Source organism: Lissotriton helveticus, chromosome 11 (assembly GCF_964261635.1).
Source record: "Lissotriton helveticus chromosome 11, aLisHel1.1, whole genome shotgun sequence".
Taxonomy (NCBI): domain Eukaryota; kingdom Metazoa; phylum Chordata; class Amphibia; order Caudata; family Salamandridae; genus Lissotriton; species Lissotriton helveticus.
In genome coordinates, this window is record NC_136072.1 from 55,774,518 (window position 1) to 55,918,696 (window position 144,179).

Below are 144,179 nucleotides of genomic sequence, written 5' to 3' on the forward strand. Positions count from 1 at the left end.
TTTTAAATGTTCTTCATGTACTTTAATGTCGTGGTATGAGTGTAAAGTAATTATCGTGTTTATTGTGTATTGTATTGTGTCTAGATTACAGTCCAGTTATGCCGTTGTTTTCAAAACTGCGTCAGTTAAAAACCAGAAAAGGTCTGCTAGAAGCAGCAGTTCCTGTCCCGCCTAGGGACAGTCCAGGTCATTTTATGTATCAGAAACATGGCATAAGCGCCATTTTGTATCTAGATTTATGGGTAGAGTATACCAAGGAGTTAGAAGAAAAGTATAGATGGCCCGTATCAGGTACGTGGGATGCCGAGTGCATCATGAGAGTAGAAGAGGCATTATGGAAAAAGAAGGCCAGACAGTCACAGAAAGACGCCATCGAGTTATGGCGCAAGGAATCTCATAAAAGAACCGAAAAAGAAATCAGAAAGTCAGAAATAAGTCGAGAATCCTTAGAACGAGCCCAAGAAAGGGAATTAATCGAGATAGGTGAACGAGTTAAAACCGAACAGTCAGACAGACAGAGGAACGCCCTCATTAAGGGTATGTATCCTCTTCTTGCCGAGGGCTTGCCAAAAGCGACCCCGGAGGCATCCAGTAATTTTCCGCCACCATTAGTTCCGACCAAGCTACGTCACAAACCGACCGCAGCTGATATATTCATTTCGTCCTATTTGGACGACACAGTCCCGGAATATGCAAATCCCGCTCCGCCAGTCCCTGTAAATCAGGCACTTCCTGCTCCTCCAGACACCGGGGCACTCCTTGCAGTACCTGCTACGGTCCCCCAGGTTCAGCCCGCCATACAAGTTCAGCCCGCATTTCAATTTCCCGCCGCGCTAGTACGAAGAGCATCAGTCGATGATTCCAGTTTAGGGGCCGCAGGAGGAGGTCCTCCTGGTACCCCGCCACCGCACCAACGTAAAACGTTGGCCGAGTTACATGAATGTGCGTCACAGCGTACGCCCAAATATCAGTCCGCTGCAGATATCCGACGAGTCCTTACTGAATGTCGCTATGATCCAGTCACAGGTGATGATAGTATGATTCTATATTCTATACGTGTAAGACGGGTGACCGGGTATTTGGACACCCTACCAGATATGAAAGAAGATCTAGACAGAATATATCGTTTCATCCGTACAGGGAATGATCCAGAAAGTATTAGTGACGTCATGTGCCAAAGAAAAGTTGAAGTCCAGCTCATGCTATTAAAGTTTCTGATTAATTGTCTAATAAGAGAACAAGATTATCCGACCAAAGATCAAGCCGAAATGAAAATCCTGACAAGGTGGAGTGATAATATAGCCGACGGTAAGCATAGAACTATAGGTAGTATAGAGAGTATGTACAAGAAAATTCGTAAGGAAATAATAAGGTTACATGATCAACGTAAAGCAGCACAAGTAAGCGAGAAAGAAAATGACTCCGCGGAAGAGGTAGAGGACGAGAATCCCGCCAGAATAGCGTATGTAGGAAAATCTAGATTTCCAGATCGCCATTTACGCCTAGAACACAAGTCAACTTTTCATCCTCCAGCACTAGAACAAGGTTCTCTAGAACAAGTATTTCAAGCTACCGATCACATTCTGAAATCACGAATCGGTTATAGCGAGTTAAGTACTATGCATGAACAAGAACTAGTCCGATCAGCAGTCCGATGGATTACTGATTCTACCACTTTTCCAGACGAAATAGTGGCACAAATGTTTCTGAAATTGCCCCCAGCCGAGCAGCGACTGGCGGGTATGTATATGATTCAGCACCTCATTACATTGTATGAGGGTCAACATTCTGATCCAGGTCCGTTACACGATGTCCTGAACGAGTTACTCCAGTATAAATGGAAAGGTTTAGGTACCGATTTGATTAGTGTCATTCTAGAACAGCGCCACAAATATAGTATGTTTCTGAACCCGCATTTTGTTCATGTCTCACCCCCAGAAAGTAAACCCTTTTACATAGACAGACAGAATCCGTTACGAGAAGTGCATCCAGTTAAGACAGAGGGTGGTGAAATGCAACGAGTGTTTGTTTACACCCCGATCACAAAGATGGAACTCTTAGAGATGAAAAAGTTAATTCCCTGTCATGATAAAGATCCAGCAGGGTTCCACCGAGAATTAAAAGACATGCTCCGTATGGGAGAATACACGTATCCAGATATTATTAAAATGCTAAAAGTCCTGTTGCCCTCAGGGGTATATGAGAAACTCAAAGAAAAAGATTGGGAGGTGGGAGAGAAAAAGATCGATTGGGCAGTTCTAGAAGCTGAAGATAAGGCACGAGTACCAGGTACCGGTCTTGGAGATAAATGTAAAGAATTACCAGAATTATTAATACAAGTGTTACCCAGATTATTAACCACTAAAAAGGAAGACTGGGATGCAATCTCAGCCTGTAAACAGAAACAAGATGAAGATACTAGCGATTTTTACTCTAGATTTGAAAAATGTTTTACCATAAACAGTGGCCTCAAGACAAGTAGCGAGTCATACTCTCACCTTTTTGTTACTAAATTAGTCGAGAATTCAAGTCCACCAATTAAAAACCGAGTTTTGAAAGTCGAAAGTACCTGGCAAGCTAATACCCCGTCCCAGATGTTACAGATGCTTCAATATCACCAGAATAGAATCAGAGAAGAGCAAGAACACGAGAGAAAACGTATGAAAGACACGAAAATGAAAGTACTAGTTGCACAATCTGTTCCTCAAGACAGTCAGAAGAGGGGTCCGAATCAAGCCAGTCATCCTGCAGCTCCCGTTAAAGGGAACTGCAATTATTGTAAACAGCCAGGTCATTTTATAAACGAGTGTGCAGTTCTGAAACACAACATAGCTACCGGTAAGACTAAAGAAAGACCACGTCCGCCGAGACAAGAACAAGTTACACAGACTACTCAGCCACAGAATGCACCACAGACAGTTACTGTACCGCAGCCCATCGCTGCAACACAGCATGTTACACAGCAGATGTATCAGTATGCTCAGTCAGAGTATCCAGAGTATCAACCGTATTCATGAAACAGCCTAGAGAGGGAGGTAGGCTTGCCTCTCATCGAGATACCTGTAGATCAAGAAGGTCCCTATGTTCACAGTCAAGTATTAGGGAAAGACAGAAAGTTTCTGATTGATACAGGGGCAAGTAGGACCACTATAAGTCACGCCGAAGTTCCAGGGGCTCCGCTCTCAGGCTCTAGAAATGTTTCCCTTGGATTTTCAGGAAAGCCTATTGTAAATGAAATATCAAAGCCAGTTACTCTAGAAGTAGGTCCATTGTCCCGCACTACTGATCTGTTACTTACGAAGTCATGTCCAGAGAATCTATTAGGCATTAAAACATTGAAAGAGTTAGGTGCAGTTATATGCTGTTCCCCAGAGGGAATACGATTGTTCCTACGTGACTTCAAGGGTCACTATGTATTACGAGATTTTGATCCGAGATTGTCTAATGTTCCGCAGCATCTATGGGCGCAAGGTCCAACTGATGTTGGCTTTATGCAAATCACACCCCATCGTGTGACTCTCAAGCCAGGTGTAGTCCTGCCACGAATCAGACAGTACAGATTGCCACCTGAGGCTGTAGCAGCCTTATCCAAAATTATTGACGAGCTTATGGCTCAAGGAGTAGTGGTAGAAACTGACTCCAATGTATGTAATTCTCCGATCATTCCTGTCATGAAACGTACTGATCCAAATGCACCTCCAGTATATCGTTTAGTGATTGACCTTCGAGAACTTAATAAATGTATTATTCCCCAGTACCCAGTTGTCCCAGATATCTCTTCCCTATTGACAGCCATTGATTCCGAAGCCACATTTTTTACAGTCATAGACCTCAAGAACGCGTTTTTCAGTGTCCCCATTCATCCAGACAGCCAGTTTCTTTTCGGATTTTGTTTAAATGGAAGGAGCTATATGTTCACACGCGCTCCTCAAGGTTTCACAGAAAGTCCTAGTATTTACAGTCAAGCACTCAAGAGACAACTAGACAACATTCACATGCCAACTGACACTGCCCTGCTCCAGTATGTTGATGATCTACTGATCACAGCCCGTTCTGAACGTGCTTGCGAGCAAGCATCCCTTACAGTCTTGTATTTCCTAGCCGAGATGGGGCACAAGGTGTCCCCTTCGAAGCTTCAATTCTGTGTCCAGCAAGTGATCTATTTAGGCCACTTACTGTCCAAGAGGGGTAGGCAGTTGACACCAGATCGTATCCAGTTAATAGCGAGTCTTCCTCAGCCCAAGACCCAGAAGGAGTGTGACGGGGCAGGGGAGCAAGTCCCTCAGACTACGGATGATTGGTGGGTGGCCACACCCCTTTTACCTTGCTCCTTGTCCCCACAGCAGCCAGCGGCAGTATGGACAGAAGAGGATACCTCGGTTTGGTTTCCAGAATGCCAGGACGACGGCTCCTTTAAGATCCTCGACTCCGGGGCCGAGGCCCCGCCCACTGAGTACGCCAGGGAGTCAAAAGCCGGCACACCTGGAATGGAGATGGAGGGCGTGGTGAGCAGCGCAGAGCACCAGGAGGAAGCCGCCGAACAGGAGAGGAGAGCAGAGACCCCTGATATCGACAAGCCAGGAGGCCAACGTTCCCACGAGCCGCCCTGCCACGTTCCCGTGGGAGGAGCGTGGCTACAAGAGGTACGGGGCCGGGTAGCGGGCTGGGTCGGGAGGAGGAAACACCAGTGACCGATCCCCTGTCTCACCGAGCCGCATAGACTTTTCCCCCGTTAAGTCGTTGCACGAGCACTTTCCCCACAGCCCTGGGTAGACTAAAGTGCACGTTCTGTTCATCCCTCACTCCCCGACCCCTTTACTAGTTTAGCAAGTATATGTGTCCTGACAGACGTTTCCTTTTATTGCCGGTACCGGAGCGGAACCAGAAAGAAAACGCCCGGAGCAAGACCGCATCCCAGGACGACCGACCTCTCCGAGGACCCCATGAAGAAGACTCCTGTGTTTTGATTACTCGTTTACTTTGGCTTATATGAAGAAGACGTACATACCAATAAAGCCTTCTCTTAAACCTTTATTGAAGGCACCTGTCTTTCTATTTGAACCGCTTACCAGTGTAGAGTCCCCAGTAACGAGAGAACAACCCCACGTCCCGGCCCAAGCGGGACAAGGAGGTACGTGCTTTTATCGGCCTTACTTCTTATTGCAGACAATGGATTCCTCAGTATGCATTTCTAGCCAAGCCACTGATACAGTTAACGACACAGGAGGCAGCCGTATCGACTGTCCTCCCTTGGACATCTGAACATACACTTAGTTTTAATGAATTAAAGAAAGCCCTATGCCAAGCTCCAGTTCTAGCTACACCGAACTACAGTAAGCCTTTTACACTTTTCGTAACTGAACGCGAAGGTACAGCATTATCTGTTCTCACACAAGATCAAGCAGGACAATACAAGCCTTGTGCTTATTTTTCGAGCACATTAGATCCTGTAGCCCAGGCTCTGCCTGCGTGCCTCAAGTCAGTTGCAGCCACAGCACTAGCTATCAGACAAAGTGATTCCATAGTCTTAGGACACTCCCTGACAGTACAAGTTCCACACTCCGTGGAAGTTCTTTTAAACCGAACACAAACTCAGCACTTGACAATTGCACGTTTAACAGGTTATGAATTGACACTGTTTCAGCCACACATAGAAATCAGACGCTGCAACGTCCTAAATCCTGCCACACTGTTACCGTCAGTTAATCCAAATCCTGCCACACACGATTGTGTGGAAGTAGTTAACATCATGACCAAGCCAAGACAAGATCTGACAGATATTCCATTACCAGATCCCGACCTGACACTTTATGTGGATGGTTCATGCATGAGAACCAGTACAGGAGAACTAGTAGCCGCGTATGCAGTGACTACTGACACTGAAGTTATTGAAACACACCGTATTGACACCCTGTCTGCTCAAGCAGCAGAGCTAGTTGCTTTGACTCAAGCCTGCATTCACGCCAAGAACCTGAAAGTTAATGTTTACACAGATTCACGTTACGCATTTGGAGTTGTACACGACTTCGGAGTGCTCTGGCAGGAGAGAGGTTTCATGACTTCTCATGGAACCAAGATTCAGCATGGTCTCCTTATTCAAGCTCTGTTAGATGCAATACATTTACCGACATCCATTGCTATCATGAAGTGCAAAGCACATACGAAAGTTACTGACACTATTTCTCAAGGTAATGATCTAGCAGATCGCACAGCCAAGCTTACAGCTCAGACACCAGACATTCCAGTTAATAAGACACCGACACACACTCCAGATCCGACTACATGTATGATAGTTAAAGACCCTACACAAGATGTCATAGACATACAGTTACATGCTACTCCTGAAGAAATCAAGAAATGGTCCGAACAAGGAGGGGTCCAGACAGATCAGGGATGGTTGACGAAGGGTAAAGCCACATGGTTTCTCCCCGACTCTATGGTTCAAGTCATTATCAATACCGCACATAGTCCAGCACATTTAGGGGAAAAAGCTATGTTAGACAGTATCCAGAACATTTGGTTCAACAAACACTTACGAGCTGCAGCCAAGCAGAAAGTCCGTACCTGTATGATATGTTGTCAGTTTAATCCAGGTAAAAGTGTCCCGGTGGAACAAGGTGGATTCCAGCCCCCTGACCACCCTTTTGAAGTCCTCCAGATGGATTACATTCAGATGGAGCGATGTCGAGGTTTCAAGTATGTCCTTGTAGTTGTATGCGCTTTGTCCAGGTGGACAGAAGCATATCCAGTCCCAGATTACACAGCCGCGACCACTGCCAAGCAGTTGGTTCGTGAGTTCTTCCCCCGTTATGGACTCCCTAGAGTCGTATATTCTGATAACGGCCAGCCATTCTCATCTGAGTTGATGAAACACGTTTCCTTGTTGTTAGGGTACCAGTGGAAGTTCCATTGTGTACGCCATCCTGAAGCAGCCGGTCTCGTAGAGAGACATAATCAGACCCTGAAAATTCGCATCGCCAAAGTATGTCAAGAGAAAGGTGTGGACTGGCTAGTAGCTCTGCCGGTCGCCCTGTTCTACATGCGCATGGTCGCACATTCCAGATCAGGTCTGTCCCCGTATGAGGTCGTTTTCGGCCGCCCCCCTAACATGTGGGGTACTCCTAGACCCCGAAGTATTACCGATGTTTCAAGTAATATGCTGACAGATTACCTAGCTTCCTTGATGTCTGCCCTCAACTCTTGCCGTTCACAGGTTGCCGCCGCATTTCCAGACAATACCGAGGTGGCACCGCATGAAATCGTTCCCGGATCCATGGTCCTAGTGCGAAATTTTGATCGCTCAAGTCCGCTGGAGCCTCGCTGGAAGGAGCCCCGACAGGTCCTCCTGGCCACCCGTACAGCCGTGAAGTTGGAGGGAAGAAAAGACTGGGTGCATCTTTCGCACATCAAGAAATTTTATGGATTGAAACCAGTTTCAAAGAACATTTCCGAGGATTTAAAGGACTGCCAAAGTACTATTCTTAAGGACTGTCCCGCAAAAGACACTGTTACTGAACCCTCCCTGTTAGAGACAACTCCGCAACAGGAGTATAAATTAAAACTAAGGTCTAGTAAAATAAGTCAGCCAGTTTGATTGTCTAAGTCCTCCCCTAGGTGAAACGGTTAGACCGGTTTCTGACATGTATAAAATAGACCCCCATAGTGAGAGAGTTAGTCAAAACTCAATCCGATGTATCATTTTTCTAAGTTTCGTTTTATTTCTCAGCATTATGATTTCCTGCACCAGTTATGCATTTTACCTGTATTTTCCAGTTTCTCATGTAAATAAGTCTTCTAATGTTACAGTAGAGCACACGTTTAGTGATCTGCCTCCTCATGAACTCTCTTACCGCCTCGCTATGCGTAACAATTCTTTTATCCGCATGTTACATTATTCACACCAGACCAGCAATGCCACTAATTGTTGGGTGTGTGGTCGACTCCCCCCTTTCCAGACACCGAAGGGAGTTCTGCCACTCTTTCCTTATCCATTTTCACATAATGGTTCGTGTGGAGCATGGTCCACGTTAACGTCATCCTCAACAGATATGTCTTTTCTTAACAGTACATGTTTCCCAGACAAGCAAGGTCTCCCCCACAGAACCGGGTTAGATCTAGAAAACGAAGTTTACAATTTAGGTAATTATTCTTCGAATTTCATGGTCCTGAATGTTCAGTCTGATTCTACTCCAGACTTACCTGCTATATCAGTACTACCAGTCAAAGGCGAATTATGTGTCCGAAATAATGGTTCCGTACATGTAGGACATAGCGATTGTACTACTATTGTCAAGTATAGTGACAGTGGGAAATCTATTTTCAAAGCTTCACGTCATTCTTATTTTATTTGTGGTCAGACTGCATATGTTCGTCTGCCCCTCGATTGGGAGGGAACCTGTTACATTGCCTTCCTACTGCCACCTGTTTTCCTAGCCCCATCTGATTATCACAGAAACACACATCTAGTACACATTAGACATAAGAGGGAGATCGAGTCCCCAATTGTCGATTATACTGAAACCACTCTAGAACAGTATACAGATTTTAATAAAGGTTTCTTCTTTTTTATAGGACCTGTTCAGAATAGTAAGCTAATCCGTAGGTTAACCAGAACCCTTGAAGCTGTAGTAAATGAGACTGCCTCTGCCCTGGGTAATTTAACTGAAGAACAATCTGCTATGAGATTTGTCGTGCTCCAAAATCGTCTCGTCCTTGACGTCATACTGGCCGATAGGGGCGGGGCCTGTAGAGTCATCGGATCTAGTTGCTGCATTTTTATTCCTAATAACGCGCCGTCTGTTTATTCAGCTATAACCAGACTCCATAAAATTGCCCATCTGTTACACCAAGATCCAGGCACCTGGACATGGTCCGGTTGGTTCTGGAATATAATTTCCGCCTGGGGATGGAAAGTATTGTCCTTTTTTAGGTATTACAGTAGCGATCATATTCAGCTGCTGCCTCTGTATACAATGTGGCCCTGCGATTTGCGGCATTTGTGCTACCTCTTGTATTCCTAGTCTCAAGCCCCGTTCTAAATCCCGTTCCAAGAAAATTCGAGACGAGCAAATGATACTGTATGAAATGATAGATGGTATCATGAATATTGATGTTTCCTGATGGAAACGTAGTGACAAGGAGGGAATGTGGAAAAGTAAATTCTGCCATGTTCTGTGTCCCTACGCGTCCTCCATCATATGTTATCTGTGCATGATTAATATGCATATGTATTCCCCATGTTCGATTAATGACGCAATTACAGTTGTGTCTCTCTCTAGTATGCCTATTTCCAGTTCTCGTGAATACTACGAATATCAGGCCTATTTAAAGCTACGTTGCCACGTTTCTCAGTGTGCACGTTATTTCATTGTAAAGTCCCCGTTCCTAGGCCTCAAAAGGGCCCGGACACCAGATTCAGCTCCTGTCTCCTGAGCCCTCGCTGAGGAGCGATATAGCCCCCACCTGTGTTCCTGACCTTTCACTCACTTCCTGTCTCGCAGTGCCTGGTTCAGCCTGGCTCTGCCTCTGAGTCTGCCAAGAGTATGTTATGATACTAGTTATCAGTCCAGTCCTCCTTCTCTGCATTCCTAAGCTACTGAACCGCATCAATAGTTTCCGTCATTGTCTAGCCTTTACGTCTCCATGTAAGAGAAATACTGTATTTATGGTCATTTAATATTCTTCATCACGCACTACATGTAGAATAATGCATGCTCCAGTCTTAGAGTCTGTTAGCCTTTACCCCGATAGCTTTTGGATTCTATCAACATGTTCTCTAAACATCAGATACTAGATAGGGTTTAGGCACATGTCGCCCTGACTCTCCAGACTTCAGTCTCTGCTCCTAGCACAGAGTTCGTAGCCCCCAGCTTCTCCTAGTAACACGTCATTGCCAGTTTGCGCGCACCATCAGGTTAGAGGTCCCGGCTCCTTAGGTAGCCCCCTCCATGTTTCCGCCCCATTCATGACATATTCTGTTACGTTTGCATCACATGTCTATGTATACGCCCTGTTACACCTACTCTCACCCTTATCTTTCGCGACTGCTACGCGTCACACCCTTTGCTCCACCCACTGCTCCGCCTATCATATGTACTGTAATGCAACTGTTTTACTATATATGCGTGTGTATTGTTATTAAATTCTAGCGCGCTCATCCCAGATCCAGCCCCGGCAGCTGCCGGGCCCTGCCATCCTATTCCTATGCAGGTTGTCCTGTTCCTGTCCTTTATGCTGTAATAAACCTGCAAACTCCTACTACCTCGAATCTTGACTCTTATTTATTGAGCTATCTGTTATTGCTATGCCCAGTCAAACCTAGATCCGGTATTATTTATTTATATACCACAATCTGGAGACCCCAGGTCCAACAATGCCTCTCTGGCATTGTGGTGGGCGGTGCTGAGTGCACCGCCCGCCACAATGTTAGGGATGCAAGATGCGCCCGCCACTGTGGCGGGCGCATCCTAATGGCACACACGGGACCCCCGCCCTTATGGGGGGCGGCCCCTTTTTACGACTGGATGTGCACCCACTTGCGTAACTTGCACTGGCTTCCAGTTGAATCTCGTCTAAAATTCAAAATGCTGTCCATCGCGCATTGGGCCCTTTATGGCTTAGGCACCATCTATCTTCAGAAGAAATTTGCTTTTTATAAACCTGGGAGACAGTTGCGTTTGTCTGCTCAGTTACGGATACAGACCCCCAGGTTCAATCACCAAAGGCTCGGTGGGAGCTCCTTTGTTCAGAAAGCTGGTCTGGCCTGGAATATGCTGCCCTTGGCACTCTGGGGCACCCAGGATCCATTGCTCTTCAAGAAAAAACTAAAAACTTTGCTCTTTAGCTTTTGATTTGTGTGCATCTCTCTTTCTGGAGCAAGCGCCGGGACACTCTTGAGTAGCCGTGCGCTGTATAAATTAAATTTAACATAACATATATAACACAACATAGCTACGGCATCCCAATAAGTTCCTATTTTTATACTTTCCCTCGTGAGGTTTCTAGTATTGTTGCTGGCAAATTTGAAAAAATCAACAATAAATTGTTGATAAAAATTATGAATCCTAAGCAGGATTGTATATTCCTGATATTAGTAGGAGTGGGCCACTCAACAATTGCTGAAATCTAACTAGGACTCAATTGTTATCCCTGCTGGCTTCAAAACAAAACCAATATTTTTGATCTGCTGCCTTTCAAATTCTTATTTCTCTTGTTTGCAAGATAGATGATTTTAATTGAGTCTTGACAAAATAGTCAACATTCCTATTCCTATGTTCTATCAATGTCTTGGAAAAAATTATATTTTTAGCTCACAGTGGGTAGGAATGTGAAAAAGTGTGATCAATACAATTTTAAAAAATTGCCTTGGACGTTACACAACCCACAGTGCGTCATTGATACTCAAAATGCATAGACAGTGATAAGCACCTTACACATCAAGCTTGATAGAGACGGGGATACCCTATGCACTCTTAAATAAATCTATAGCAAAAGGGAATGAGTATCAATCTTTGTTACTTTGTTTAAACCTTGGTAATCCTTTTAGGGTCGCAGATATTGGTTCTTCTTCAGCAAGGAAAACATTGAGGCTCCGGTTGGAGAAGTAGAATAAATAGCCATTTTGAAAACTCTCACAGAGATATTATTTTCCTTTTTCTAACACAGAATATACTCTTCCAAAAAGAATAAGAATTACTGCTTAAGGCTTAGTTGGAATTGTGCATTCAAATACCTGGTGAGGAGGTAATAAAATGTTAGTAGACCTCTCGAAAAACCTGGGCATACTCTTGGTAATGACTTACTATTCTGGTCAGAATGGCAACTGTTGGAGTTAGAGAACAGTTCACAAAAATGTCTTCAATTAACGGCAAGTAATTATCATAGGGAGAAACAATGTTCATGGCAAAATTGTGAGGAGAAAGACAAAGGGGGTCATTAGGATGACGGGCGGACTTTGTCCGCCTGCCATCCTATCGGGAAACGGGACCGCCCGCTATAAGGGTGGGGGTCCCGTGGGTGCAATTAGGATGCGCCCCCCACAGTGGTGGACGCATCCTGCATTCCTGTCATTGTGGCGAGCGGTGCACTCAGTACCGCCCGCCACAATGCCAGGAAGGCATGTTTTGCACTTCCATGCACAACATGGCAGGCACCGCGCGGTGCCTGCCATGTTGTGCATGGAACTGCTGGGAGGTACCATAGGTACCCCCCATGTGCACCCTCCACTCCCCAGTACCTGGGGCCCTGCAACAGACCCCCGCAGTCCATTCCTGAATGCCTTTCCGCACCCATCATAATATGGATGGCGGTGTCTAACAGACACCGCTATCATATTAAACTCTTTTCCACTTGGTCAACTCGTTGACCGGGCAGAAAAGCGGCGGACGGTCTTTCCGTCCGCCGCGGTCCCCCCCCCCCGCCATAATAATATGGCGGGGGGAAATGGGTGGCGGGCGGGCTAAGATGTAGGGCAGATCGCTACCGCCATGCGGGCGGTGGCGATCCGCCCTACATCCTAATGGGCCCCAAAGTACGCAAAAAAATTGTTTATGTAAGGGTTATGTCTGAGGATCAATGAGAGCCCAAAAATGATGGCAGGTGATGCTATTAAATTAAAAGATAATATCTATTTATGGGCTCCGAAAGGAATTAGTAGAGGCATGTTCATTTCCTTAATAGGACCAGAAGTCAAGGGCCTGTCATTCACAGTTGAAATATGTCCACTCCTTCTTTGCTCTGAAGAATGTTATTCTCTCAGGCCCAGTCATCATGAATAAACTTTCCAGAAGCTTAAAGAGCAGGAACTTGAATTACCATTCCTTCATCGGTGTGTAAAGATATTTGTAAAAGAAAGAGCTGCATAATGAATGAATAATTTGACACAATAAGGAAGTACCTGATTACCCATCCCATCCTTCCTTGCAAGAGCAGGGCGTGGGGGTTCCCAAACTACTGAGAGGTCGAATAGGACATTCTTGGATTCAATGACTTGAATCATCACAGTAAAGGCATAGGCTGGCCCTTCTCTGTTCTTTCTCTGATTTGGACAAGGTTGCCCTAGTAACGACAGTATACCTGGGTTCCTCTAGAGATTAACCTATTTTCAGCCAAAGTGGACTCCGCCTAATATGAGAAGTCTTGGCAGGGATGCAGGACCGAGTCAACAAGCTGAGTTCCAACTGAGTCAAAAACAATCTAAATCCTATTATGTAAACAAGTTTCCACGAGGAATGATAAGCTCACCCTGCGGGGATCATCAACAATATATTATTGTTAAGAAATATATGACCTAAAATGTCCAAACCCATTAGCAAAAAAGGACGGCCTAGAGAAATGTAGCCATACTGACCACAATCACTTCCCTAGTGTCGGACTTCAGGAACCTAATGGCTGTCTCTGGAGACCCAGGGCGTGGAAGTTGACTCTGCGGGATAATCCATTTCTTTCTCCATGGGACCCCCTTTACACCCTGCAGAGGGCTGCTGTCAGGGGATGCACTGCCAGTGCCCCACCTTTTAAATGGTGCACTGCCAATGCGCCTCCTGAGGGCTTCTTTGACTCTGCGCCAGCATCTGTAAAATGCCGCTGGCACAGAGTGAAAGTAATTCCTTCATTTGCATAGGGCACACCCCTATGCAAATGAGGAAACACCCTCTGAAGGTAGCACTGGCGCCAGCGCTATTGGTATTATAGAAGGGGATGCACAAGCATCTGTGCCCCCTTCTACAATACCAAAGTGCCCCGGGGGTGCACAAAGCAGGCGCAAACGCCTATTGCGCCCCCAGGCCCCTTCTGTAATACAGCCCCAGGAGGTAAACTGTAATAATGGAAGTGTCCCTTACTTGAACTTGAGATAAATCTGCCTTGGAAGGAGCCTTGTTTGGCATCAAGCAAAGCTTCATTAAATGTCATAATCTTAAGATCTAGAAATGTGTCTGACAGGCTGCCAGACTTACAATTTTTAATCTTTTCTCCCCTGAGATAATCTCTACACCAGTCCTTAATCAGTTGTCGTGGGAACCGGGAGGCTTCTTCTGGATTATGCCAGAGCGTTTCAAGGGTTAAGCATAAAACATTTTTTTAAGTAGGACAGCCAAGGAATTCTTGCGTGGCCCATTGATTTTAAAAGTTCCCTAAGTGGTTGCCAGTAGGATTTTAGTTTGAGCATTGACCAGAGCCTATGACAAAATACTAGAGGTTTCAGCTGGATTGTAAGAGAAATTGGGTTCAAACCCATATCCTAAAGCAAGGGACGAATGGGATTGCTCTGCAGGAGGTTAGTTTGGAGCCTGAGGAATCTATTCTCTACCACTGTCAGCTCATTAATGCGAGAGTATCCCAAGAGTTCTGTGCCATAAAGGTTGTCACTTTTTGCCTTCACTTTGTAGAGTTCTAGGGCTGGAGTAAAGTTTTTATATTTCAGCTTTTTAGTCATCTTAAGAAAGGCCTCACTTTCTTCCTGCAGCTTGAGCTCACTATTGTTAACCTCAGTCTTCCAGCTGAAATTGAGACAATGTCACCCCCAAATAAACAAAATCCTTTACTAACTTGAGTGTTGTTCTCAGTATCTGTAATTTTGTTTGGGTAGACCTATAGGGCTTGAGCACCATATATTTTGTTTTGCTGCCATTCAGCTCTGACCCGCGGTCTGCACAGAAGAGCAAAAAAACGATCTAAAATTGCTTGAAGGCCCCCAGTGTTTTCAAGATAAGGAGGGTATCATCTGTGAAGAGCAGCGTAGGTACTTTCATAAAGCTGATTTTAAGGGCATCATTGTTACGGAAATTTAGAACTTCAGCCAGGTCACTGATGAACAGAGGAAAGAGGGTTGGGGCTAAAACGCAGCCTTGCCACACTTCCCTATTTTAAATTAATCAGACTGCTTGCAGTTTTTCCCATACCTGACACTTGCGTCGTTGTTTTCATGGAGTCTTACAAGGATGTTGAATAATTACTGGGACTCCCATTCTTCCTAAAACGTCACCCAGTTTGCTTCGAGAAACCATATCGAAAGCAGATTTTAAATCTACGAAAGGGACATAGAGATGGCTTTTCCCAAGTATTACTGTCTTTCAATATATGATTATACTAAACCTCTAGACGACAAAAAGTGTGGTTTTCGATCTATATTCAGCTTGCAAATCTGACAGTATTTTATTAGCTTGTATCCTGTCAGTCAGCTTACTCCTAGGACTTGCCTACAAAAGATCTTCTGGAGCCCATCCATTAAGCTTATCGGTCCATAATTTCTTGGTTCCTCCCAATGCCCTTTCTTGTAGATTGGGGCGATCTTGGCTTTACACTAAGACTCGATTTCGATTCAAAATCTTTATTCGGATTGCAGAAAATCCATAAAAGCACAGTCTAAAATACAATTCAACATATTTAAATTACAGTTACACTAGATGCAATAAATGTTTATAAAGTGCATATTAGTACAATTGCAAAATCACATATTTCCATTATCTAAAATGCAAAGGAGGTCAATAATCATAAGGGGTACAAATAAATCAAGGGCATTCCATACTTCTGCGAACATTAAAAATAACTTTTAGGAAAGTGCTTGTGCGGAATATAAGTTCATCGTCCTCTAATTTTAAGAGCATAAAATAGGACTGGTTCAAGGAGAGAGGTCTGTGTTTTTTAAAATATGGGGCTAGAAACCATTTAATATATTTCATGTAATACTTACACATAAAAAAGAAATGTAAATCACTTTGTTTACTGGTTCCGTCACAAGGGCACGGAATATTTCCATCTGGGGTGTGTCCCAAAGGAAAACAAAGTGAAAACGTTATCGTTCCTGCTCTCATTCTGAAGAGTAAGGATCTTTCCCAATTACACATTGGTAGTATCAAATACAATGGGAGTTGTTGAATTGATAAGTCATTGTTAATATAGGACACAACAGTTTGTTTTCGCATCTCTTCTGACAGTCTATTTCCATTATAGGTGGCATATAGTTCAAATTGGACTTCCTTTTTATCGGTCCTCTTAATGTGAGATGGATTATCAAAGAGGTCACCTCTATCTATGCTAGACAAACTTTCTTTTATACCTCGGAGCCATGGGATCTTATTCCATTTGTCACAGGCTAAACATTCCCTTAGGATGTCCTGTGTTAGGCTAGCATAGTCATTTGCCCAAATAGCCAACCAAAATAGTACGGGCCTGGCAGCAATAAAATCACTAATATAAGGTATATTCAGCTCCGAGTGGCAAATGTACCCTGATGATGAAATGGGAACCCCCAGTAGTTTCCTACAGAGCCGATTCTCTTCTCTTTGTAGTATAGGGGTTTTTACTGAACCCCAAATTTCGGCGCCGTAGGTTGCCACTGGTGTACATTGAAGCCTGTATATCTTTCAGATGGCTTTAGTTGCTCCAATTTTCCTCGGTCTGGGAAGGGATAAAATTGAGTTTATAGCCTTTGAGAACTTGCCTGTGGCGTGGGCAATATGCCCACTCCACAGGCCGTTCGCAGCAAAGACTATACCTAAGTAAGGGAAAATTTTAGTTGAGAACAACTTATCAGCTCCTATCGTAATGGAGTTTAATTGCCTAGCACCCGGCCCACAAGACATAATGAATGATTTTTTTAAATTTACTTTAAGATCCAAATTCCCCATATAAAATGAAAAATCCCTGACTAGTGCACGTAGGGCATTAGGTGTTAATCCCATGAGCACGGCGTCATCCGCATACAAAAGACAAGGTAAAGGGCCTCCTTTAATTTTGGGAACATCTGAGGTAGCCTTCTTAAGAGAGTTGCTCAGGCCATTTATATAGATAATGAATAACAGGGGTGCTAAAACGCACCCCTGTCTCACACCTCTTTCTACATTAATTGGTCCAGAAACTGTACCCTCCATGTCAATCCGCACTTGCGCCTTTGTATCTTTACACTAAGACTCAAGAATGGGTCCTCCCTTTAAAAATGCCCTCGATAAAGTATGTAAATGTAAATGTACAGGAATTTATATAGCGCAAATCACCAAGCGGTCTCTAAGCGCTTGCTTAGGGAACCCGTCCTGGTATTCCCCTGTGAGATAACCCCAGCAGGGTATCCACAAGGTGAAAGCCAGGCATCCCACCGCGAGGGGCCGTTGTGGAGATTAAGCAAGCTATTGCCCAGAGTCGCAGAGTGTGAACCCGTGAATCGAGTAGGCACCGGAGCGAGAATTGTCGAGTCCATGGACATTTTAGGACTCAAGACCCTGCCGAGCCGGGAATTGAACCCTGGTCCCAGGCTGACCTCTGCTTCCAGGTCTGCCTCCTCTAACCAGTGAGCCACACTTCTCCAGGTTTTAGGTACATTTCCCAAATTTCGGGTTCTGAATCAAAGAGATCAGCTGGGATGCAGGCTTGGCGTGGAGCCTTATGGCCACCATTGATTTAAGTGCTCTCAACAAATTTGATCTAGTTATTTCAAGGAAATCTATTTGGTTTAGAGCATTAATGCAGGCAGAACTACTGTGCCCTTTATTTCCTTCCTCGATATTAGCCAAGGAGTACAGCTTCTCAAAATGATCTACCCATCTATGCAGCTGTACATTAAAAGCAACTGGCATGCTGAGGAGCCACTATCATGTGCTATGATGCTTCAGACTGCCTTTACAGTCCCCTGATTTAGCTGCTTGTGTCACTTCTGCCCATGCCTCCTTCTTCCAGCTAGCTTTAGCTTGTGTTAGCACTTCTTTGTACTTTCTATGGGCTGCAGAGATGTCACTTTGATCTTTAATTTTAATGCATTCCAAAAGTAAGGATTTTGTTAGCCTACATTATGCAATGTACCAGGAGTGTGGATTAAATCTACCCTTAATTACTCTCTCCAAGGTTCTTTAGAGAAAATGTCCCTCAGATTTATAAATAAGCTCTTGTGTTTTAATCATTAAATTAGGAGCTACATCTTCATCCAATAGATGGCTAATTTTTTTCCAGGGTGTCGCTCACATTTGAGTATACTTTAATTAAAAGGTCAGGGTGTGCCTTCACATACTTCCACCGTAAAGCCTTTTAGTTACTTGATAAAACTGCATTGCCTAAAAGACTAGGTTTTATTATCTCCAGTGTTTGTATTGTTTTACAGCTTCTCTTTAATTCTTTATGCTTTCATACATTTTTACCACCTGCTTTTGACTAGAGGTATTTTCCACTTGTTTTTAATGACCTCTCATACTTGTAATTGGGTGTTATTTACCACGTACGTTATTTTTTGCCTTTGGTAAATAGCACATGCGTTAGTGTACATGGACTAGACATTTAGGAGCTTATTTACAAGCCCCTTGCGCCACCCATACGTCACTTTTTCCATGTTAAAAATGACGCAAAAGTGGAGCACGAGGCTTGTAAATAGGCCCCTTGGTATTTAGCACATGTGCTAAATAACATATGCATTATTTAACTCTTGATCAGACGCTTTATTCAGTCATGCAATATTTACCCCCTGCATTCGGTAAATACTAATACTTATAATCAGGGCCTTAAGGGAGTTAGGTATTAAGTAGCTCATTTTCATGGTCGCAACCGTTTAAGACTGCGTTTTGTGAGAAATAGTGACGTTATTTAGTAAGATGCTGTGCAATTTCATCAATTTACATGAAAATGTTGGACCTGTAATCTTTTATCTCAAATTATATTTAGTGTAAATATACTATTTTTTAGCAAGCAATTTGACAGCTTTCTGTAAAATATGGTGCATTACATACAGGCAGATGAGATGATGTTAATTAACTGTGGAAAATTGCCTAGAATGAAATTCTTTTTTTATATGACCACTTGTGTAACAATTTTAAGTAGGGTGCACCGTATTAATTTAGTTTGCGACAAAAAATAATAATAAAAAAAAAATATATATATATATATATATATATCATTGTAAGTGTTTAAAGTTATTTGAGGTCCATTATCCACAGAAGGGAGCGGCTTCTACGCTGTTAAGGCAAGAGGTCTCTGTGCACCGTAGGCCCGGGTCAGGCCCCGGCTGTGGATGCTCCCTCCGGGTTGCACTCCCTGGGACTCTCCCGCTCCTGAGTCCACTGCGCCACACCGGCCTCAGCCCCCAACCAACATGGCGGCTCGGCCAGGCCCTCCGCCGTCGCCGCCGCGCGTCCCCCCCTCATAACCTCCCGTCCGGAACCCCCGTCTGGCGCGTCTGCGGTCCCTCCTCCTCCGCCCTCCCGTCCGTCTGTCAGCGGCGCGGGCGGCTGCAGCTGCGGGCGCCGGGCGAGCGGGGAGCAGCGCCGGCCCAGGAGGAGGAGAGACAGCCGAGGATGAACAACAAGTTCCAGGCGTGAGTCCGGCCTCTGCCGCCGCCCCCTGCCCGATCCAGGCCTCCCCGCCGCGGACGGTTACAAGCGGCCCCTCAGGGCTGCGCGCGGCGGAAGGTTACAAACGGTCCCTCAGGAGCTGCGCGCGCCGGGGCCCGTGCCGCGCGCTAAACCGTCCCCGCGGGCGGCGCTCCGTCCCCCGGAGAGCGCGCGGGGGGAGAGCGGCACCGGCGTCATAACAACCAGGAAGAAAGCTTAGTGCTGCCTTGGCATATAGCGCTACATGTAGAGCCAAGAAGCCCTGGAATATATAGCGCTATATGTAGGGCCAAGAAGCCCTGGAATATAGCGCTATATTAGAGCCAAGAAGCCCTGGAATATATAGCGCTATAGGTAGAGCCAAGAAGCCCTGGAATATAGCGCTATGTTGGAGCCAAGAAGCCCGGGAATATAGCGCATAGAAGCCCTGGAATATAGCGCTATATGTAGAGCCAAGAAGCCCTGGAATATAGCGCTATGTTGGAGCCAAGAAGCCCGGGAATATAGCGCATAGAAGCCCTGGAATATAGCGCTATATTAGAACCAAGAAGCCAGCGCGAAGCGTTTCTGCGCTTAAAAAAATATTTAGTAATCGCTCCTGGCAAACCAATGTTGACCCTGGCAACAGACCCTGGCAACAGACTCTAAACTGCGTGACCCCCTCCCCCCATTTTTTTTTAATTGTAAAATGACTGTCATGTTTAACTGTAAAATTACCATCATTATTAACTGATATAATACCCACGTTGGACTTTGATATTACCCTCACGGATGACCCCAATGTGATCCTTACGTTTGATCATAACATGTCCTGTTTGACCGTAAATTATCCTCGATAGAACCAAAAATCAGCTCCTTTTAGCTACAAAGCCTAGTCTCTTATTCGTTTCAAAAGGACTCTTAGACTTAAAATAAATCTTTAGTTAAACTTGAAATTAACTCAATTATATCCTAAAAGACAATCACGTTAGATTCTCCACTCGCATGTTAAACCCTAAAATAACCCTCCTGTTTTAATTCTCAAAGTGACCCTCACATTATATTCTCAAATGACCCTCCCGTTAGATCATAAAATAAAGTGACCCTCATGAGAGACCCGAGAGTTAGCCTCTTGAGATCCACGGGTGATTACACCTGAGATGCCAAAAATAAGCCGCTGTGACATGTCCAGGAGCCCCCCTAAATTACACAACTGTATTTCAAAAAACTACCGAAATTTGAGAAAATAGATGCAAAATAGGCCTGTGCGAGACCCCAACATGCCCTACCCATGACGATTACAAAAGGAGGCATATGTCTATTTCTGAACTTTTAAACTCTCCTGGCATAGAAATAGTGGTGTAACTAGAACAATATATCCAGGTCCACTGGAATTATGTGGCTGTGATGGACCAAATTATGCCGCTAAATTATATGGCAAGAAAGGCAAATTATGCGGCATAATGCAACACATTTTGTGGTAGTACTTAACTATTTTTTTTTTTACTCACGGTAACTCCATCTAGGCAAATACTTCACCTTATTAGCAGTACCTGTTTAACATCCAAATGACCCAATAAACAAATGAAAGATAATTCGTCAACTATTGCAAAAGGTCTTCCACTGCGCTTGAACACATCGTCAAGCTTTAGTGAGCTAGAAGCAAATTTTGTTTGTTAAAATCCGAATGTTATGCAGCATATGATGGATTATATGGCAAATGCGGCAAATCCATAAAAATTCAGAAAATGCCTCAGCTGCAGTCTCTTAATTCCAGTGGCCATGATTATATTGAATGCATTGAAGTGTCTTAATATATTGAAGGGTCAGAACAGGGAATCTTTTTCAAATACAAATACCAGCTTGACTCTCCTGTGAGTCACATGAAAGAAAGCTATGCTTCTCATGTAGATGAAGAAATGCCCCTTCTGGGAGACCTAAAAAATGACCGTTGTATGAACCCTCTAGTGCCTCTTCTGTACCCCAACATTTTAAGCTTATAAAAAAATTAATTTACCGCATGAGTAATATGGAATCTGAGGGGCAGATTTACAAGCCATTTTGCGTCACATTTCCCATGTTATAAGTAAAGCCTGTAAATTTGTTTAGTGTCGCACACCTGGTTGCAGTTGGTTTCTGAGTATAAGGGTGCTCTCACCTGGTCCATCCGTGTTTATGGAATTAGATGAAAAGTGAACAAGGCAGTACGTTTGAAATCAAAAGAAAGAACATAAAATTTAGCGAGATGTGTTAAGGACAAACTATACCTAGTAATTACATAATTTTAATGAAGGGGAAAGGTGAAAATAAATTATTCTCCTGAATCAAAAGCAAGGAAAGTTATTTTATTCCGGATTCTAAGCTAAGGTCTGCAAGTAACAAATGTGACTACTGTCCCGATTTGATATTACTCTATTTAATGAAAAGTGGTTTTGGAGCAAGGAAATATGTCTTAAAGGCAACAAGCATTATTTAATAGGTGGATCCTGAAAAGAGAGGTGTTTGGGATGCATGATGTAAAGGCAGCGAGAAATGTTTGTTTGCGACGGGTGACGTCAGTTTTGCAAGAAGGAGACTAACATGTTATTTGAGGTTTATGGCACATTGAAATACTGTTAGCGCAGTGGTTTACAAGGTCACATCATTAATATCGAAGATTTATTTTAGAGCGATTAAGAAGGAGGATTCATTTTACAAGTTAGAGGTTCCCTATGTTAGAGACTCGTGCAAGGAGTTTGGGATTTTTTTTTAAAATGGAACGCATCTTCCATTTCAGAATGATTTTCCATATGTTATTCATTACAGCTTTGGTTTCAAGTTGAGAATGCATACACAATCAATTAAAAAACATTCTCAATTTGATTTTTAAAATGTACTTTTCACGTCTCTCGCAAATCTTATGTTTGCGAGTTTATTCAATCACTGCTTTTTGCAGTGTTATGTTAATGATATCCACCTTATGAATTGTGAAAGGAATGCACATTTTTGTAGTCATTTCTTAGAACTAGTCAAATGTACAAACTATGGGGAGGGGTATGATGATTTTAAAAGTTGATAAAATTTTTATTGGTACACCTAAATATATGGAAGGGAATATGTGGAAACCTTTTTTAAATGTTCTTAACTGTTTTTATTATGTGTGTATATATATATATGCAAAGTTATTTGAACTGAGCTGATATCCACCTTGATCCATACTTGCATATAATCTGTAACAAAGAGAATAACCATCTTTTTGTACCTACGATGAGAGGTCACTTTGTTGCAGCTCCAGTAAACTTTCTCAGTCCCACACTTGCCCCAGGCTGAAAAAGCCAATTGCTAAGGCAGTGGTGGCCAATGAGAGCTGGGGCGCTCTAGGTTGCTGAAAATTAGGCACTCTTTATACAACTGCCTGTAAGGAAAGGCTCAAGTTTACAGTGTGTGCCAAATTTGAAAGCTCACTTGGAGCCTGTTGGAAAGAGAAGAGCTAAAGTGTGCCCAGTGTGATTTTACAATGCATTTTTGCTGGGATTGGACACACCTCCCTGATGAAGAGTATATATAGTTTAACATCTTTACTAAAGGTAGGTGTCCCAGTAGGGCAGCACTGGTCTGTGATTGGCTGACAGTGACATTTATTTACAGGCTTTTCTGCTTTAGTTGTTTTTGTATTGCAACATTTATATAGTGCTTACTGCCCCTATGTGGGTAGCTGAAGCGCTTGCCTGCATGGGTAGCATGCTACACTGTTTAAGGTGTTTGTTAGGAAATGTGTTGTGCTTCTTTTGACCCTGTGTGGAGAAGTGTTTTCATGTTGTGTGTGAAGACCATCGTGGTACGGCTAGTGTGTTAAGAGACGCAACGCTTAGCAGCATAATGGATGGAGATGTGTGACGGATAGGCGCACATTTTGTGGCTGTCAGTAAGCTGGCAACTTCGAGCAACTCTGCAGGTCCCTTTTTGGTATTTCTTAGTCCACTTAGCTGGTTACTATACTTGATTGTCCATTCTGAGATATTTATTTTTAGGGTTATGGTCCTGAGAAGGCATAGGTTAATGGGAGAAGTGGTACAAAGATCAGCTGGGATGGACTTTGTTCATTTTATCCCAAATATGATTGTCATTGTGAGATGCCAAGAAGTGGCTGTGGTATGTTGCTAGTCGGGACCTGCAGTGTTGGACTAAATTAGAGTTCTCCGTTGGCTTGTGGTATGTGGCAATTCTCTTATTCTGTGCCTTTTCAGTGGTGAGGAGTGGTTGATTGTTTTGGACATGTATAGTACTGAGTGATGAATATGACCCTTTATAGTTTTATCTTATGTGAGTGTAAGCGTGTCAAGCAGTAAAAGGGAATTATTAAGAGGCTCGCATGAATTACATTCTTCAGTCTGACTGAGTGTTATGGTATTAATTTTACTGTGGGTTATATATTGCATAGTAATTGCATTATATAGCATTTACTACCCCTGACAATGCCTTGTTGTTCTTTTACACAGGGCAGCACTCTGCTTCAGGTCCCATGGTTATTGTTTTTCAGTTTTTTTTTCGTAGTTACTGTATGCCTTTCAGGCTTCAAAAGATCTACTTGCCCACTCCCAATTGCATAACATTTTATCCAGGGTGGGGTGACTTGTGTGGCTCTCACCACGTTCAGTTACCCAGAATCACTTGCAAACCTCAACCTTTGTAAGAAAAATAAATAAATAAACAACAAAAAACCCATTTTCCTTACGTTTTTGTGATAGAACGTTCTGGAATCTGCGTGGAGCCACACAATTCGACCACTCAGCATTCCCCCAATGAAAATGGTACCTCACTTGTGTGGGTAGGCCTAGTAACCGCGACAGGAAACGGCCCAAAATGCAACGTGAACACATCACATTTTTCCACTGAAAACTGACCCTTTTTAGGTCTCGCTTCAGCGAAAGACCTTATGTCGCCCGTTTTCGGGAATGTGGACAGGAGAGGGTGCACGAGCGCAGAGCTGCTCAGTTTTGAGCTCGTGAGCGCGCACGGCGCCGTGCCCCTCTCCTGCCTCATTCCCTTGCGCAAACACTCTACACTCACGCATGCGCACATACACACACTGCATACACACACGCACCCTCCCTTAAACAAACACACGCGCACCCAGACAGACACACGCACACACAGACACACTCAAACAGACACACACGCGTACACCCCACCCCCACTCACCCCTCCTCTCCCTCAACACACTTACCTGTTCTGGCGGTGCTCGGCGGCGGTTCTGCCTCTCGGTAGCGCTTCCCGGCCGCTCTTCACCCGGTCCCCCATCTCGGGACCGGGACTGAATGCGGAGACTTCGCAGGCAGCGCGGCGGCCCGGCGGGGACTTTTTCCATCTTCTCCCCCATTTCGCCATCGACCTAATGCCATTGGAACGCTTTACACGAGCACCAGGTACGTTAAAAGGACACATTCATTTTTATTTTTTTCACACCCGGGGATATTACTTGTTTTTTTCTTGAGAGTGGTGGCTAGCGTGACACAGTGTTATGGTCACCGGCGGTAGATTAGCTCCGGCTGGGAAAGAATATCATTAAAGTCCGGGCCTCCGGGGTTAAGTTAAAGGCCCTGCACCGGCCCCTGCCTTTCTTGCAGCCTTCTTCTATCCGGGGCCGCGCAGTGGCATTGTACTTACTTGCACGCAGTCAGATGCCCTGTGCCCGAGCCGGAGGCAAAGTTTGCTCAGGGCAGGCCATGGACTCGCATGAAGTAAACCGTAAAGTGTGAGTGTGATGTGAACCAGGAGTGATGACTCCGAGTCCAAGGCCTGCCTTGAGCCATCAGGCCTCTGTCTGCACGCACATTGCGTTCTGAATATCTCCTAACCCTTCCTAGCCCGTAGATCGCTACTGTCTATGTTAACTGCTCCCTACATTCAATAGCATGAGGAGCAAGACCGCAAGATGTCCTCGAGAGCCGCAGTCTCTGACAAAGTCATCACTGCAGTAGCACGTCTATAGATTGTGCTCTCCGGACTGTTCGGTAGATCTGTGGCTGACGGCCGACTCTGCAGTGATGTATTATATTCATATCAGCGCCTAAAGGATTCAGAGCGCTATATAACTGAGAAGGGCATTTGCGCTCGGTTTAATGGAACTTTCTTATTTTTAAACAATGCTGTCAGTATCTGTCTACATTAAGTTTAATGCACATCTTTTTAGTTTTCAGTATTATTTATTTTGTATTCGGTGAAAACATTAAGTTTCAACTAGAATATTTAGATTCCTATTTAGTGTTAAATGTGCACCCACTTATGATTCCTGACAGTTTTCAGCACAATAACCGGGCTGTTTTTCCCACAGGACTGCACTCGTATGAAAACATTAGATCATTGCATAAAGACAAGTGCTCAGTTCTAGTTATTTAAGCAGCACGCCTTTATGTGACTATTCCCCCTCTCCGCCCCCCCTCCCCGTTGCTGCCTGTGTGAACAGACCCTGGCCTGGCTGCAGGACAGAGGCCTGGGGAGACACTCGGAAAATGAACTGTATCTTCCATTAAAAAAAAACGAGTCTGGTGCAAATTTGACATCTGCGTTCATGTATAATAGTACGTTTAATTGAAAAGTATGAGTCAAATCAACATTAATTGTTATGGATGTTTCTTTAGATTCAGTGAACCACCTTTGCAGGGACACTTCCAGAGGGTACAGGTCAGGACACTTCAAAACTGTGCTCCCTTCCTTAATATCCGTCAGATTTCTTTTGAATTGCACATCTCATATTTGTAAAAGTACATTACTATATCGTAATTGATTTGGGGTTATGTACATTAGGCCTCTTCCTGGTACCATGTGAACGCACTTAAATTGAATTTAGATGCACAGCTGCTCTTCGTACAAGTATAAAAAGTATTTTGTTATTTAAAAGATGTGACTTTACACAGACAAATGGATTTACTCACTAGTACACTTATGAGAGCATGCTGTCATTTGAAGTGTGTGAATATCTACACACAGTGGAAAGGAGTAGGTGATGTGATGCCTTGAAAGTAGGCAAACGCCCATAAGTTGCTGGTTTCTTGTGTGTGTTCTTCTACAAACTATTGTGAATTCCAGCCTTGGGTAATGTCAAATATTTACTTCTGTGTAGGTAAGAGTGGGAAGGAAAGGAACTTTTATGGTATATGAAATATTCATTTTTAATTAGTAGTGCTCTGCTGCATCAGAATAAAACGGTAACAGCAAGCAAAGCACCACTACACAAATGATTTATTTTTCTCTTGGTGTTGTGGTTTGTTTGGGGTTCTGTTGAGTGTACTTTTGACACTTCTAACAGGTATCAGTGTTTTGATACGTTGTCCACTATTTGTGTTTTTCCTTCACTATTCTCACGTCCGCACTACTCTTCTGTTGAGTGCACGTTTGTCTTTTCACAATAGAGAGAGTTGCCAATGATGAGAAGTGGGTATACCGGTAATCATCAACCGGGAACCCCCTCGGGTTGCTCTACCGTGAGGTGCTCTCTCTATTCTTCACACTTTTCTAGGTGAATGTTCTGTTCCTGTGTGATTGTATTTTTATTGAACACGTCCAGACCTTGGAATTTATGTTATATAACATATTTCTGGTAGCATTGAAATTGTGTTTCTACCGGGTCTACGTTGTACTTGGATGTGTATAAATGAGTGAGGCATTAATTGTTTGAATACTGTTTGAGTGGGGGGCTGCCTCGCCCATTCCCCCTCCCCCTGTACCCCTTCAGATTTTGGGAAGAGAACAGAAAGGGCTTCCTACATGAAAAGAAGAGTCGTGTCTATAGATTGTATAGTTGTGTAAAGCTGTAGATACAAGTCAATAAAATATGCACAGCGCTACAAAGTGAGACCGCAATTGCATTAAGCACTATATGAAAAGAGCATGTTACGTTGATAGGCTGATGGTCTGACTCTGACGGAAGGAAACGGTGCTCCCAATCTGCTACTGAAATGAACGCAGCCTCTGCCAACTCTGGGGGGGGGGGGGGGGGGGGATGGACCGAGGTCGGTGTGACCAAAGCTTATTAGCTGCAGCCACACCTGATCCCGTGCAGAGAGAGCCCCGTCGGAGCTCCGAGCGCAAACAGAGGCCAAGACTGCGCCTGAGCCCGCCCGCGAGGCAGGCACCAATTTCGTGGGCGAATATTCTCATAAAAAATAATAAGATGACATTTTATTCAACACTAGCGACAGGCAGGCTGCGTATAAATCTCTGAAGGGCACGGCAAGGAATCCAGTGTACATTCAGCCCTTGGTCTCTTTAGCTGCAAGGATGGAGTCGTGTCCATTCAGTGGGTGGCCTCTCTGCTGGAAAGATGAGGCCACCCTTGCTCCGTGCACAATCCGTTACTAGCCTCTGCATACAGTGTGCAAGGCCTTTAAGTCCTTGGCCTTTGTTGAATATGATGCCCTATGCAGGCGAAAGGAGTTCAGTCTGCTTGTTTTTTTTTTATTCTTTGAGTCCTTTGTCCATTCCTGCCGCAAACTATCCTTCTGCATCCTCTGTTGTTCTCGTGTCTGTTTCCGCGCGCGCACACGCGCATCTGTCTGTATGTGTACGCTTGGTTGCACGTGTATTTTATTTGTTCTTTCACAACCCAGTGTTCAAATCATCCCTTCACACGTTCGCTCCCATTAAGAGTGCACGATTCAACCCCCATTCACACGCAATCGCATTCGTACGTTTATCACTTGATCTATGAATGTGATAGTCTGCGGAAGCTACCGTTTAAGCGGCCAGGTGCAGGCAGAACAGGATCATAATAGGTTCCCAGTCCCATTTCCGACTTGCTGTGACAAGTCACACTTTTAGTCAAAATGTAGGGAAACCACAGAACGGGGCTTCAGCTAGTCAGGCATCCTTATATGTTTGAGAATCATTTCAGTCAGCCCAGTTCTGGGGGAATATTGTCCTGAATATTACTTTCATAATGGGGACATCCTAAAGACATGAGTGTATTGTCCACGGTGACCGCAGGAGGGTTCCATAGTGCCTTGATATTAAGAACCTTCATTGAACCCACTCTGCCATTTGGGAATGAATGTACCTGTGCTACGCCAGGGTTGCACCAGAAATTGCTTGAATTATCCAGGTGGTTGTTCACGTCTGAGACATAAGGGATGAGAACCTCCCCTGATGCTGTCCACCCTCACTCACCGCACCCTCATACACCGCACCCTCACACACACTGCACCCTCACACACACTGCACCCTCACACACACCGCACCCTCACACACCCTCACACACTGCACCCTCCCACACCGCAACCTCACACACACTGCACACTCACACACACTGCACCCTCACACACACCGCACCCTCACACACACCGCACCCTCGCACACACACCGCACCCTCGCGCACACACCGCACCCTCGCGCACACACCGCACCCTCGCGCACACACCGCACCCTCGCACACACACCGCACCCTCGCACACACACCGCACCCTCGCACACACACCGCACCCTCACACACTGCACCCTCACACACTGCACCCTCACACACTGCACCCTCACACACTGCACCCTCACACACTGCACCCTCACACACTGAATCATCACACACTGCACCCTCACACACCTCACCCACACACACCCACACACACACCGCACACAACCACACCCATACACTGTACCCACACACACCGCACCCACACACACCGCACCCACACACACACCGCACCCACACACACACCACACACACACTCTGCACCCTCACACACACACTCTGCACCCTCACACACTCTGCACCCTCACACACTCTGCACCCTCACACACAGCTTATCTGTTATTTTCTTCATTCATTGGAAAGTTTACTCCCTTTAAGATCTGAACACAGCTGCCTGATCCTGTTTATGGCTAATAGATCATGTCTGTAGCCACACTGCACCCTCACACACACTGCACCCTCACACACCGCAACCTTACACACACTGCACCCTCACACACACTGCACCCTCACAGACACTGCACCCTTACACACCGCACCCTCACACACACTGTTCCCTCACGGACACACTGCACCCTCACACACACACTGCACCTTCACACACCGCACCCTCACATACCGCACCCTCACACACCGCACCCTCACACACACTGAACCCTCACACACTGCACACTCACACACCACACACACACACACCGCACCCACACACACACACACACACTGCACCCACACACACACCGCACCCACACACACACCGCAGCCACACACACACCGCACCCACACACACCACACCCACACACAAACACTCTGCACCCTCACACACACTGCACCCTCACACACACTGCACCCTCACACACAGCTTATTTGTTATTTTCTTCATTCATTGGAAAGTTTGCTCCCTTTAAGATCTGAGCACAGCTGCCTGGTCCTGTTTATGGCTGATAGATCATGTCTGTTGCCACACTGCACCCTCACACCACACCCTCACACACCGCACCCTCACACACCGCACCCTCACACACCGCACCCTCACACACCGCACCCTCACACACCGCACCCTCACACACCGCACCCTCACACACCGCACCCTCACACACCGCACCCTCACACACCGCACCCTCACACACCGCACCCTCACACACCGCACCCTCACACACCGCACCCACACACACCGCACCCACACACACACCGCACCCACACACACACCGCACCCACACACACACTGCACCCTCACACACACTGCACCCTCACACACACTGCACCCTCACACACACTACCCCCTCACACACCGCACCCTCACACACCGCACCCTCACACACCGCACCCTCACACACCGCACCCTCACACACCGCACCCTCACACACCGCACCCTCACACACCGCACCCTCACACACCGCACCCGCACATACACCGCACCCGCACACACACTGCACCCTCACACACACTGCACCCTCACACACACTGCACCCTCACACACACTGCACCCTCACACACACTGCACCCTCACACACACTGCACCCTCACACACACTGCACCCTCACACACACTGCACCCTCACACACTGCACCCTCACACACACTGCACCCTCACACACACTGCATCCTCACACACACTGCACCCTCACACACACTGCACCCTCACACACTCTGCACCCTCACACACTCTGCACCCTCACACACTCTGCACCCTCACACACTCTGCACCCTCACACGCCGCACCCTCACACGCCGCACCCTCACACGCCGCACCCTCACACGCCGCACCCTCACACGCCGCACCCTCACACGCCGCACCCTCACACGCCGCACCCTCACACGCCGCACCCTCACACGCCGCACCCTCACACGCCGCACCCTCACACGCCGCACCCTCACACGCCGCACCCTCACACACACCGCACCGGCACACACACCGCACCGGCACACACACCGCACCGGCACACACACTGCACCGGCACACACACTGCACCCTCACACACACTGCACACTCTGCACCCTCACACACTCTGCACCCTCACACACTCTGCACCCTCACACACTCTGCACCCTCACACACTCTGCACCCTCACACACTCTGCACCCTCACACACTCTGCACCCTCACACACTCTGCAATGGAACATACACTCCAAATACCACTCAGTGCCACATAATTATATGCAACATAATTGCACACCTCATACTTACACTCTACTCAATGCAACATAAATACACTTTATCTATCTGTCTATCTATCGCAGTCACTCTATCGCCCTCATCTATCGCACTTACTCTATCTATCGCACTCACTCTATCTAGCTATCGCATCACTACAGCATCACTCAGCACCACCACAGCATCACTCAGGTGCACCACAACATCACTATGCGCTACCACAGCATCATTGAACGCCACAGCATCACTCGTCACCACCACAACATCACTCAGCGCCACCACAGCATCAATATGTGCAACCATTCAACAACAACTGGTTCAAATATGTTCTCTCAATGTTTCAAGCTTTATTACAAATGTCACAAAAAGATGTTAATATTTCACTTCTGTTCTTGGATTTCCGTCACAATAAAATACAATGAACATAATCTTTAAATATTTACAAAAGCTTTTGCCATTATAAATTACAATGACTTTTATTTAAGTATTAATTCTTAAAAAAATTAAAAGCCATTTTTATTTGTAATATCAATACATCTAGGTCACGTAAATACAACACATATTGCATTACAAATGCTATAGGTGTCACATTTGCGAAAGTTAAAACTATTGGCATTGTAAATGACAAAGCTATTAATTTCGCTATTTTCAAAACCAACACATAAATAAAAAAATTGTCATTTACAGTACCAATAGCTCAAACTTTCCTAATGCGAGACCTATTGCATTGCAAATGCTTGTTTCGCTATGTGCCTAGCTGTGGATTTTGGACCCTAGCTCAGCCGGCACCTAGGGAAACCTAGTAAACCTGTACATTTTTGTAAACTAGACGCCATGGGGAAGCCAGGATGGGGAGACTTGTGTGGCTCGCATTAGGTTCTGTTACCCAGAATCCCTTGCAATCCTCAAACCTTGTAAAAAAGAAACACATTTTCCTCACATTTCTGTGATGTTCATAAAAAAAATTAAAGCAGGAAAAAAACATTTTGATAAACTACTGAAAAACTTCAGGTACCATTTCTTTACAGCATCATTTAGTAACGTGTTGATGCATGCTAGTATTTCCCAAAAATATTGATAATGGAGAATCAGTGTAACCAGTTTCGATATGATTATGAGAGAGAAAAATAAACAACCATTGGCAAAGCCAGTGGGTCTGAAATTGGTGGTCCGCTTTTTAGTTTTGTCAATGTGTGACTGGTTTTGGCAGGGTTTTTGTAAAACCTTAATGGTGTGGGAGCTGACGGACCCTCAACATTTTAACAAACATTGGCAAAAGCAAAAATTATTTTTTCGGTCTCAAAAAGCACACACTGCCACAGTAGTTACTGGCACTGAACAAAACTACTTTGTGTGCCAATATGCTCCTTGTGAAAGAGCAGAATGCTGTTACTCACAGTGAGACCAGCCTATACAGAGAGAGAGAGAGAGAAACAGCATTTTAATAAACACAAAAGGTCACGGTCCACACCAGACCAAAGTAGAGGCCCAATTATTAAAGAACGTCTCAAAAGTGTACCCATGGTATATGTTCTTGCATTAATTGCAGCTATACAGCTTTCGTGAATTCCCAAGAATTTACAGAAGTACAACAAGAAATAGTACTCCTAGAAAATATTTGTGAACCTCATTTTTAGGGCTCGCACTGCAACGCAATCGCGAAAGCGATTGTCGCAGTGGAGTCCTATTGTAGTCAGTTTTGCTTTCAAGGACTAACGAGGTTTGGGACAACAGACTGGCACACGCACGCACGCAGCCTGCCGGAATCGGATCAGGTCGCGCGCTCCGATTCCGCAGGCTCTTCAGTCACCATGGATCACGCACGCACACAGAGTCACACACACGAGTGCACACATACACACACACACACCACACCACACCTCCCCAGCCCCCCGCCGGCGCCCCCGCCCACACACAGACAATCCCCCCGCCCACACAAACGCGCACATACAGAGACGCCCCCCCCACACACGCGCACATACTGAGACGCCCCCTCCAAACTAACCCCACTCACCGCATCGCCGGACTCTGCAGCCTCCGCGGGGCTCTCCCTCGGGCATGGGAGCCCCGCGTCACCAGCACTGCTTTTCTGTCCAGGCACTCCGTGGGCGCGGGCTTCCGAAGACGGAAGTCCCGCCCCACGGCAGGTTTCGTTTTTGCACACGTCTTGTTTACGGACGTTAGCAGGCAGACAAGGGAGCGGTCTGGCGAACAACGTACTTTTCAAAGAAGAGAAAATACGCGAATTTTAAGCCTGTGTGAAGGTGTACGCATACGATGGATTTCGGATGACCGGTATTTTGTTCTTCGTATTAAGTCTCCAGTTTTTTTAACAACTAGTACTTCCGCATACTCGTAGCCTGATTCCGAAAGCTCTACCTGCTTTCCAAGTTCTTCGTGTTGCGGGTTTATTTGTATTATTTCGAGAAGAGCAGTGATTGTGCTAATGTCAGATTGTGGGGGACAAAGTGACAAAAATATCTCTAAAGCGCCATACTCCAGATCAGGCGCGCAACACCATTGGGCTCACGGGGCTCATGGCCCCGGCTTGAGTCGCTGCTGACGTCACCGCCAACCTGACACACATTGCACCAGTGACCAGGTTGTAAACAAGCCACGCACGTGACTAGCCACGGGGAGGCACTGCGCGCGTCACAGCTAGATTGGAATGTCAAGTCCCGGGGAAAACGAGCAAGTGCCTTGCAGCAGCGTCACTGACCTGCGATTACCCGGGAGAGGCTCCCACTGTGCTTTGTGACCATACCCGTATGCCCGATCACTGATCTGCGTGACACATTCCCAACATTGCACTGCATCGCCTGTCACGAGCTCATTCCTAGCCAAGCCAACAGTGCATTGCGTACGCATTATGAGATCTTACCATAAGGAAAGTTAATCCAGAAGTTGTGCAACGACGTTGGGTAAAATGGTAGAACTGTCTGAAGTTTTACACGTGACACTTTTCTTTTTGATGTATGTGTCTCTCTGTAGTAGTGTGTGTAGCCCTGGCGCCCCTGATGCTCTTCTGACAGAAAGAGGGAGTCCTGTGACAGTTGATCGCTCTGAAATATGCGTTACTAGATGAGTTCAGCTCAGTTATAAGGGGTCCTGTAATTTTATTAACTAACCCAGTCGGATCGGGATCACAATTTGGCCAGGGCACTCACTAAACAAGCATTTGCAATGCAATAGGTCTCGCATTACTGAATGTTTGAGCTATTGGTGTTGCATTATTATTAGCAATGCCAATAGCTCAAACTTTAATAATGTGAGACCTATTGCATTGCAAATGCTTGTAGTATAAGCAAATATGCATGTCTGGATTTGCTCATGTGAAAATCTGAGTGTTTGCAAGTTCACTTTCCCTCCAACCACTTTTTTCCCAACTCTGGAAGAAGGTTTTCGTCTGCCATTGTCAGGAGTAAACTTCCAACATTTCTCATTATGGGAAAAGATTAGAGAAGAGTTCTTGAAAACCCTTAAACCATGCAAGTTAGTAGGTTTGCACAGACTCAAAAGGGCATTCTAACCCTGGGACTATTGCTAACCACTACCTTCAGCCCCAGTATGTAGATCTGCCGAAACGTGGCAACATAAGGGGATTGCAAGTATTCAAACACACCTATCGTATGAGCACTGGCATAATAAGAGAGCCTATATCAGAGCTCTTAAATAATGCGATTGCTGCTATAATTTGTCGCTGCACTACATGGCACCAAATGGGCAAGTGGATTTTGTTACAGGACAAGTAGATTTATGAAGCAACCTGCCCCATGGACAAGTAGATATTTTATAAAATTCCACACACCTGGTGCAAGTAGGTGTGGCTTGCATGGACCCCCCCCCCCAAAACTATGATGTGTCCACGTTGCACTTTGGGTTGTTTCCTGTCGCGGGTACCAGGCCTACCCACACAAGTGAGTTAGCATTTGTGGGTGGGTGCAGCCCCCCACCCCTACGCTTAAAAAAGCCAGCATAATCCCTGGCGCCTAGTGGGTTCTCTGCCCACCCCGGGGGTGGGAGGGGGGGGGCAGATCAGGGGCTAGTGCCCCCATCTGCCTCCCAAGGAGGCAGGAAGACTGTGGCTAATTTTTTTAGGGCTGGGGACATTGGCATGCCCATTCGGTACAGCCCCCACCCCTACGTATAATAATAAAAAATAAGAATCCCTGGTGCCTAGTGGGCTTTCTGCACCCCCTGGGAATGAGTAGATAAGGGGTTATTGACCCCATCTGCTTCCCGGGGTGGGGGGGTAGAAAGACTGTGGCAATTGTTTTTGGTATGGGGACATTGGCATGCCCATTCTGGGCAGCCCCCACCCCTCTGTAAAAAACAAGCATTTGCAATGCAATAGGTCTCGCATTAGGAAAGTTTGAGCTATTGGTATTGTAAATGACAATTTTTTTATTTATGTGTTGGTTTTGAAAATAGCGAAATTAATAGCTTTGTCATTTACAATGCCAATAGTTTTAACTTTCGCAAATGTGACACCTATAGCATTTGAAATGCAATATGTATTGTATTTACGTGACTTAGATGTATTGATATTACAAATAACAATGGCTTTTATTTTTTTTAAATTATTAATATTTACAAGTTATTGTAATTTATAATGGCAATAGCTTAAACTTTTGTAAATAACTTTTGTGAAGATTATGTTCAGTGTATTTTATTGTGACGAAAATACAAGAACAGAAGTGCAATATAAACATCTTTTTGTGACATTTGTAATAAAGCTTGAAACATTGAGAGAACATATTTGAACCAGTTGTTGGGGCGAGGCCGGTGAGTGGGAGAGAACGAATAACAGGACTCACTCATCACCGGAGGCAGATAAAGGCAAACGCATTGAGAGAGTGGAGGGCGGAGAAGAAATGAGGGAGGAAGCGTAGGTTAAGAAATAACAGAAGAGGCGCAGAGACAGAAGGTAGAAAGGAGCGAGAGGCAGTGGATGGGAAGGGGAGGGATGCCAGAGAGCTGTTTTGAGTCTGGGTTTTTAGAGAAAAAAAAATCGCTCCCCACAAGAGACTGCAGTGTGAGCTCTGATTCTGAGCTGAATGTACCACCTTCACACCATCTGCGACACAGAGGTGCACAAGGGGACTAGTGCAGCCTTGTGAAATAATAATAAACAGAGTTACTACGTCATCCCATCGCTCCCTATAAGAGACTGCAGTGCTAGCTCTGATTCTGAGCTGAATGTACCACCTTCACACCAGCCGCGAACCAGAGGTGCACGAGCTATTCTGTAAGAATGCAAAAGGCTAATCACTGCGGTAATAAGGAGAGAAGGTGGTGCGAGATATTCACATCAGCTGTTTGCAATGAAACAACACAACACAAAGGCAGCACTGGGAACTATTTACTAGACCCTGGGATATTCCGACATGAGAGGAAGCCTCTGGAAGATGGTAGGCAATGCGCTCGCTAGTGAAGGAGACTAAAGAGGTAACTACATCTACAATGCGATGTATTTCTAAGTGCTCGGCAGGACAGTTAGGTGTAATTGTTTGCCGTACACGTGGTGCCATGTCTGTAAACACGCTTTGACCTTCCGGCTTGCCTAGAGATCGCATCTCAACACAGCTTAGAGTAGAACCTTAGATAGGACGGTTAATTAAGGAGAGGAATACTATTAACGGGGACGGATACCTGTGGCTGGCAAAGCCTCCAGTCTCTACGTGCAATACATTTGTTTACCCAGCATGTGCGAATAGCACTTCAGTAGTCTTCTAACATTCCCTGCAAACATTTCCGTAAGAGGTCGGCATCTCTCCAAGATTTCCTGAGTGTTTCCAAACAATAACTAAAGTGCATCAGATGGGTAAGAAACACTACCACTGTCTAATGTGGCAGGCACTGACGTGACAGTCGTGGATTCTGCGCTGGATGTAGGGAGAGAGAGGGACAGAGGAGGAAAGGTGGGAGGGAACACGGCCTGGGGGAAGCTGGCTGGGGAGGGGGAGGAGAAATCCAAGTCCCAGAATTGCTTCGCGTTGGTGAAAAATATAGCAGACATGGCTGGAGGTGCTCCGGTGACATGGGGCTGTCAAAAGCTCGGCACACCGTCTTCATAGATTTCTATAGCGTCTACATATGAAATGCCCTCAGGCACTGGAGTCCAACACGTGATTGTGAACAACACTGGGCTTTCAGTCGATTTCTACACGAAAACCCCTCTAGCACAGGAAAGACCAGATCACTTGTGTGCACAAGGAAATCACTTGAGGTTGTAGAAGGAGTTTGCGAGGCAAGAGTTGTGTAGAAGGGGGCTGGGGAGGAAGAAAGAATGAAAAGAGGGTGGACAGAAGAAAGATGAAAGGAGAGAAGATATGATAACGCCTACCGGAATGAAATGAGACTGGGAGTTAGGTTTAGGGACGTGTGGATGGAAAGAGAAAAAAAATGAAAGGAAATGATGCAAAACGAGGGTTACTAGAGAAACGGTCATGGAAATAAAACAGAGAGGAAAAGGAACAGAGAAGGGGGGAATCAAATGGAACGCAGATACACTAAAGAAAGGAATTAAAGAGAAGAGGCAATACGTGAAAGAGACGAATAGGAAGAATGCTTGATGAGGTGTGGTGAGAAGAGAAAACGGAAGAGAAAGAAAAAAGGGTACTGAAGTGGGATGGGGGTGAGAAGGGAGGTGAAAGTAGATGAATTTACAGCCGCCTCTTCAATCCAAAAAACGTCAGTCAGGCTCTAAATTAATGCAACGGGCAAAACGTAGCACCACATGACTGCAAATGAATCTTATCGGACCGGCCGGTATCTAACGAGGTATCTGTGTCCCAGGGAGCCAGCGGTATGTCTCTGGCAATATGTGCGTGCTGAGAGCTGCATGCTTTGTGCTCAGTTGCAGGCAGCATTTTCTCTCATTGTTTCGGATATCCTCGTGCATCTGTGGCGCGTGACAGGCTTCCTATTGTCTCACCCCTCTGGAGCTTTGTTGGCGAAAGGCTGCATTACAGCCCCTGATAATTATATTGCTTAATTAATCAAGGCGAAACAAAAATTGTGAATGTTTGCGTGGTTGCCAAGTGCAGGAGATAAACAAGCTCTCGGTATTGTTGTGGCGGGGGGAGGGGGGTGGCCGAAAAGCACGAGTTTAAAAACGAGTTCTGCAGGACGTAGGCAGATGTAGGGAGGGGGTGGGCAGGCTGATTAGCTGGGGAGCGGATCTCTTTGAAGTAGCCTTGAGGCCGTGAAAATGAAAGCAATTAGGGGGGAGGTGGGAGGGAGGCTGCCGGCAACTCGAGCGACCATATGGAGAGGGAGGGGGGTGGGCTTCCTAGTGGGAGAAGCTTGTGTGAGGGAGACTGGGCTGCCTTTGATGATCGAATGCAAGTTCGTGCACGAGGAGCTTGTGGTCACGTGATTCACGTGAACTGTTGAAAATCCTCATCGTAAAAGTCCGCTTTGTGGATGGGTGGCATTAGGTCTCTCTGCGAGACCTAAAGAACCCAACTAATCCTTGGTGCCTAGTGAGCTTTCTCCGCTCCCGACTTGGGGGGGCGAGCAGATCAGGGGCTATTGCCCCCATCTGCCTCCTGTGGGGGACATAAAGACTGTGGCATTTTTTGAGTGGGAGTGGGGGCATTGGCATGCCCATTCTGGGCAGCTGCGAACTTTGAAAAAGAAAATCCCTGATGCATAGTGGGGTTCCTGCCCCCTGGGGGTTGGGGGCAGGTAAGGGCTATTGCCCCATCTGCCTCCGGGGGGCGCAGAAAGACTGTGGCAATTTTATGTGGGGCATTGGTAGGCCCATTCTGTGCAGCTCCCACCTCTACGTATAAAGAAGAAAAAAAACGATTCCCTGGTGCCTAGTGAGCTTTCTGCCTTTCCCCCGGGGCTATTGTCCTCATCTGCCTCCTTGGGTTGGAAATACTTTTGCATTTTTGGGAGGAAAGGGTGGGGGCATTGGCGTGCCCATTAAAGGCAGCCCACTGACCAATATAAAAAATCAGTGTCTAAAGTGCTTTCTGCCCTCGGGGGGGGGGGGGGAGATTGGGGGCCTCTGCCCCCCCGAGGGGGGTAGAAAGAATGTGTACGGCCATTTTAAATGGGGAGGGCAAAGACCCTTGCCTAAGGAGCCGTTCGCCCCTCCCTGGTGCCTAGTGGGTGGATCCCTGCTTGGGGATCGCCCTCCTGGGGCGATCCCCAAGCAGGGATCCACTAGGGAGTGGTACCATTGGAAAGGGGAGATTCTCCCTTTTGCAATGATAACTCCCCTGTGTGTTTCGGTCCTTGGGGGGCTGAGATAGCCCCACGAGCACCGAAACGGTGAAACTGAAACCAAGTTTCCGATTAATTTTCAATGTAATGACGTCAGCGCGCATGATCGTCATTACATTGGAAACAAAAAAAGCTTCTGGAGGTTGAGAAAGCTCTTACCCACCTCCCGAGGCCCCAAAAAAAAGAAATCCCTCTGATGTTTGCAGCAGAGGCATTGAGTGCTGCTCATGTGCACCTAACGGACTGGTTCTGTCATGAGCACACGAGCACTGGTGCTCAAGACGGAACCATTCCGTCATGAGCACCGACGAGATTAATGAACTAAGAGGCGAGTCCGGGGTCATGTGTATCCTGGATGTGGCTAGATTTGTATTTGATATGGAAAAAGAGTTAAGGCTATTAAATCAAACAAAATAGTTTTTTGTACAGCAGACATGCTGAACTCGCACATTTGAAGGTGCTCACATATTTGATCATGAAGAAAATAGCAGCTCAATGAATTCAAATATTTGGCCCGATCACATAAAATCAAGTAAACATTTTATGATTTTTCGAGGCCTGCCTTTACTCCAGTTTGTATTGTGTTGAAAACATTACTAGGAATTTGCTCTAGTCCTTAGTGGTAAAAGGAGATATGGGAATTTCATGCATTGGTTGGTTATTAAAAAAAACCAGGAGATTAGGTATTGTTAGGGTGCAGAGTATGACTTTTAAAGGAGAGGTTGTGATCTTTGAAGTAGGTGTGGACAATTTGCATGGCTACATTAGTAAGGATTATGGCAAACATACATGTGCAATAGAGTAGGATGTACTCGGAGAACAGGGGCATGCCGAGAATAGCCGGAAGCAGAGAGCCGTGTGAAAGAAGAGGAGAGTCGGGAGATGGATGTTTTAAGTCCATTTTCATGCAAAGGTTTTAGGGATATAGTGGAGGCATTTGGAAACAGCATGCACACCTGTAGTAAGAAAGAACATTATTTGCATATGTTTCATTATCATTGGAGGCCATGAGAACACCACTGTGCGCGCACACCATCATCACTCGTGTGTAAATACTATTCAAATAAATATGGTTTCCTTTTCCTATGAAATCCGATGGAAGAAAAACACAAAATAGGAATGCTGTACTTTGAAAGTTTGTGCTAGGGACGGGCCTCCCCTTTCCCTGGATGATCAGAGTGGTATGAAGGAGAATATAGTTTGTTTTAGTGGATTTGTGTAAAATAATACATCTTAGGGCAGTTAGCTCTGGAGCGGCGTCTGTTGGGATGGACTCCACCCAGGTGCCAAAATGTCCTGAAATCAACAAATGGGAAGCAATAATTCTTAGATGAGTAAAAACACGTGTGATTGTAAGGAAATGCCTCTTTTTGTATGGTCACCCCCAAATTGTTCGACTGAATCTACTGTTTTTTTTACTCTCAGAGGGCACGAAGGCCTGCTAACCAGACCTCAGTGCCTGTGCCATAACACTTAAGCTAATTTGTCGAATTGGCTTTCACCTAATTGGCCGAGCTAACTTACCTGTAAGACCCTAATTAATGGTACTCAGGGCATGTAAGTTAGAAGGCAGAACGGAGCATCCTGGGATGCACAGATGTTCCACTTCGCAGCAAGTGATCATCAGGTGAGAATAAGTAGGGCGCCCTTGGCACCCCAAACTTAGACTTTGACTAGACGGTAAAAAGGACCGAGATAGGCCTGCCCTACTGCACCATGGAACCAGTAAAGAGAGGCTGCACGTTCGTGGACTTCACCTGCTGAACCTGGTGGCTAGCAAAGGAGAGGGACTGTGCCTACTGTGTCCTGTTCAAGGAGAAGTCGTATCCAATGCCCAGCCAAAACCAAGAGGCACCAAGTTTCAGTGAGCTGGCCTCCTGTTCACAGCACAGGCACACAACAGCTAAGAAGCCTGCTGGGGCAAGTTAGTAGCCTAAAATCTTCGACCTACTGCCAGCAGTGCCAGGACCCAACGCACTAAGTGGCACCCGAGTTCCCTGAGCCCAGGAGTGTTGTCGGAGTCTGTCTGGTACTCCCAGAGGACAAGTTATCGACCCAGGAAGGATTGGCCTGTGACCGTGATACTGGGCACCTGGTAGTCCACTGGTAACTAGACTTCTGCCAGCACCTAGAGGACTTTGAATGACGTCGACCCTGTGACCAGGATCGCCTCACTCCTGTCGTGGACCAGGGAGTAGTCGCAGCAAGACCCTCGTCAACGGCATTGCATCCACAGCATCCTTTGAGCATCTTCAGCATCCTTTGTCCCTTGCACCAGACACACTTCCAAAGGAAAGCCCTCCAAAGGCTAAAAGTGCCTGGGACTGACTGAAGACTGCTTCTCCTGCTGCGGAAACTGTTTCTGAGGCCCTTGCTAACCCCCTTGACTGGCTCCTTACTAGAGTTGGTCACCTAAAGTGACTCCAAGTAGACTGCATTGCAACTAGCCCAAACCTTTTGGAGAAAAAGTGTCAAATTCAGTAAATTTGCCAATGCTTGATTGCGGTTGAGTGAAATACTTTATTTTACTATACCTTGAACGTTCTATATCTCTGGAATCCTTCTGTAAATCTTTTCCGTTGTGGTGTCTAAAAATACAATCTATTTTTATAAATTGGTGTTGGATTCCTTTTGTGTCTTGTCGATTTCTTCTTCAATTGTTTTGATTCTTCTCAAATGCTTTACAATTGTTCCTCTGTGTAAGCCTTGCTGCTCAGAGCCATAGCTACCCTGGGTTGAGCTGAAGGTTTAACAAACAAAAACGTAGGGTCCTAAAGGGGTTGGTAAGTGTATTACACAGTGACGTCGCACAGCCACACCACAGAATACACTCCATTTCCTCACAGTGACAGATTTGCCTGGGAGAGTGGACATCAAGTAATCATGAGTTTCATTAAACAGTGTCTTTCTTTTTGCAGGTATCCCCAAACTGTAATGTTTTTCATAAACATGAGGTCTTCGCCCATATCCTTGACATGCAGAAACTCAGATTTATAAAGTTTTTTTGGGCATATCCGCATCCATTTTTGGCCCAGCGCTCTTCAGGGCTAGCTCTTGTCTACCAATTGGTTGCACAGATTCACGTGCTCAGTACATGCATGCCGTGTGGGTGTCCTGGGGGCAACGTGAGCGGGCAATGCTCGCTTCGGTGTTTCCGGAATGCCGTTGATCCTCGTGTGATACATATCTCTGTAGTTCTTCATGTTGAGTCTTCGGTGGCTAGGCTGCAGATCGTGTGGCTCCTGAGGAAGCAGTCCCCTAGACTCCTCCTCCATGGTGGTTTTAGGGCCCTGTTGGACCTAGATTACCCAAGCCTACATATGGTAGCTTGGCACAGTAGTGGTCTACAGCTAACTCCAGGCGTTGGCTAAGTACTTACACAGCTTACCCACAGTAACACATTGATGAACCACTAAAATAAAGACACAACACCTTTGTTTGCAAAAATACCGTTACCTTTTATAAAAATAATATGGCTCTTTAGATTTGAAAGCATACAGGTTATCACATCAATTGCTTTTAGGAATAAACATTGCACTTTTACTAGAGAAAATAGTTTTCACTCCTCCAGCTGTGGAAAAAGCAGTAAATCATATACTTTTATCAGAATTCAGCAGTACATTCAGAGAACTTCTTGGATAATTAATTGAAGCTCCTAGACTTCACACTCTACAGGGGTATTTTGCATTAATACACAATGACATCAATAACTCTTTACTACAGCCTACCAATTCATTGGTTATGTTAACACATCTAGGGTTACGCTTCCTAACCCCTTCTCTCCTTTGTCACAGAATGAATCTCCAGGGAAGTAGAAAGGTCAAGGCCCTTTTCTCTGCTTATAGACCTGTTTAAAATAGCTGTCAACCTTTTATCCCTTTTTACCCAACACTTCCCTCTTCACACTCCCACTCTCCTTACTGTCTGGGTGGCAGATATGCCACAGTCCATAGGCCTTCAGCTGGTACCCGCCTCTCAAACTCCCCCGATCAGCTGCTTCCCTGCACTGACGTGGGAAGAGCCTTGCCGGCCTCCTCAGCCCAAGCGCGCGTTCTCCTGTCAGCGCTGGCTAGGGGGCCTCGTTTCAGGCTTAACGCGGCGATTTCCTGCGTCTGCGGATCACCAGGGGTTAGATGGGCGGTCGGTTGCCCAAGCGCTAGTTCCTCCAGCAAGCGCTCACAAGTAGGGGGTTCCGCTGTCAACGCGGCGCTCCGGAAAGTCGTCTGGCGCCGCCTCAGGCAACCCGATGGACGCGCTGATCTCTGGGGCATGCGCGTTCCTCGCAATGGCTCCACCTCTCAGGTCGCGCTGCTCGTCGGCGCCTGCGTGTTCCTCCCCGGACCTCGTCACGCAGGGAACACTGCACCCCTGGGCCTGCTCGACCCTAGGCCCCTCCTGCTGAAAGAAGCGGTCGCGCTACTGGCTTGCGCGGAAGCGTTTCCTCACTTCTCCTGACGCGCCTGGTGCCCCCGGGGTCCCGCAGACGGACCACACTGCGCCGCTCCTCACACGCTGCTGCTTTCTTCACCCGGCTCCAGAAGAAGTACCTCACAGATCGGGCACTCGCTCCTCCAGGTGCTCCAGGCTCCACAGTTCCCCAACCACCTCAAGGCGCTCCAAGGGGACCACAAATGACTCGCTACCCTGGTAGGTGCAGCGCTGGGCAGGGCATATAAGACTGAGTTTCAGAAAGCAGATCCTGTCAGTTTCTACAGGAATGCTGATCCAGAAGGGTTTTTCTTCTCACGAAGCTTGTTTACTTGGTCAATAACTGTTGTCTTGAGAGAGGGATCGGTCAAGGGCTAAAGGGGGAACAATCCTCTGAAGTAACTGTCAGCCTCAAATGACAACTAGCTGCTCTCAGTGTGTCCACCTCCTCTCACCACTGCCTCACTCCTCTACTCTGGGGTCAGCACAAAATGGCTGCTGGTCACTGGCCTTATATAGGGTGGCCTGAGACCTGCAGAATTCTCTAGGGTATTCTAGAAAGTTCCCTAATGTTAACCTATGGACCTGTCCTCCAGTGGTGTCCGTTATGGCAGTTGGTGGACACCATCTTAGGTCTCTGGAGATCCCTAGATTTTCAAGGGGGCTGACTAGGCCTCACAGGTTATGAGGGAAAAATGGCGTCATCGCCAAGGAGCACCTAGCCTCCTGACAGCATTAAAAAAAACTCCTGATGGACATATGTAAAAATAAAAATAGAAAGTCTGGGAGGCTAAGGGGGACAAAAATAAATCATGGTGGTTAGAGTCTTCCCAGAAGCAGACAGGTCTAACACGCGTCCCCCCCAGCTGAAAGTGGGGAGAACTACCCAACCCCTTGGGAGTCCTCATCACTAAGGCGGAAATACCTGGATAGACCGTCTGCATTGGCATGGTCTGCCCCAGGTCGATGTTCCACCCTGAAGTCCATTCCCTGTAGGGAGATGGACCACCTTAGCAACTTGGGATTCTCCCCCTTCATTTGCATCAGCCAACGAAGGGGGCGATGGTCAGTCTGAACTAGGAAGTGCGAACCAAACAGGTATGGTCGCAGCTTCTTCAGAGCCCAAACCACCGCAAAGGCTTCTCTCTCAATTGTACTCCACCTCCTTTCCCTGGGGAGTAGTCTCCTGGACAGGAAGACCACGGGTTGATCCAAGCCCTCATCATTTAGCTGCGATAACACTGCCCCAATGCCATGTTCTGACGCATCTGTTTGAGTCTTGGGGGGGCTCCCAGGCGATGATAGCCTCAATCTTTGCCTGGAGGGGCTGCACCGTCCCTCTGCCCACCAAGTGACCTAGGTACACCACCGACCCTTGTCCGATCTGACACTTGCTGGCCTTGATGGTCAAGCCAGCCTGTTGCAGGGCATGAAGAACAGCTTGCAGGTGCTGCAAATGGTCCTCCCAGCTGCTGCTGAAGACAGCAATGTCGTCCAGGTATGCAGCAGAAAAAGCTTCCATTCCCGAAAGGACCCTGTTCACCAGCCTCTGAAAAGTGGCAGGGGCATTCTTGAGCCCAAAGGGCATCACACGAAATTGGTAGTGTCCCTCAGGTGTAGAGAAGGCTGACCTTTCCTTCGCCTCCTCAGTAAGGGAAATCTGCCAGTACCCTGAAGTTAGGTCAAAGGTACTTAAGTATTGGGCAGCTCCCAGCCGGTCAATAAGCTCATCCGCCCGTGGGATAGGATGTGCATCAGTTTTAGTCACTGAGTTCAAGCCTCGGTAGTCCACACAGAATCTCAATTCAGGTGTGGTGCCTGGTGGGGTAGCTTTTGGTACCAAAACCACCGGGCTAGACCAAGGGCTACCAGAAGGTTCAATCACCCCTAGCTCCAGCATCTTGGCGACTTCACTTTTGATGTTGGCCTTCACCTTGTCCGACAGCCGGTAGATTTTAGATTTCACAGGTGGGCTGTCTCCTGTGTCCACGTCATGGGTACACAGGTGGGTCCTACCTGGGACAAGGGAGAACAGGGGAGAAAATTGCTCCAGGATCTGGCGGCAATCACTTTGCTGTTCAGAAGTCAGGGATGGCGAGAGAATCACTCCCTCCACTGATCCATCTTTTTCTTTGTACGAGAGAAGATCAGGGAGAGGTTCACTTTCTTCTTCCTCTGCTCCATCGGTCACCAGCATTAAGACAACCTCGGGCCTCTCATGATGTGGCTTGAGACGATTGGCATGCAGCACCCTGAGGGGCTGCCTTGGGGTCTTAAGATCCACCAAATAGGTAGACTTCCCCTTTTTCTCTAAAACCTCAAAGGGGCCTGTCCAACGGTCCTGGAGGGCATTCAGCTCTCCAGGTTCCATTACCCACACTTTCTGTCCAGGCTCCAGTTCCACTGGGTGAGCGTTGTGGTCATACCACTCTTTCATAACTGTTTGGCTGGCCTCCAAGTTGTCTGAAGCCTGCTTCCACAACTTAGCCATTTGGCTCCGGAAGGCCAGCATGTAGCTCACCACGTCCTGGGGAAGCTTCCTGGGAGTCTGTTCCCATCCGTCTTTCACCAGGCTGAGAGGTCCCCTTACAGGGTGCCCATACAAAAGTTCGAAGGGGCTGAAGCCCACTCCCTTCTGTGGCACTTCCCTGTAGGAAAACAAGAGACAGGGTAGGAGGATGTCCCATTTCTTTCGTAGGCTCTCAGGAAGACTCCGGATCATACCTTTCAAGGTTTTGTTAAACCTTTCCACAAGACCATTGGTTTGTGGGTGATAGGGAGTAGTAAACCGATAGGTAACACCGCACTCCTTCCACATGGCCCGCATGTATGCTGAAAGGAAGTTAGTCCCCCTGTCGGAAATGACCTCCTTGGGGAAACCCACTCTGGTGAAAATCCCCATCAGGGCCCTTGCCACTGCAGGTGCAGTGATGGTCCTCAGAGGTATTGCCTCTGTGTACCGGGTGGCATGATCCACCAAAACCAGTATGAACCGATGTCCAGCTGAAGTTGGTGGATCCAATGGCCCTACAATGTCGATGCCCACCCTCTCAAAGGGGGTGCTAACGACGGGTAGTGGTTCCAGGGGAGCTTTTAGCTTCACCCCAGTTTTCCCACTGGCTTGGCAAGACACACACGTCCGACAATATGTATCCGACGCCACTTTCATTCGAGGCCAGTAGAAATGGGGGACAAGCCGGGCAAAGGTCTTGTCCTGTCCTAGGTGTCCTGCCAATGGTATCTCATGAGCCAGTTCCAGTAGAAAGGCTCTAAAGCATTGAGGGACCACCAAGGCTCTGGCTGAACCGTGGCCAGGTGTCTTGGGCTCACTGTAGAGGAGTCCATCCTCCCAGTAAATCTGGTAGCTCCCCTCAATGTTTCCCGCTGCCTGGGCGTTGGCCTGTTGCCGCAGCCCCTCGAGAGTAGGACACTCTTTCTGAGCTTTGCAGAACTCTTCCCGGGAAGGACCTCCCTCCACATGCCATTCAGTGGGGATGGGTAGGTTTTCCAGGGAAGCAACATTCTCCCCGGTGGACTCCAGATCCACCTCCGCAGGTGGTCCAGTTGTCTCACGAGGTGGAGATGTCGAGGCAGGGTCCTCCGGCCTCCTGTCCTTCTCCTCTCTGGCAGCCGGCTGGGCCATTGTTCCAGGCTCCAGCGTCAATGAACTCCCCCTTCGGGCAGTCGCGGACCTTGTGCTGACACAAGTCCAGTCAGGGGGTCCCAGCATCTCAGAGTGAGTCTGGTACTCCACCCTCCTCCAAGCATTGTGCTCCATATCATTCCCTAACAGGCAGTCAACAGGCACGGCAGGGCTTACGGCAACTCGAAGTGGACCTGCAACCCCTCCCCACTCAAAGGGAACCTGAGCCACAGGATAGTGGCCCAATCTGCCGTCAGCCATTACGGCGGGATGGAGTACATCTGGGATGACCTGCTCTGGAGACACCAGCTGACTCCTTACCATAGTCATGCTGGCTCCTGTGTCTCTCAGAGCCTCCCCTCTTCGGCCATTGATGGTGACCCACTGCTCATACTTAGTAGTATTAGAGGGCAGCTGGGTCTTGGGAACCATCTCTTTGTCTCCCAGGGACACTAAGGTGACACCCGCCCGCTCCCCTCCATTAACCAAAGGTATCTCCTCCCCGAGCACTACACTAGTGATTCCCGGGGCTTTTCCTCCAGTGGGAGGGGGTGGTCTTTTTGGGCACCTCACATCTCCTTTATAGTGTCCCACACCACCACACTCAAAACAATGAACAACCCTTGGCTGCTGGCTTTGGCCAGGGGTAGGGTTGCGAGGGGGGTTACTCTTGGGGATGAATCCTCTGCCCCTTCCTTGCGAAGTATTTTGTGGCCCTTTTGAGAACTCCCTCTTAGTTTCCCCTCCCTCTTTCCTCTGGGGGGCGCCCTGTCCTTGCTTCTGGGAATTCCCTCCAGTCCCCTTAGTCGACACCCGGGTACTAACCCAGATGTCCGCCTCCTCAGCAAGCTTCCTGGGGCTGGTCAGCTTGCTGTCCACCAGATGCTGTCTTAGCTCGGGAAGACACTTCTCGAGTAGGTGTTCCTTGAGTATGAGGTCATATAGTCCCTCATAGTCCCCTACATCGCTGCCTCTTACCCAACCCTCCAGGGCCTTCCTGGAGTAGTCCAAGAAATCTACCCAGTTTTGCGTGCCCAGCTTGTAGCTGCCCCGGAACTTTTGCCTATATTTCTCAGGGGTCAACCCAAACTTCTTGAGCAGCGCTGATTTCATAGCCGGATAGTAGGTCTGTTCACTCTGGTCAAGAGCCAACAAAGTATCCCTGCCAGTGGGGGGCATGTATTTGTATAACCCACCTCCCCAGTGGACTTCCAGAATCCCATGGGCCCTTAGCGAGACCTCGTAGGCGGCTAGCCACTTAGCAATGTCGTCACTGGGTACATAACAAGCCATAATATCTTTTGGTAGGTACGGTCTAGGTTCTTTGATGTTGGTCTGGGTATCGCTGCCACCATTCTCTGATTTGGGGGATCCTCGGTTTAGGGCTTGTAAATCCATCTCTTTGATGGTTCGCTCATGTGCCAACCTCCTATCCTCCCTTTCCATGTCCATCCTGGCTAGTTCTATTTTCAACCTCCTCTCCTCCCTCCTATCTTCCAGCTCGGCTTCGGTTAAGCCCCTGTCTGAAACACTGCTGCTTGCCCTTGAAGGTAACCTGGGACCTGTCAGAAGATTCCCTCTCCCCATTTGGTTCAGCAATGCAGCCTCAGTAACAGTGTCCCCATCACCCACTTCCATTTCTGGTTCCTCCCTTAGGCGAGCTTCTAACCATGCCCTTATGCTTGTCAGCAACTCTCCTTTCTTGGCACCTTTATTGAAAAATACCCCGTTCTGCTGACACCAATCCCTGAGTTGGGCCACAGTATTGGCTTCCAACTCTTTAAGATTCACCTCCAGCTTTGCCATGGTATAAAATTACTCACAGGAGAAACCCACGAAGTGACTTGAGGTTAACCTCCACCCACCACCAGAAGTAAATTTAGAAAAATCAAAAATATAAATTAGGAGGGCCGCAGGGAGAAAACTCCAGGTGGGGTCTCGTGGTTGTCACTGTGTTACTAATAAGTAAGTGTAAGTACAGATCCGTGATCCCACCGCTGAAACACCAATTATGTTGGACCTAGATTACCCAAGCCTACATATGGTAGCTTGGCACAGTAGTGGTCTACAGCTAACTCCAGGCGTTGGCTAAGTACTTACACAGCTTACCCACAGTAACACATTGATGAACCACTAAAATAAAGACACAACACCTTTGTTTGCAAAAATACCGTTACCTTTTATAAAAATAATATGGCTCTTTAGATTTGAAAGCATACAGGTTATCACATCAATTGCTTTTAGGAATAAACATTGCACTTTTACTAGAGAAAATAGTTTTCACTCCTCCAGCTGTGGAAAAAGCAGTAAATCATATACTTTTATCAGAATTCAGCAGTACATTCAGAGAACTTCTTGGATAATTAATTGAAGCTCCTAGACTTCACACTCTACAGGGGTATTTTGCATTAATACACAATGACATCAATAACTCTTTACTACAGCCTACCAATTCATTGGTTATGTTAACACATCTAGGGTTACGCTTCCTAACCCCTTCTCTCCTTTGTCACAGAATGAATCTCCAGGGAAGTAGAAAGGTCAAGGCCCTTTTCTCTGCTTATAGACCTGTTTAAAATAGCTGTCAACCTTTTATCCCTTTTTACCCAACACTTCCCTCTTCACACTCCCACTCTCCTTACTGTCTGGGTGGCAGATATGCCACAGTCCATAGGCCTTCAGCTGGTACCCGCCTCTCAAACTCCCCCGATCAGCTGCTTCCCTGCACTGACGTGGGAAGAGCCTTGCCGGCCTCCTCAGCCCAAGCGCGCGTTCTCCTGTCAGCGCTGGCTAGGGGGCCTCGTTTCAGGCTTAACGCGGCGATTTCCTGCGTCTGCGGATCACCAGGGGTTAGATGGGCGGTCGGTTGCCCAAGCGCTAGTTTCTCCAGCAAGCGCTCACAAGTAGGGGGTTCCGCTGTCAACGCGGCGCTCCGGAAAGTCGTCTGGCGCCGCCTCAGGCAACCCGATGGACGCGCTGATCTCTGGGGCATGCGCGTTCCTCGCAATGGCTCCACCTCTCAGGTCGCGCTGCTCGTCGGCGCCTGCGTGTTCCTCCCCGGACCTCGTCACGCAGGGAACACTGCACCCCTGGGCCTGCTCGACCCTAGGCCCCTCCTGCTGAAAGAAGCGGTCGCGCTACTGGCTTGCGCGGAAGCGTTTCCTCACTTCTCCTGACGCGCCTGGTGCCCCCGGGGTCCCGCAGACGGACCACACTGCGCCGCTCCTCACACGCTGCTGCTTTCTTCACCCGGCTCCAGAAGAAGTACCTCACAGATCGGGCACTCGCTCCTCCAGGTGCTCCAGGCTCCACAGTTCCCCAACCACCTCAAGGCGCTCCAAGGGGACCACAAATGACTCGCTACCCTGGTAGGTGCAGCGCTGGGCAGGGCATATAAGACTGAGTTTCAGAAAGCAGATCCTGTCAGTTTCTACAGGAATGCTGATCCAGAAGGGTTTTTCTTCTCACGAAGCTTGTTTACTTGGTCAATAACTGTTGTCTTGAGAGAGGGATCGGTCAAGGGCTAAAGGGGGAACAATCCTCTGAAGTAACTGTCAGCCTCAAATGACAACTAGCTGCTCTCAGTGTGTCCACCTCCTCTCACCACTGCCTCACTCCTCTACTCTGGGGTCAGCACAAAATGGCTGCTGGTCACTGGCCTTATATAGGGTGGCCTGAGACCTGCAGAATTCTCTAGGGTATTCTAGAAAGTTCCCTAATGTTAACCTATGGACCTGTCCTCCAGTGGTGTCCGTTATGGCAGTTGGTGGACACCATCTTAGGTCTCTGGAGATCCCTAGATTTTCAAGGGGGCTGACTAGGCCTCACAGGTTATGAGGGAAAAATGGCGTCATCGCCAAGGAGCACCTAGCCTCCTGACAGCATTAAAAAAAACTCCTGATGGACATATGTAAAAATAAAAATAGAAAGTCTGGGAGGCTAAGGGGGACAAAAATAAATCATGGTGGTTAGAGTCTTCCCAGAAGCAGACAGGTCTAACAGGCCCTATTTAGAGTTAGGACAAAACCGAAAATCTCTAATTTCTAGCTGAAACTTTTTACTGTGGAGGATGTTCAGTCGGTGGATTTTCCTCCGTATTTGCACTGTACTTCGGAAATGGGAGGATTTTCAGTTGCCTTCAGATTCTATATATGGCCTTTAGTCATTTGGTGCAAGTCCTGGTCTTTGATGTCTGAGGATACTTCTTCTCCACTTCAGTCCTGCAGCCCCTCTTCTTTCAAGCGGGTACAGCAGCCGGACATGCACGTCTATGCACCAGCTTAATCTCACTTTGGAGTTGGGGGAACTTCATCTTCAAGTCCTAATAATTGGCCTTCTGAAAGCTGGTGCTGCTGAGCTTCCTTCTGAAGGTTCAATGTGTCTGAGTTACTGGCACTGGAGTGCCCATACCTATGTCAAAGGGAAGCACTGATGGGAGGCCAGGGCCCATTCAGATGTCCTGTTCAACATTTGTTCATCCAGAGTACTGGGTAGATGTGTGACCATTCTAGTTTTGGGGAGCTGATTTAGAAACTGGGCTATCCAGTAAGGGTTCTTGGCTGAAAATATTTTGCGGCTCAGAAATCGGACAGAGGTGACCCTACTACAGGGATTCTCCGATATGTTGTCCCCACGGTTGCTCCAGAGATAGAGAAGCAGCAAATTACTACCTTGTGCAACACGGAATATGTCCTTGTGGGGGACCTCATTCATATGGCCCACTCTCCTCATACAAAAATCATAAAAGCAGTCATGGTTCATCCAAATCTTGACACCGCCTAGTTTAATAAGGATTTCAAGGTCAAACCTTAATGAGGGTAGAGTCAGTCAGAGCAAGTAGTCCTTTGGTAAGGGCTGCAGTGAAGTTTGCCATAGTGTGCCTCACGAAGATAATGCTCTTTGGATTTTCATAGCATACCACCTGCGTCACTTGGGCCGCTTAACAGGGCAAGCAGGAGTGAAAGTGAGTGCTGGATAGTGGGATCAGCAACAGTTTCTACTCTGAAAGCCTCTGCTGTTGGTTGTTTTCCAAACAGATTTCAGAATCATAAGAGTTATCTATAGATAAAGGCCAGATAGCAGAGCCTTCCAGAGTACGCTTCCAGGATTGAAATCCATTGTTACATCTTATGGGGTGGACTCCTCTGACAAGAAGTGCTATCTTTCTGACTATCTCTTAGCAGTGTATTGTATAGATCTGAAGGGTCTTTTTGGTTACTTCTATATTTTGGGTCATTACGAAGGATCTTGAATTTAATCCTCCATTGCACTGGCAACTTGTGTCGTTGTCTAGTACCGGCATTCACATGGTCTCGTTGTATGACTATACTTTTGTTTACATTTTTTAAACTATTCCAGTCTCTGGAGTGTTTCAGATGCCTTCATCCATGGATTTGTAATTGCCTAATCAGGCCATACGAAAACTGGATAAGGATGATGCACACTATAGCAGGTATGATCATGCCTTCATTGTGAAATCACTTGTGACTCAAAGGGAAGATCTTGAGAAACACGGCCAGGTTCTTTACTTTGGTGAAAGGGTAGGGCCACCAAGATAACCATCATGGCACCTTAGATTGCCAAATTACTGTCCCTCATCTCCATTTCGTTATCAAACATGCAGCTCACCGCTCCTGCCCTTGATCTATTTACTTATTTAGGACATAGTTTTATAGAGTGTGGCCATTGAATTTCACTAATTTCATAGTGCTAGGGTTATGTTAGGGTTTGTATGTTTTGGGAAATTGGAAGCCAGAATCCAATGAGGGAAGGATGAGTCCCAATTCAGAATTCCTCAGTCACAACCCCTGTTACAGTGGAATTTTTTTCTGAGTTTGAACATTCGCTTTTAAGGCTTTTCTTGAAGTGCATGTTTTCGATGCTTCCTGTCAATGAGGGTTTAGTACCTAGCACTGCATCCTGGCCTGCTGTCTGGCAGTGCAGTTTGTGTGCTACTTCTGGTTGAAGCGTTCATCGTAATCAAGTGTGTAGAAGCCTATCACAGTTGCCTATTCAACGTAAGGCTCCTTTAGGCCATTCAACTGGTGAAGAGAACCATAAGCATGTTTCTTGCATTCACCAGAAACCATTGGAGTGTTTTCGAATCTGGCTGTCGGTGGTCTAGCTTAATTCCGCAAGATAAGGCACATTTTGGCGGCTTGAAGTTCTAGCATTTGCAATCTGTCAAGGAGTGTCTGTGGGAGTATTATGTAAATGATGTTAAAGTCATCCAAGTGTGCCATGGCTAGCTCCATCTGATGGTTGATTTGGAGTAATAGGAGTATTTGATTTAGTATGTAGAGTTGCAGACATTTCTCTTGACCACCACATTTAATATGATAATAAAGGGGAGTTCAGCATAAAATAGGTCTTCCAGGATCCTTACTTTCAAAACAGTAAATGGGACATTCCTACGTAAGAAGACCAGTCAAGCAATATTGGGGTCAAATTCTGCTCCTCCCAACAGACAGATATCCGTCTAAGCACTATTCATGCATACAAAGTAATTTTTCATTTTGCGGAACCACATGGTCCAGGCATGTGGTAACGCTGGACCAGTACGTTGGACTATTTTCCCACTAGAAGTGTAGTTGAGTGTCCTCCTCACATATTTGAAGGTTCCGGCCCTAGGAGGTGTGCCAGAAGGAACATGGAGATTGAAGACCGGGCAGGAAAATGTTACAAGGAGGAAAAAAAATGTCTCCATTGCATTATAAACTTTTACTATTGCAATGAACTAATTCTTCTATGTCTTATTTCCATTTTACACAGTTTAAAGGATGATGACAGTGGGGACCATGAGCAGAATGAGGAAAACGGCACACAGAAAAACGGTGAGAAGGAAAAAAACGAGAAGGAGAAGAACCAGGGCGGCACAAAGAGAAAGGTAAAGCATGTAACTTCCTGCTCTGTGAAAGCATACATTGCCCTCCCTCAACTTATGCAGGTAGAAAATAGTGTACTTTTCCTGAACCTTTCAAGTTGGGCTTTTAGTATGCAATCTTTGCTTAGCTGGATTTCAAAGGGACCTGTACGACCAGAATAACTACACCTTATTACAAGTAATTTAGAGCTATCTAAAGTGCTTTGGACAGTTTGGCTGACTATGCTCCAGGACAGGCCTCATTTGCTTTCGCAAAAGCCTTCACTCCACTGAATACTGATTAGTGCGTTGCACTTCATGGAAACTTTTTTTTAGTTCTCAAAATTACCCACAACAAAAATAATATCCTATTCATGTGAGAGAAACAGATTAAAGTGTGGTTCCTCTTCTATGAAGCATTCCTTTCCTGCCCTTCTGCCATCTAAAAAAAGATGGTGATTCCAGTAAGAAATCGGTCAAATACTGTCAAGAGTTCAATAAAACAAGCCTTTCCTCAATCCAGAAAGCGGTAAGAAAAAGTCGGAAGTAATAGTGGATGGTTTTGTGCTGACAACATGTGGGGTTCACGTTAGTCCTTGACTCTGGTGGTAGGAGATGGAATTCGACAATCAAAATATTGAGGTTTTAAAGAAAAAAATGAGAATTTTTGAGTTCTATAGTACAGATGTGAAAATGTGCTGCAAACCAAACCCAAAAAATAAACCACCATGTGAGCAGTGGACTTCATGGCTTCAGCCTATGATTGACTCAGTGCGCTCTGGTGGAAGCTGATTGTGTAGTGTACAAAATACATTACAAGCAGTGATTGTAAAAACGAGTAGGTTCAAAACGTGTTTATCAATCTACGTTATCACTATTTTGTATGATTTTTTAAAAATCTATTGTAAATTGATTGTGTGCACTATTTGTTAGTTGGACTTTCTAGTTAACTATTCTGTAATCAGAAAAACATAACTGGAATCCTAAAGAATTTTCATGTGATATTACTCTATATTAATAACCCCTAAGAGCACTACTTAGAAATATGGCTTATACTCATTTGCTGCCTGCAAGATTTATCATCAGTTTTTTCTGTGTTCCCTTTAAAAAAATCACGTTCTCTAGAAGCCGTACTACTGGCTAGCCAGGGGTACAACAAAGGGGTTTTAATTGTCCCCCTGTTATAGCCTTTCGAGGAAGGTTCTATTTGAAATAAGCGGCCGAATAAATCCATTTAACCAAAGCATACGCTAATAGAGACTCATCGTAGACAGTGTTTAGATATTTGGCCTGCGAGTGATGATGTACTTGTGATGTTCTATCCGTGGTTAGGCAGTACATTTGCCAATCTCAAGTTCATTAGGCAAGCTAGCCATTAATTGTTATAATTTAGCAGTTTAATGAACATGACCACTGTTTCTTAGTGACAGATATGTAAGAAAAACAACATAACACTTGTTCTGTAAGGTGTATAAGTTAACTTTGTGTCAAAACCTACTGCTGAGATAATCGTTTTACTTTAAGAGAAACTGTTATAAGATTATGAAAAAAATAGTGATACTGACCAAAAACAACTATCTTCTCAGGGCTACCCTAGAGTGTAGTCAAACCTGTGCTCATACGTCAATATTTTCCATCGACCACTCAAAGTCCACAAGATTCTTTTTCAAGTGAAATAATTTTGGTTTTTATTCTTGATATGTTTCAATTCTCTTCTTCATTGAAATACAATCTTCAGTACATTTCAATGAAGAAGAGAATTGAAACATATCAAGAATAAAAACCAAAATTATTTCACTTGAAAAAGAATCTTGTGGACTTTGAGTGCTCGATGGAAAATATTGACTTTGTCTGAGCTAGCCTTATAGCACTATAATCTTGTCGTGGTAACCGACTTGCTTCATCTGGAGCACCACACCTATTAGTTTGTTTTGTGATAATCCTTTACCTGCTGTGCGCTCAAACTTTAACAGTTACCGTGTGTTTCCTGTGCTCATACGTGTATTGGATGCTCATGATTAGAACAAAAGACTGATGTCATTGACTGAATGGTGTCTGTTACAACATCTTCACCACTGAATGCAGAGATTGACCAGTCTGTACCAGCCCCTGATTGAGACTTGAACATTGCAGAGAGATCCTTCTGACCTGAGCAATAAGAACCTTTCATTTGACGCAAGTGCAAGTATAAGTCAGACTTGTCGTTTAGAGGCTGTAATGGCACGCTACTTCTCTGATTAATTCATACACTTCTGTTATTGAACATTATTAGAGCCTACTGTCACTATGCAAGAACTGTGAAAGTTACTGAAAAGACTCCATGCAATTCACTAAATGTCATTTATGCCATAGAATCCCAGGTATCTGCAGTACAAAGGCATGGCAAGTTGGAAAGGTCACGAAATGTATACGTAAGGAGCATTCTAATATATATTTCTTAACCCTTTGCATGACAGTTTGTAGATCTTGAGCAGGCAGATTTGTTTTAGTTTTGGATTTAGGCATGTAGATCCTAGGAAGTTGATCATAAGCTGAGGTTCCCTTCTGTGATCAGTGCTCAGTTTTCTTGAGTTACTGAACAGTGTTGTGAATCACCAGATCAGATGGACAAAATTTATTGTTATAGATACTAATGGAACTTTTAGAAAGATAGATATTATCCTTTGCCTCGCTGAAGAAGCTGTAGCTATGCACAGATGGGCTACACTGACCACGATGCACTACATGGACTACTGCGCCATGTTTCATCTGAAGACCCATTCTGAAGTCTCTTGGTGTATATAAACAAAAATGGTTCTGTCGGGTAAGAAACAGTTAATAATAAATGCTCTAGACGAGTAGCACTAGAATACAACACAACCTCTACACAAAAAGAATGATATATAATAGCTGAAAAAGTAACTCACTGTCGTTACTTATTAAACAGATATTTGACCAAATAGGTTCAAAAAGGATTGAGAGTGAGGCAATCAACTCAAATTGTTACTTTTTTATGAATTGCGTCATTCAATGATCTCCACAGTAGACTATGAGAAATAAATGCTGTCAACAGGAAATTTACACATAAGTGAATGTGAAGTGACACAAGTGCTTCTAGTGCTCCAATATGCGAACAATATGTGCAGGCATATGTACAGTTTGGCATATGTACAGTTTGGGAAGTGCGAGCTTTGATGATGCAGTGAATCCTATCCTTAGTCTGAAGGAATCCTGCAATCTCTGAACGTAGAAGTATGTCCACACTTCGACCCTAGCGGTGCCCCAATGGGTGGTCACAACGGGTCTTCCTCAGGACAGGAGAATGGGGGGGTGGGGGGTTGCCTCTAGATGACAGCCCTAGTACGGCCCGAAGAATGCTGGCCTTGAAGAGATGGATGGCTGAATCACCACCTCGGGGGGTCGAGAAAGTCTTGGCCTGGTAGGCGAGTCAATCCTTGGCCACTGTATGAGTGCAAAACCGACTTAAATCTGGGGAGAGACGGGCCGAAGTACAGTCTTCCATCTGGCATCAGTCAGAAGTCTCTTGGTGAGCACCCGTTTAATTTTAATCTGGTCACCTGAAGCGTTTTGTAACTGTGTTTATCTATTTTCTGCAACATATGCCTGTGGGATCTTTTTCTATTGACCATATCCTGTGGGAGAATTGCTCTCTTTTTTTGTAAAGCAAATCCTCAAGTAACATCCATTCCAGCACTCCACGAGGCAATCATTCAGCAGCAGTGTTATTGATCTTGATTTCTGAATATTGACTACTGATCGGTTAGGCTTTTCTCAATAACTTTTTATTTTACGTGCAATAGTCTACAAAAGGTCTCTTTTTAGTATCTTCCTCCTCGTTGGCAGCCTGCTTTCTAAGGGGCTTACATCTAAGGATGATGTAGTGCTATTTAAGTAAAAGTTAATTTTCTAAAAGATATCAGAAGTAAACTGCTATTGTTGCAGGTAAATACAATCTCCCCTTGGCACTTACTTAGGACAAGCTAATTTGTGCCAGCAAATTAAAATGGAAGTTTGCTCCATGGGGCATAAGCAATGTATCCTAGTGATACAGATCAAATAAGAAGAGAAATGTACGTCCTTCACAAAGGAGTTCCCATTGTATTGCGACTGCCTGTAAGTTGTATACATCCACTCTCTTCTAATGTTTTTTATTAGGTCTCACCTAGGCAGCACTTGCTCTGTCTCCTTGAGACATGCTATATTTACACTATGGCCATTATGATAATGGGGTAACCCAATAATAGTCTTGGACCTGGGTATCGATTGGTACGGAAAACAATGGTCCTAAACCTTTCTGTAGAAAAAATAAGTTTCACATATAAACTTCATTTTAATCAATTTAGGAGCATACATAATGTCAGCTCGCGGTAATCAAAACATTTGAGTTAATGTGCAAAAACCAATGCATTTCAATGAGGCATATATTTATTCACTCATAATTAAGCTGACAGTAGATATCTTACTGTATTAGCGAAAACCGTGCAGGAGACCAGAAAAGGTTGCTCCAGGGGAACATGCAGAAGGAGGTGCTCTGGTGAAAAGGTTGGATAAAGAAACTGGAAAAGTTCCCAAGGTGCTCAAAAAAAGGACGATTAAAACAATTAAATGTTGGACTGATCAGAAAATATCAGTCTAAATAGGCCTCGCCACGGTTGATCAAAAGTCCACAAGCTATTCGGCATATTTTACAATATTTTTAGAGATGTATCTTCACTTAGCACGGTGGGGTTAGGGGTTTTGTGGTCCAGGCCTCCATGGTGTGGGTATCGACGTTTTGACCCGATTTCGGGGCACAGAGGGGATTTTTGGGCCTCAGTCTACGGGTCTTCCTCAGGACAGAGATGGGCAACCAATTAGCGATGTGTGGTTTCCGTGTTCCACACCCGCAAGGTAATCCAGTGCGAAGGGGTCCTCTTACGGTCCATGATATCACTGGAGGCGTGGGTCCTCATCTGAAAAATGAGGGCAGTGTAATTTGATCTAATCCGTTCCAGGCCATTTAATGCAGCAACTTAATTGTCTTCTGACAGTCTCCTCTACCAGGCGATCCGAAGCCAGCACGGATCTCCTGGAAGAGGAGACGCCCACACCATTGTGGCCTGGACCACAAAACCCCCCAACCTCACTGTGCTAAGTGATGATACATCTCAAAAAATATTGTAAAACATGCCGAATAGAGTTTGTGGACTTTTGATCAACCGTGGCGAGGCCTATTTAGACTATATATATATATATATATATATATATATATATATATAAATGTATGCTGCATTGAAATTTATTGGTTGTTGCACATTATTAACTCAAATGTTTTGATTACCGCGAGCTGACATTATGTATGCTCCTAAATTGATTAAAATGATGAGTATATGTTAAACTTATTTTTTCTAAAGAAAGGTTTAGGGCCATTGTTTTCCGTACCGTATTTAGAATATGTGCATTCAATACGCTCATAGCTTCTGATTGGTTAGTTGGCCTGCCTTTCTAAATTCCTTTACTCTGGTTGATTAATACCGTCCATATGTCCCACCTTTGTGTGCTTGGTTCCCTCCCAGTGGGCATCACCAATTGGGTTTTTTAGTTGGCCATCTCTGGCCTTCAATTGCCTCCTCGCTTGCACCCCCTCCCTCATGTCATTGCTGCGGCCCTTCCTTCGCTGCTGCCGACCTGCACAACACTGCATTGACTTTTGTAGCAATCGTGTCATGCCACGCGTTCGCTTTAAACATCTAAAGCGCAGCGTGCCAATATTGTTACATAGTAAATAAACAGAAAAAAGGTGGCTGCACAACTTTTTTTTGTAAACAGAAAATAGGTGGATGCGCAACTTTTTTTTGTTCTTTTATTTATTGACCTTTGTAGCAATGGCGGTACGCCGTGCTTTAGCTTTAAACATCTAAAGCGGGGTGTGTTGCCATTGCTACAAAAGTTAAAAAAGGGGAAAAAAAACAAAGGCGAGCAAACGCCGCATTTCTTTTCCGTTTATTTACTTTTTTAGCAATGGCGGCACACCACGCTTTAGCTTTAAACATCTAAAGCTGAAGCTCAGTGTGCCGATGTTGCTACAGTAGTAAATAAACAGAAAGAAAGGCGGCCGCACAACTTTATTTCTTCTATTTATTGACATTTGTAGCAATTGTGGGCCACCGGGCTTTAGCTTTAAACAGATAAAGTGCGGCGTGCTGCCATTGCTACAAATGTCAATAAATAAAAAATAAAAAACGAGGCAGGCGCACCGTTTTTTTTTTTCCATTTGCAAAGCCAATAGCTCTGCATTTAACTAAAGCGAGACCTATTGCATTGCAAATGCTTGTTGTGGGTAGGTTTAGTTACTTTGTGTGTAAGGCTGGTTTTCAAGCTCACTGAGCTGCTGTGCATCCCACAGACTGCTGTTCCCGGTCCATCTGAACATCCTCTGCAATACAATTACACTTTCTGGTACTCCAGGCGAACACCGGGCAGGCCCACCAGTTCACAGAGCTACGAACAGAACATCAAACAAGTCGGCTCCTTTGCTTCTGTGAGTACTTTCTGTAACCTTTTCTTTCTATCAGACCCTCAGACTTTATCAGGATGACAGCCACTGGACCTCGGATTTAAAAATTGAACGCTAATACATCTAACATTTTTGATTTGGTGAGAGAACCTTTTATATAGAATTTTATTTGGGACACAGTTTCAAATTTATTTGTGCACCTAAGTGCAACATTTATGACGACGGAATCCTGTTTAGTGGCCATTTGCTCTTGGAAATCTCATTTTCCCTTGTAGAATTATTACTAGAATGTTAAAATTACTTTTAGCAAGCCTGCTCATTGAGTTGGGGTTGTGGACATTCCAGGGTGGCTCCATCAGCAAAATTAGTTTATGCCTACAAAGGTGCAAGTTTATGGGTAACAACAAACCTCTATGCAGGTAATAACTCACTCTTAAAAGAGTAATCCATTTGGTCCTGTAAAGAAAAAGAGTAAACCTTTGTAAGGTTATGAATGGCAAGTTATGAATGGCAAGTAAAAAATGTTAATTGATTTGGGTGCAAGAGAGATAAATATCATTTCGGGGCACGGGTACAAGAAAAATATAGCTCCAATGGAAAAATTCAACTTGAGCAAAATTTCTAAATTTAGATGGGCCCACTTTTCCATTTTGGAGTTCTTAAATGGATACATTTTTTTGTTCTCCTCTGAATCTATGACTAGTCACAAATTCCCATGTGTAATCTTGGAATTGTTTGTAAATTCCATTAACTTTAATCCGAGCATAAACATTTGCCCAGATTAATACATTTCTGACTTTCAGCAAGGTTGGTTAGTGACTGCATCTCCATTTTCTGTTCTTATACTTGTAGTATGCTTGATCATAAAAGGGGAGGGAGTACTATAGGAATATGTGAGTTTTTAGGACTTTGAGGGCCTTTATATGGTCTCATGTGAAGTAAATGATTCAAAGCAAGGCATGGTTGTGCTGATGAAGTAATCCATAGACGGTAACATGAACCCACCAGAGGAGAGGAAGTTGGACTATATTAACAGGGCATGCAAAGCAAATGAGCTTGGACCAAGTCAAGAGGTCTCTGTTTCAACTGTAAAGAGATTCAGTGGGATGCTATTACAAATTTGACTTGGACTCAAGGCAATAATTGACTGAAGGCAAAAAGTAAATTTTGGGATCAGTATCTTTTTCCTGTTCATGCACTTGCCAAAGTAGGATCTTGTTTTTTTCATGATGTCTGTGATACAGGGCAGGAATTGAGGTTCCACATTTATTGTTGGTGTTTTGTAGAGTTCAACCATAGACCTGTAGCCACTTTCGAGCAACCGCCAGCTATGTGGAGAGGGATTAGGTTGAATGGGACAGTTCTAAAACAACCATGACGCCTTAAATGGTAGTTTATACAAATTCTTAAAAATACTTGTTTTCAAGACGTACCAATTTATGTACACAGGAGCCTCATCTTTAGAGAATTAATAGTGAGAACATTTGTTAAATTATCAAATTGCCATCATCTTCATATTCCATGCATTATGTTTAGGCACTATTTGGTTTTCCTGGGATTATATCCATTTGTATTTTTTCAGTGCAATACATAATATTTATTTTTACTTGCTTATATTCTTTTAAGGTGGAGCAATTTTGGAGGTTCTACAGTCACATGGTTCGCCCAGGGGACCTGACGGGACACAGCGACTTTCATCTCTTCAAAGAAGGAATTAAACCCATGTGGGAGGTGAGCCATTTTAATTCTTCAATGTATGCCTTCCATGCTCACTCTTACAATAGTTCTTTAAGATACCATTAAATTCATGAAGTTTCTGATCTATGCAGACAATTAATAGGAGACTAGTGGTGTAGTTAGGTGACTTCTATGGTGAAGCTCTTCTGACCTACACAAAGGCAGCAAAGGAGGAAGGCTGGTTGGTCCCATTGGCGTTTAAAAAAACTGACTTGATATATCAATGAGTTATCCTTTTCTACCCTACCACATATCTCTGAAGTTACTGCTTCATGATTTTGGAAGGTTATCATGCACCTTCCTTGGTGTAGGATAAAAACAATATAACCATATAGGTTGCCCTTATTCCTCTCTAGGTAAAAGCCAAATTACTTTTCTAATTTCCCCCAAAGGTTTTTTTTTTTTAGTAGTCAGAAGGCATTTTTTTTTTTTACCTCCTCTTCTTTCACTCAGGAAAAAACACAAACAAAAAAAAGAGAAAAATGGAAGTGAACATCTGTGTTAACACTGCCCTGTCTTTATTGATGAATTCTCCCATTGGAAACATAACTGTATCATCAGTTTTCCATCCTTGTTCCTGGAGGGTAGCCATCTTTTTAAAGACCAGTGTGTGGAATTAAAAATGAATGAGATTAGGTGAAAATGTTGCCCTTCAGGAGCTTTTAGATTGCTTTTAGATTGTATCATTCCTGATCCCACAACGTTTGCCGGTTTATTAATCGACACAGATTTCTTGTAGCCATGTTTTTCATATGTCTTCCTTAGCAGTTGGTCCTCTTCAGCACCTCAGTGTCCAAGAATCTCTCTGTCATCCTTTGCTGAGGCCATATGTTCAAACTCCATATTTGTTTATTGCTCTGAATTGTCAAAGTCGATGTTACTCATAGCTACATTTCTTCACCGTATCTTGTTACATGACTACAGACGTTCAGTCAATATTGCATTTATGTCCTTCTTCCCATCCTTTGTAAAGCTCTGATATCCTTCGGGATCTTGTTCGTGCTATATAAAACTTTATAAATAAACAATTTAAGTTAATTTACATTGCATTTGTAACTCCAGCAAGTTCTCTTATAAGGAAGCCTTATAGAGACTGACCATCTCTTGTTGGACTTTATTCTCATATTTATCTAGTAGAGCAGACCATTAAGTTAATTAGGTCTATCAGAGGTTGAGATTTGTTATTATCACTTGTCTACTCCTTGTGTGCCTACAAAGGTCAATAAACATGCTTGCCTATTAATTTTCTTTTAACATTATTTAAGATACTTCGAGGGAAAAGGACCGGCTTCATGCCATCCTTGTTCTTTTTCATATGTGTATTTGTCCAATTTGTAGACTTCTACCATCCTTTGCATAGCTACCGGTGGTTGAATAATGAAAATGTTTCTTACTTACTGACCTGTAAAACAGGCACCTGACTGCTTTCTGAGATGATGGAGCAGCTTGCTTCCAGAAAAGGACAGTGTAAGACTGTTTGAATGCAGCTGCTGTCCATCATGCTACATTTCTTATTTGTGCATTTTTACAGACCAAGTTCAGAAAAAGTTGTGTTAAACATACATAATGGTTTAATGGTCTTTTTATTCTATTTGAAGTCAGGGGATAGATAGGAACTGCAATCCTTAGTTGAGTGGTCTTTAAAATTCATAACATTTATTTTTGTAGAGGATTTAGTACATGGGTGGATTTAGGTTTTCTCCATCTGTTATATTCACATGCTGAATCATTCTCATGCTGGGAGCCCCCATCCTAAAAAGCCTTAACAGTTTAATATAACTGAATGCTAGTGTAGGACTGATTCTTCAGAAGCATATTCACTCATCGTCCGGTACCCATACTCGGCTAATCATGATGAACGAGCTCTGAACTCCACTCGCCCAAGAGATCAAGTCGGCTGCCATTTTTCCCATATGTCTTGTTTGAGACTGTTCCTTTCCAGAGGTCTGCTGTTTTTACCTTAAAATCAGAAAAAAAACAGATGACCATTTCCAGGGATCTATCGTTAACATCCTCTCTGTGAAAACACTTAACCTGCTCACTGTCTCCTCCCAGAATTCTTTATTCTGTCTCCTGTTTTGGGCAGTTTGACTACCTCTCTTTGTATAATTTATGGGTGGTCACTATTGTCGGTTGAGCTTAATTGAGGATGTTCTATTGCACCACTCAGCTTCAGAAGTTTATTCGGAGCAGTCTTTCTTCTATTTCTATTTCATTGCAAGGCCAGGTGCAGTTTGTTGGGCCCCCAGGTCTTGACTACAGCTTTCAGCAATCCTGAGGTTTCGGCGTACTTGAGTGCTGCTCTGAGTTCTCACAGCTCATAATCAAGGTGTTCATGAGGGGATTGCTCAAGACTTTCCTTAGGGTACAAACTCCTCGAACTCCTTGGGCATTAAACACAGCACTGGCTCAACTCATGTACAGACCCCCCAGCGCCTTGAGACCCTTATGGTTGAGTAGTGCGCTATATAAATCCATGATTGATTGATTGATTGTAATTAGGCCCTTGATGTCAGTAACAGCAGATACATGGAAGCCCATCCATTTATAAGATTCTTGATAATCCACATAATCCAGTGGATAAAGTGTGACTTTCCTTTTGTAGAAATATTCTTCTCCAGAGTTTTGTGGTGGTAGCTTCTGATGGGTGTTCAGTTATGCAACTTAATAGAGTGTAATGGTTATAAATACAAAGAAAAACTACTTTTGGGCATTTCCCTGACAAAGAGATTCAACAGTTACATATAATTTTAATGAAAAGTATCTTATACATTTAATTGTAATATATGTAAGGAGCCCAACAAGGGTGCAAAGACTGTTTGTCTGTCTGTGATAATGCTATAATGGCACTGCCCAGATATGTATTTATTATTTACAACCATCTGTTTACAGTATTATTTAATTGTGTGATGGCCTGCCAATCTAGAGTCCAGAATAAGAGCTCATGAAGGATCCTTTGCTGGACCAGAAAAGTGTGTTATTTGTAACTACGGTTCACCAGCGTTAGTATCTTTCTTCATTCAGGTGGGGCTTCTCCTCTAGTTTTTGAGTCTCACCTTCTTTCACCCGGTAACTTATACACTAGTGTTTGGAAATCTGAACTTTAGAAAGAGTGAGATAAAAACTGTGATTTTGTTGGCTAAAATTTGGAATAAAGTTAATGAGCTGCTAAATAAATACCTTGAATGGCCATAATTCATATCAGTACAGCTAGCTGTTATGCCAGAAGCAACTTCCTGCCAGGGAATGATTCAAGCATGTGAATCTACGACAGATACTGTGCAGCATATGCTTGCTAATCAAGAAATAGCTGCATTTCATATGTAAAAGGGTCCCAGTGTAACCCAATGGAATCTAACGTAAAGAAATGAAGAAAAGCATTTCACGGTAAGAGTGTTTGCCTTGCTCTATGTGGAAGTTATGTGCTGAAAGGTGCCATCATACCCAGCATATCCAAAATTATAGGATGTCCTTCAGCAACTTTCAAAGTATTTTTTTATTTATTTATTTAGCATTTACATAGCGCAAACAGGACCCAATTGGGTATCGGAGTGCTTCACAGTTACATAGTATTAACTGTCGCAACAGTTCAATAGAGGAGTCATTTAAACATAACTAGAGCGAGTAAATATGATAGTCTAGGTAAAAACATTTCCAAACCAAATTAACCTGTGAACCTAAAGTATAAATATTATAAAATGAGTACACTCAAAATGTAAATGGAAAATAGACTGATTATACATTTTGCTGCAATAATGATATGCCACTGGCTGATTACTTAGTATCTTCTTGATAATTTGGATAGATCTGTTATGCTTATTTTGGGACTCCTATTGATTGAGCAGATTACATACTCTGCGGGATTATGCTACAATCTCTAAACATTATTTACAACAAGGGGTGGTGATGGACAGAGTCTCTGAATTAAGCAGAGTACTCTCACCCAGTCAAGAGATCAGGGCTAGATCCAACACCGTTTTTTAGCTCATTGCACCATCCCAGTTTCAGAACCTGGCTGTATGCAAATTAGTCTGTCCCTGGCCCAGTGCATCATGGGAACAGGGCAGACCAGACTACAAAAGCCAATTCTTACACTGGGAAGGAAACAAGCTTCCGGGGACCGGTTTCTGGCATTACAGCCGTCTTCGGCCCGGCTTGCTTGAATCCTGATGGTGCAATGAGCAAGGGACTCACATCTGAGTATACCCTTCCACGCTTAGGGTGGACAAAATTATTTACAACAAGGGGTGGTGATGGACAGTCTCTAAACAGACATCGATGTGTTTGATCTGCTATTGATTATGGTAGGAATTTGCTCATTGGAAAGATTTTTGTTTCTTTCTTGAAGACTGAAGGGGCTGGGATTCTTCTCATGTTTTGAGGAAGTGAATTCCAGATTCTAGGTGTAGCTCCAGAGAACGCTCTATCGTACGTTTTCTTCTAGAAGATCGGAGGTTTCAACACTAGGTCTCTGGCCCTCCGAGAAGGTCTTCCTCCTCCAGATATCTCAATTTTCTGAGCTAGTTACATCAGCGTTTTGTAGTGTAATGCAAGCCAGTTTGAGTTGAATTCTAGCTTGATAAGGCAGCCAGTGAGACACAAGAAAATACAAGGCAACTTCAACCTTCCAAAACTAAATATTAATTTAAGTAATAATTTGTATTTTTTTTTATATTGCATTATATTGGCATTTATATAGTGCTGTCTGTTCCTGACGAGACAGTGAAGCGCTTTGTGGATGCTTGCTGCTGTGAAGCATGCTGCTCGTTGAGATACTTGGAACAATAGAGGCATTTGCCATGCATATTGATTTACATGTTGTGATGCTGTTTATCACGCAAATGTTCCACCACTAGCTGTTCTGCACATCGTCGCAGAATGTCCTGAAGAGGATATGCTGTCTATCATACAGGCCATTGTTCAAATGATCACTTATTCAGCCGTTTGGAGTTAATGTAGGCAGCCTTGTAAGACGTCACTCAATGGTCACTTAAGGGACATTGACTGCATACACCTATCAGTGAAGTACCAAGTGGGGCCCACACAGGAGCAACAGAAGCCCAGGGGAATGTGCTTGGCCGGGGAACAGCCTTTACTACGCGGGCATTACCACGCACTGCCATTACTACGCTGCTTTTACAACGCAAGTCGTTTCAACGACTTTGGACAATGAATAGTTTAATTTTCTATTCCAACACCTTCCCTACTGTAACGTGGGCTGGAGTTGGTATATGAAATTAAACTATTCCACTATCCAGCCCTTACAGCGCAAGTTGGTGTAACGACTTGCGCTGTTGTAAAAACAGCGTTGTAATGGCACGCGTGGTGCTGACATACAACCGCTTGGCCATCAGAAAATACTATGTGAATTGAACCCAGGTACAATTCACATAGTATTGCACCATGGTAGCTTTGTGATTCTCACTAGGAGAAGGACTAGGTGCTGCATGCCGTGGCGACTCTGATCATGGATAAGGGGCCTGTCCGACCATGCTAGAGCCAAGCCACATTCAGTGCTGTCAAGCTTCCCGGAGCTCAGGAGGATGGCAGTTTTATCCTGCAGCTTTCTGCCCTTCAAGCACAGAAGGCATGTGACTACCGTCACCCAGGCAAGCGACCGAAAGCCGGGCACACACCAGTGGATCCTAAGGCAAGGTTATCACTCTCATAGCCTAGGGTGTGACAGTACCAGGAACTAAGAAAAACCAAAGGTGACGATGGACGGAGCGTTGACAATACAAACACTCACCCCCAGTCAACTGATCTGGGTTTAATCCATCCTCCGGTCCTCGGAAGCTTGTTTCCGGTCCAGGGAAGGCATGGCTTGGCAGTTCGGGGTGGACTGTTCCCATGAGGCACAGGGTCAGACTGATTTGCATATGGCCATGTCTGAACTGGGGTGGCAGAGTGGGCTAAAGAACGGTGATGGATTAAACCCAGATCTGTTGACTGGGTGTGAGTGTTTGATTGGTTCAGATGCTCCGTCCATCACCACCCGCTTTTGTACCAGAACCAGGAACTGCAGCAGCTCTGCCAGCCCATACTAACGGCAAGACAGTCCTTTACAAATGTGTTTAAGATAACATGACATTGTAGCCAACTAGCAAACTCCCAGTGTGAGTGTTCTGCAGTTCCAGAACTCGCCCACACACCACCATTCTTTGTAAAGTTTACAAATTGGTCTCAACAATAGTGTAAGAAATGTGGTTAATTTCGACTGATATGATGTAATAGACACATATTATGTAAGGTGGTGTCATTATTAATAAGGCAAGCATATTGGTTTTGTCAGTATATCACCAGATCAGTAAAGGCAGCAATAGGTTTTATTTTGCCTAAGAAATCAATACGAACAATACCACTAGGCAGTGTATTTTATAACCCATCATTGGTGTCAATGGGGGTAGTACCAACAGTTTGTTGCATTAATTATACTTTAAAACCTTGCATTGATAGCCATCAACACTGTTAGTAAAGAATTTAATTGAATCAAGTGTTCCAGAGTTTGTCTTTTATTTTCACAATGATGCCCCTTCAGTTTTAGTACTAGCCCCGATTTCTTATTCTCAATCCAGTCTGCTGTGCAACAGGAGGGAGCATACTTCACTTCAAACATATGACATATTTGGATAAGCGTATTAATTTATAAAAAATATAAACCTCCTTGTATAAATTAATATTTATCAATTAATTCAATTGTTTTTTAGTTATGTAAATTGTTTATCATCAAGTAAAAATTATTTGTTCATTGTTACTTAATAAGCTTCCCACCATATACACCTACAAACCCAGAAGCCCACACCTGAAATATAACAAAATGATATAATTATCACACAACTCCGACCAACACTATCTCGTTGCGTGTACCGCCCGACCATATGTCGGCAGTTCCGCACACCGAATTAGGATGCGCATGGTGCGGTTGCAAACTCCCATTTTTCAATGGGAGCTTGTGCGGCGGGTGGAAACCGCCTGCAGCACAAGCTCCTATTGAGAAATGGGGGTTTGTGAGAATCCCTGCACCGTGTGTCAGGTGCTTCAGGGATTTTCAGGGGGGCACCTATGTGCCACAACCGGAGGGCCAGGGGGAAAGGGGACCCTGCTAGAGGCCCCCAAATTCGCTTTCTGACAGCCTTTACATGTCGGACAGGCCGACATGTAAAGGCTGTCGGAAACCAGCACCATATTCCAGACAGCGAAAAAGACGTCCTTAAGGGATTATGAGCCCATTCGACTGCCCGACAGGCTCCTTGACTTAGTTTCCCATTCTATCCCCTACAAACCCAACAACCTGCTACAACACTGTAAATTACTTTTAAAGATTAGATTAAAAAATCATAATCTCTTAAATTTGCAAACTGTAATAAAATTAGTAACAATCATCCAAACAATCGTAACATATAAAATTAATATATAAACTAAAATAATTTTAAAAACGACATTTCTTACAACTATATTATTTAAAACGATGATAAAAACAACAATAGTCTTAACGTTATTACTTACCTAAAAACAATATTTCTGCATCACAATTTTTTTGCATCACTAGGTTTTTTTCTGATACTTCTTTCTCCCGATATTAAAAACTCAATAGTTTATCCAAACACCCCTTCTGGGCCGCAAAGCCTACTTATGTGTGACTTATTTAATATATAAGAGTAGAGTTAGTTCCTTTTAAAAGGGTTATTTTGACAGGTGTGGCTGTGGGCTTAAAAGTTGCGTCAGTCAGTCTACATAGATCGGTTTGAAGCCAAGTTTTCTTTGTTAACCTAGTGGATGGCACTTGTTCCAGTCTGCAGGAGGCATTTATCTTTCCATGCCATTGGTATATTTTCCTGCACGGTATACTATGGCACTAGAAACCTAAGTATTCCAGTTGGGGATTAGGCAATTTCACCATGCATTAGGGGTGCTGAGCACATACTGTAGAACTGGACAGCAGAGCCCTGGTGTGCAGATTTAACCAATCATCAAAAAATGGAAGTGATTCTGCGAAAGAGTGAGTTTTTCACAGTTTTGATTTCTCAATGTAAATTATGACCATGGGAAAGGTGATGATATATCCTCAAACACACAAAAGATGATGAGAGGAATGCTTGCAATAAGTCTAACCACTGGAAATCGCCCAGGCAGTATTCCAACCCATCATTCTTTTGCCCACCCTGCCACCTCAGTTTGGACCCAGCCGTATGCACATCAGTCTTGACCCTGCTCCATTCAGAACAACTCTGCCCAAACTGCCAAGCCAGGTTTTCCCTAAACCGGAACACAAGCAACCGGAGACCGGTTTTGCCTTCATTGGGGCTTTTCAGTCGGGTGTAGCTTGGTTCCTGTGGCACAGTGAGCAGATCCTGCCAATTTGTGAAAGCAGCAGCCTTACGGCGGATGGGCAGTAGTCACCGATTCCTCTGATGATGGCTCCACCAGCGATTAATCACTAGTTCTTGTTGTCTAGATAGAACTGGGGAACTGCAAGTTTGGCTGGCTATGAGAACTACCAGTTACATATGGTTCTTCTATCCCTTCCCACCAAACTGTAAATGACTACCTTAGTCACAAAAAGTATGAAACTGTTAATTCATTTTCTGGTAGTTTTTTATTGCATAGGGCTGCTGTCCTTTCAGAACACCGCACAATACAGAAAAATGCAATTTTTGTTTAAAACTAAATGATTTTTTTCCTTCTATTTCTCATCTTTCATTTTGCACAGGATGATGCAAATAAGAATGGTGGAAAGTGGATTATTCGCCTGCGAAAGGGTCTGGCCTCCCGGTGTTGGGAGAACCTGATTCTTGCTCTCCTCGGTGAGCAATTCATGGTTGGAGAGGAGATTTGCGGTGCTGTTGTTTCTGTTCGTTTCCAGGTGAGTCATACTACAGAGCTATTCACCATACTCTTTTTCCTTCCAAATATTTTGTGACTCATTTGTTTTGTTGGAAGGGAAAAAATATACTGATGTTATGGTATGCTACATTTGGAGCTCTATAAACCAAATGAAATGTGCAGACTTTGCATACTGTGATTAAACTTGCTTCTTTGGATAATGTGTCACTTTTTTATGGTGGGATCAAGTTTTGCTCATCCAGTATTTGCCAAATATTTCAGATGGGTGTTCTTTAGGCATTCATTGTAAGACATTTCCTTGATTCTAGCAGCTGAAGGGGGCGTGGGGCACCCTGGCAGGCTCAGAGGTGAGATTGCTGCTGTTCCCGATTAATTATGTCACTGGGTATTTGGTCTACAGGAGAATTTGACAGCCCAGGCCTCTATGCCTCCCACAGTACCTTGATTGAATAGTCAAGGCTAGCTCAAAGACTATGTGAAGGTTGAATCTAAGTGCAGATTAAAAGAGCAACTCGTTTATATGTACTGTAAAAATAGTAACAATACAATGCCACTGCAGTTCTGAGCTAATGCCGCTCTGTTACAAAACAAGAGAGAACAAACCGGACTGTGATCATCCTGCAGAAATTCAGTACCTGGATCAACACTGTCGCTAACTAATTTGTAACACCAGAAATCTTACAACTCTAAAATGTTTTGGGCAGACTGTAGGAAAGGGCAACAAGATTCTAGGACAGGGGAATCTGGTGTGTCAGGGCTTGCAGTCAGGAGTTATTTGACAAAGGAATAGACTTACTCTCCAACATTGGATCTTCCAAAGATTCAAATGCTTGTATAGTCCTGTTGGTCAGGCTGGGCATCCTCTGGAGGCAATCTTAATACACCTGTGTTTCTTTACACTCAGGTAATTTTGGCAATAGCCATTGACTACATACAGTCTATCCGCTTGATTATCTGACCCAAACTCTGGCTAATGAGGTGGAGAGACACAGAGCTTCAACTCCCCAAAGAGGTTGAGCAACTCAGATTTCCTGTAACAGACAGACTGACATTCTCATGCTCTGCTCTTAATTTATATCTGTTTTGTTCTAATAAATTGGGCATTCCAGGATGTTCCTTGCTCTCTCCCTGTCATTTACGGAAGGTAAGCCACTGCCACTTTTGTAATTGGTTGGGTGATCCTTAGGAACCTTCCAAATGGCCGATGCCCCTTCAAAAACACTGGGACTTTTCATGCCTTGCCAATCCTGATGGTGCTGGGAAGATTTATCATGATAACTGTTGGACTTGGCCCTTTTTGCAGGGTCATCCCTGAACTTTTTGCCTTCCTCCTGTATTTTGTCTGATCTGTTTTTGTTGGTTTTAGGACTGGGCACTTTACCACTGCTGATCAGTGCTAAAGTGCATATGATCTCCCTATTGTAAATTGATGTATGGATTAGTGACTCCATGATTGGCTGGTTTGTTTTACTTGTCAGACCCTCGTACAGTGCACTGAGTGTGCCTGGGGCTTGTAAATCCAAATGCTGCTGGTGGGCTTGCAGCACTGGTTGTGCCACCCAGAGAAGCAGCTTGTAAAGTGTGTCTCAGGTCTGCCATTGCAGAGCCTTTGTGCAGTCTGGCACTGCCATGCTGACTGGGCAAGTGCACCCACTTGCCATCCCTACACCTTCACTTTTCTTCATATCAGACACCCCTATGGTAGGCCCAAGGACAGGGTGCATTGTAAGTATAAGGTAGGACATGCCCTGGTGTGTGTGGCATGTCCTAATAGTGAATTACAGCCATTTTCGTGTTTCACTATTGCAAGGCTACCTATTATCCATAGGCCAGAATGGGCAGTTGGATTATTACATTTTATAATCCTGACTGGCTCAGGGAACATGGTAGAAATTTGAGTTTAGTATGCCTGAACTGATAAAATACATCTTTTAGTGAAGTTGATTTTAACATTCTGTGTTTTAAAATACCACTTTTAGAAACTATCCAAGCCTGCCTCTGCTAGGTTGTGTCTTCCTTGTCTGGACTTTGTGTGACAGGGGCTGGGGGATTCCAGGAGACAGGGTGAGTCAACCCAGTGGTGAATAGAGAGATCTGCATCTATATGGGAGGGAGGAGTTGCACCTGGGACCTGAATAGGGCTGTGCCTTACCTCCACAATGCTGGCTCCCCCCTCCTGTGGGACGTCTGATGTTTCTGCCCTGCACTGTGAAAGGAAAGAAGGAGTCATGTAAACAGAGTGCTCCAGAACTGGTTTGGACTAGGCAAAGGCCCCTCTGCCTCAGAGGACAAAGGATTTGGGGGTATAACTATTAGGACCCTGATCCCAAGAAGTTAGATCACTTTTGGACCAGAAGAAACCTTTTGCTGAGGAGAGGAACCTGAAAAAACTGAGGAGAGACTATCCCTAAGCTGAAGTGCTGCTTTGGGGATTTGCCTGCAGTGGTTGCCTGACTGCCAAAGAAAGGAGAAAGCACTTTGTGTGCTTTATTCAACTTGTAAAGGATCTCCAAGGGCTTGAGAGAAGAGCTTGACTCCTTCTGAAGTCTCAGGGACAACAAACTTCAACCACCAGCTCCCCAAGAGTTCTTTGGAAGTGCCTGCTGCTGTTTTGGGACTTTTGAGGGCGTGTGTGTCACAAGGAGCTGGAAGTACGACTCAAGAGGGAGAAGCGTGTTGCCGTCGCAGCCGCTGCTGTTATCATCGTGGATATCGCCGCTGTAGCTGTCTCATTGCACCGCATCTCAAACGTCCCGCAACCCCGAAGAAGCGTGTCGCAGCCGCTGCCGTCGCATCGTGGATGTCCCTGCTGTAGCTGTCGCATTGCACCGCATCAAGAGAAGCGTCTTGCAACGAGGAAGAAGCGTGACGCCGGTGCCGTCGCATCGTGGATGTCGCCGCTGTAGCTGTCCCATTGCACTGCATCAAGAAAAGCACCTCGCATCCATGAAGAAGCGTGCCGCCGTCTGAGCTGCTGTCGTCTCATCACGGAACAAGGGTGTCGCCGCTGCAGCGGACGCATCGAGTCGAGACTTCTCCAACATCGGAGAAGCGTGCCGCATCAGGAAGAACTTCACGTCTTTATTTCTTTGCACCGGATCTTTGCCGCATCTGCAGCTCTGCAACACTTTCGTTGTGGAAGCGTGACGCATCGTAAAGGTACATTGACTCAGTGTGCATTTTAAGAACTAAACAGAACTAAGCTAAACCTACCATTTTAAGTATAGTATTGTGGATTTTTGTCGTTTGTGGTCTTGTGATAAGTCTATATTAAGAATACTTATTTTTGATATAAAACCTGTGTGCTGTCCATCTGTAGTGTTGTCACTTGAATACTGTGTGTGTTCACAAATGCTTTACACACTGCCACTGCGAAAAGCCTGTCTGCTCGTGCCAAGCTACCAAGGGGGTGAGCAGGGGTTATTTTAGGACTGTACCCCCTTACCCTGACTGGAGGCCAGGGTCCCTATTTGTCACAAGTACCTACCTGTGCCAACTAGACACCCCCATATCTAACAATAACCCACTCGAGAATTGCCTACTGTGCCTTCACAGTTCATGTTGCTTGTCAAGGTAATCTAAAATTTGTTATTCCAGGAATAGGACCCTTAATGATCGACATACACGGAACTTGCACGTTCTTACAGAGATGTGATCTAGATTGGATTTATCTAAAACTACTGAAGTGGTACAGGCAGGAAAGCTCAGCAAATAGTGATGCTTGTGGTACCAAACTCAAAAGGATGGAGAGCTGACGTCCCCTCCGGATTCAAGCTTGTGACCTGCAGGATGCAAATAGATATCTTAAGCTTATTTGTCAAGTTGGATAATACAGTGAACTAGGGAACTGCTTTGCCTTTCCTTGGCTCTGTTGCTTTTGAAGGTGAATTCTCTTAGCAGATTTGCCTACATGGAGGGAAGAAAGGATTCTGAGGCTTGAGGTAGGATGTGACCAGTGTTGGCTAGGTGCTAGTTTAACTAGCTTTTGTTAGAAAAGCTGAATGAAGGTGTCAGACGATGGTGATTCAGAGAGGCACAAAAAGTCGATAATCAGAATGAGGTCTTTTGGGCTTTTAGAGCGGTGCATCATGAGGAGGTAGCCATCAGTGGGCAGGCAAAGTGTGGGACTTTAAGGAGCTGATGCCGTAGTCTAGCAGAAGGTTAAGACAGAACACTTGTCTGTTCATTAGTGAAACAGGACACTTGTCACTTCATAAAATAGTAGGTCTAACTTTTAATAGAACACTTTTCTATTACAGATATAGTAAGTTTGGAAACATATCAGTTTTACACTTTGTTACAGTGCAATTCAGAAGTGCATTTTTCACAGTACAGATAGAAGCTAGGCTGGTCTCAGTATTTCACGAGGCCATGCCATTTGTTTTATTGATATTAAATTAATAATGCAGAAGAGTAGTGTAAGAGGACATTAACATGATAAGCCTGTTTTTTATTTCTTTAAATAAAATCGACTTTAATTTTTTTATGAATCACAATTGGGATTTATGGTATGGATCTTTTCAATTTGACCAGTGTGGATAAGATTTAGAACTATGTAGGTGTTTGGTCCCTTCACAGTATGAGATTGGTTGAAAGACTTGAAGTTAAACCTAACATATGCAAAACAGCTGTTACAACGGATGCGTTACAATGCATGCTTTTACCCCCATGCCGTTACAATGCAAATGGCTTGCTACAGGGGGTATAAGGTGTTGGATTTAACTACAACACCTTCCCTACTGTTGCACACACTGGAGTTGGAATAGTAGATTATACTTTTCCAACATCCAGCGCACCTCGACAGCAAGTCAGGGTAAAAATGTGCGTTCTGATGGCATTCGGGGTAAAAGCATGCGTTGTACCGTCATACAACCAAACATATATGTTAACAAGTGAGTTCGAATTCAGTGTAGTTGTGTGATTGTGGTATTGTAGGTGTTGCTAGACTTGGATCCCTCGTATACGGTGGAGACGTCAGCGGGCAATGTATCTTGCATTGTCAAGAGATGTGTGCTATTTTAGAATGAAATGCGACTGACACATTGTCTGCTGTGCGTTGTTTTCTCTGGGAGGTCTTATGTGTTGAAGAGGGCAAGCCAGCCCAGGAGCATGTTGAAGTGCAGGCCACACTTTGGGTTTCTCTTATGGCTTGGAGCAGGTGCTGTCCTCAGCAGTCCTAGCTGGCACCCGTCCTCAGATTTCCAATTGTGGTAGCCAGGCTTTAGCTAGGCTTTGTGGCTGGGCTGCAGGGCAGAGCCCAGCTGGGCGGCTTAATATTGCTATGGGAGAAAAGAGCTGCCTAGCAGCAGCCGGGGCAAGTAGCGTTGTGTCCGGCAGCAACTCTGTTCGGCAGGGGACCAGGGAAAGAGCAGAGATTGGGTATAGAACTGCTTTTGCTGCTGGTAGCTAACCTCTTATCATTTAGAAATGTCTCTCTTACAGCTTGCGCACACTGCTGGAAATCTAGGCAAAGGCACAGAGTTTGTTTGATTTTCCTAGGGATCCACCCCAATCACTGACTTTTTTAGCCTCTTGACTGTAGACATTTACTCCCAGTGAAAGTGATGCCTGTTACAGAAGAATATGAGATTTGCCTGATGGTGGAATTCCTATCTGCATGACAGAGGGCTGTGGAGAGAAGTATAGTCCCAGCTCTCTTTATAATTTGGGATTGAAAAGCTGCCCAAGTGTCTAAAGAAGACAACCCCTTGCTAACTTCGAAAGGATACAGGACCCAAATGCTGTACTATGAAGCATGTGTGCCAATCAAATCGTCTCAGCTGGAGAGTGCAGAGGGCCCCCAAAGACACATGAAACGTCCTCCTTGAACGAGTAACCGCTCTGGCTGCTGCTCCACACCTCTCCCCTATGGTTAGAAAAACAAAATCTTATCACTATCTATGTAGCCCAGGGGTCACAGTTCTCCCTGACATAATTCTGAGTTTGCACCCTACAAAATGTGTAGGCCAAACGTTGGCTAGCCTTTTTACTCTCAGTGTAGTGCTGTTTTAGTCTCTGTGTTTATTAAACTCTCCATGTTTGGTATATGGTGCGGAAATCTGGCCCTTAAGGTGCTGCATTTGCTTTGGTGTACAAGTGGGGCAGTTTCCTCAGGCATCACGCCACAGACCTTTCTGTGTTCTAGGACTGTGTTGCATTTTCTCCCTATTCCACTGTCTTGGTTCTTTCTAATGCTTGTTCCTCTGATAAAACCGGGAAACATCCTTTACAACGAAACTTTTACAACGCAGTGCTATTACAACACAGGTTTTACGAACGAAAACCATTACAACGCATTGCGCTGGGGGGCGCTCTAGGATAGGGAATAGATTTAATTTACTATCCAACACCTTCCCTACTATCCACGGGGACTGGAGTTGGAATAGTAAATTAAACTATTCACTATCCAGCACCCCAAAGCGCTATGCGTTGTAACAGCATGCGTTGTAAAAACTGCGTTGTAACAGCATGCCTGGTAAAAGCATGCGTTGTAGTGTCATACATCCGATAAAACCTGACTGCTCAGAGCCACAGCTATCAAGGGTTGAGCTTAGAGTTTTCAAATGAACCTGAGTGGACCTAATACCGATTTGTGCCTTTATTAAACAGTGTGGCCCCACAACCACACCATAAATGAACCCCTTTCCTCAAGTGTAACTACTATAGAAACATCTGGTGAGTAGGTCTTGCATATTCCACTAAGTACCTCTGATCACGGTTCTTGTGCTGTTTGAAATCTGGCCACCTCTCAAGTTTTGGTGGATAAGCAACAATGGAATCCATGTGGGAAGCGCTCCTTTCTACTTTAGGCCCATCTTTGATTATCATGAACATCTCCTAGTAAAAGGCTAAATATGCTTTACAGCTATTTGGAAATCGTAGGAACTTCTTACACCCTGTGTATGAAAAGTCTATTTCTAGGTTGAATAAGTACCCCTTACGAAAGACTGATGCGTTGTTAATGCTACTGATTTTATTCGTGCCTGAGTGTAAATATTTTTGGCTCTTGTGAGCTAAATGGTGTTTCTGAATTTATTTATCAAATACTTTATTTCGGTTACCATGAACCATCAAAGTGTACATACAGTAATACAGTAAAATATATCAAAGAAATAAAGAAGATTGCACATGCTCAAGTCGGTTTAATTTTATTTCCCTATCTGTGGAACTGTAAAAAGTACACATTTAATTCCTCCAAATAGTCGATTGATACAAAATTGACTGAAAGACAGCGTACAAGTAATTAGTTATCCGGGGATTAAAACCTCAATCAGATTTAAAAACATTGTAAATGTGCAAATATATAATCCAAACAGTATTATTGCACAAAATTAGTGTGCAACATATTTCAAGGTGCTATCTCCTTTAGAATTTTGCTGCGCCTATGCCAAACAACTCGCATAATTTTTTTTATTTACGTTCTCAAAGGGGAAGGGGGCCCTTGGTAACATGTTACAGAATCGCAATTTGTGATTGATACTGACCAAAATACATTTTTCCGGTCGCATACAGCCCGATTCTACGCGTTGGGCTGTTTGCGACCAGAAAAATGTTTGATACATCTAACCCCTAGTTCCCACTTCGGTGCACTAGTATCATTAAGTCAGTTTTACTCAATTGTAGGAAAGCCAGCACCAGTCTGGGGCTTTTCCCAGAAAATGTGTGTATGTTCCTAGAACCTGCCTAAAAATAAGTGGATACAATGCAGGTTTTTAATGCTCACTAGCATAAAATGTATCAATTTCTTTACTTTAACGCTTAAAACTGAAACGTGATTTCTGTGTCTCGCCGGTGTTTCGTAGGAGGACATTATCTCCATCTGGAACAAAACTGCCAGTGACCAAGCGACAACCGCCAGAATCCGCGACACTCTGCGCCGAGTGCTGAACCTGCCGCCGAACACCATCATGGAGTACAAGACGCACACCGACAGCATCAAGTAGGTACATTCTGGAATATCAATCTTGGATACGGTAAAAAAAACTCTGGGTTTAGAGGCGTTCTATGACTCTCAGCCGCCCATCAGCTAGCTCCTGTGGCATCTTTTGCATGCTGCAGAGGAAACAAATGTGCATTTGCATAGGAGCTCCAATTCCTGCTGCAAAGACTGCATTGCCTCTCCAGGATGTGTTTATAATTAGGGCTTCTGGTTTTATGGTATTTATTTTATTTACATTTCCTTCTGTATTTATCCATGTTTTTTTGCTCATTTTATCTGTATTTATCCTTATTTATTTTGTGGTTGAAACCACAATGGGTATATTTTCAGGTTTATTTAACACATTTTTAATCCTGTTTGAATGCCCAGTGCTTTTTAAACCATTTATAGTGCAATACAGTCATCTGGAGTCAATTGCATTGTAGAACAGCGTGCACAGCTGTGCTGCTGCAGTTTAACCTTCAGTAGGAAATCTTTTTTTCCTTTTCAACTCCCCTGCATGTCAGTCTGCACAGCCATTGACCTAGCACGCATGACTGACAGCAGTGAGAATCTGCCAGAAGAAAAAATATTTTTCGTATTTTTCTATATTTAAAAATAAATACATACCAGAATTTTTTTTTCCTGTCTGTATTAACCTGTAAAAACTCTGGCGTGAGCCCTACTTATAATCGAGTGTTTGGTGCTGCTTTACAGGACCAATCCAGGGAATGTTTGCAAATTTAAAAAAGTAGGAAAAATTACTCTGGCTGCAGCGCAGAGCTCAGTCTTACTTTTCGTATATTTTCTGGGTGAATTAAGCCCAATATTTGTAACACTGTAACTTGGTCTTAAACCCTGTCTCGCTGTGATGTGAAATACCAAGTTTTATTTATAGATTTTGTTCTCTCCTGATCAGCGTGTATGCCATGCCAGCGCTGCATGTGACGGGTTAATTACATCCATCTGTTACCAGGCAACCAAAAGAGCAGTGGGGTTATAGGTTTACAGGCAAAGAAGCATGTTTCTTTGTGTGAACTGCAACCCCAAGACATTTTTGCTTTTCCATTCCTTGTTGTTCTGTATTCAGTAACATCTGTTAAAAGACAGAGTGACAACCATGTAGTAAGTGTAATGGCAGCTGAAATCAGGAAGCTTATGCATATGAACAGCAATCCAACCTACAGCCATGGCCACTGGAATTATGTGGCATTGGGGGACCAGTGTAAGCCACAGATGTTACTAAATTATGTGGCAAGGAAAACCACATTTCAATACTGCACATCTTTCCATTAAAAACAACTCTGTAGAATGGTGTAGTATATTTTGTATTTCGTTATGTAGCTGTTCAAACCGGGGAATCCAACAGAGGTTCTGGACAGCCCAATCCAGTACAGATTTTTAACAAAGCCTCATACATGTTTTTACAATCAATTTAAAGGGAACATAAATTCTATCATCAATGATTGTCTGGAAACTCAGGCACAGTTCTGAATCTAGTGGAACTATTTTGGACCCCCCCCCCCCCAAATTAAATGTTTTATATTTCCAGATAAGGCATGTTAGAAATGGATCCACCATTTTGCGATTTTCCGAACGTCCTGTTTAGATAACTGCAGTTCCAGAACAATCCCAGTGCAGGTTGAAAAGGCAAGACCACACAAGGGAACCTGTTAATAGCGTCCCCACACTCTTTGCGTTATGATACTGAAGTGTCTTTGAAATTATACGCGCCAGGACCCTTGCGGTTGGGCACACTCTAAGCAGGAATTACGTAGTCTGCTTGGCTAAGGTTAGTTATGAAAGTTATGACTTAATGCATGCAGTGTGTGATCATATGCCGAGGAATAAAGACTTCTGTTGCAGAGCTCCATGTCTGGTGTGTTCATTTGCATGCTCCTGGGGTGGGGAAGACACTATAACTGGCAACGGGTAAGGGGTTACATGCCCCGAAGAAGCAAGGCTGCTCTCCCTAAGAGTTTGCAAACGTACAGCAAACTGTTTGTGCGTGCCTCGCGAACCCCAAATCGATCCAAAGCAGCCGGCGGTTGGTGTATGTGGAGTCCAACCCCCTCCGGTCCATACACAGCCATAGAAGAAGTTGAAGGCCCTGCAAAGGAGCACATTCAAAAAACCTGCCAGAACCCGCTGGTAAGGCTGTATGAAGAGACTGCGTTGCATCGTAAGACAAAGCCATCATCCATGCGAAGCAAAAATCAAAGGCGACCAGAAACGGAAACTTACTTACCAGCACAAGCGAGTGAAGTGCTATACAACCTCAAAATCTGACGAGACAACCAGATCCAAACCACGGGGTGTTGTGTGGAGAGGTTGCTGGTCTTACTTTGGCGAAGAACTCTGCATGAGCAGCTCATGCTGTCAATAGTGGTGGAAGGAGGCGCTAAGTACGATGTGGCTACACTCCTGAAGCCACCACTAACGCTTGACACTGCGAAGAAACAGAACATTGGTGCCAAGTGGAATGCATGGATCAAAACATTTGAAGAATTCATAGATGCCCTAGAAGAACACAATAAGTAGATCATTAAATATTTGAGAAACTGCCGGTGATGGAGTAAAAAAAGTGCTAAAGAAAGTCTCTCAAACTGATGCAACATCATTGTTAGAACTGGGGTTTCTGGTTGTCAGAGGTATGCACCCTGTCCAAGCAGGAACCACCCCTCTAGTCAGGGTAATCTAGATACACACTAAAAGATAACCTGTACTCATCCTCTGGTAGCTTGGCATAGAGCTGTCAGGCCTAGGTAGGTAAAGAGGCAATGTGTAAAGTGTTTGTGCAAAAGACACATCAATGATTTTCTTTTTGCATAAAGTATTTGTGCAACACACAAAGTAACACAATGAAAACACCACAAAAATACTCCACACAGGGTTAGAAAATAGATTAATTTTCAAAGATGAAATCAAAATGTAGTGCTTAGAAGCAAATAGCGCTAAGGTGTTCTATGGTGTTACTTTAGGTTGTGCTGGACCGGGGCAAATCCAAAGTCCAGGCTGACCGTGATGACGGGCAAGCCGGCTACAGAACTCACGCAGGTCCCGCTGAAAAAGTACGTTGATTGGAGCATTGTCTACGTCGAAGATTCATTGCGTTGGTTCCACGCAGGCGATGAAGGCTTCAGCGACAAACCCCTTAACGAAGCAGGCACTGCGTCATCGAAGACCTGTGCTGTCCATCATTTTGCCATGCAGTCTGTCGAAGTGATGTTGTCAATCGGCATCGAAGGGCAATGCGGAGGTTCTATTCAACCCAAACCCGTCACTGCATCAATTTGGAAGGTTCTGAACAGCAGAAATCACATTTCAAGGGCCCAGAACTGAATTGGCACCACTTGGCAGGGCAGGACTCCAAGATGGTCCAGGTGCTTTTGCAGCTTTGAAGGAAATCTTGATGGCTCTGAGACTTCAGAAGAGGGAGCAAGTCAGCAATCCCTTGGAGTCCCTCTGGGTTCAAGTGAGCTGGGTCCAGTCCTTGTCCGCAGCCGGGCATTGATCAGCAGGCAGCAGGGTAGCATGGCAAAGCAGAAACACAATTCTCCCAGAACAGCAGTCAATCAGAGTCGCAAACCTCGTAGCACAGCAGTCTTTACTGCTGGCGGAGATCTTATCCGGTCCAGTAGTGTACTGTCTTGGTAGAGTCAGAGGCCCAGTACTTATACCGAGTTGTGCCTTTGAAGTAGCGGTGACTTCAAGTAAACATTTGAAGTGCACAGGTCCCCCCTTCAGCCCATGACTGGCTCCAGACTATCAGTAGGGGCTCTTCAGCCCTTTTTGTGGGAAACATGACACTGCCTGTTCAGGTGCCCCTCAAATGGCACAACACGCCTCCCTATTTTTACTTTGGTACTTGCCTGATGGGGCACACAGCCCTGTCCCGACTGGTTGCTATTCTTTCCAGGTCTCATGGGATGCGGCACAAAGAGGGAAGCTGGTGTTATTGTTTACAACTCTGCCTCTTCTCCTGGTATCACCTCAGCCGCTGGCTATGGACAGCCTCCAGAAATAGGCCCCAGAGCCTGGAATTCCAACAGTCTGATCGAAACATCTAACCGCAGATTCCTCATCTTGTAAATATTGATCAGGTGTTACACAGAATCCAAAAACTTTTGATCAGTGCCTCTGCGTGCAAGTAGGTGACACTGTGCTTCTCTGCGCTGATTGCGGTGAGCTCCAGAAATGACGTGCGGGGCCTAGGTAGGCACCACTCCTGCAGGCTGACGTCAGTTTACTTCTTTCTGCACCACCATGTGAGGATCCAGAGCTACCTCTTGTCTCTCAGAAACCCCTTTTTAAAAAAAAATTTTTTTATAAGGTTTTATTACATCAATAAGTAATCCTGACTTTGGTACATTCTCACACTTCAATTGCCTTCCGGCGTACAGATTGCACTCTCTTGAGTGTGTTACACAGCCGTAATGCCAACAACCTGGGTCGGCAGGCAGCGATAACCATTAGGATCATGTGTTTATACTACAATTCGCTCAGCGTGGTGTCCCTGGTGGCTACAAACAAATATATGACCATGCGTTCTGCAGATTGAGAGCATATGGTACGCATAGAGCCTCCGTCTGGCAAACACCCTATACTCCGACAGGAGTCTCAATAGGGTCTGTCCCCACCTCCCTGTCTACTTTCTCTGCCTCCCTCTCTGTCTCCACTGTATTGTTAAGCCTATAAGCAGTATATAGACCCCAAAAATTCTTCGGCCGGCTCCTAGGCGGGAGCTAATTTTCTGACTGTGTGCAGCAGTACATCATATGCCGTGACCATTGTCGTAGTGTTGGAACTGGACCCCTCATCCAACACATCGCGACCAGTCGCTTGGCCATCAGTAGCCCCATATCCACCATCCTGCATATCGCCGTGGGCAGTCGGCTCTGTACATCTCTCGCAATTCGCCTCTACCCGTAGGCCGTACCTGCAGAGTCTCTCTGGGGTGTAATAGGTCCTATTAATGAATTTGAAGTGTACAAGCCTATGCCTGCCATGGAGCGAGATTTTTCTAGTGTTCGTACAACAGTAGGCCCACATCGAGTCATCTAACTGTATCTGCAGGTTCTGTTGCCACGCTAGCCTGGCCTTTGTGTATCTGTTTTCCCAATGCGCAATGGCTAGTTTGTATATAGCTGTGATTTAATCACATGAGTCCGCTCCTGCACTTCTGGGGGTTCTTCCATGCCATCTCCTAGCATGTCACGCAAGGCCCCCTGCACCCTGTGAAACTGGAATCTACTCAACCGTGTGCTTTCGCTCCCATCCCCCTCAACCTGCTCCCAGGTCTTCACCACTCCGTCTAAAAAGAGGTCCTCTGCCCCCTCCACTGTCAGTTTGGGCAATGCCTGCAACACACCCTTTTCTCTACATGGCCCCAGACATCGCATCCACTCCATCGGCATGGCAAGGGAATATAATAATGCTCCAGCCTGCTGCTGCAATAGACTGTGCCAGGCATGCCGGGTGGAGTTTATGGAGTCCAGGATGCCAGTTCTGTGATCTGCAGGCTCCAATATCGTGGCTGGTAGTGGGATTGGCTCCCTGAACATCTCTCCATCGGTAGAAACTGAATATTCACCTGGCCATGTATCCAAGCATGAAGCTGAGCTCCCTGCGCTACCCTATAATAGAATTCGAAGTCTGGCGCCCCAAGTCCCCTCATTTGATATGCTAATGTCAGGATATTCCACTGTACCCTCGCCTGCCTGCCTGCCCAAGCCAGCTTTATCATGGACTGCCGGAGTCTGTGGAGAAGGAGCGCGGTAGGAATATCGGAATGTTTGTAAACCAAAATAGTGGCCTGCGCAGTACCACCATTTTCATAATTGAGATTCATCCCATCAGTGATAAAGGAAGTCGTTCCAGCGTGGTAGCGAAATGTCCTCTCTTAAAATCATGTTTTATACCCTGTAGGACTGTCGCAAACAAATGCCTGTGAAAGATCCTCATCATGTTTGCCGGTGATGCCAGGTTTCAAGCCACAACTCTACGGCCTGCAGTTACTGCACACCGATGAACCTGAAGGCCATACTAGACCGCGAGGCGAGGCTCTATTTTTCCAAGTCCTTGAAGACTACAACAAGACTGATCCTACTCGAAGGAAAGGTCCCAGTCTAGAAGTCACAGGAGTCGCTCCTGAGGTCTGCTGTCATCATGCTCCATGAGTAAGTAGAAGAAATCCTCAAAAGTCCAAGCGAGACTCGAATACTCCTGAGAAGGTGCAAGGGCAACCCAAATGCCTCTCAATCTCACTCCCGAAGACAATCCATGTCGGAGCCTATATCACCACTTGTCCAACACAACCTAGGCTTCCTGGGCAGTGTGCGCCACCAAGGCAGATTGAAGAGTTCCAGGAAATAGATGGGCAACCCTGGCAGGCGACTTGGAGTCCGGCCTCTTGCAAGGACATCGAAAGGCCAGTTGTCACCCGAATAACAGCGAATGACATAGCCTGAGGGTATTGACTTGGCTACTAGAGATTTAGCGACACGATGGATTGAGGGGCCAGTGAGGGGTGTACTATTTCTCCATGGGATCCTGCCTGCGGGGCATGGCCCTGCCAGTTCATCATTGTACCTTTTATTACAGTTTGGTCATGATGAGACAGTGTGTGGGTGGGCGACAGGCATCTCAAGCCTTGGATGAGCGTGTAGTTGCAAACTGATAAGGAGGGATTGCCAGAGGGGGTTGGTGGAGGATGGGGGTTCTTAAGATGGCATTCCATGTAGGCAATCAAGGAAATGGCTGGAATGGGTCAATGACCACATTTATAGTTTTGTACACACATGATGGAGGGGTCACATCTTTTAAAAGGGGGGAAACATATCACTCACAAGTTATCCTGGAATGTGAATGGATTGGGCAATAAACTATAGAGAGGTGTGCTAATACCTGGCCCACACTCGCCTGATCTGAACCTACTGCAAAAAACCCACTTGATTGGTGATAACTGTGGTTTCCTGGGTAGGGGCAAATACAAAACGATTGTGCATGCTGTCTTTTCAGCGGGCTCTCGAGGGACAAGTATACTAACTCGTAAACCCATGCTATTCTAGGTATCCAAGGCGAGGTCAAACCCCAGGGTTGCTGGGCGTGATGGGAAGCACATGGTAGGGGAATTCTTGATGGTGTCCTCCTGGTACCTCATCCCAGGGCTGCAAGTTGCTGGGCTGGTGTTAATGGGAGACTGGATTTTGAAAGCATAGGAGCCCCTCCTGATAGTAGGAGGGGATCTCAATCTGACCCTGCATGAAGATATAGATAGGGTGTTCAGGACAGGAAGTAGTCCCAGGGAGGAGACACAGTGGCAAACATTGCTAGACTTTTTAGGGCTCTGTGCCCTATAGATCAGTCAACAGCCATAATCTTAGGAAGCTTTTCGGATGCCTTAATAGAGATGAGATGTGGGTCATTAGCGCCGGCGGCCACTCTAATTTTTGGGCACATTGACACTTTACAAATTGTTTTATTTGCCCAAGTTCCTCTACACCCTGCAAAATTCCCCTTTTGAGGCCGGGAACTCTTTTCTGGAATGTTGTAGCCGAAACGCGGCTGTTACTATGGGATGGCGGGGTGCCACGGAAAATGCTGTCCACATTAACTAGGCAGTCCTTTTATGGGGGCAGTGCTCTCCTGGACTTACGCATATACTATTGGGTAACCCAATTGATAGTGGGCAACGATTGGTCATTCGCAGAACAGAGGGAGCCTTTGTTAATGGCAGATAAGAGGACTATGGACTCACGGACTATATTAGGCACACATACGGTAGGGTGAAATTGACCAAGCTTCCAACCGCAACAGCGATTGTAGTCAATGCTTTGAGAAGGGCGGTGAAGAAGCTGTGCTGGCCGGGCAAACTGACACTGTTGCAGCAGGGGTGAGGGAAAGAGAAAATAGGACATGTTGGGCATCTCCAAGCCGGGGAATATTTGATGTGACAGCGGGGTAATGGCCTGTGCGGACCTACAGGCACAATACGAGCTGACAGGAGTCATTGCCTGTGGTACCTACAAATCGGGCACATCCTAAGGGGCTGTGTTGGCTCAACCCGTGATATACTGGATGAAACCCGGTGAGATACAGAGTCCTAGAAGCCCCGCTACACTGCCATGCAATATCCGTGATGTATACTACACTCCTTGCTTAGAGTCTGCCACCACTGATGGCACTGAGGGAGAAATGGAAGGTGGACCTTGGTAGACTGGAAGATGATCACTGGGAAGCGGCATGCAGGTACCCAAGGGAGGTGGCTGTCTATGATGGATTCTGGTTGGTAAGACTGAAACTTGCACAGAGCTGATTATACCAGGACTAGAAGATACGCAATGGGTAGAACCATTGATAAATCCCTGAGATGCAGTAATTAGAGGGCCACGTGCCTGCACACAGTATGGGAGTGTCCTAAGGTTTGTAGGTTCTGGACAGGAATGCAAAGCAGAAAGTCTCAGACCCTTGAAGGGCTGCTGGAGCTTACCCCGCGGATGGTTACGTTAGTAATTCGGTGAGAACGAACTCTGGACAGATATTCACTCCTCTTTTGTAATGGGGCACCAATGGTGTCTAGATGTGATACTATACAGTTAAGGGAGGGGAGAAAGTGCTTCAACTGTGGAAATCTGGGAAGTCCATATGGCCTGTGTATGCAGACAGAAGAACAGATATATAAAGCAAGGGGTTGCAAAATATTGGGCTCGAGGAAGAGCTTGGAGGATGATGTGTTATAGGGGGTTGGTTCTGAGGATACCCACCGCCGCATTGTGCAGGTGCGAGAGGGCTATGTCGGAGTCTCTATTAACAGTTGTGTGGGGACAGTACTCTGGATTGTGACGAGGGGTCAGAATCTTGGAGGATATAAACCATTATGTCGATGCATTTCATTGTACTTATGATTGCGGAACATGTGAGACGTCTGACGGGGAGTTCCATTTGCATTCATTTGTGGTCTTTAAACAAACAATTCCTTTGAGATACACAGTGGTACAACAGTGACCTTTCCTTCTGCGTCATGGTACCAGCCAATCACTCAGAGAGTCATTTAAGAAACCTCAGAATGAAAATAATGACAAAGGGGTGACAAATCAATTGAGCACGTTCTGTAAAAAGGACTGCCCCCACACCCTCTTGGGTGTCTCGCTTGAGTCTAAATCAAGAAAGTAATGTCCAGTGAATATACAGCCACGTTGCATGGATGCCACGGGCCCTGGTGCAAGCTTGGAAAAAGGACTCCCTGACTGCTGGTCAGGGGTTCAGTACAGCAATAGTCCAGTTTCACCGGGGCCCTCAGACTGATGAATTTTGGTGCCACTTAGTCTGCTGCACCATTGATAGCATCGTCTCTGTAAATTTATAGATTGATTGCGAGGTTGCTGCCTTGCAAACACCTCAGATCAGGATATTTCTTAGGCTATAACTGCAGCTTTTTCTTCACAAAATGTGGTTTGGGTTTACTAGGAAAGGGTATCTTAGCATTGGATCAACCAAGCCAATATCTACAATTGGATTGTTTAGGTGTGTTTAAACCAACAAACTGGTCTGTCTAAGCCCTTGGTCCTAACTAGGCAGCAATGTAAGAATCTCCTAATTAGAGCAAAGTATTTTCTTTTCTTTTCATTTCATAGTAAGTGGATAGCAGTGCAACTCTTAAAAAATTTGACTGATCTGCTGTCTCCAGCCACGGTCTAAAGTCACAAGATGCAAGTCCGAAATCCCAGGACAAACTGGTTCCGGTACATTTTTCCCGGTTCTCTCTGGACCGCACTTTGCTAGGGAGGTAAATGCTGCATGAAATGCCCAAGCGACCCCATTTCTCAAGACTGACTGCTAAGCGGATTTGGGTGTTTTTTTTTTTATTGCCCACCAGTTTCACTCCACAAGCAAATTTAAATAAAGGGTGGATTTCACATGTTTCGCAGTCCAGCAATCTCTTTCGTCCATCCCTACTCCAAATATATAGAAATCTCTCCCCTGCACAAATAGGAATATTGAAAGTCAGCAAGTATATAAATTGATTACTATTGGTATCCAGGATCACCTTGGATATGAAGGACAGGACGATACTCATTACTAATCTTCTCTTATGCTCAAACAAATCTGGTTCCTGGCACCATTTTGCCAGAATTTCTCTTAGGAGTACTTTGATTTTTCTAGACACTGAAAGAAAAACCTAATCAAAACTGCCCAAAACCACTTTAATCACTGAGTCAGTGAAACAGATACAACGAAAGGACTTCTCCGGTAAGCTGCGATACCCTCATAGTTTATGACTTAAACGAAAACTCTTATGAAGGAGAACTACGATTAGAAGTAAGTAACTTTTACTTCTTTTTCCCTAGGGATGAGTATTACTATCATGAATTCGAACTGTATGTTACTGCTCCTTGTAAACCACAGGGTTCCATTGCCATGAGGATCCTAAGTGCTATTCTTTTTCCCACCCCATTTTTTTGTGTTTTCTGTCTGTCTGTGGTTTGCCCAGGGCATGGGAAGACTTTCCCGGCCTGGTGAACAACTGCGGTCGCTGAGGGATTTGTTCCCCTGTGTCACGCCTAGCGGTAGGGCCTTGTCTTTTTTGTTAATTAAATAAGAGTTTGATTCTCAGTGAGCCACTTTTTCTGTCCTGTATTTTTCTACCAGACCATTGATACCTAGAGGCCTCATGCCCCAGTGTGTGAAAGAGCAGCTAGAAAATATAGATATTATTGTGGTTTGTGTCTTGGAGGTCGAGTGGACATGCCTTTACATAAGCTTTCTTCTGCAGGCAGCCCAACTCATACTAAGGACTACATGGTGCAAACAAAGAAATGCATGAAATTGAGTTCAGGGATAAGAATTCGCAGAGAGAGCCCTGCCACACTCATGCAAAACGGGAATTGGCATGTATCATGCAAAGAGCCTCGTAATATTAAGGAATCGCAAATTTTGCGATTCCTTAATATTGCGTAAGCATTTAAGAAATCGCAAATTGCGATTTCTTAAATGCTATGTATTGAGCATTTCAGTTTGGTGAATTTAGGCTAAGAAATCGCAATTTACCACCAACTTGTAGTTGGTGGTAATTTGCGAATTCTTTTACAAATGCACTTTTTGCAATTTGTAAAGGTGCCATGTGACGCTCATACATGCCCTTAGGGCATATATGTGCGCCATATGCGCACACATGTCAATTTCAGGGGGTGCAGCAGGGTGTCCTTGAGACACCCCTGCACCCTTGAAATTATTCTCAATTTGCGATTAGCAAATTGTGAATCGCAAATTGAGAATAATTTCACATTCATACCTATGGGCCTCCTGGCCCATAGAAACGAATGGGAAATTATTCCTTAATTGTGATTAGCAATTTGCTAATCGCAATTAAGGAATTTTAAGAAATCGCTAAAAAAATAGCGAATTTCTACATACATACCATTTTGCAATTCTCAAATAGCGATTCCTTAAAAATCGGTATTTGTGAATCGCAAAAGGGTATCTAGATACATCTACCCCCAGGCCTTTCATTTCTTGCAGAATTCAAGAAGGGATAGATGTAGCAACAGGCCTTTCCATACTTTAGGTGTGAAGTAGAAGGCTTGTCCGCTAGATTCTGGCTTTTCATATCCAGTACAGAAATCCATCAGAATAAATATTGCTAAAAGCAAGCTATACAAATTCTCCTCATTCACAAAGTTTAATTGAAAGAATACCCATCTGAGTAACCACTTTTTCACAGACTGTGGTGCAGAGATTGCAATGTGGTCAACCAGTACACCAACTCATCATAGAAAATGCATCTCTACTGCACTCACTTCTGGCAACTTCCAGAAGAGTTGATCTAAGTTTCTATTTCTCAATTCTGAGATGCGAAAAGATCACTGTGATTGATGGGTTACTATGCTAATTCTTTTCTCCTGCTTTGACCGACTATAACACACACTGGCCTAATTTTGCAGATGGGAGTTAAAGTTTATTTAACATTTTTAGATTTGGCCTTAAGCTGTAGGACTGGAGAATAATTGTTTAAATGCAGGAATTGCTCTTCTTGTAGAGTCCTGGGTGGTGCTACAGTAGTCTACTTCTACTCCTAGCCCTTGCACCATTTTGGCTTTATATGAACATTCTGGTTTTTGCCTTTCTGCCAAGGGTGCTTTGGAGGAGTGCATGGCACAGTGTGCTATCTACAAGCCTGCCTCGACATACCTAGACAGAATTTAACCCAAACTTTCCCCATATGCGTAGTCACTCAGATTCATGTTGAAATGACTGTCCGCGCAAGAATGGCATCACCAAGAATATCAAGAAAAACCTGGTATTTCTACTAAACACATTTAAACTGTTCTGCCCAGAAAATGACATCAGAACTGCTATTTAAGCCCATATACTATTGCATCTTGATGGTGGAAACAGCTTGCTCCATGTCCTTCCATTCTCCACTCTAGCTTCTCTTAAGGGCAGCCTACACACTGCTTCACACCTGATCATAGGCCTAAAGAAATATGACTAACCTACCCCACCCTGAGAGAAATGCACTATCTCGTCCTGGCACACATCATCTTCAAAAGCAGCTGCATCATCTACAAAGGGTCTGTAACATCCACCACATTCTAGCTGGCTGACCACTTTACCACCCTCCAGTGCTCAACACACAGCTATGACACCATCAGACTGGATGCGAAGGGCAAAAGAAAGACACAGGCTTTCTTCATTTATGCTCTACTGAGATGGAAGAACTTTCAAGTTGCTATCAAGGCTGCCCTAACCTGCTCCAAAATAAAAGGGCTGAAGAAACACCTGTTTAAGGAACATAACATCAGCCCAAAGAAAAGTCTACCCCTGTAGAACCCCTTCAACCACTCTGTGACTTTCTTTGGTCATGTACAGTGCTCTGCTGCATTTTGGCTGGGCTCTGGCTATACAAATACCACACACTCACACACCTACATAAACACACCTGTATACACGGATATCTTGGTTTTGCCTCTCTTCTGTATAAGCCTCTTTACTCTATACTCTTAACACCTCATTTACCAGGGATCAGAAACCGTCCACCTTCTGTGCCCATTCATATTATCTTTTTTACTGGTGAAATAGAAATGTACAGTTTTAAGCTATAAATAGCATATTTAGTTATATACTCCTAAAAGATCAATATATCTGTGGAATTAATAAATAAGCAAACTCGAGGCATAATAAAGTGATTGTGGGGAAGTCTGTTATTCTAAGCTTTCAATGTATTAATTTAGTATTAAAAGAAATATTTCCACTAAAATGTTTCAGGCACAAAACCGAATAAAAAAAAAAAGGCAATTACATATCATTACAATTCAAGAAAAGATTTTTTAAACATTTGCACCATCAGTAACAGATGTTAACAGTCTTACACTGATGGGATAGGTGCAGTATTTCAAAGCATATGCAGACATTATGATTCGTGCAAATTGGTTTTAAATTTAAAAAAAAACAATAACCAATAAATCAGAACACAAGAAAACTACTTGATTTAGGGCTCGAGTTTTGTCATCCAGTTAACAACATCCTGGAAACCTCAAGCCATTGGTGCTAGAGTGCCACATATTATCGCCCATTGGTATGTTCCCTTGCTCAAAGTTAACAAATAGACTTCTTCTTTCAGGATCTAGATCCCCTCTTACTAAAATTACTGTTCACCCAATTTTACAAAAGAGCAATTAAAGTGCAATGGATTAATATTCCGGCAATGACCAAGGTCTTTACCAAGGCTTGTGCTCCTAGATGTTTTAAACCAGAGGTTTTTGTTGGCTTGACAGGGCTGGCTAAAAATCTCTTTGATGGTTAGTCCTAATTCCTCCATAGATCTATAGAATAATTTAGAAATAAAATATTTCAAATCCGCATCACTTACAAATTCATGCCCAATGATATAAACGTGGTCCGAGCTTAAAACAAGTGAAGAAGACAACAGACTACCTGATTATACACTTTAGTGTTCATTTAGATTCCGCGAAGTTCCATTCTGCACTTCACCGGGGTGGCAGTCTTATTCTTCAACGGGCCCTCCAGTGTCGAGATACGACCTTGTCCATTTTAGTTATGGAAGTTACTGGCTGAGCCCCAGTGGCATATAGAGCATGGGCTGGATTTTAGAAATATAAACTTTTAATATAAAAACATCTGCCTTCCATAGAGTTAATTTTTTTTTTAATAATGCTCATCCAACAGAGCTAGATTTAGTGGGCTGTGTTTTTATATGGGTTGAACATGATTAATTATTAGAAACTGTTATTCTCAAGTAGGAATAATGCTTATCGATTTCCAGGCGACGGCTAATGATCGACCACTACATTAGTATGAATAACGTACACTAGAATATAGACAACTTTAAAGCTCAAGCTAACTATGATGAACCAGATCAACTCTGTCTCCTCCTTCTGCTTTTTCATCCTCAACATGCTTCGTAAGATATTCAAATGGCCACCCCAAAGCTCAAGACGCATCATCACCCAGACCCTCATCTCCAGCCGAATGGCCTCCGGTAACTCTCTACACAGGGATCGCAGTCCACCTCCTACAACATCTACAGACCATACAGACAGACTTTTCTTGGACCTCCCTAGACTAACCCATATCGCCCCTTACCTCTGGGAACTCCTCTGGGTCCCTATACAGAAAAGATGCCAGTTCAAGTTTTTGACCCACGCATACAAGAAATTACACCACTGTGGACCGGATGTATGACGTTACCACGCATACTTTTAGCACGCATACCTTTACAACGCAATTTTTACAACGCAGAATCCATTACAACGAACTACCATTACAACGCATTTTTTTACAACGCAAATACCTTTACAACGCATACCATTACAACGCAAGTATGGATAAGTATATAATAATTTAAAAAATGTAAATTATTAAATTTAATATAATTTAATTTAATTTTAATTACATTTTATTTAAAACCCAAACCTACCACTGAACCCTAAAAATACCCCTTTACCCAAAAACCCAAACCTAGCCCTGAACCCTAAAAATACCCCTTTACCCAAAAACCCAAACCTAGCCCTGAACCCTAAAAATACCCCTTTACCCAAAAACCCAAACCTAGCCCTGAACCCTAAAAATACCCTTTTACCCAAAAACCCAAACCTAGCCCTGAACCCTAAAAATACCCCTTTACCCCAAAACCCAAACCTAGCCCTGAACCCTAAAAATACCCTTTTACCCAAAAACCCAAACCTAGCCCTGAACCCTAAAAATACCCCTTTACCCAAAAACCCAAACCTAGCCCTGAACCCTAAACAAACCCTTTTACCCAAAAACCCAAACCTAGCCCTGAACCCTAAAAATACCCTTTTACCCAAAAACCCAAACCTAGCCCTGAACCCTAAAAATACCCCTTTACCCAAAAACCCAAACCTAGCCCTGAACCCTAAAAATACCCCTTTACCCAAAAACCCAAACCTAGCCCTGAACCCTAAAAATACCCCTTTACCCAAAAACCCAAACTTAGCCCTGAACCCTAAAAATACCCCTTTACCCAAAAACCCAAACGTAGCCCTGAACCCTAAAAATACCCCTATACTCAAACTCCCAAACCTATTACATTTTTACTATAATTATATACTTACCAATACTTACGTTGTAATGGCATGCGTTGTAAAGGTATCTGCGATGTAAAAAAAATGCGTTGTAATGGTACTTCGTTGTAATGGATCCTGCGTTGTAAAAGTTGCGTTGTAAAAGTAGTCCGTTGTAAAAGTTGCGTTGTAACGGTTGTTTACCCTGTGGACCACCTACTCGATTTGCCGCCTGAACTTCCATCAGTCCACCAGACACCTTCGCTCCGTATCCCTTTCCCTAACCGTCAACCCATCAGACGTTGCAGAAGCTGAGGACACTTCTTCTCCTACATAGCAGCGGAGACATGAAACAAACTACCCTTTAATCTCCAGAACTTCCCATCTCTTCCAGAGTCCCTGAAGACCTGGCTATTCAACCGATCACCTGTACCATGCCAGTGCTTGGATACCCTCACATGTGATAAGCTGTGCTTTACAAATCTACTGATTGATTGAACCCCAACAGGTAAAGGTTTTTGCAAATGTAAGAAAGACAGCTACATAAAGTGAAAATAATAATGGGGCAAGAACACAGCCCTATTTTAACCCCTTGCAACGCTGATGACGTGCTGGGCTCGTCATGAGGTAGCCTCCTGCTACGCTGATGACGAGCCCAGCTCGTCACGTAACATGCGGTTTCGCAAAAGTCCGCGTACGAGCGGAATTCCGCCCGCACGCATGCGGTTAAGCCATGGTCTAGGGATTTTAGCAGTTAGTTCAAAGCTAGTTCCAATCATAACCTATAATCATTTTTTCTGAATGCAGATTAACAATGGAATGTAATATATTGTCAGGAATGTACACATCTTTTATTTTTTGCCTTAATGTTTAGTGGTCCGTGTTTTGGAATGCACAAATAAAATCGACATATACAAGATACCTTTTCATATGCCAATTGCTCACATACATTTGTGCAAGAGATGTAAACACTCGATATTATCAATTGTAGAATAGGAGGCATAAAAGCTATAGGCAACACATGGTTTTGATATACTCCAGACTCTAAATGATTTAAGATGACCCAGGCAAATACTTTACCTATCACGTCCAAAAGGGCAATGTGTAATTAATTTAAGGGTATAAGTCCTTTATCCATTTTCGAATATCGGAATAATATGGCTGCCTTTACATGAATCATGTGATGATTAAAGAGAAGTTGATACAGGTTGGCCCAAATTAAAGGAGCAGATTAATGAACTAGAATTGGAACTCCCAACGTGGCGTCAGGCCTGGGACTTGGTAATACCATTGATATTTCTGTTTGTATTTGATCAAGAGCAACAGGAGACATTACATAGCTATTTTAATTAAAAGAAGGTGTAGAAGCTCTTTACTCTGGATAAAGGTTTGTGAAATTGGGTACTCCAGTAACAGCTATATGAACCTTTTTAGGGACCTCTATACTCACAACTCTAGCTACAATAGGCCAAAAGTCACATAAATAAATAGGTTTGAAATGAATTCCACTAATTACTAATTATATTCTCCTATTTATTTTTGGTCTTCCTTGTTACATCACTTTTAGGTCTTTTATGTCTAAGATTCTCTTTTGGCAGTGGATGTTTAAAACACATTACAATGGGAAACAATAACAACTGATACCATAAAAACTGAAAAAGTTACATTATCTCAGAGGTAACCAAGTCAGTAATAGACATAGACAGCCAATCCATAAAATGATGACATCTGTCCTATACTAGGTATGTAAACAGTTGGTACAACAACTATAGTTCGCTAAAGGGCTAGAAGGGTCAAAAGGACAGCGAGGAAGAGTGTTTTTTGTTTTGTCAAGTATAACATTAATTGTGAATGATCACTACATTTTATTGTCTTTTGTTTCAATGAGGCGATATAAGTAGAACGGGAATAGAAGACCAATATATAGTCAATTAAGGAAGACCGGCCTCCTTTATTCCAGGCAACCCTACCTATCTAATTTCCCTTGAAGCATCCATTGACTAGTGCCATATTAACTTCTCACGCCGACATTAATACATTTGATATTGACAATAGAATTCAACATGCTGAGAACCAGCAACCAGTTGTAGGCATCTACTGACCTCGTCAGTCGATATTAGATATTTCTGCTGCAAATCTCTGGAAACCTCTTGAGCATGTGACAACCACTTTGGAAGCTTGTCCTTTAATGCGGTAGTCAGTTCCCATTTTTTTTGCAGATGTTCAGTGTACAGTAAAAGTAAACCAAGGCTTCTGAAGGATCAAAGGACTCATCAATGTTTCTCCGCAATCACACCAGAAAAATGTCTTTGAAAGGAACTCAAATTTGTTCATTCACACGATAAAACAAATTCAACTCGGATTGGCGATTTAAAAGTGAGAGCTGTCATGTTGTACAAAGAAATAGGTCCATAGTACTGTTAAACAACCTCCAAGTAAAGTTACCATGTCCTTATGAGTTGTTGATCCCTTTTCACATAGTGTCCTGGTCTTAAGGGGAGAGAAGGGATTAAGTCTACTGTGCCTCATAGTCTGCTCCACTTTGTGCCTTATTGTGTGTTTCCTTACTTAGTTGGAACAAAGTAAGCTCCCCCCACACTGTGGTTAAATGTGTCAAGTTTGAAGGCTTTTGTTGCAGATTGCCCTGATTCTCAGTCTGTGTACATTCTCAGTCTGTGTCTGGTAAATCTTGGATTTACATGATCGCACTGGTCAGGCATTATAGTTCAAGTTCGGCAACAGAAAGCTGTCTTCACTCCTACTTCTGAGCGATATGTGCCAGTGGGTGGCTTGGTACACTGTCCTGTGAGGTGCAAGCTTCTGACGTTCTCATCTGCACGTGACGGTTTAGGCGAGCGAAGAACCCTCTTCCGGGTCACCAGTGAATTGCATTTGGCAGGCCACCAAAGTCAAAGGTCACAGCAACGGGTTGACATCCACCAGTGGGGGGGGGGGTCACAAGCGCAGTGGCTCACTACCTCTAGTGCAACTGTTTAAAAGGTGGCCTTACAGCCTACCTGCCATTAAGAACAATGAGTTCACCGTGTTTCCCTCGGAACCTGGGTATAGATATATAAAGCTACAACTGGTTCAGTTGGGTAAGCGCTGAAATATACTTTTTAGAACCTAGATATTCCTTTAAAAGCACAATACACATCAAATGTATACATTCATCATGATGAACAAAATTAGATATAGCTCATCTACAAAAGTTTACCAAAAATATATATGAATTTATTTGTTTTTTTTTATATCTATCACATAAAATTCTTTATAAAATCAATTGATACGAGCTGTCGGACATAAACAACAAAAATACAGTAACAATGCAAAAACAATTCTTGGCATACTTGGGGACACCTAAGGCAAAATGTGTGTTCTGGCATACCAGAGGTAATACTTGGCACCCATGACATATCGGGTATGGGAGTCTGGTTGGGGAAAGCAAACCACGAGAAAATCCTGTATCTGACATACTGAAAGTAGATTTTGACATATGGGCGGGATCAGTGAACAAATTGTGATACTGGCACACTGCAGATAATTCTTAACAAGTAGCGGGTACTCAAGGCAAATTTTGAAAAAGATGAGGTGAACTCATTGAAAGTTTCAGAGGCCAGCAGCCGCCACTGCACTGTACCTTTTATATATTGTATAAATTAGGCCTTTGCGGAGTTGAGCAAAAAACTCTGCTGCGCTACGCATAGTTCTGCAAGTGGCTGAGTGCGTTTGGTCACCCTCTGTTCCTCGAGTAGATGTTATACTCGAGCGGCAGCTTCCTCAATGCGAACAAAAGGTTTCTCAATGAGAGCCGTAGTGACCATCCGCGACCGCCCGCATTGAGAAGTCTCGCTGGGAGGTGGTCTAGCGTTGGATATTCCTCGCTCGCGATTGGCAACGTAACGGTGGCGAGCGAGAAAATAACTCCCTTCCTTCGGAACTCCCCGAGCAGAGTTCACTGCCCAGCCCTAGTATGAATTAATAAATAAATGCATACACACTCCCACATAAGCATCTGAGGAGGCTGCAGGTTGCAAGTGTGCTGACGCCTATGCAGCTGAATGCACAACAGGGAAACCTTATGTGCCAGGACAACTTGAGAAACTAAGTGTTTCATGCGTTTGTTGAGGCTAAATTGATAATATGCTACATGAAAAAGAGGATGTGCCCCATTGTTTGTGGGGGCGTTGAATATAGTAGCAGAGAATTTCCGGTATTACCTCTGGTGCATGGGTGTGTGCTTTATATGTTCTGTATGTACAAGTTGACTTATGTTTTTCTCCCTTCTATTCCAGGGATAATTCAAGTTTTCGAAATACAAAACTGGCGTTGTGAAAACAAACAGCATGGACTCCACGTCTTCTCTCTCCATGATCTTTCCAGCTGTCGTTTCCCGTCTCAGTCTTCGCTTTGTTTCCTTCCCTCTTTCTGCCCATCCTCTTGCACTAAACCATGACCCGGATTTTCTTTACTGCTTCCGCTATTCTCCAGCACTGACAAAACCGGACGACGCTACAGCTAAACATAGCCATTTTGGTTTTTATTTTTTTAATGGGGGGAGGTTAGTTCTTTTTTTTATTTAAGTCAGCCTAGCGACCCTTCAAAAGAAGCTGCCTTTTTGTTTGTCTCCAGCACTTTGTTACTTCTGTCCATTTGTTGCACAGAGAATATATTGTGAATGAATGTAAATTCAAGACCCTTTACTGTGGCACATCAAAACGAAAAGGATCTTTGTACATAATTGCGTTCTGTTGTCTGAGAGTCACAGCACTCTTGTTTCAGCCTTGCCATTAAATTATTGGGTCTCTATTTCAGTGTGTTTTGTCTTTACTTTCTTAACTTTCACATGAATGTCAAAATTTCCTTATTTCTGTGATAAAAGGGAAACAAGCAACTGCAATGCAGTAGGTCTCGCATTTACGTGAGTTTGAGCTATTGGCATTGTAAATGACAATGCCTTTTTTATTTATGTTTTGGTTTTTAAAACATAAATAAAAGGCATTGTCATTTGCAATGCCAAAAGCTTAAACTCTCGCAAATGAGAGACCTATTGCATTCCAAATGCTTGAAGGGATCTCTGAGTTGCCTCCTTCTGTCTCCCATGGCCCCTGAAGAGCTACGAGTTTGCTACGAGTTAAATAAACAAGCCGGTGGCCACAACTGTGCACGAGAGACGCTCCTGCAGTAAGAGAAACTCATTAAAGAAAATCATGCGTACAGACAAAAGAAGATGCACCGTGTGACAATCGAAGTAAAAGGGCCGGTCCTCATGGGAGGTTACAAATGACGACAAGGCGGTATTAAGGAGGGACTAACAAGCCTAATAGCAAGCATTTATGAAGGGCAATGACACAAGCCAATGGCAAATATGGGTGGAGAGTGGGCGGGGCTTCAAGTACCTACTCCAATACAGCATGGCACGCAGAGCAGCGCATGCGTTGCCCAGGCTCGACCTAAAAAGGTGTTTCAAAGGTTATTGACAGATCGAAATACATTAATCCATCATCAGACAACAGATAAGAACAATACCCCTTCGCTTCAAATTTTTAATACATTAATTAGAAACATTAAAAGATAGGACTTAAATAATAAAAAAAACTTTGTGTAGCAACATTCATAAAATGGATACTTTAAAAGGCTAAGAAGAATAAACATTCTGGAATAGCGCTCACAACCCTTTGGCCAAAAGCCATTAAGAGTTTCAGGAATTCTTTTTGTCCGATGACCCAGGCTGCAAAAAGAAAGTTAGAAACTGAAACCACTACCACTGGGGTGGATTCATCGTACAGATCCTGAAGGCGTTGATTCGATCTAAGATCGTCAAACTTCTGCATAATGGAACGATTCACCTGCTTCTAGCCAAAAGGTATTCAGGGCACAAGCAGAGGAGGTGTTCATCTGTTTTGTCAATACTGGTACAAAATTTGCAGCTCTTATTGCCATCTATAAAGGAAGCCCAGCGTGCAGTGGAGGCAGCAATAGGGAGGGTACCATACCTAAACTGTAGGAACAGGGTACAGACGCGTATTGGTCTGATATAATCCAAGAACTCGTAATATCTCTGTTTAGCCATTGGAGCAGCATTTGTCGGGATAGACACTTTGTCATCCTAAAACCCTGGAAATCCTAGTTCAGTCCATGAACTCCTCAGATTCTTTAGCCGCTCAATCTTTAAACATTTACCATGTTCTCTACTCCTCATCATTAGTCTTGTCTCTTTAACAATTTTGCATTTCAATTCTAAACTGTTTCTTGGCTTCAAACGTAGGGTGCTCACTGCTGGCTCACCAATGAGCCACCTCATGAACATTCAGTTGTTCCCAAGGCGAAAGTGCAAAGAAAACTCGTACCTAAAACCTAAGCATTGTGATGAAAAAAAATTGTATTTTTTTGAGTTTGCTAGAGATAGGCGGATTAACTCTGGAGGTTCTGGGAAGAGTAAGTGGAATTTGGCATCAGTGGGTGTGGGAGGTTAAACTTATCTGAGATGGATAGACCACTCACTCAGTCAGTCAGGAATACGTTTATTTAAACCATAGGTCTTAAAAAAACAATGGCACAATAAATATTTTAAAGTCATTGCAATACAAATCTTCAACACCATTGTAATAAGCTAATTCCCACCTTCATCCTTTCAACTTACAAAATACATCATGTATATAAAATAAATACCCCTAATATTCTAAAATCGATAAAAAGCTATTCTAAATGGTATTTCTTAAACTAATCTTTCAATAAAAATTATTTAAGGGCAATAGCCATCCTAACTTCTGGCCTGTCGTTCAACCATCCGTTTCTTTTCCCAAGAATGACCTTTTACCGCTTTCATATATTTTGCAATGGCTATTGGTATATCAAGGTTTGGCATATCAGTAAGAAGGTCAATTGCTTGGGGATACGAAGCGACACCATATTTTAAAAAGATGGGGCGTAAAAACAATTTACTGCAGTGGTACACCTTTTTGACAATCCATTATAATATGTAAATGATCACATTTTGTGCCCAACCTACATGAGCATTTACCATCGGGACGTCGCATTACTAATTTTATACTCCTATTCAATACACTATATTTGATGCCTATTCTCCATCTTAGAACTTCAGCTCTAAGTCATTAGTTGGGTAGTGTATCCACATAGGGATACCAGATTTCTTTCTCCCAACTGTTCATCATAAATTTAACATATTCTTTCTTTCTCAGGTACCCTATATCTTCTAGCCTAGATGCTTCTGATGAAGCAAAGCTTCGCATATTTTGCGACTTGCTGTATTCATGAACCTCGTCTGTGTGTAACAAGGTAATAATTGTATGTTTTACTAACGTTCATATTAAGTTTAAGCAAGGATTATGAAGCTTGCCTATGTGTATTTCTAATGCATTTAATCCGTGTCCTTAAAACATGGCCGCCGCTTGTATTTAGTTACTGCGCATGCATCAGCCACACTCACGTGTCCTGACGTGTCTGCAGAGTTGGAGGGAAAATAATGCGCATGCGTAATACATAGCTTGTACTGCTCGTGCAGTTCGCTCTTGTTCCTGTGTATGTGTAGCTAACATTTAGACTGCATAAGTATATTTTATGATGATAAGTTGAAAGTACAAACCAAATGATGTGTTTTCATAATGTTATTTCTATGTATTAATTTGTTTTCGCTTGCTTTTCATGTACCGCGGGGAATGGGGGTCTGTCTGTACCGAAAGCCATCTTGGAGGTCCCTTCTGCGCATATGCGACTTTCCGGGGACCTGACAACCTTGGCTGATGGAACTTAGCCAGCTGGCAGTGATGGGCAAGATGCTCCTGAGAACTGACCTGCGAACTCGGCTGAACGGAGTCATGTGTTCCTGCTCCGATACATTGTACAATTGTCATTGTATTTCTCTGCAGTTTCTCATGGGAACCCCAATCTCGCTAGGCGGTACCCAGATATGTAAATGAAGCATCCTAATAGTGTGTTGTGATTGGTGTGTTACCCAAATCCTACCTTAGGACCAATCGAAATTGGGGATTCTGACACTTTGCAACATTTGGGGGGTGGTACCCGGTCCCAAAACAGTATATCTACCCTGGGCTCACTTAGGGAATTTGTCCGACTTGTCTGGTTTAGCTGACCTGTCACTGACCCATCGTACTCAATAGGTGACTGAAGATACAGAGCGCTGCGGAGCACTCTGTCCGAATTGACCAAACTAAGGTTTTACTGAACCTTAAAGTGCTGGCGAAGCACTTTTGCTGGGAGTTCGCTGATCCAATCGGGGTCTTGATCGATAGCTGCAGAGAGGGTGGAGCACAGGCGTTGCTTCCAAACTGCGGGTGCGGTCCTGTCCTGAGCGGTCCTGTCCTGAGGGTTTGCTGTCCTGTCCTGAGGTCCTGTCCTGATTCCTAATCTGAGGGTATCCTGTCCTGTCCTGGGTGTCCATTCTGCACCTGCTGTCCTTTGAGGGGTATCCTTCCTTGAGGGTTTCCTGTCCTTAACTGACCCGTGGCCAGGGTTTGGTTTCCACACCAGTCTAGGTAAATACTGCTCTAAATTCTTTAAACTTGCACCTTTCTATATTTCTGTCTTTTGCTTTAATAAAGACACACCTTGCATATGTTGATTTTTCCATGCTTTTGCCGCAAACTATTGAAACGAAAAGTCATTTGCATATATTTCTTGATATGTTCCCATGTTACCCTACCTTTTAGAAATCATATTTTGCATTGCAGTTTGTCATTTCCTGATATGGTCTAGAACGGCCTTACTTAAATTTTCTAAAGAGTTCTTGCCTTGAATGCATAGCCTTTTCCCTTTGCATCTCATATTCACATTTAAATGATTACCCTGACTTTATTTCTCTATAGTTATGTACTTTTCATTATCTTGGTCATTGATTGCCTTATTCTTGTAAGTTTGATGCTTGATGAAAACGAACTTTAGATAAACATTTTAAAACTTCCAGTTGTCCGTGGTCATTTTACAACAGTATTGAATGCCATTTGAATTTGCATTTGCTGCCTTTCCTTTTACAGCTAGGCCCCTGATCCGTTGAGGTCATAGGTACCCGTGTCGGTGGATGGTAAGTCGGGTACTCGGAGTAATAACGGTAGGGAACACACACAATTGGTAGCAGCCCGTGAAGTCGCCCTGTCAATGAGTAGTGTGAATTGAAAGTATATGGGCCCTGAAGCCGGAAACGGCGGAATCATTGGCTGGGTGACCTCACGCGCTCTATCAGTTTTCTGGTAGATCAGAGGATGGTTAGGGACTAGCTAAAGGTTAGGTAGGACTAGTTAGACTAGTTAAGTCGGTAGCTGCTAGTACATTAATGCTGCTATAAGAGCGGCTGTTCCGAGGGACCCGATCACTCTCTTGTGAATACGCTGCTGAAATTCATGAATTGTTGTATTATTATTATTCTTGTTCTTATATTGTTATATGTATTAATCCATGCATTTGTAAACCGTCTCGTATTGTGTTGTCCGAACTCCCCGGGGAATTGAAAGGGCAAGTGGTGAATAGAATCCATTGTCCTGAGGTCACAGGCTTAAGGAAAGTTAGGTGCAGTTTAGGATAACCAGGAAGCACTAACTAGGGTTTTCTGAATACATGTGTGAATAAATGTCAGTAACGAGGTTCATTGGCAAAATTCCCATAGTGGCGTAACCTAGTAAGGGTCACATCGGAAGAGTAGCAGGTTCCTCGGAGCTAGGGTGAAAGCAGAGGGGTCCGCTGGGAAACCTTAGACTCGGATATATCCCGGAGAAGTGGATGAGTTTAGGGGAATAACAGGTGCACCGATGCTAGAGTGAAGGGTAGGCGGAAGAGATCTACCCGCAGCGCGTGAAAAGTAAATGGAAGTAGTTTACTTGCAGTAAAACAAAGCTATCCTGTCTAGACACTTGAGCACTGTGGCGAATGTGTATTTGTTGTTAAATAACCAAGCACTGAGCACTTTAGAAAGAAAGAAAGCTTCCGTTACCTTGTGAAGTGAGGGAGTCAGCCGCGAAGCGTCTCTGACATCACTCCGTGCCGCGCTGGGATTGGTAGAAACAGCGGGCGGGTAGCGGGGCTGGAATTGTAAAGGAGGGGTGAAGCGCCGAGAAGTGAGAACTGTCTCACGAAGGGACCGCGCACCCATTGGCCGAAATTATCTGAACGCGCGCACCTCATTGGTCGCACGGAATTGGAACACCGTAAACTTACCTGAGGCACGCCATCGGGCCAGAGCCGTGAGGGAAACGGCAGAAACAGCGCAACGCCGGGAGGCAGTCCAGACCAGCAGACTACACTCCCCAGCAGCCCCTGGGGCGGAAGCACGCCCGTGACGTGCGAGGAGCGCCCGGAGGCGCCTGTAAAAGGCTGACCCCCCGGGAGCCCAGGGGGGAACACCGTAAACTTACCTGAGGCACGCCATCGGGCCAGAGCCGTGAGGGAAACGGCAGAAACAGCGCAACGCCGGGAGGCAGTCCAGACCAGCAGACTACACTCCCCAGCAGCCCCTGGGGCGGAAGCACGCCCGTGACGTGCGAGGAGCGCCCGGAGGCGCCTGTAAAAGGCTGACCCCCCGGGAGCCCAGGGGGGAACACCGTAAACTTACCTGAGGCACGCCATCGGGCCAGAGCCGTGAGGGAAACGGCAGAAACAGCGCAACGCCGGGAGGCAGTCCAGACCAGCAGACTACACTCCCCAGCAGCCCCTGGGGCGGAAGCACGCCCGTGACGTGCGAGGAGCGCCCGGAGGCGCCTGTAAAAGGCTGACCCCCCGGGAGCCCAGGGGGGAACACCGTAAACTTACCTGAGGCACGCCATCGGGCCAGAGCCGTGAGGGAAACGGCAGAAACAGCGCAACGCCGGGAGGCAGTCCAGACCAGCAGACTACACTCCCCAGCAGCCCCTGGGGCGGAAGCACGCCCGTGACGTGCGAGGAGCGCCCGGAGGCGCCTGTAAAAGGCTGACACCCCCACTCGCCCCGCGAGTCGCGCGCGGGAGCGACCGGGAGAAGCCCGGGCAAAGGGCGGGCCCTCTGTGGCCCTCAGAGGCACGAGGAGGACGGGACGGGGCCACCACTTATCGCCATTTCTCTAAGGTACTTTCTTGTTACCTATTGGGTAACTGCCATTTGGGAACTGTGGATACAGAAAACACTGTTGGGACTAATTGCTATTTTTTAAGCTGTAACTGTCGATTGTGTCTGTTGTTCCGCGTAGTAACCCATTTCGCCGATTAAGGACTAACAACTGTCAGCATGTCTCCAAGGGGTACCCGCAGCAAAACAGCTGCCACTGTGACCAGCCCCATTGACCTTTTTATAACGAAAGCCAATGATGCCATCAATCAGGGCATTAGCCTTTTAGAACGCAGGGTATCACTAGATCTGGCACATGCCAAACGCTCCTCACTTGGCCTTATTGCCACCGCCACTACACCTGCACATGCAATGCCTAATAACATAAGACCCCTACTCGACGTATGTGCTGACATCCATACCATCCCTAGCGAGGTTAACCTTTCAGCCTCCATTCCCCTGTTAGATTCAGACACCGATATCAGCACAGACTTGGAAAAAACCCCTGATCTACCCATAAATCCCTCTCCCAAAGTAAAATCTGCTGATAACACCAGACAACTGAGAGGTAGACGAGAGGGTGCTGTTCAAAAACAGAAATCACATGCATCAAAGCCCCGGATCACCACGGTCAGGAAATATGGCCGGGCACAAAGGAAATCTGTGAGAAATACCAATTCTGCCCCTAACCACAACACGACCAGGGTTACGCTAATATCTCAGGGGGATGAAAGTGAAATGGTTCAGCATGGTATAACAATGGATACTAATGATAACACAGACAAGGCATACGACCCTATGCTGGAAAGATTGGGGGAGCTACTAAGTATCTATTTATCTCCCATCGAAAATAGGCTTACTCGAATAGAAAAACAACTAGCTGAATTAAGTAGCCCCCTTAAGAACCTCCTAAAGGAAGGTCCTGCAAAAAGTGGAAATTACAGCAACACCACTAAAACAGCAAGTCCCAAAATAAATATTCCACAAGCACCTCCAACTATCCCAAATAACGCACACAAAGTTGCACCTGCCGCATTGGCAAATGGTCCAACTACCAAACAAAAAGCTGTAACATCGCACACTAATAGCGCACCCACAGACAAAAGGAAGGACCCTAGTACTAATAGTAACATTAACACTTTACCCCCCATAGGCCACCCTGCAACTTCAACAAGCAACCCTACCTCGGCCCAACCCATTTCAAAAACACCTAGACAAGTTCCTGCCCGAATCAACCTCCCACCGGAATGCGGCGCATATGTATTAGTGTTAGTAAATGTCACCAAACTAAGAAAGGATCAGGAGGAAAACCCAACATCACTTAAAAATAAAACCCTGCACTGGTTAATTGCTAACTGCAATTACCCTATTGATGGTGCAAGGGAGATTATTAACACACAGCGAGTGGGTTGGATTGGACCACTCAGGAAAAAATTTGAGGGCGACTGTGTCACTATAAGCTTTAGAAATCCACAATGGGCAGAGAAAACCCTTGCCAACGCCCCATTACCATCGCCCAGGGAATTCAACACCACACTCCTTCCCTTAGGATATTTCTACCGACATCTGATACCCCCCGAACAAGCCACGGCTAACTTCCCCACTGATTTTCCCACTAATTCTTTTCAGGATCCGAATTTTGGAGCAAGGATTAAATCACCCTTTTTTGCCCAGATTCAGAACTCTAATGTTGCCCAATCCAACAACCGCAACTGGCACCCACAACCCCCAATGCCAATCCTAACCCCCAACCTTCCACAGCTCTTTCAAGCCCCAATTATGCATCAGAGCAACTATAGAGATAGGCCCTATCCAATCTCTAATCCGCTCCAGTTTGCACAGATGACTGAAGCTAGGCCAATGTATAATATCCCCACTTATAATCGGTTCGATCATTTTTCATCTCTAGACGAACAGGATTGACTGAGTATATCCCCCAACAAAAAAATGTGCAACGATGCAAAAGTCTGTAACTCTGAGGGGGTCATAACCCCAGCTGTATTGCACCACGTCAAAACTGCTGTTACAGAAATTATATTGTCGGATAGCATCCTGGCCATTTCCAACGAACCACCCAATCATGACAATGGGAATATTGGGAGTACTCTTGTCAAACATGGAACCAAACATGGCCTATCAATTCTAAGCTGGAATGTTGCAGGTTTAGAATCTAAGATCTCGGACCCTGCTTGGATTGAATTAATTAATGATGCAGACATACTTATGTTCCAAGAAACTTGGGCTGTTGAAAATCTGTATATTGAAGGCTACCACTGCTTCAGCTTGACATCAGTAAAACCTAGCCTTGGCCGAGCAGTAGGCGGTCTTTTTATGGGGATCAGAATTTTGGCAGGTGGCACAATTAGAGATCTGAAGTCGGATAACCTTGCCAATTCCAATATTCAAATTCTGGAATATAAATTGAAAACAAAGACCACAATTTATTTAATACATTTTTATAATAATGATTTTTATGGTGTGCCGAACAAAAACTTTGTTGCATTATCTAAGGTTTTAAACATGATTGATTGTTCCCTGTCAGTAGATACCAAGACTGGCATTCTGATTGGGGGTGATTTTAACGTGAAACTTATAGAGAATTATGGATCTACTAACCTTGATCATTGTAATGACCGCAGGAGTTTGGAACTGATCAGCATACTTTCTGATTTTGATCTTGTTGATGTAATGAGTGTAGGGTATGATATGAATTTTCCTTATGCTCCTACGTTTAAGGGCAGGGATAACGGTTCAATTATCGATTACATATTTACATCACCTATGTTAACAGATTGTTTAATTAAAACTTCTGTGGTGCAAACGTCTTTCAGTGATCACAACCCATTGTTAGCTATTTTTAATTTTGTATCCAGTCCAATTTTTATGAATTTAAACGGGGCAAGGGACATTACACCCTCAATTGACGGCCTTCGCCTTAAATGGAGGGGAATTGATTGTGGGGCCATCATAGACATGATTCAGGAGGAACATCCTGATCTGCTGAAACGCCTCTCTTCCCCAAGCACAAACAATGAAAAATTGATCACAGACTTTGAAGCTCTATGCTCAAATATAAAAATCTTCCTGTCAGTCCCACTCCCTACTGAACTCAAAGAGCCACGGTGGTTTGATACATCTTGCTCCGTGGCCAATAGAGACTTAAGAAAGGCCCTTTCTGCTAAACCCAGATGTAAAGATGTAGTCCGAGCTGCCAGGAAAAACTACAAAGACAAAATATCGGAAAGGAAGGCAATCTTGCTCTCCGAACATTGGGATAAGCTGGTCATCAGTGCCAATCTGGGCAGCAGCGCCCCTTTTTGGTCGGCTGTTAGGAGAACGAGGGAAATGGGCAAAGAGCTTACACAAATTAGCTGCAACATAACCAGTGCAGCCTGGGAGACCCATTTTTCTAATATTTATGCCGCCCCCTCTGACGAGCAACTTCTCCCTAATATGGGCCAAACGGAAGGTTTAGAGATTTCGGACCAAGAAGTCAGGAAAGCCATAAAAGAAAGTCTAGGTAATAAGGCGCCTGGACCGGACGGCTTCCCTATTGATATTATCAAATATAATGCTGCGCTTTGGACACCAATACTCGTTAACATCTTTAACAGTCTCCCACAAGTAACCATGCCTGCCACCTGGGCTACTAGTATCATCGTTCCCATTTATAAAAAGGGAGACAGATCAGACCCAGCAAATTATCGTCCTATTTCCCTCCTGGATAATACTTTAAAAATACTAGGACGTATAATTTATAATAGGGTACTGGAATGGGCGTCTGACACTGACTTTTTAGATCCTTGTCAGATGGGGTTCAGGAGCGGGGTAGGAACAGTTGAGCAATGTTTAAATTTAAAATTGATAATCGACAAATATTGCATTGCCCGCTCATCCCCTGTATACCTAGCTTTTATGGATCTTTCATCTGCTTTCGATCTTGTGAATAGATCTAAGCTTTGGTTAATTCTCCTGTCGAACGGTCTTGATGCCACCCTTGTTAGATTTTTAGCCTATCTCCATACTGACCTGAAAGCCCGGGTACGTATCGGGATGGGCGGAGAGGTATCAGGAGCCATTGAGATAGGGAGGGGGGTGAGACAGGGGTGCGTTTTAGCACCCCTGCTGTTTATTATTTATATTAATGGCTTGTCCAATTGTCTAAAGGAAGCTACCCCTGATGTCCCAACAATTCTAGGCAACCCACTACCCGTGCTTTTATATGCAGACGATGCTGTCCTCATGGCACGCACACCCAATGCTTTACGTCTGCTTGTACATAGTTTTGTAAATTTTATGGAGGGACTGGATTTGAAAGTAAATTTTAAAAAGTCTTTTATTATGTCCTGTGGGCCGGGCAAAAGGAAACTCAGCACAATTCGAATTGGAACAGATAAATTAGAATCTGTCCATAAGTTTCCTTATTTGGGGTTGGTTTTCGCTGCGAACAGCTCGTGGAGTGGGCATGTGGCCCACGCCACGAGCAAGTTCTCGAAAGCCAACAATTCTGTCCTGAGTCTCCCCCGCCCAAAGAAAATCGGCGCCACAAAGGCCATTGTTAAAATTTTTAAATTACAATGTTCTCCGGTTGCCACGTATGGAGCCGAAGTTTGGGGATCGGTTAGCAGTATCAGTGTCCAAAGAGAGGAAAACCGTTTCTGCAGAAAATTACTGGGTGTACCGATCTCCTCTTCTAATTTTATCTGCCATAATGAACTTAACCTCCCCTTCATAAGTGATTTTATCAAAGCAAGACCAGTTCTCTTCTGGATCAGAATCTGGAGGAACGACGCTGCTGTCCTTACACAAAACATCATTAAGGATTGCTTAAATTGTGAAAATGGCATGAAGATCAACTGGTTTAAAGAAGTTTTTAAAACACTAAATGAAATTGGTAGAGGTATTTTGTTCACTGACCCAACGGCCATCGAACTAAAGGATAAATTCGAGGTCCAAAAGGCACTTTATGCTTTTTATCGTAACGAACGGCTTGGAAGAGAATCTCAGAAATCCAGGGTTAAGAAATACATAGGAAATGGTCTCTGTATGCAAATTATGCCGCCCTACCTCTCCCTTCCCATGTCGAACTGGGAGCGATCTTTATTATTTCGTCTAAGGGCAGGAACTGTGAAATTTTTGCTGTCTTTTCCTTTGGGGTACCAACATTGTATAGATCTTACCCCCTGCCCATGTGATGGTATAAGTACTCAAGATGATTTGCATTTTCTGTTTTTTTGCAAATTTTACATGAGATATATCAAATGGTTTTTAACCCCATATTTTAGAAAAGTCAGACCTCTCACACTTCAGGAATCCTATATGTTGTTGCTTACCCTGGACACTGATGAACTGACCTTTCGTACCAGTTCTTTTTTAAGATTAGCCATACGTGCTCGCAAGTCAATGGAAAGTCCCTGAAATCAGAATCAGTCATAATGATACTACTGCAAAAACTTTATTAGATAATGAAATTTACTGCTTAATTACTGTATGAACTATCTTGTTATTATGGAATGTTATTTATATAATTGTTTTGTATTATAAGTACATGTGTGTTTTGCTGTGTTCGGTACTTTTATGGATTTTATCAAATTCGAATAAAGGTCTTTTTGAACTTTGAACTTTGAACTTGAATTGCAAGACGCGTTCTGATTGGAGGTGACTTTCTAAACAGAGTTAAGCGTAAAAATCGTATGTGGCACTCGTATTGTCCAGAGACTAGACCCGATCCAAGAAACCAAGGGTTCGAAAGGGATCAGTGGAAAGCTAATAGATACGATATTATGTACGGAGCTAAGAGAAAGATGTCCCTTGTAAATAGGGTAAAGAATTATTTCAAAACGGACAAACCGATTAAGTCTAGAGAGGGCGTTACTATCCCGCCACCGAATACTCCCGCCTCATTCATGATGTTTGACCGAGGGTACAATACCTGTGTGTGGTTGGAGAATTGGGTAAAGTACACAAAAGATGACGGAATATTGGCTTTTCCGTTAGATGGTACTTTCAATGGTAGGATTTTATTTAATTTGAGAACCCGCATGAATGAATTGCATCCCAGACCGAGACTAACGCAGTATGAGGCATTAAAGGAATGGGAGATTGAGGCTTTTGAAAGAGAGAAACCCCGAATGGACAAAGGTCTGACTAAGTGGTACCCCAGGCTGAAACAAGAGACCAGGGATAAGAGGATGAAACAGTGGAGGCAGAGCATGATTGTTGAGGGTTGTTTCCCATGATGCCAGCAGGTAACCCTTCGGTGGGAGAGAAAAGGACAGAAAAGAGTAAGCATTGGGGAGCCCATGGGGAGTCAGACGATGAATTGTTAGATGACATCTTTACGAGAAGTCCGCCCCCTTATAATGAGGGAGCTCGACCTTCCAGTGCAGGAGAGAATCCCCAGCGTCCATCTATTAAGGAGGAGGACAGATCCCTATGTAGGGGGGGAGGTGGCCAGGTACTGCCCTATTTTGAGAATCCCGGCCCCGCGGAGGTACGAAATATATATCCCAGTATGCCCGTGAGCCCGGAGGAAAAATATTCCCGTGAAAAGCTCTTTTTCCCCAGACCACTTTATGAAAACGAAGAAAAGCCATTGGGTTCAGGAGTGCCCTTTTTGCAGCCTCCATATGGGGAAGAGCGTAGGTCATTTGGCACAGGCACCTTGTTCCCAAAACCGAATTATGGTGGGGGACCAAGTGAAACGCATCCTACTGCCCCGAGTTTTACGCCTCACCTGACCCCACAGATGATACCTGACCGAACCTTAGGAAGAGTATTAGATGAAAGGGAGCAAGAGGCCATAGCTAGACAGAGGTCAGAAATAATTCAGAAGATCTCCCAGTTAAATACCAGTCCTGAAGCTTTGACTATTCCGGTAACAATCGGACCCGTAGTTCCGTTGTACGGGAATAATCAAGGAGGTCCGAACCCTCCAGTTATGAACCCGATAATGGCCCCGCCGAGGCAAGAGCCCCTACTGATAGACGATCAGTCCAGTGAGTGCGAGTCCGAAGTTGTGTTCTTGGACCTGCCAAACAAACAGACCGGGAAGGGAGTGCAGAAGAGGCATAATCCTTTTGATGCGAAAGAAATTAAATTAGAATCAGCAACGGGTACCAGGAGTGTCTCTTTGGTAACGGCGGAAGAAATTGAAAATTGGAGTTGTGAATTAGAAAAACAGGCTCCGCAAACGAAACCTTTAGACCTCTACAAACTGAGAGTAGAAATAGAGGAATTAATGGCAGGAAATGTGGGATTGGACAGATTGAATACCTATTCTGAAGAAGAGTTGCTGTTTATGTGTAAAAGCCTTACCCGGAGTACTAGGGTGCTCCACGAAAAACTGACAGACACCGCAGCTAGTATGGGGATAGATATATCCAGATCGAAGCCCTTGCAGAAACCATACCGAGCTGAGTTCTCAGACAAGGATTTAGAGAACTTGAATGTGTCAGGGAGGAAGTTGTAGATTAAAGAGTTGCTTGCAGTTTTGCAAAAATGGGGAGACGTGGAAAGGTGGAAAGCGAGGTGGGCACGAAAGAAAGATGAGGCCCGATCCAGACAAGCTACCCCTGAGTTCCCTCTGAGAGAAGTAGACAAGCCCGAAACGTTATGCCCCATGCGGGAAGTACCCGGTGGGAGGTATGTGCACGTTCCGTGGTCCAGACCGGATATTGTGTCCTTTACTAACGATTTTCCGAAGCTGCGCGAGAAGCCGGTTGAATGGTACCGGCAAGTGGAAAGGTTCGTAAAGGTGCAAAAATGCCTGTGGAAAGACCTGGATGGGTTTTTCGACATTGTGGTCCCGGTCGATCTATGGACCGAGTGTAAAATAGCCATAGCCTGGCCTAGTGAGGAGTACACGAGAGATAAAGAAACAGGGGAACCTTCGAAGGACGTCATGAGAAAGTATGAGCAGGTAATTCAGCACTTGAAAGAAAAGGTGCCCGCAAAGGAAACGGATTGGACCAGGATAGATAGAACAACGCAGGAAAGAGATGAGACAGTGCACTCCTATTATGAAAGGCTGTTGCAGGTGTTTAAAACCTACAGTGGTATAGATAACATCGAGATGAAGGATATGACGCACTTTATTTACAGGATTGTAAACGGTTTAAGACCTGAAATTTGCCAGTGGATAAAAGATAACAAAATCTGTTGGCACTCCAAAAAGGTAGACGAGGTCCTGCGGTACGCAAAGTACTGCGAGGACGAAATGGCAGAAAAGAAAAAGGCTCTCAAGGAGAAGGTCATGTGGGCTCAGGTGAAGCTCGCAGAACAGCAGGAAAAGCAGTTGAGTAACATGGTCAAAAATGCTAAGAACGAAGGTCCTGGGGGAGGGGGAGGAGGCAAGCCCCGGCCCAAAATGAGCAGGGAAGAGGCTATGAAGAAATTTCCCTGCCATCAGTGCGGCAAAATTGGACACTGGCGTAACCAGTGTCCTTATTTGCCAGATGATAACCCCAAAACACCTGATTTAACTCCACAGATGCAGAAAGAAAGACCAAGAAAGACTCAACCACAGGTAAAAACAGTTCAGGTGCCCCGAGCACCAAAGCAAGTATACAGGGGAAAACAGGCAGAGGGAGATGTGATAGAAGTCTGGGAAAGCAATGAGAACAGAAATGCAGCAACTTCGCAGTATCTTTTAAATGATACCTTCCTTTGTGATGACCAGTACTGACGGGGCCTGAGAGGGGAGGACGAGGAGTGCGTACTTGGCGCCTCCTTGCCGGTGGACCAGTCCGGACCATACATTGAAGGAAAGGTTGACGGAAACGATGTCACCTTTCTGTTGGACACTGGCGCTACCCGTTCTACTGTGAGAACAGTGGACGTTCCAAACCTACCCCTCTCAGGAGAAGCCATCCAAGTAGTGGGTGTATCTAATCAATTGATTAGTACTCCTGTTACCAAGCCCATGGAAATATCAATTGGAAACTTTAAGGAAATGCATAGATTTGTCGTTTGCGACACCAGTCCAGTGAACTTGCTGGGATGTGATTTGCTGTGCAAAATGAACTGTACCATCTTTTGCACACCAAAGGGTGTTGAAATTCAGACCCCAGATGAAGACGGCATTTATAAATTAATGTTGGTCCGCCCTGACTCGGAAATTAAACGAATGACCATGCAGGATTTACCCAAAGAACTCCAAGAAGCAGTGAAGCCAGAGGTGTGGGACTTTACTGGGAAAGATGTAGGGTTAATGAAAAATGTGGACCCCATACAGATAGCAATAAAGGACAATGCAGTATACCCCAATACTAAACCCTACAGAATGAATGCAGAAGTGAAAGCTGGTGTTACTGTGGAAATACAGAAATTGCTAGAAGGAAACATCATACAGGAGGTAATGGGTAGCCCATGTAACTCCCCGATTATGGGCATTAAGAAGCCTAGTGGCAAGTACAGAGTAGTGCAGGATCTACGAAAAATCAACAAGATAGTAGTTCCCTGTTGCCCTATTGTCCCGAACCCAGCTGTGATTCTGTACCAGATTCCCTGGGATGCAGAGTGGTTCACTGTGATAGACCTGTGTCATGCATTCTTTTCCATTCCCTTGCATCCAGATAGCAAATTTCTTTTCTCATTTGCCTTCAACGGTCACGTGTATTGCTGGAACCGGGTCCCTCAAGGGTATACAGAGAGCCCCTCTATCTTTAATCAGATCTTGAAAAAATGTTTGGAAACTTTGGTCTTACCTGGGAACTCTGTCTTAGTGCAATACATGGACGACCTCTTGGTGGCGTCTAAAAGTCATAAGGATTGTGTGATTGACACCATTGCCCTATTGAATCACCTGTGTGAAAAGGGACATAAAGTGGCCCCTGACAAGTTACAGTTCTGTGCAAAATCGGTAAAATATCTGGGACACCAGATAGAGAAAGGTGTCAGAAAAGTGACATCGGAAAGAGTGAGAATAATTCAAAAGATGCAGTTACCCCGTACTCAAAAAGAGATCAGAATGTTCCTGGGTGTGATAGGATACTGCAGGCAGTGGATTCTGGGATTTGCAGTCCTGGCCAGGCCCTTGATAAAAATGACCAAGAGGGGAGCACCCGATATTGTAGAATGGAATGATGAAAGCTTAACAGCTTTCACCAAACTGCGAGATTGTCTGTGTACAGCCCCTGCATTGGGAATGCCAGACTATTCTAAAGAATTTGCCCTATTCTGTGACACTCGCGATAATTGCGCGTTGTCTGTCCTAACTCAAGAACATGGCACAACCAGAAGGCCTGTGGCATATTTCTCTGCCACCTTGGATCCAGTGGCTGCTGGATTACCAGGTTGTCTGAAAGCAGTAGCTGCTACCTGTGCGAGTTTAGAACAGAGTGAGTCAATTGTCATGGGACATCCGGTAACTGTGTATGTTCCACATGGAGTGGTAATTTTACTGATCAGAACAAAAACTCAGTATCTCACCCCTAGTCGGCTGACTAAATACGAGAGGATTCTTGTGGGTGCTGCAAATGTAAACATTGTTAGGTGCAGTATTCTGAACCCAGCCACCTTACTCCCCGACCCAAAGGACATGGAAGGGGGGGTGGATGATGAGCATGATTGTATTGATCTAACAGAATTCAACACCAAGCCACGCCCAGACATAACAGAAATGCCATTGCCTGAGCATGACAAAGAATTATTTGTAGATGGTTCATGTCTAAGGCATGAACAAGGAGGCCTGAGTGCTGCCTATGCGGTAGTCTCCTTAGAGAAAATTGAAGAAGCAGGTTACCTGTATCACATAAAGTCTGCACAAGTAGCCGAATTGATTGCTATGATAAAAGCTTGCCAAATTGGGAAGAACTTACGCATAACAGTGTATACTGACAGTCAGTACTGTTATGGGGTTGTGCATGACTTTGGCCAATTATGGCTACAGAGGGAGTTCCTGACTTCATCAGGTACCCCTATTCGAAATGGAAAAGTTGTTCAGGACCTTTTAGAGGCAATCCAGTTACCAAAGGAACTGGCAGTGGTAAAATGTGTTGCTCATAAAAAGAGCATGGACAAAGTATCACTGGGAAACTATTATGCTGATCGAGTGGCCCAATGGTGCGCCAGAGATCGGTATATCGTAAATCCAAAACGAGGGGGGCCAGGAACCAGCTGCCAACTTCAGGTGTTTGAAGAAGTGCCTACATGGGATGAAGTGAAAGAGTGGCAGCAGGCGGCACCTTGGCAAGAAAGAGAGAAGTGGAAGGACGATGGGTGTAGACCAAGACGTGTGGATGGTGTCATCTTAGGTCCAACTGGTATGCCTGTGTTGCCTAGACACCTACTTAGCACCATGGCGAGGTTGATACATGAAGGATCACACATTGGTAGGGATGCCATGATTCTAGTGTTCCAACAGACTTGGTACAGTAAAAAGTTCAGGAAAGTAGCAGAGTCCCTCTGCCAGAGGTGCCTGTCATGTCAAAAGATGAACCCAGGGAAGAAAACTTTGGTGGAACTAGGCAAAATTGGGAGGTCCGGGGGTCCTTTTGTGAGAATACAGGTTGATTTCATCACCATGCCCCGTTGTGAAGGGAAGCGATATGTCCTTGTCATGGTCTGTTTATTTTCAAAGTGGGTGGAAGCTTTCCCTACTCCCCAAAATGACGCAAAAACAGTAGCTAAGTGTTTACTGAAAGAACTGATACCTAGGTTCGGGGTTCCAGTCACTATTGAATCAGATCAAGGCTCACATTTTCAGAATGCAGTGATCGACGAACTCTGTAAGGCCTTTGGAATTTCACAAAAGCTTCACTGTGCCTACCGTCCAGAGGCTTCTGGAGTAGTGGAACAAATAAATGGAACTATCAAAAACAGACTAGCAAAACTGTGTGATGCATCTAAATTGACCTGGGTGAAGGCCCTGCCCCTGGTCCTGATGGGACTCAGAAGTGTTCCTGATCGCAAGACAGGCCTAAGTCCCCATGAAATCATTATGGGAAGAGTGATGAGACAAGCATGGGTACCAGGAAGCAAACTGTTGAGTATTACTGATGATTTGGTGCTTGAATACTGCAAGAGATTGGGTGACCAAGTGCGTTCTATCTCTCGCCAGATCGGAGAAGACGCCATCCTCAATCCAACGACTCCTCTCCACAAACTGGTCCCAGGGGACTGGGTGAAGATAAAGAAGCATACTCGGAAGAGCTGCCTGGAGCCAAGGTGGGGAGAAAAACGTCAGGTGATCCTGGTAAGTACCACAGCAGTAAAGTGTGCAGGAGTTCCACGCTGGGTACACGCCAGCCACACCCAGAAGGTACCACCAGACGAGGTGCCTGAAGCAGAAGGACGTCCAGCAGAGGACTCTGCAGGAGCCAGACCGGAAGTAGCTGACGACGTACAGCCCAGTACCAGTCGAGCTGCAGAATCAGCAGACGTTGGCCCAAGAATAGTTGATGACGAACTACCAAGAGTCCAGCCTGCTGAAGGGGTCCAAGAAGCTGAGCCAGAAGTAGCTGAAGACGAGCTGCCAAGCATATGGCCAGAAGAGTGGATTCTATTGATTGACCTCACTGAAGACCCTATTCGAACAAGTGAGAGACTTTGGGAAGGTAGAGAGTGGACTAGTCAGGAAAAGCAAGGCACAGGCGAAGAACCTCAGAATCTTGAGATTCACATCAAAACTGAGGAAGGAGAAGGTCAGACAGGGACAGAGCACGTGATTGATACAGAACAAGTGAAGGATACAGAGCCAGCGTTTGATACTCCTCCACTGACTCCTGATATCGGGAAGGGACAGACTAGACATAGTGTAATAGTTCGAGCAGAAGAAAGTCCAGAGATCGAAGTGCTTGAACAGGATCAGATAGAATTAGAAGAACGTGTTCAGGAAACAGAGTCAGAGACACTTGAGGAGCAAACACACAATTTACCTGAACAAGGCCAGATTAGTAACCAGGCAGAAGAAATAGATGCGAGCCCTGGACTTAGTCAGATAGAAGAAAAGAAACTGAAACAGAATTGCCAACAGTTAATGAGAACAAAAGGGCAAGAGAAGGAAACGAAGTCCAAGTACCAACCAAAAGACTTAAGAAAAGAAAACATCTTGAGCCCAGGTTCGTAAAGAAATTGAGACTGAGGATAAAAACGGTGGAAGAGAAACGTGCAGAAGAAAGGAGAAGTGCACGCATAGCTAAACAACAAGAAGATACCTCCAACCGAAGGAGTGATCGAATAAAGAAACAAAACAAAAAGTACAAGTCACCTGAATGGACACTTGTGTTGGAAGAACTTGAAGATCTTGATATAACTGACGTAAGCGACGGAGAGCCCGTCCCTGAGTACTCTGACGAGGAAGAAGACGAGCCACCGTGAATTTGCACAAAGTAAGATACTCGTGTAAAGTCACAAAGAGGGGTCGAGAAACTTCTTCTGAGCCAAAATGTCTGATTCAAACGTGAGTGGTAGACCTAGTCGCAGCTGTTGCAAAACATGCTGCAAGGTATGTGTCTGTAGTGTAGTTGTCCTGATATTAGTTTGGATAGGATTAACAATTTTTATTCCCTTTGCTGTAAGTAAAGATACTAATATTGTCCCTACTGAAATTGTAAATACTGACAGTGAGGAGCTGACAACACAGAGTGTAGCAAGACATGAGCGAGCACTGAGACAAACAAATCAAGACTTAGAAGCATCAGATGAGGGAGGACTACATTATCACGGAGTTAAGAATAAGACACACTTAAATGTTTTCGCAAACTTGTTAATACACTATGTAGAGACTATGGAAATTGAAGATTGCTATGTCTGCATGAAGCTACCTACCTACCTCTGTAGCTGAAGGCGTGACATACCATCACTTGCCGTTGACATATGGAATCTCCTGTAGCATTTTAGCTAGTTTATTTTACAAAAGAGGACCGTTACAGTACTATTACTCTAACAATGACGTGATCTTTTCTGAGCTTCCTATACGTGGGAACTTGAATCCTGTACATACCAAAAGTGATGTAATACGATATATGGGAGACTACTTTCTGACTATAGGTAACATTGACATAGCTGACGCACACAGAGATAACTTGACTTGTTCTTTGCGTGAGCAGGAAAAGATGTTCCTGAACATGGCAGAGAAAAGGAGAATTAAAATACAAAAGAAGGCTAATGACGAAAGTCAGAAAAGGCCGAGATGGGCAGAGAACATGGAAGGCACCTCAACTGGTGGGGCGGGTCCTGCTCTGTTGCTGGATTTTGAAAAGAAAGGCAAGCTATGTCTTCACCGCGAGAAGACTAGCTATTATAATAACATTTTCATTGGTTCCAGTGAATGCGAACATAATTACAAGGTAATTGGAGGTTGGGGTTTCAAAAATGGGTCAGAGCCTGTGTTTCCTGGCATTTATTATATTTGTGGGGACAAGGCTTATTTCAAATTGCCGGATCACTGGTATGGAAGCTGCTATTTTGGCATTGTCTTCCCGAAAATATACCATGTGAATGGAGTTGCTGGAAGCAGTGAAAATACTAATGGCTTAGTGCGTAGTAAAAGAGAAAGTATAGGTGAAATTATGGGTAGTATTTTCAGTGCACTGATACCTGGAGTGGGAGTGGTTCTGAACACTCACAGAATTTGTAAATTGTCCACTATAGTGGATGTATTGTCTACTGAGACAGCTCATGGATTTCTGTTGGTCAATACCGAAATGGTTGCGATCAGATCAATGGTTTTGCAGAATCGACTTGCTCTTGACACCTTATTAGCGAAAGAGGGCGGGGTCTGCCGGATGTTGAAGGCGCAACATTGTTGCACTTATATTCCGGATAAAAGTGTACAGCTCAAAAGATATGTGAAAAACATTACTAATTTGACAAAGGAACTCAGACCACTCGAGGTTGATAGTGCCTGGAAGAGACTGGTAGATGGTCTTTCAAATGTAGGTCATTGGCTTGCTAGCGTAGGTAAAGGCTTATTGCTCAAAGTACTGATGCCAATTGGAATTATAGGTCTCATCCTATTTTTCATATTTGTCTGTTGCAAATGCCGTAAGCGCACCAGAAAGCATGAAATGAATGCAAGAGGGGTGAAACGAAGTGTGGATGAGCTCGAATTAGAAGAGGTGAATAATCAGATTTATAAAAAGGTGAAGAGTTCTCACCCTACCAAAACTGAAAGAGAAAAGCTGGAACGATTGCTGGAAGAGATAGAGCTGTATAAAGTATGAGAGAAAGTTGGCATCTGGTTCCATTTATTTTGTGATGATAGTAAATATCATCAAAGAGGGGATTGATGAAGCAAAGCTTCGCATATTTTGCGACTTGCTGTATTCATGAACCTCGTCTGTGTGTAACAAGGTAATAATTGTATGTTTTACTAACGTTCATATTAAGTTTAAGCAAGGATTATGAAGCTTGCCTATGTGTATTTCTAATGCATTTAATCCGTGTCCTTAAAACATGGCCGCCGCTTGTATTTAGTTACTGCGCATGCGTCAGCCACACTCACGTGTCCTGACGTGTCTGCAGAGTTGGAGGGAAAATAATGCGCATGCGTAATACATAGCTTGTACTGCTCGTGCAGTTCGCTCTTGTTCCTGTGTATGTGTAGCTAACATTTAGACTGCATAAGTATATTTTATGATGATAAGTTGAAAGTACAAACCAAATGATGTGTTTTCATAATGTTATTTCTATGTATTAATTTGTTTTCGCTTGCTTTTCATGTACCGCGGGGAATGGGGGTCTGTCTGTACCGAAAGCCATCTTGGAGGTCCCTTCTGCGCATATGCGACTTTCCGGGGACCTGACAACCTTGGCTGATGGAACTTAGCCAGCTGGCAGTGATGGGCAAGATGCTCCTGAGAACTGACCTGCGAACTCGGCTGAACGGAGTCATGTGTTCCTGCTCCGATACATTGTACAATTGTCATTGTATTTCTCTGCAGTTTCTCATGGGAACCCCAATCTCGCTAGGCGGTACCCAGATATGTAAATGAAGCATCCTAATAGTGTGTTGTGATTGGTGTGTTACCCAAATCCTACCTTAGGACCAATCGAAATTGGGGATTCTGACACTTTGCAACATTTGGGGGGTGGTACCCGGTCCCAAAACAGTATATCTACCCTGGGCTCACTTAGGGAATTTGTCCGACTTGTCTGGTTTAGCTGACCTGTCACTGACCCATCGTACTCAATAGGTGACTGAAGATACAGAGCGCTGCGGAGCACTCTGTCCGAATTGACCATAGACTAAGGTTTTACTGAACCTTAAAGTGCTGGCGAAGCACTTTTGCTGGGAGTTCGCTGACCCAATCGGGGTCTTGATCGATAGCTGCAGAGAGGGTGGAGCGCAGGCGTTGCTTCCAAACTGCGGGTGCGGTCCTGTCCTGAGCGGTCCTGTCCTGAGGGTTTGCTGTCCTGTCCTGAGGTCCTGTCCTGATTCCTAATCTGAGGGTATCCTGTCCTGTCCTGGGTGTCCATTCTGCACCTGCTGTCCTTTGAGGGGTATCCTTCCTTGAGGGTTTCCTGTCCTTAACTGACCCGTGGCCAGGGTTTGGTTTCCACACCAGTCTAGGTAAATACTGCTCTAAATTCTTTAAACTTGCACCTTTCTATATTTCTGTCTTTTGCTTTAATAAAGACACACCTTGCATATGTTGATTTTTCCATGCTTTTGCCGCAAACTATTGAAACGAAAAGTCATTTGCATATATTTCTTGATATGTTCCCATGTTACCCTACCTTTTAGAAATCATATTTTGCATTGCAGTTTGTCATTTCCTGATATGGTCTAGAACGGCCTTACTTAAATTTTCTAAAGAGTTCTTGCCTTGAATGCATAGCCTTTTCCCTTTGCATCTCATATTCACATTTAAATGATTACCCTGACTTTATTTCTCTATAGTTATGTACTTTTCATTATCTTGGTCATTGATTGCCTTATTCTTGTAAGTTTGATGCTTGATGAAAACGAACTTTAGATAAACATTTTAAAACTTCCAGTTGTCCGTGGTCATTTTACAACAGTATTGAATGCCATTTGAATTTGCATTTGCTGCCTTTCCTTTTACAGCTAGACCCCTGATCCGTTGAGGTCATAGGTACCCGTGTCGGTGGATGGTAAGTCGGGTACTCGGAGTAATAACGGTAGGGAACACACACAATTGGTAGCAGCCTGTGAAGTCGCCCTGTCAATGAGTAGTGTGAATTGAAAGTATATGGGCCCTGAAGCCGGAAACGGCGGAATCATTGGCTGGGTGACCTCGCGCGCTCTATCACTTCCTTCCCCACTGTTCTAAGTTCACCTTTTGTTGCTTAGAATGGGAGAGTCTGCTGACTGACTCTCCCTTTTAGATTTTCCAAAACAGAGAGCAGTTTCTTTCTGACTTCTTTGGCCCATTTTAGGTCACAATGCTTAGACTTGTTCTTAAGCCATTGTGATACTTTCATGTCTTCTCCTGTACCCAATCTTTTCCAGAATCTTAAGAGGGCTACTTACACCTGTACTTTCCATGAAGTCAAACCCAGCTCCAATCTGATTGCCTGAATAATAGAAGAGCCCGGTAGTGACATTAGGGGTTTTAAACATTTCCCTTCCTCGATGTCCCAACTAGTTTTCCCACTTAAGCTCAAGACTTCTGCTTCATATTGTAATTGCGAGAGTATCATTGCATTATACGCTTTCAACAATGGTCTGTGGGACATATCCCCATAAATGCGGTTACATTTTCTCAACCCATATACATACGTAAGCACTTTAGCTTTCAGGGCCTCTAAATGCGTGTCCCATTTTAGAGGACTATATATATATATATATATATATATATATAAAGGCTCCTTTTGCATTTACATCGCAGTGCGCTCACGAACGGGTGCTTTGGGCGCGGAAATGCAAACCGCGTTAAAATGCACGCTCCTTCTTCTCCCGTCCGGGTGAAGGAGCATGCATATATATATTACCTACTGGCGGTCGCCAGTAGGTAGTTATAGTTAGGACCTAGTTTCCATAGGAAATCCTCAACATTCTATTTGGATTAACTTTGGCCCTGGTGGATGAATCTTTGCGAATTTCTCAAAGAAGATGGCTCGGTCCGCTGCGCTCCTTCCCTGAAAGTTTGGGGGGGATTGGTGAAGTGGGGGCTGAGATAAAACGTTTAGACACGGCTACAGGCCGAACGGCTGAATGGATTTATAAGAAATTTGGCAAAACTGTAGAGTCCGGCTCGCAGATTACGCTTTTTTTTGGAATGGTGTAAATCCGTTCAGTAGTTGCTGAGAAAATTAAAGTTAAAGTCAATTATATATCTATATGCGCGCACTCAAGCGGTTGCGCGCGAGCGGAATTATTTTTTGCTGCGTGACGTCTGTTAACGTTCGATTCGAAGGAAATCAGGAAGTGTTGACCGCCATTTTGTCACTGCGAGTAAATATATTGTTCATTTCAAAGCGTTGGAACATGGAAAGGGGAGAAGGTAGAGATTGTTTTGCTGCGTAGGTTTTCTCAGGGTGTGTAGTAAGGCCCTTAAAGGCGAAAATATATATATATTTTTTTTTAAAAAGTTGCGGGGTGCGCGCACTCGGGCGCGCACACCTATTTACAAGAGTGTGAAAATGGAGATAAATCAGAAGTTTGAGTGCTTTGATATAAGGTGGCTCTGAAAAGAGCCCTTGTGTTAATTGAGTTTTTTCTGCATTTATAAGTAAGTAGCGATGCAGAGCCGGATGTTGCAGAGGAAGATTCTGTTTCTGCCTTCCTTCTTACTTAGTTATGGTTTTTTCACTCCCACTCCAGGCTTTTAGTCTGTGGATGGAAATCCATGAACCTAGACTCACCTATGAAAATCATACTATTGATGCTTGACTGAGGCCAAGGAGATCAGAGTGCATGTGTGTGTAAGGTGATGTACCTCTGGGGAGATGATGTTACGTTTAAACGTAGCCCCTGAGTGCTTAGTTCGGTTCTGTTCTCTGTCACTGTTGTTGATTTAGAGCCCCAAATACAAAGGCTTGTTGTTGCTTGTGAATCCCCAAGTGTATATTTGCTCATACTGATCCATAACGCCCCGGCGTATCCATGTCGTAGGCCGCAAGAGTGGGCGAAACTCAGCTGGCCGAGCAAGACTTGGGGAGGGGGCAGGAGCCAAGAGGAAACAAGGAGGGGTTTTCATCATTTGGGACAAAAAATAGTTCTAAACCAATGAAAAGTTTTATTAACAAGTCACATGACCTGTTATGCTTACGTTATGCGCTCCGCGCCGTGCCCCGGATTGCTTCCGGGAAGCTGCGCTTCGCGCCTCGTGCACCGGAGCACTTCCGGGTGCGCTAACGCGGCGTGTCATATGACGCATTATGCAACAACGCGATACGTCGTTGGGGCTCCACCGGAACTGATTGAATTGGTAGTCTACAGTGTTTCTGGAAGTTTCAGACTGAAGCTGGCGTCAGCATGAGAGCACCCCGTGGCTACGTCGTGGCCATTCTGCGAGCAATCATGGCAGAAGCTCCCCACCGGAACTCTGCGGGAGTCGGGGGCCCCGGTGACTCTTGTAGAATCTTCAAGGCTGATGGGACGCTTTTGGGAATGGGGCCCATGCCGTAGCAGTCAAGCGTCCGAGATCCAGGGTTGTCCAGAGCCATCCTTGCAGGCCAGGCCCAAGTCTGTGTAGCCGACCGCCATTTCCTGAGCTCCGTGGCAGCCGCCTGTCGCTGTACCGCAAGAGTGGGTGCAATTCAGCCGGATGGCGGGTGAGACGCTGTAATAGCAAGAGCAGGCGTAATTCAGCTGGCCGAGCGAGGCAATGTGCCGCAGGAGCGGGCGCAACTCAGCTTGTCGAGTGAAGCGCTGGGGTGTAGCTGAGAAACCTCCACCTGGGGAGGTGGGGGAGGCTCGTTCGCGCCGCCTCTCCCTTCTAGTGCACCCCACGCCGTCTCCTGGCGCAGGTATATGTGATGGTTGGACCAGGGCACCGCAGGACGTGTCTTCAGGTCAAACGGATTGTGGGACAAGGTCCAGAATGGAAGAGTCACCAAAAGGCTAAAAGTTCCGCCGGACCCCGGGAGCCGGCCGCCTATGTCGAGTGAAGCGCTGGGGTGCAGCTGAGAAACCTCCACCTGGGGAGGTGGGGGAGGCTCGTTCGCGCCGCCTCTCCCTTCCAGTGCACCCCACGCCGTCTCCTGGCGCAGGTATATGTGATGGTTGGACCAGGGCACCGCAGGACGTGTCTTTAGGGGTGTAGCTGAGAAACCTCCACCTGGGGAGGTGGGGGAGGCTCGTTCGCGCCGCCTCTCCCTTCCAGTGCACCCCACGCCGTCTCCTGGCGCAGGTATATGTGATGGTTGGACCAGGGCACCGCAGGACGTGTCTTTAGGTCAAACCCTCAACTATGGCACCCAACATCCAGGACTTATGCCATTTGTGCAAGGCAGTGACATCGAAGCATCTCAGGGACCAAGCATATCCAGAATCCTTCCTACAGCCTCTGCGTTCCTTCTTACCTAGTTATGGTTTTTTCACTCCCACTCCAGGCTTTTAGTCTGTGGATGGAAAACTATGAACCTACACTCACCTATGAAAATCTTACTATTGATGCTTGACTGAGGACAAGGAGATCAGTGAAGCGCTGGGGTGTAGCTGAGAAACCTCCACCTGGGGAGGTGGGGGAGGCTCGTTCGCGCCGCCTCTCCCTTCCAGTGCACCCCACGCCGTCTCCTGGCGCAGGTATATGTGATGGTTGGACCAGGGCACCGCAGGACGTGTCTTTAGGGGTGTAGCTGAGAAACCTCCACCTGGGGAGGTGGGGGGAGGCTCGTTCGCGCCGCCTCTCCCTTTCAGTGCACCCCACGCCGTCTCCTGGCGCAGGTATATGTGATGGTTGGACCAGGGCACCGCAGGACGTGTCTTTAGGTCAAACCCTCAACTATGGCACCCAACATCCAGGACTTATGCCATTTGTGCAAGGCAGTGACATCGAAGCATCTCAGGGACCAAGCATATCCAGAGTCTTCCCCGGGGTATTTGCACAACGGTCCTCCACCCCTAGGCCGCCAGCTATGCTACCTCGACAGGAACAGCGTCATGCATTTGGATCGATGTTACAGCAGGCTGCCATGTAAATAGTTATTTAATGAAACGTTTTACCCTGTTACTTTGTTGGTGTGTTGTATATATTTATAATATTTGCATAGGGTTTGTCGTTATTTTGGGCGGGGTGGGCGGCGGAGTCGAGCTCGGTTCCTCTCACTAGTTTCATATTTCTCATGAGGGGTTGTTGCTAATGTTTCTATTTTAGCGAGGTCAAAAAGAGATCCCATCAGTGGCCTACTAATTTTGCTCGATTCCTTTTGTTTTTTCTAACAATTTTTATGTTATAGTTTGCTAGCACGATACAGCGTCTAGTACGAATTTTATATATATGTCCTTTTTATTAGGGGTGTCCTCCGGTGGAGTCGGACAATCTACCTCTAATAAACGGTCCGGGTTGAACCAACTACCAACAAACGGGGCAGAGATAGGCATGACGGGTTACAAAGGGGACAAAAGTCTGCACTACCTATCCTTCACTATCTGCAAAAACTAAACAGAGTATTGCGACTCTGTGCTTATTTGTGAATAGGGAATCACCCAAAGAGAACCAATTTCGAACAATCATAGGCTATTGGCAGTGGGGAGAGAGGGCATGACACACAAAATGGCTGTTACTTACGTGCATGATGGGGCCTAAAAGGGACTAGATGGCGTGGCCACTGTTTCGCGACTTTCACTTTACTTTCAACAGTGGCTGTGGTGAACATAAATGAACGCCGCTTATGTATACTTAATTTTAGTCATTTTACACAAAAAAGCTTTTGATATTTTCTATTAAAAAAACATTGAAATTCACTGAACAAACCATAGGTTATAGACCATATGTAGTTAGGAATTAGCATTTACAAAACCTTGAAAATTCACTAAAAAAAACATAGGTTATAGACCATATATAGTTAAATATCTCAAGTCCATCTCTGCACTCGATGGAGATACAGGTCGTCGATCAGAAGATGTACTGGCCACCTCTAATGGTAATAGCGTGGCCAGGGCTTTTGTCAATGCCTCTGCAAATTGCACAGGGTGCACTTGTTTGACATGCCGCACCATGGTATGTATGGAAAAGGAATATTTTTTTGTTGGATTTCCTCTTGAGAGAAACGAGTCACATATCGTGCAGGTTACTTTTGGTGCATTTACTTTCTTTTGATCTTCAGGATAAGTGAAAAATTGCCAGATGAAAGATTCTTTTTTTCTTCTTAAAGGTAGTCGATCATTTTGTTTAGATTCGGAAGATGAATGAGATACGGTAGCCATTTCACCAAAGTCTTCTGAAAAATGTAGGACGTTGTTCTCTCTTGAGAGTACAAAAGATAGTGAGGGAAGTGGGTGGAGTGCTGCGTGTAAATTCCAGAATAGAAACTAGTAAGAACCAATTGGAAGTGTTGTTTTCATGTTGCAGGAGGCTGCCATGTAAATAGTTATTTAATAAAACGTTTTACCTTGTTACTTTGCTGGTGTGTTGTATTTATTTATAATATTTGCATAGGGTTAGTCGTTATTTTGGGCGGGGTGGGCGGCGGAGCCGAGCTGTCTTGCAGCCATCATGGCGTCGAGCTCGGTTTCTCTCACTAGTTTCATATTTATCATGAGGGGTTGTTCCTAATGTTTCTATTTTAGCGAGGTCAAAAAGAGATCCTATCAATGGCCTACTGATTTTGCTCGATTCCTTTTGTTTTTTCTAATGATTTTTAAGTTAAAGTTTGCTAGCACGATATAGCGGCTAGTCCGGATTTTATCTATATGTCCTTTTTATTAGGGGTGTCCTCCGGTGGAGTCGGACGATCTACCTCTAATAAACGGTAAGTGTTCCTCTGAAGGAATGCGTCTTGAAAGTGGCTGACTGTAATGCATGATATTTCACTCAGTGACTTTCAGGCCCATGCTGTTTCAAAACTGTGCATGTGCTTGAAGCAGGCGTAGGTATTGACGCAGCATTGTGAATATAGTGCATTGGTGAGCCTTGCTGGAGCTGCATCACACTTGCGATGCAACTCTAGCAATGTATTACTTTTCCAGCACAGATGTGTTACGCATGTATGGTGTTTTTGTACCATGGTGCGCCACATTTCAAATGTGGCACACCATGGGTAACGGAGCACTAGCATACTGTGGTGCACATTAACTGGTGCATATATGGGTATGAAGTAGTTAACATAAATCTGCCCCATAGGTTACAAATCCACGTTTAGTAGAGTGTTCGGCCTTTGTAGTGTTATGTTTTTTCTGTTATTCTATGTAGGTATGTAATATTGCAAGATTTTTGTCACGAAAAAGAAGCCATGAGTATTGGGTTTGTGAAAGATTGCAAGATTTTTAAAATTAAAAAGCAACAACCATGGCATTGTTTAATATAGTATTGTAAATACTTATCTTTAACAATGATGAGAGAGTAAAAAAAGGTTAACCTGATGTTTTAAAGTTATTCACAGGCTTCTTTAGAGGAAGTATTCTATATGATTGTAGCGTGGGTGTTTCACTTTTTTATAGGTAATAGAATGCATTCTGTATGCTGTAGCAGGAGGAGTACTACATGCTTGAATATTCTTCAGTGCTTATTTTCATTTTGTAAGTGGTATTGAGACCGACACAGAACTTCAATGGATCGGAGGGGCTGTTCCTGTGCATCTGGAGGACTGCCAAGCCTTTGCAGCAGTGGGAGTGAGGCCTCTCACGACACAGAACTTCAATGGATCGATGGGGCTGTTCCTGTGCATCTGGAGGACTGCCAAGCCGTTGCAGCAGTGGGAGTGAGGCCTCTCACAGGGGCGTAGCGCAGCTCCTTTTGATGTTCACAATTGCAGATAACAGGGTAGAGATGTCCGTGGAATTTATGGATGGTTCGTCACACTAGAGTGTGCGCGGCGCCCCTAGCACCTCATTACGGCACACAGGGGAGCCGCGTTGCACAGTTTGAGAATCAGAGATTTAGGAGATAAACCTTCATAATAGGAAGGCTTCTAAGTGATAAAAATCGCCGGTGCTCGGCGTTAAAAATATCACTGCTATCGGTGGAATTTTCCACGGTGTTAGTGCTTCTACAGCAATGGGAACACAATACTGATAGAAAATCCTGTAACAATCTCAGTATTTCACATTATCGCGTGAAAAGAAAGTCTTCCGAAAGATGTTGAACGTTGTTCTCTTTTGAGAGTACAAAAGATAGTGAGGGAAGTGGGTGGAGTGCTCCGTGTAAATTGCAGAATAGAAACTACTAAGAACCAATTGGAAGTGTTGTTTTCAAGTCACATGACTTCACATGCGCGTCTCAGGACGTGTACGCGGTGACAGTGTCTGGTCACGTACGCCATTTGGAAGTAGCGGTCTAATTCAGCGAAGTTTCAAAACGTGAAAAGGAGTAAATCCAAACTCATCCGGATTTAATATATCTTCTGAGCTCGATTCAAGCATACAATTGTTAAAGTATAAAACCTTTTATATTTTTTTTAAAAATACCAAGGTGTGTACATTCGGTCACGCACGAAAGTTTAAAAAGACATTCGGCTCCATTTAATGTAAATTTTCATAATAATAAAAAAGAAGCCTAGGTTTAGTGTCTTTGACGTAGTATAAGTTCTTTGATGGGTCTATGAAGAAATTTAATAAGTTGCAATTGCAAAGTTTTCACGAAATATATATATGCGGGTGCGCGCACACGGTCGCGCACGAACGAAAGACAAAAAAGCGGAGATAAACCCCCTTTATAATATGCTCCTGGAGCTCTTTTTGGTAGAATGAGTTAGTTCTGAAAAGAACATTTTTTTTTTTTTTTTTTTTTTTTTTTTTTTTAAAACAAGTGTTATGTTGTTTTTGATTTTTTAAACTTGCAACAACATTTTCATGTGTGACACAGGATCAAAATGAAATGAAGAAATGTATCTTTTCTCGGGGCATTTATGACTCTCAATTTTTAGTTTAGTAAGAATGAGGCTCTGCTCTCCGTACAGAAGAATTTCTCCACACTCGTTGCATTTCATGTGCACCTTTGCAAGATATGGTCTCAAGTCCATCACAGCACTCGATGGAGATACAGGTCGTCCACCAGAAGATGTGCTGGCCACCTCTGATGGTAATAGCGTGGCCAGGGCTCTTGTCGATGCCTGTGCAAATTCCACAGGGTGCACTTGTTTGACATGCCGCACCATGGTATGTATGGAAAAGGAATGTTTTTTTCTTGGATTTCCTCTTGAGAGAACCGAATTGCATATCGTGCAGGTAACTTTTGGCACATTCACTTTCTTTTGTTCTTCAGGATAAGTGAAAAATTGCCAAATAAAAGATTCCTTTTTTCTTTTTAAAGGTAGTCGCTCATTTCCTTCACATTCGGAAGATGAATGCGGGGCGGCAGCCATTTCAGCAAAGTCTTCCGAAGGATGTTGAACGTTGTTCTCTTTTGAGAGTACAAAAGATAGTGAGGGAAGTGGGTGGAGTGCTCCGTGTAAATTGCAGAATAGAAACTACTAAGAACCAATTGGAAGTGTTGTTTTCAAGTCACATGACTTCACATGCGCGTCTCAGGACGTGTACGCGGTGACAGTATCTGGTCACGTACGCCATTTGGAAGTAGCGGTCTAATTCAGCGAAGTTTCAAAACGTGAAAAGGAGTAAATCCAAACACATCCGGATTTAATATATCTTCTGAGCTCGATTCAAGCATACAATTGTTAAAGTATAAAACCTTTTATATATATTTTTTTAAATACCAAGGTGTGTACATTCGGTCACGCACGAAAGTTTAAAAAGACATTCGGCTCCATTTAATGTAAATTTTCATAATAATAAAAAAGAAGCCTAGGTTTAGTGTCTTTGACGTAGTATAAGTTCTTTGATGGGTCTATGAAGAAATTTAATAAGTTGCAATTGCAAAGTTTTCACGAAATATATATATGCGGGTGCGCGCACACGGTCGCGCACGAACGAAAGACAAAAAAGCGGCGATAAACCCCCTTTATAATATGCTCCTGGACCTCTTTTTGGTAGAATGAGTTAGTTCTGAAAAGAACATTTTTTTATTTTTTTATTTTTTTTTAAAACAAGTGTTATGTTGTTTTTGATTTTTTAAACTTGCAACAACATTTTCATGTGTGACACAGGATCAAAATGAAATGAAGAATTTTATCTTTTCTCGGGGCATTTATGACTCTCAATTTTTAGTTTAGTAAGAATGAGGCTCTGCTCTCCGTACAGAAGAATTTCTCCACACTCGTTGCATTTCATGTGCACCTTTGCAAGATATGGTCTCAAGTCCATCACAGCACTCAATGGAGATACAGGTCGTCCACCAGAAGATGTGCTGGCCACCTCTGATGGTAATAGCGTGGCCAGGGCTCTTGTCGATGCCTGTGCAAATTCCACAGGGTGCACTTGTTTGACATGCCGCACCATGGTATGTATGGAAAAGGAATGTTTTTTTCTTGGATTTCCTCTTGAGAGAACCGAATTGCATATCGTGCAGGTAACTTTTGGCGCATTCACTTGCTTTTGTTCTTCAGGATAAGTGAAAAATTGCCAAATAAAAGATTCCTTTTTTCTTTTTAAAGGTAGTCGCTCATTTCCTTCAGATTCGGAAGATGAATGCGGGGCGGCAGCCATTTCAGCAAAGTCTTCCGAAGGATGTTGAACGCTGTTCTCTTTTGAGAGTACAAAAGATAGTGAGGGAAGTGGGTGGAGTGCTCCGTGTAAATTGCAGAATAGAAACTACTAAGAACCAATTGGAAGTGTTGTTTTCAAGTCACATGACTTCACATGCGCGTCTCAGGACGTGTACGCGGTGACAGTATCTGGTCACGTACGCTATTTGGAAGTAGCAGTCTAATTCAGCGAAGTTTCAAAACGTGAAAAGGAGTAAATCCAAACATATCCGGATTTAATATATCTTCTGAGCTCGATTCAAGCATACAATTGTTAAAGTATAAAACCTTTTATATTTTTTTTTTTAAATACCAAGGTGTGTACATTCGGTCACACACGAAAGTTTAAAAAGACATTCGGCTCCATTTAATGAAAATTTTCATAATATTAAAAAAGAAGCCTAGGTTTAGTCTCTTTGACGTATTATAAGTTCTTTGATGGGTCTATGAAGAAATTCAATAAGTTCAGATTGCAAAGTTTTCACGAAATATATAGGCGGGTGTGCGCAGTCGGTCGCGCACGAAAGCCTGGAAATGCGCTATCCATTTTATTGAGAACTGTTGCCGAGAGTGTGCACACCGGGTCGCGCACGAAAGTTTAGAAAGGCTATTTTTATTTACAGACAAATTTTAATGCGTTAAAAAAAAGGCAAGGTACAGACTTTCTAATTCTGTATCGCTTTACAAGGAGTCTCTATGCAACTTGAACAGTGAAGAAAACGGCTTGTTTCCGAAAAAAATATTGCCAGAACTTTATTGACAAAAGTATAGGTTGTATACACGAGATATTTCTGAATTAGCATTTTAAAAACCAATGAAATTCACTGAAAAAACCATAGGTTTTACACACGTTATAGTTAGGAAGTAGCATTTACAAAACCTATGAAATTCACTGAAAAAACCATAGGTTTTACACACGTTATAGTTAGGAAGTAGCATTTACAAAACCTATGAAATTCACTGAAAAAACCATAGGTTTGACACCAGTTGTAGTTAGCTGGAAATTTTACTGATATAAAACCAATGAAATTCCACGTTATAGTTAGTTGGACTCACTATAACTTGCGCGTGTAATGCACTGCTGATGACGTCACATATTACATCACTCATGACATCACTGATGACACCATCCTTGTGACACAGTGATAGACCTCCTTTCACTGTAATCTAACCCTTGAAACACATATTCAAAAATAGAAACTAAAATTTTCAAAAAAATGGAGATACCCATACCAGTTACAACAACCAATTCAATAATTCCACCATCTATATACACATGCACTAATTCACCAACAGTTCTATATAGTCACTCATACATATATTCACTAATCATATGTAGTGATACACCTACACATCCTGTTACACACCGACAGTCATCCAAAAGTTATTCACACACATACTCACACATGCAAATAAACTATTGAACATCCATTTGTTTGCATAAACAGCTATACACACACTACCACTTTACTTCTAAGGAAACTTACACATACTTACTCTCTTAAAAAATCACTTATAGAAACACATACTAATTTAAACAGGAACTCTTACAATCCCTCACTCTCACATATAGTCACTTATATACATCAATATTCACATATACTACATTAAAACATATGTAGTTACTGATAAAGACACTAATAAGACAGTCATTCACTCACTAACACAGACATATACACACTAATCCACCCATACAGTCCTGCACATATGCTGTCTTCAAAACACATACAGAGACTCAGTCATTCTTGCATCTATGTACTAAGTAATACCCCCACCAAACCATGCAAACACTCATACTGATACTAAGAAAAACATCTAATAACCTATATACATACACATGTACCTACTCATCAACCCATGCAGCCACTTATACACAAAGTGAAACACTAATACATATATTTAAATATTTAAGCATTACTCAGTAATATATGTATTCACTAAGATATTCAATAATATATACATATATAACACATATTTATTTTTCAGAAAGACACACATTCACTGGATGGTGTCATCAGTGATGTCATGAGTGATGTCACGGACCATGTCATAGTGATGTAATATGTGACGTCATCAGCAGTGCATTACACGCGCAAGTTATAGTGAGTCCAACTAACTATAACGTGGAATTTCATTGGTTTTATATCAGTAAAATTTCCAGCTAACTACAACTGGTGTCAAACCTATGGTTTTTTCAGTGAATTTCATAGGTTTTGTAAATGCTACTTCCTAACTATAACGTGTGTAAAACCTATGGTTTTTTCAGTGAATTTCATAGGTTTTGTAAATGCTACTTCCTAGCTATAACGTGTGTAAAACCTATGGTTTTTTCAGTGAATATATTACCTACTGGCGGTCGCCAGTAGGTATATATAGTTAGGATTTTTTCTCTATGGGATTTTTGAAAATTCTATGTCTAATAACTTTGGCGTTTGTGGACGGAATTGGCTGAAATTTTCAGGAAAATGGCACATTTTGTTTCTGAGCAGCCCTTGAAAATTTGGGGGGGGTTCGTCAAGGGGGGGGCCGAGAAAAAAGGGGGGTCCCAAAACGTGTTTTTAACATTGAGTTTTCCATAGGGCGGTTGGCCTCACTTTTAGCCCGAACGGCTGAATGGATTTGCACGAAACTTGGCAAAATTGTAGGGACTGGTAGCCCGATGTGCCTTTTGTAGGTCTCAATATATGTGCTCCAGTGGATTTTGAGAAATTAACGTTTAAAAAAAGATATATATCTGTAACAGCGGACCTGGCAGCGTCCCAGGACGCGTACTTTACGCGCAACGGAGCTTTGTGAAGCGAAGCTGATTGGTTCTCCGGCGTCTGTCAACATTCCAAAAAGTCCGTAGCGGCCGCCATCTTGTCTCTCGGTAGGATCGAGAGACAAGAGGAGGTCAAAACAAAGGGGGAAATAACTATAAGGGGGCATAGTAGATCCTCGCTGACCCCCTAGGTTTGATGTGGAGGTTTTAAAAGGGCCCCGCGGGGCAAAAAAAAAAAATAATAATAATAATCGAACGGCTGAATGGATTTGCACGAAACTTGGCAAAATATTAGGGACTGGTAGCCCGATGTGCCTTTGCTAGGTCTCAATATATGTGCTCCAGTGGATTTTGAGAAATTAACGTTCAAAAAAAGATATATATCTGTAACAGCGCTCCGCTTCGCGTAACGGAGGTTTGCGAAGCTGATTGGTCATTCTGTCACTGGGCTATAGTTGGGCTACATCTGGCTGATATTTGGGCTACATTTGTTTTTTTGTGTGTCTGGCGGCCATCTTTGGGCTACATTGGGCTACATTGGGCTTCATTGGGCTACATTGGGCTACATTTGGGCTCCAACATATATATAGGCCAATGTAGCCCAATATATATTTTTCAAAGTTAATTTTCGTAAAAACCACTGGAGCATATATCTTGAGACATAGCAAAGGCACATCGGGCTACCAGTCCCTACAATTTTGCCAAGTTTCGTGGAAATCCATTCAGCCGTTCGAGCTAAAAGTGAGTCCAACCGCCCTATGGAAATGAAGGAAATGAATGGGTAATTTGTAATTAGCAAATAGCTAATCGCAAACTAGGAATGGTAAAGAATCGCTATTTATTCCTTAAAGTTCGCTATTTAGGAAATGCAAAAAACTTTGATGATACATATGGCGGTTCATCTCTAACAAGATAAGAAGCATAGGGATACATTTATGATGACTGGCGCATCACCAGGGATGTGTTAGTCATTCTGTGCCGCTGTTCCGTCACCTATGGTGTGCTGCATTTACAATGTGGCGCATCATGGGGCAAAAACAGCACAGATGCGTGATGTATCTGTGCCGTAAAGGTGGCGCATTGCTGGAGTTGTATCGCAAGTGTGATGAAGCTCCAGCAAGGGTCGGGGGTGCCCCTGTCGCAGGGTTTCTGTTCTCACACAGAACTGTGGACAGAGGATTGGAACCTCGGCGAATTAGGGTGTCCCAAAACTCACGTTAGTAATCAAAAACTCCTTAGCAAGCTAGGTACAGTGTCACATTGGATATAACAAACTCTCAATGTTTAGACAATCCAGAATATGAACTTATAGTACCTCAGGATACGTGGAACTCATGAACAGTCGGTCGTTATATATTTCTTAGAAACCAGAACATGGAGTTAAGAAGAACACATGTGTATTTGAAATGTTTATTTACTAATGCCGTCTTCTCAGGCGTAGTATCTTAGATAATACAAGTACACATATTATCAGTAGCAAAATTACCAGCATAGTTACCAGTACATAAAAAGCGAATGGTGATAGTATGTTAACATGCTGTAAATGAATAAGAGTTAGCAACACTTATAAGCAGCCGCGGGCCGTGGAGGGAGTTACGGTGAGGCAGGGAGGCGGGGAGGGGGAGAAGCAGGGTGGAGAATACAAGTACACATATTATCAGTAGCAAAATTACCAGCATAGTTACTAGTACATAAAAAGCGAATGGTGACAGTATGTTAACATGCTGTAAATGAATAAGAGTTAGCAACACTTATAAGCAGCCGCGGGCCGTGGAGGGAGTTACGGTGGGGCAGGGAGGCGGGGAGGGGGAGGGGCAAGGTAGAGAGGGCTCCACCCTGCTTCTCCCCCTCCCCGCCTCCCTGCCTCACCGTAACTCCCTCCACGGCCCGCGGCTGCTTATATCTCACCCTCCCTAATACACATATTATATTATTTGCTAAGAAGGTCTCTTTGTGTTGGTTTAGGGCGTGCCCATACTTTAGTGTCTTAGATTTGAAGGAATCACATCAGCATACACCAGCTCTCTCTTCATGTGAACCGCATCAACTGTTGTGTATGTGTGTTCGGCAAAGCAATATAAAACCCGCCTCATGCCCAGAATTGGCAGAAGTTGCACTTATGTTATGAGTATGAAGTCGTGGAGATCAGACCTCATAACAATTCTGTATCGTGTTGTTCTTGAAACTTTAGCACTCGCTGTACAGATATAGTTTAACAAGCAAAGCAGATAGTAGAGCAATAACATATTATTCTCATGTAAACCACGATGAACTACTAGGTGGAAAGCTAAAGCAACAACTAAGTGTCGTGTGCAGAAGTTGCAAAAAAGGAAAAATGGCGTTTAAACCGGTAATGAGCCCATGCTAACTTAACACGGTGTAAAGATATCCAGGACCTAGATGACACCTCCCCATGATCCGGAAACGAACTGAATAAGATAATAGAAGTGCCATCTCATGAGAGCAGATTGCAAGTTTATATGTGGACGGTCCGCAAGGTAAAGCATTAAAAACTAGGAAAATTTAATGCTAAAGAAAAATAAAACAGCCAAGTACTTTATCGAGTCTTAAGCCAATAGGCAAGGTAAATAATAAAAACTTGACAAATAAGTCAATGAATTGTCAATGAAATGCTAGTACTCAGCATATCAAACATGAAAAAGGTCTATGACATAACTGTGTATGCAAAATAAGCTGCAACAGCCTCCAATAGGAAGTCACCGTCTTCATCCGAAAACAGTTCAGCCATCCAATTTAAAAGCGGAAAAGAACATACGTGCTCTCCCAGCACCGGATCCTCTATCACCATCAGAGGACAGCTCGGTGGGTTTTCAAGAAAGCTCTGTTCCAAGAAAGACTGTGCTGCCGCCAGTAAATTCCAGGGACCAAGTAGTCCATGCATCAATGCCACAGCCATAATCCTTTCGCCAGGACAAACCAACTCGTGAGTAATGATAGGAGTCATCAGCTGATTAAAGTCGACGTCAGGAGAAACCGGTCCGCAGAGACACAAATCAATGGCCCAATCGAAATCACAGGTCAGGCAGTGAAATACAGGCTGGACACAGGTGAAGTAGGAGAATCGAAAAGATAATCCATATGCCGTGCTTAATATCGCCAACGGCATTGTGCCATAATATTCTAGCATGCGATTGCGGAACAGTGTCAGCAGCTGCAGGGTGGGAGGTTGCATAGGAGGGACATCCATATTTAAAAATGTAAAAAAGCACAAGAGCGTCCGCTGGTAATGCAAGTAAAAATGCCAATCCACGAACCAGAGTGGAGAAAATAGAATGAAAGGAAGCAGGGATGACTCCAAAGATTTTCTCAAATGAAGTCACGAGACCACTGGTAACAACTTTAAAAAAGTGCGCCAGGGTCTTTGTGGAGGATGCGTTAAAGATAGTCGGAACCATCTTGCTGAAATTGAAAGGCAAATCTGAATTAAAAGTATTCCTTTTATCGTAACAGTAAGTGAACGGGTTATTTGCTGCAGAAATGTTCTATTTCCTCCCACACATGAACATAGGGAGTTTTCAATCTGGCCACAAATACCAACCTTGGGACAGATTTCAACGGCATGGCAAGAATAAGAGCTCTTTTGTCTCAGAGAGAGGTGGCCTTGAGTTCGGCCCGTGAAACTTTCGTGCTTCACATAGCGAACACCCGTACAGAGGTGCAGACCCTTTTCAATTAACTCAGAACAATCTTCATTATTGAGCATCAAATAACTACCATTTTCCAACAACTTGAACGTGGGGATGATAGCAGGAACTGGCGTGCCTTGCAACACGCAAGCCATATTTGGTCGGTGTTTGTTGCATGAACCGTGTAACTGTATGTGCCTACACATTAGTGAATGATCTGGCGTCTCAGTGCATTCCTCTCCATTCAGATAAACTTCTTGATCATCTTTGAAACATCTGTATGTGTATGGAAGCGACCAGACCTCATGAAGAAAAGCACTACCTAAAGGTTCATAACGACCTATTGGTATATATTTCATACAATTTGAAAACTTATATAAAGCAAAAGGCAGCGTTATTAAACCGTGGATAAGGCACGTTGCCAAAAAACCCGCAATCCTCTGCTGATGATGTCAGTGAGCATGTCATGAATGATGTAATATGTGACATCATCAGCAGTGGATTACGGGTAATAGTATCTCTAGTTTACTCCCCTATAGCTGTCTTTCTTTTAACATAAGTGTCTGTTTCCTTCCCTTATACTTACTGTTTTTGGTTCGCTTCTAGTTCGCGTACCGGCGAGCGAACTGGGAAGCGAACTAAGAGAAATAGAGGTTGGCACAGTTCCAAATATTGTACCAATTTTTTAATAACGGGGAGGTAGTTCTGAAAAGAACTTTTTTTTTTATTGTTTTTGTTGTTTTATATTTTTTTTATTATTTTTCGGAACATTTTTTTACTTTTTTTGAATTTTTCTGAACAGTTTTATATTTTTTTGGGTTTTTCTTGGAGGGGGCAATGAAAACGATTCATTGTAAAGGGCTCAACAGGAGCAACAAAACAAAAAAAGAAGTATTTATTATTTTGGGCGTTTCGTACAAACTTGCATATGATAGTCAATAGCTCTGTTGATCAGAGTGATGCTTTTTTCTCCGTAGGAAATGAATCCATCGCAAAATACGCAGGTGTGTTTTACTTCACCAAATTTCATTTGTATATTTGGCACAATCTCCCTGCCCTCTGGTCCCGTTACTTCCGGTACAACAGATCTTCTGGCCATAATAGGGAGATTATCTAGGTCGTTCCGAAACTGTGCAGCACTGTAGTTGTTAGGATGCCACCTAGTCATATGGCGATGCATTGTGTAGTTTCCGAAACTGTATTTTTTCTCGGTTCCTCTGGACAGTCTATCTTGACATATAAGGCAAGTTACGTATCTTGCATTTACTTTTTTCTGACCTTTGGGAATTTTAAAAAATTGCCAAATGAAGTTTTCTTTCCGGTGAGACGTCCTGGGCTGCTCAGGCAAAAACTGCCTCTCTTCGTGCTCGTCGTCCTGTTCCTCTTCTTCTTCTTCTTGTTGAATTATAACTTGAGCAGGTGGTCCACTCTTCCTTGGATGTGGTGGAGGTGGTGGGAAGCACCAGCTGAAGCTACTAAATAAGCCATTGCTCAGTGATCACAAAGGGTCTTTCTCTCACAATGATGAAAGTCAGAGTGAGGAAAGAAGGAGGGATTTTCATCATTTGGGAAAAACAAGAGTTCTCAACCAATCAAAAGTGTTCATTTTAGATTATATGACCTAGTCTTACATCATTAGGAAACCAAAAGTGAAATGAACCAATGAAAAGTGTTATTACCAAGTCACATGACTTGCTGTGTTTACGTTAAGCGCTTTGCAGGGCCTCCCGGTTTGCTTCCAGAAACCTGCGCTTTGCGACTCGCTTCGCGTACCAGTTCGCTAACGTAGCACGTCATATGACGTATCACGCGACAACGTGAAACGTCATGCGGACGGGAGGCGTCACGATGTTGTTTTCTAACGCGGCACTTGCGGTAAAGAAACGTTTACCGGCTCGCGGTCTATTTCGCGGCATCAAGGTCAGCTAACGGGAAGCTTCCCGATTCGCGAAGCGGGAACGAAGAAAAAAAAATATTTAAAAAAAAAATTATTCATAAACATATAAAATATATTTTTGGATTTAAAGAAGAATACATTTTACAGCTACAGATATTAGCTGTTAAAAAACCAATGAAATTCACAGAAAAAACCATAGGTTATAGACCATATATAGTTAGGAATTAGCATTTACAAAACCTTAATTTACTCACACAAAACCATTGAAATTCCATATATAGTTAGTTGCACTAACTATATATCGCGCACCCGCAATCCACTGCTGATGATGTCACATATTACATCATTCATGACATGGTCAGTGACATCACTGATGACATCACTGATGACATCTCAAATGACATCACTGATGACATCACTGATGACATCTCATTTGACATCAATGACCACATCACTGATGATATCATTCATGTGACAATACAATGCATCTCCTCACATTTTAATATAACCTCTGTTTCACCCAGTTTTAAAAAGAGAGTATAATTTTTGAAACCATTGACACACCAATACTAGTTACTACATACGCACTCACTGATTGCTACGTCTACACACACCTTCACTCATTCACCCATACAATCATTCATACATACAATCACTCATCTTTACAACACTATCATATGCACTCATACACCTATACAGACACTCACAGTCTGCCACTCATCCATGGAGTTACTCACACACCTAGTCAGTCCTGTAAAGAATCAATGACACTTCCATTTTCTTGTCTATACAGTTAAACATAGAGCACCTTACATTTTCAAACATATACTAACACATACTTACCTTCTTATACAATCATTGATACAAGTACAGATTGATCTGCACAGTCACACACCTCCCAGCTAGCCACACACACACTCAGTCTCCCATACAAATACTTGGGCAATCAATCAATAACCCATATAGTTACTCATATAGCTACTGATCAACACATGCAGCAGTTTACAGAACAACAGACATAATGATGCACAAATTAAGACAGTTTAGTCACTAACCCATGCAGTCAGTGAGACACATTTAATCACTCACTCATACAGTCAGTCATGCACCTACTAAATCCTTCGTCCAGACACTTACACATCCACTCATTCTTCAATATGTAAGACATATTTAAACTTTATAGAAACAAAAAATCACTGGATGTTGTTATCAGTGATGTCATCAGTGATGTCATTTGAGTTGTCATCAGTGATGTCATCAGTGATGTCACTGACCATGTCATGAATGATGTAATATGTGACATCATCAGCAGTGGATTGCGGGTGCGCGATATATAGTTAGTGCAACTAACTATATATGGAATTTCAATGGTTTTGTGTGAGTAAAATAAGGTTTTCTAAATGCTAATTCCTAACTATATATGGTCTATAACCTATGGTTTTTTCAGTGAATTTTCAAGGTTTTGTAAATGCTAATTCCTAACTATATATGGTCTATAACCTATGGTTTTTTCTGTGAATATATATATATTACCTACTGGCGGTCGCCAGTAGGTATATATAGTTAGGATTTTTTCTCTATGGGATTTTTGAAAATTCTATGTCTAATAACTTTGGCGTTTGTGGACGGAATTGGCTGAAATTTTCAGGAAAATGGCACATTTTGTTTCTGAGCAGCCCTTGAAAATTTGGGGGGGGTTCGTCAAGGGGGGGCCGAGAAAAAAGGGGGGGTCCCAAAACGTGTTTTTAACATTGAGTTTTCCATAGGGCGGTTGGCCTCACTTTTAGCCCGAACGGCTGAATGGATTTGCACGAAACTTGGCAAAATTGTAGGGACTGGTAGCCCGATGTGCCTTTTGTAGGTCTCAATATATGTGCTCCAGTGGATTTTGAGGAATTAACGTTTAAAAAAAGATATATATCTGTAACAGCGGACCTGGCAGCGTCCCAGGACGCGTACTTTACGCGCAACGGAGCTTTGTGAAGCGAAGCTGATTGGTTCTCCGGCGTCTGTCAACATTCCAAAAAGTCCGTAGCGGCCCGCCATCTTGTCTCTCGGTAGGAGCGAGAGACAAGAGGAGGTCAAAACAAAGGGGGAAATAACTATAAGGGGGCATAGTAGATCCTCGCTGACCCCCTAGGTTTGATGTGGAGGTTTTAAAAGGGCCCCGCGGGGCAAAAAAAAATAATAATAATAATAATCGAACGGCTGAATGGATTTGCACGAAACTTGGCAAAATATTAGGGACTGGTAGCCCGATGTGCCTTTGCTAGGTCTCAATATATGTGCTCCAGTGGATTTTGAGAAATTAACGTTCCAAAAAAGATATATATCTGTAACAGCGCTCCGCTTCGCGTAACGGAGGTTTGCGAAGCTGATTGGTCATTCTGTCACTGGGCTATAGTTGGGCTACATCTGGCTGATATTTGGGCTACATTTGTTTTTTTGTGTGTCTGGCGGCCATCTTTGGGCTACATTGGGCTACATTGGGCTTCATTGGGCTACATTGGGCTACATTTGGGCTCCAACATATATATAGGCCAATGTAGCCCAATATATATTTTTCAAAGTTAATTTTCGTAAAAACCACTGGAGCATATATCTTGAGACATAGCAAAGGCACATCGGGCTACCAGTCCCTACAATTTTGCCAAGTTTCGTGGAAATCCATTCAGCCGTTCGAGCTAAAAGTGAGTCCAACCGCCCTATGGAAATGAAGGAAATGAATGGGTAATTTGTAATTAGCAAATAGCTAATCGCAAACTAGGAATGGTAAAGAATCGCTATTTATTCCTTAAAGTTCGCTATTTAGGAAATGCAAAAAACTTTGATGATACATATGGCGGTTCATCTCTAACAAGATAAGAAGCATAGGGATACATTTATGATGACTGGCGCATCACCAGGGATGTGTTAGTCATTCTGTGCCGCTGTTCCGTCACCTATGGTGTGCTGCATTTACAATGCGGCGCATCATGGGGCAAAAACAGCACAGATGCGTGATGTATCTGTGCCGTAAAGGTGGCGCATTGCTGGAGTTGTATCGCAAGTGTGATGAAGCTCCAGCAAGGGTCGGGGGTGCCCCTGTCGCAGGGTTTCTGTTCTCACACAGAACTGTGGACAGAGGATTGGAACCTCGGCGAATTAGGGTGTCCCAAAACTCATGTTAGTAATCAAAAACTCCTTAGCAAGCTAGGTACAGTGTCACATTGGATATAACAAACTCTCAATGTTTAGACAATCCAGAATATGAACTTATAGTACCTCAGGATACGTGGAACTCATGAACAGTCGGTCGTTATATATTTCTTAGAAACCAGAACATGGAGTTAAGAAGAACACTTGTGTATTTGAAATGTTTATTTACTAATGCCGTCTTCTCAGGCGTAGTATCTTAGATAATACAAGTACACATATTATCAGTAGCAAAATTACCAGCATAGTTACTAGTACATAAAAAGCGAATGGTGATAGTATGTTAACATGCTGTAAATGAATAAGAGTTAGCAACACTTATAAGCAGCCGCGGGCCGTGGAGGGAGTTATGGTGAGGCAGGGAGGCGGGGAGGGGGAGAAGCAGGG

General features: G+C 44.2%; 1 protein-coding gene across 2 annotated transcripts; it reads left to right on the top strand.

The window, feature by feature from the left end:
- The first annotated feature begins 19,158 nt into the window (after positions 1 to 19,158).
- On the top strand, positions 19,159 to 99,397 carry EIF4E2 (eukaryotic translation initiation factor 4E family member 2). 2 transcript variants are annotated; one of them, XM_078665839.1, is made up of 7 exons: positions 19,159 to 19,291; positions 53,958 to 54,072; positions 60,434 to 60,568; positions 62,171 to 62,275; positions 70,992 to 71,144; positions 78,928 to 79,064; positions 98,884 to 99,397. In XM_078665839.1, exons 1-7 carry the CDS (start codon positions 19,272 to 19,274, stop codon positions 98,921 to 98,923), a joined length of 705 nt encoding a protein of 234 aa, XP_078521965.1. In that variant the 5' UTR covers positions 19,159 to 19,271; the 3' UTR covers positions 98,924 to 99,397. The 2 variants fall into 2 exon arrangements, with proteins under 2 accessions (XP_078521965.1, XP_078521964.1); XM_078665838.1 differs by lacking the exon at positions 60,434 to 60,568.
- Positions 99,398 to 144,179: the final 44,782 nt, after the last annotated feature.

Coding starts and splice junctions, on each gene's coding strand:
- EIF4E2 (XM_078665839.1), top strand. CDS start 19,272: ATGAACAACAAGTTCCAGGC. Junction 71,145..78,927: donor TTGTTTCTGTTCGTTTCCAG/GTGAGTCATACT, acceptor GGTGTTTCGTAG/GAGGACATTATCTCCATCTG. Junction 79,065..98,883: donor ACGCACACCGACAGCATCAA/GTAGGTACATTC, acceptor CTTCTATTCCAG/GGATAATTCAAGTTTTCGAA.